At 28.4% G+C, this 125,912-nt stretch overlaps 3 protein-coding genes, 1 long non-coding RNA gene and 3 pseudogenes across 8 annotated transcripts; 2 read left to right on the top strand and 5 right to left on the bottom strand.

Moving 5' to 3' along the window:
* Positions 1–18,245: 18,245 nt before the first annotated feature.
* Positions 18,246–19,352, bottom strand: LOC142327541 (cytochrome b-like; annotated as a pseudogene).
* A 4,167-nt stretch (positions 19,353–23,519) lies between these two features.
* On the bottom strand, positions 23,520–24,586 carry LOC142328328 (cytochrome c oxidase subunit 3-like; annotated as a pseudogene).
* A 665-nt stretch (positions 24,587–25,251) lies between these two features.
* On the bottom strand, positions 25,252–27,362 carry LOC142328327 (cytochrome c oxidase subunit 2-like; annotated as a pseudogene).
* A 9,737-nt stretch (positions 27,363–37,099) lies between these two features.
* On the top strand, positions 37,100–44,902 carry LOC142327796 (uncharacterized). Its single transcript, XM_075371134.1, has 3 exons — positions 37,100–38,577; positions 40,521–40,657; positions 44,334–44,902. Exons 1-3 carry the CDS (start codon positions 37,152–37,154, stop codon positions 44,448–44,450), a joined length of 1,680 nt encoding a protein of 559 aa, XP_075227249.1. The 5' UTR covers positions 37,100–37,151; the 3' UTR covers positions 44,451–44,902.
* A 1,083-nt stretch (positions 44,903–45,985) lies between these two features.
* Positions 45,986–94,611, bottom strand: LOC142327507 (organic cation transporter protein). 3 transcript variants are annotated; one of them, XM_075370631.1, is made up of 12 exons: positions 85,270–85,515; positions 80,871–81,045; positions 76,839–77,100; positions 71,978–72,084; positions 69,546–69,697; positions 62,793–62,961; positions 61,088–61,265; positions 59,390–59,508; positions 54,148–54,365; positions 51,041–51,222; positions 48,261–48,397; positions 45,986–47,127 (listed from the first exon to the last, which is right to left on the bottom strand). In XM_075370631.1, exons 2-11 carry the CDS (start codon positions 81,011–81,013, stop codon positions 48,263–48,265), a joined length of 1,665 nt encoding a protein of 554 aa, XP_075226746.1. In that variant the 5' UTR covers positions 81,014–81,045; positions 85,270–85,515; the 3' UTR covers positions 45,986–47,127; positions 48,261–48,262. The 3 variants fall into 3 exon arrangements, with proteins under 3 accessions (XP_075226746.1, XP_075226745.1, XP_075226744.1); XM_075370630.1 differs by lacking the exon at positions 85,270–85,515 and adding an exon at positions 94,490–94,611 and having other exon boundaries at positions 45,986–48,397; XM_075370629.1 differs by having other exon boundaries at positions 45,986–48,397.
* Positions 68,199–107,808, top strand: LOC142327509 (uncharacterized). Its single transcript, XR_012757002.1, has 3 exons — positions 68,199–68,525; positions 104,328–104,516; positions 107,673–107,808. It is a non-coding gene; the product is annotated as an uncharacterized LOC142327509 (long non-coding RNA).
* Positions 105,987–119,303, bottom strand: LOC142327508 (uncharacterized). 3 transcript variants are annotated; one of them, XM_075370633.1, is made up of 2 exons: positions 119,204–119,303; positions 105,987–107,793 (listed from the first exon to the last, which is right to left on the bottom strand). In XM_075370633.1, exons 1-2 carry the CDS (start codon positions 119,218–119,220, stop codon positions 106,602–106,604), a joined length of 1,209 nt encoding a protein of 402 aa, XP_075226748.1. In that variant the 5' UTR covers positions 119,221–119,303; the 3' UTR covers positions 105,987–106,601. The 3 variants fall into 3 exon arrangements, with proteins under 3 accessions (XP_075226748.1, XP_075226750.1, XP_075226749.1); XM_075370635.1 differs by lacking the exon at positions 119,204–119,303 and adding an exon at positions 111,588–111,789; XM_075370634.1 differs by lacking the exon at positions 119,204–119,303 and adding an exon at positions 110,672–110,861.
* Positions 119,304–125,912: the final 6,609 nt, after the last annotated feature.

The following is a 125,912-nucleotide window of genomic DNA, read 5'->3' as shown; positions in this document are numbered from 1 at the left end:
GATACAAATTTTACTTTTCAAATCTTAAAATTATTAAATTATGACAGTGAAATACACACATATATATATATATCTCTTATAAAACAATATATATCTTGTGCGATATATATATATCTTGCTTTTAAACAAAAATTGTTTTAAAATGAAAGAAAAAAATATTTTTTACTAATAAGGTTATGTTTATTTTTGATATTATTGTAGTAAAGCTTAGAGACAAATTGAATAAAAATTTAAACAGAATACGTGTGCTTACTTTAGTAGCAGAAATATAAGCACAAAAACTGCATAATTAGAATAAGAAAAAATATGTTAACCAATTAATATACATTTAGAGTTTAATTTTTCTCTATCTATATGTAAAAAAAAAGAAAAACTTCAGTTAAATTTTGTCAATCAAAAAAAAAAATATAAGAAATCCTGCTTTAATACTGATCAAGTAAAATATTTTATATAAAATAAAGTTTCACTACCGATTAAGTAAAATATTTTTGCTCTGGTTGTATTATAACGTTTGAATTACATGGCTGGAATCTGTATCATGAGGATCGTTATGAAACAGATTTTCATTATGATAGAAGCGCTCAACTAAACTAAAGCCTACTCTTTTCAACCATTGACCAATCAGAAGCAAGTATTGTTTAATGTATCATTTGTTTTATTACTTTCATTTTAATCTGATTTAGTAGTTAGCAAGCAGAGTTTAATTTGAAAGTACAGCAATATGTAACTAAGTTTCTATATTAAATCACTGTTCATCCGTTTGTTAATTCTGATTGATCCATTTGTTTGTTCGGATTCTGAGGTGTCTTTAACACCGATCAATATTAAAGAAAGAATTGATCTTATGACTAATAACTTATTGCCACAGAAATTAATTAAAAACATATTCCGTAAACAATATATTCTAACATTGATTTAAATCAATAATCTCAATACTTTCTCAGCTGTAGAATTATACTCTCTTTAATTATAGGGTCATTGTAAAATGTACCATTTACAAACTTATTTTTTATAAAATAAGTATTATTTTTTGAAAAGGAAATTAAACTGAAAAAAGTGGTTACCTTTAATTTTGTGTTGTAGAATGAACCACTTTCAACTTTTTTGTAGATGAAATATCCTTTACATTATTTAAATAATTTTGCGATACAATAAACACATATCTATTATAAAAATATTAACCTAACAATGGTTGACATGATTTTTGTAACATTAATGAAAACACTGTTTTTGTGTTTCATTTTATTAGTTATTAAAATTTCCATTTGCAGAAATTTCCTACCTTGTCCCATTTCCAAGTATCTGTTAACCAGTTTTTAATTACCTCAAATTGTTTACACCAGGTTTTTCTGAGTATTCCCACTGAATTCTGTTTTGTGTACAGTCAAGTGTCTTTTAGTGATTTTGTTATATTTTATATGAAATGGCAAGTTCTAGTTGTTGATGTTGCAAAAATACAGTGGATAAGTTTTGTTACATATGTGGAAGATTTACATTAGTCACAGACTAGATCTATAGCTCAAGAAGTCAAAAAAGCCTGCTCTTTATATTTTAAGTACCAAATTGAAGATCAAGATAAACATGGGGCTCCTTATGTTTGCTGTGAACTGTCTTGTAAATCTAGTTCATTGGATAAGGGCAAGAACCCTTCTATGCTGTTTGTTGTTCCTATGGAGTGGCGAGAAACTTCTGATTGTGTTAGTGATTGCCACTTCTGTATTACTAAAACAGAGAGGTATTCAAAAAAGCAAAAGGGAAAAATTGAATAACCAAATTTGCCTTCAGCATAAGGCCCATATATCACAGCCAGGAATTACCAGCACTGATTGCACCTTTAAACTTGGACAATGTTATGTTTCCCGATGATTCTTATTTTTTATGAGGATTTTATTCAGAACTTCCTAATAGGGTCACTACTAGTGAGATTACTAGTAGTGACCCTATCCTTTTACCAACCACCAGTGAGCCTTATTTAATAACTTACTGGTACGTGACCCGAGTTTGCCGAAGCAAAAAGCTGAACTTCTTGGTTCCAGACCTCAACAGTAGAACCTGTTAGATAAAAGCACAAATATTTCATTTTACCAAAAACAGAGTGTAACATTTCAAGTTATTATAAAATGAAAGGATTGCTGTGTAGCTGTTATGATGTTGATGGTTTAATGAATCAACTTAATTTGGAACAAATACCTTCAGAGTCGCCTATTTTCTTAGATTCATCTTAATGCAGCCTAAATGTAGTCTTGATTCATATGGGAAACAAAAAACCATCTGTTTCTTTAGCTCATTCAGTGACAATGAAAGAAAACTTGGCTACCATACTAAATGATTTAAATATGAACATTATCAGTGGGATACTTATGATTATTTAAAAGTAATAGGTATATTGCTAGGGCTTCAAGGGGCTTTTACAAACTGTTGTTGTTCTTTTATGCCTATGGAACAGCTGGGCAACACAGGAACATTTCATAGAACTTCTTTTGGCCAGGTACTTCAAATATAAAGTATGGTCTCCTTGTTGATCCAAAAAAAGTACTTCTCCTTCCTCTCCAAATTAAGCTTTGACTAATGAAAAACTCTGTAAAAGCTACAGACAAAGAAGTTAATGGTTTAAAGTACTTAAAAGAATTATTTTCCTAGTTAAGTGATCCAAAATTAAAAGAATGCATTGTTATTGGACCTCAGATAAGGAAACTCTTAAGTGATCTCCTTTTTAAAGAAAAAATAAATGACAAAGAATTGGCAATTTGGAATTGTTTTGTAAGAGTAGTAAAGGATTTGTGGGTAATAAGAAAGATGAGAGCTATAACTCTCATAGATAAGCTCTTAAAAGGCATGAATTACTAGGATATTGCATGTTCTTAAAAATTTTTGCACTCTCATTTGAATTTTTTCCAGAAAATTTGGGTGCAGTAAGTGATGAACAAGGAGAGAAATTTTACCAAGACATCAGGACAATGGAAACACAGTACCAGGGACACTGGGTTCCATCTATGATGGGTGACTACTGTTGGTTTGTAAAAATAAATTTTACTGAATACAAGAGAAAGAGTGAAATATTTTGTTACTGTATGGTACCTTTATGTAATTTTATATTTTTTATTGCATGTATGGTCCTTAATAAAATGTCTTTAATTATATTTAACATGTTTTATATGTAAATATATTTTTTATTCAATATACATTACATTGCAAAAATATGTTGTCTTCTGTTTGTAGGCAAGTTGGCTGTTATCACATCTATATTCTTTTCTTTACGAAAACTGCAATTATCCATTATTCAGAGGATAATTTTTTTGACATGTGATTCAAACAAATATACCTTTCCACTTTGCTATTAAATACTACATATGAATTGCCTTTCATACAAATCCATTCTATGGATCATGTTAGTAATGGCTAATATCACTCCTTGTAGTGGAGCAAACACTTCTGCATATAATTACATTTATTTTGTACAAATTGTTCAAATAGTTATAAATAGAATGAACAGTATTTTACACTGATACCAAAATTTTTGAGTACCACAGGCATTTTCATTAAAATTGTTGCATTAAAAAATACAGAAAACAAATCTGTAGATATAAATTTGAAATGAAAACAGTGTGATTTGTAAAACGTGCATTTTTGTCATTTAAAAAGCAGTAAACAATTTTACAAATGAGTTTCTGGCCAAATGATGCACAAGTTGTTTTAAGTGCCTCTGAAAATCAGTAACGATCTTTTGTTATTACTGATTTTAGAAAAATAATGTTTTACATGTTAAATGAATAACCTAAACAGAAACAAGGACATCATATACTCATATTTCAATCTACTGTTTATAACAAGTGCTATAAAGTAAAAGAGTTAAACTGCACATGCTTATTACTTAAAAAATACAATATGGTTAGGATGGTATAAATTTAATATTTTAATTTTTGCAAAAGCTTACCATATCATACTGTGTACTAAAATATTTTTAAAATCATTACTTCAAAATATTCATTCGCCTTTGTAACTATGATCCTCAGTAACCAGTGCTACTGCTTTTTCTTTCAAGCATCAAGTGACTGCTTTTTTTTGGGTAGAAATGTATTAAAGATTTTGCCAAAACCTTTGTTGAATTTGAATATTTTCTCTTCATTTAATATATCATTTTTATATGATCTATTTCATAATATTCAAGTGTGTTGAAATGCAATCAATTTTTGTGTACATACAAAATATCAAGGGCATTAATGTTGGTGGATTGGTGATCTGTGTCTATAAGATGAACAAATATTAATTCAATATTGCTGTAGAGTGCTAAAATAGCAGTCATGAGTGGAAAACAGGCCCAAAATTGTTAGACTGCATAATTTTTTATATCCACATTAACAATTTCATCTATATCTTAGCTGTTTTATCAACTATTTGAACGAAGTAGGTGTCATTTTGTTCACAATAATAGGCTTAACATCTTATCTAATAAAAAGTATAATTCAGTAAAACTAATATTTACGAAGCCTTATAGGCTTCTCATACGAAAGAATCATCTTTGTAGTAAAAAAATACTTAACTGGTGTTGGTGCTTTACCCTGAGATATTGGGTTTGATGTTGACAAGTTTATGAATTCTTTTCATTTTTCAGCATTAATCATTCAATGATCAAACAATTTAAATCATGCCATTTTAGAATTTTCAAAAATAAAATTTTCAAAATTATTTGTTTTCATTAGATTTGCTGGGTATTTCAGCCTGTTCTTAAGATAAAAATTTAGACTGAAAAAGCACAAAATTGTTAATAGGGGGAAAATTAATTGAGATAGGAGATATGTCCACATGAACATTTTATTTGGTGTTCTGATTCTATCCCTTAACATTAGCCATCTTTCAGGACACTCAGTATATTTTATTCAGTAATTTAATTGTCAAAATAAATGAAATTAATTTTGTATCTAATATTTTCTTTCACGCTTCGTGAGCTATACCATTCAATAACAGTAAACTAGTTTATAAAAAAGACAGTTATGAACAAATCTACATGATTTATTTATTAACTACTCTATTACAGTATTACTGTTCAAACTCTTTAATATAGGACAATTACTATTCAAGCACCCCTGACTATATTTAAATAGTTTTGTTGAAAGATAAAATATTCTTATCGATGTAAGATCTGGTGAGAACTTAATCATTGGACAACTTTAAAGCCTGCTATTTCTACAACATGAAAAAATATATTTAAACAAATTAAAACTGTCTGAAAGTTGATTGGTCTCCATTGTTTTATTTACTGCATAATGATGTTTAGTCCTTCATTTACATACCTTCTTTTCTTTTTTTAGTTTGATTGATTGTTTTTATTTTAGTTCAAGTTATTTATTTTTCTTTTTAATTTATTGGCAGTTGTGTTTTTTAATTTTTATAATTGTTTTTATTACTAAATACATTTTAGTGATCATTAAGAAGAATTCACAATTTGAAAACTTATGGATGTAACGTTATTGTACTGAACCAAATTAGGAAACTGTAAACATTACAATTTATTTATTTAATTGGCATATACCAATCTAAATTTACAGATTTCTCAAGCGATTGAGTTCCTCAAGAAACTTTTTATAGTGCGGATCATATAGCAATTTCCTGGGATCCAAACAACTAAATTCTTCAACTGTTTCACAAGACTCAGTGCTACGTAAGCCTGGCCCTTGGCAAAGATGTGAGTGCTCAAATCTATGACAGCTCTATCTGGGGTAGTCCCTTGTAGTTTATGCACTGTCATAGCCCAGCACAATATTAGTGGCAGCATACACCGTTCCACTTTGCCCTGTCTCCCTAAAGCATCAAATTCGACAATAGTGGGCTTGATCCTCAATCTGATGTTGACAGCATTATCTCTAATTGTACTGTCATCAAACTCTACAAAGACAGTTTGTAGAAGCTTGTTGGGGCTCTGGCTAATCTCGGCATAGTGCAGACCGTTCAATTTTTTTGAGTATATCAGTTAATTTTTGTTCTGGATTGGTTCCATTGTGATTTTGTATTATACAAGCAAATACCTCATTTGAATTTTGAAAATCGGGAGATTAGTTACGAAGATATAACAACATTTCTGAATAACCATGATCTGTTTGATCACGAGTGTACCTGATCCATGCATAAGTTAGCCTTCGCCTAGTTAAATACCCTGTTTGAATTTTGAAAATCAAATGATGGTTTGCTGAGATATTATAAAAGCACCCAATTGCACCTCCCGAAACAGTGCTCCAAAGGCACTCTGCTTGTTACCAGTTGATGGTGATGATCGGTCTATCTTTGCAATGAGGTACTTGCATCACCTTACCACTCTAGCCTCACATGCAGTGACCATGGGAAGCCCATTATTATGAAATAGGAATTTTTTAGGCCGAGACGTTAAATATATTTAATATTATTTTATTTAATGTAAATTTAATTGTATTATTTTTGTAATATTATTCATTCGATTGATTTGAATCATTCATTTCAAACCCAGCTAACATAGTGATAGAGGCTCACAGTTCACAGTTTGTTAATTCAGTTCATTACAGTTTGTGTTTCAATCGGCAAATTTTCTCTACCACATATATATTTATATATGTATATACATATTTTTTTATTATATATAATATAGCCTATGACACTACTCGTAACATAGGGATTCCAACATGGGATCATACATCTAAATTGGTTCGGTCTTGAGCTGTTACAGTGGAGCAAACATACTCACATATATACACCCTAAATATATTACTCTCCTTTTTGGGCAGTCATGTAAAAAAGACAGGTATGGACAAATCAACAAGGTTTATTTTTTCTGGTTTGTAATCAGACTGAACTAAAATAGAAATATAAAATATATTGATAAAAATTCATAATCTTTTATTTACATTTTATCATTAGATGTCGAATTCATTTGAAAAAGATTCAGGCCATAGGTAGGTGATACCACAAAAGTGATCACCTCTATGGCGAATTGGTGCAACATCTTTACCTTTCACTTGGTAGATTCTGAGTATATAAACTCTTTCAAGGTGAGATTTTTCATATACTAAAAAAAATTAATTTTTCATCATCACAAAAAAACTCATGGTGACTGGGAAATTAGCCCAGTCGATAAAATTAGTTGATAAAGTTACTTCTCATAGTAAGGAATTAACTTCATAATTAATCAATTGCTTTATAGAAATTGGTTCATAGCAATTACTTCATTAGGGCAGACTAATACTTCATATGGGGTAGAAAGCCTATAAATTCTGTTCATTTACTACCAGGTAAAATAAACAATGTTAAATTTTATCTTAACAAATCATTGTATGTCTGTTTATATTTATATAAAATGCAAAAGTGTAGTGTTGCATAAAAAATGTATAATTTATAAATTTACATTAATTAAATAGTGACAAGATGACCAAAAAGATATGTTAATCTAAGTTTCTTTGTAATATTACTATGAAAGTGATGTAACCTCTGTGCAATGTACGCACAGAACCATGAAGCATGAAGCAGATTAATTATCCCTTCTTGTTACACTAGACGTACATGATATATTGTGCAGTTAACTTAATATACTGAGTAGTTGTTATGAGATACAACAAGTTTCATTGTGTTTATAATAATGATACTAATGCAGTATGCCAATGCAATTAGCTCATGACCTGTTTAATTTCATCTTAACAATACAAAGAACAAAAAATATTATCATTTCCTATCTAGATGTTTATGTTTGTAGATTATGTACTTTGATAACCGTACAATGTTGTAATATACTATTATTATTTAAATACGATTTTTAATTGAGATTGACATTGTTTTGTTGTATACATGTTGGTCATTAGTGGAAGCTAAATATATTGTTTTTTCTACATCCCCCTAGAACTCCAATATCAGGTTATCCACCCGGTTTTGACACCAATCATGAATTAGGATCTGTTGAACTCCTGTTCAATTAGCTCCAATTACCAGGTCCCAAATGTAGATCATTAGTTCAAAAGTATTGAGTAACCAATAAGATTTTACTTGTGTTGAAGAGATAGTGGTCGCTCAGCACCTAGTCTGTGACTATGGAGGTCGGTAAAAAAAATTTCCACTTAAAATACTCTAATAAAATCAGTATGTGACTTGCAGAGAGGATTGCATATTTTCACACAGGAAAACAAATACTTTTTTATGAGAATTGTACTGTTGTTCTGAGTTGCCTTCAAAGGTCCTGAAATTTGGACTTTTATTCTAATTTCAGTCAATTAGTCACTATTGATTGTTGTCATTTCAACATATCAGAACACTCCTCTCTGATTTTGTAATACTGATACTTACCAGAACTAAAATTAAATTTCTTACAGTACTCACATTCATAATTTTATTACCAAAAACATGAGAGAATGGTAGATGGATCTTGGCAGAGCCGTGTTCCTATCCTTGCAAAAACTAACTGCTCCATGTAATTCACATTTGGACCTCATAATGAGAGGACAATGACATGTTCCATATTAATTCAGTAATGCTTTATTAGCACTGAATACATTGCGTCGTAGATTGGTTTAAAATTAGATTATAGGTGGTTACTATTGTGAATGAGGGGTGTTGCTATAAAACTGGTTTATTTTCAGAAACCAATAATAATTCATATTTGGAAAAACACTTATATTTTTTTTTTTGTGAAACATATCTTGATTGCCCTTATAGGACTTACCATAAATATGACATCATATATCTTACATTTAGCTTATATACTCTTAGGCTATTTTATTTATTAAATATGTTCTATGAGAATTAGTTTGTTTTCTTTTGTTTATAATTAAATATGATTGTTTATTATTAAATAAGTATTTTGTTTAATTTTAATTTAAAAAATGAGGATCTACATTTGAATGACATAATTTGTTTAGTTAACATTCCAGTCATTTATTAATAATGTTTGTTTTTGATGGGGAAAGGAATTAACTATTACATCATAAATCTCAGTCAAAAATACCTCCCTATTGCTGTTAAGGCATTAAAAAAAAAACCATAAAATCACTGTTTAAAAATAATACTACATATTGAAAATTAATTTTTGATATACTCTTTTAGTTTACTTGGTAAGTGGTTAGTGTCATCGTCAATTGATTGTTTAATACTCCTTGTTTTGTGACAGATTTATGATTAAAATCCTACTAAAAAATCATACAGCAATATACTACTTGATTCTTCAAATCTAATTTCTTTAGAATATGGTGTATTGTGTTATTGAAGCTTGAGCAATAGAAATAAAAGAATGATAAACAATGTGGTTGATTGAATCATGATGATTTTACACTGTGTTGGTGCTTTGATGCTTTAAAATAAAGGCTTTGACACAAAATACGAGTAGAGAAAAAAGAATAGAGTCTTGCGATAAAGTCTTAGTGTGAAATATGAGGAACTAATTGGTGGAGTATAATTGATGTACCCATTGTTAGTGTAGTATTGACTTTTAAAATGCTAAAGTTAATAGTGTATAATTGAAGGTTTTTATTTCTAAAATATGTGGAAATTAATTAAGTGCAGAATAGGGTAAAATATTCAAATGAGTAGTCACAAAAGAAATTCTAATTTACTTATTAGTTTTTCTCATTAAAATATTTTATAATAATTAAATTTTGCTAAAAAAAAATACTTTTATTTCTAAAAAGCACAAAACAAACAAAATTATTTTTGCTTGCAACAAACATTTTGGGTAGAAGAAAGTGCTATACTTACATGGCCATTCTTATTAATTATCTTAACATGTAAAAGATGTTCTCGTCAATTTAAAAAAGATACAACATACATTTATATATTTAAACACTTCCTGTTATAAAAGTAATAATTCTCCGTTGATTATTTAAACTTTTTTTTTTAACCTATGGGACCACTGTTAGGTACTGCTTCAGAGGATAAGATAAATGACGAGTAGCGTGTGAAAATGCCATGCCTAACCGGGATTCAAACCTGGGACCTCTGGATGAAAGGCTGAGACGCTACCATTCCACAAAGGCCAGCTGATTATTTAAACTTAGTATTTGTTAAATAAACACGAGGGATTCTCTTCTCCATCCTATTTAATGTATACTTAAATGTGAGGACAAATTTTTTTAGTGTCTTCAAAATTTTTGTTTCATTCTGTTTTATTTTATTATATTTTCATATTTGCATCATTATTACTTTATAGGTATTAATAAAATAAATTAATAATAAATAGATATTAATTAGTAAATAAATTAATAAAACATTTCTCTTTTTTTCTCTTAATTTTATAATTTTTGAAGCTAAGGTTCAGTCAAAATTTTATTGGCTTTCTTAGAGCATATTGGTAAATGCAGAAGCATACTTGAAGTGTTTATTATATGTATATACTAATGAAAATAGATATTTATCTATTTGTATATAAATGAATTATTTTTTATGATAATTAATTTTGAAATTAATAATTTTCAACAGACATTAATAAAATGAATAATTTCTTCATTGACCCATATGATTTTAAAAAATTCAATTTTTTTTTTTTAATTTTTTCTTAAGCCTTATCCTTCACCAAAATGTACCAATTTTGATTATTCTCTTCTTAATTTGTTGAGAAAGCTCCTCCAGTATAACATTTTTTAGATAATATAATTCAGAAACTTTTTTGAAACAGATGATATAGTTAGTTACAAACAGTAGATTTTTAGAGCCTGCTGATTTGTAGTCTATTGCTATTCTGATACTCAAAATACTTTTACACTAAAATACTTGTTAACATTTAAGAATATAACAGGAAAAGTTAGGTATACATAAATTAATTTTTAAGTAAAAAATTATTCATATTTTTGCATGGTACCTGTAATCTTGCCAGAGTAAATATGTAATACAATCTATGCTTGGTAGGAATTATGAAGAACTTTTAGATGTTTGTGTTTCTCATCCACCATTTTCACAAAACATCAATCCAAACATGGCCTAAAACAGAAGATCTTATAAGTCAATCATCATAAAAATACATTTAAAATAATGGGTAAAATGTATATGATTTATGTGGTATTTATAAAAAAAGTGCAATGAAGTGACAACTTCTGATTTGGAAAATCAAAAAGATTGTTTAATTAGAAATAAACTCAATAACAGAGAAATTAAATATGTGAAATAATATTAAACTTTTAAACAGAGATTTATTAAACAATTGTTCGATCACTATACTTGTTTGAAAAAACGATAATATGTACGAGAGTGGTTGAAATTTAGGTGGCTCATAACTTGCCAATGAAAAAAATATTTAATAAAAATGCATTTATTTTTTTCTAAACTTACATCTATTTTGCCGTGTAGTCACCATTTTACAGCTACATGCTTCAACCAATGGTGAAACAGTGTTCTCTTTCCGTCAATGAAGAATGTTGGCGCTCTTTCCTTGATCCACGATCTCGCTGTATCATTCTGTTCATTAATCGCAATGGTGAAACGAATATCAATACTGGATGATTGAAAAAAAACTTCACAACTTGAAAAATATATAAAAATTCATTCAGATAACTTACAGATTTGGTCGAGGTTTCATTTTATAGCAGAAAGCAAGTTTAGACTCGCGTTGTTCATAATACCGAATTTGGCCACCAGCACTGTCACTAATGTTGTTAAAAATGGATGCGTTTAGAGCTAGCGCGCACGGGTGATTTTGTCACCGTGATTGTTTCGTCACTCTTGTCCAATCTGTGGATATGTAAGGGATGGACACATGTTACAACGTGACAGCCGGATGACACTTTTGTCCGCCACTCGCGAACAAGCCCGTGACAAAACTGTCACTACGCCGCTAGGTTTTGATAGCCGCGCGCGCACGGATGACAAAATTGTTACTCTTTGTGCATTTTCCGGTTCCCGCTTCCCATTTGATATCCGACTATTGACGACACGCAAACATGGCAACAACGTTTTCATACAACGTGACTGTGCATGAAGACGATATCGATAATGATGTTGGTTATAGAAGAAGTGGAAAAAAGATCAGCATTTTTCGACAAAAAATTGAAGGATTATTCGGACATAAATTTTAAAATTGAAGGATGGGAAGAAATCAGTCGAATAATATTTTCAAGTACTTGGGATAACTACTTATCACAACAAAAAACGGAAGCCGGTAAGTTTTTCATTTTAATTTTAAAATTACAGTTATTTATTATAATAATTTATTATTAGCTTGACGTACACTCTAATAGGTAACTAATATATTAGATAATTAAATATAATCTAATAAGTAATATTATTACATTTTTAATTTTATCATATTAGAGCTACGTGAACAAAAATCTACCAAGTCGGGTCAGGCCGCTAAGAAGAGAAGAAAGTACAAATATTTTGAATAACTTTTATTACTTTTCCCAAGACTCGATTGCACTTTATTTTATAAATGCCACTTAAATCATATACATTTTACCCATTATTTTAAATGTATTTTTATGATGATTGACTTATAAGATCTTCTGTTTTAGGCCATTTTTGGATTGATGTTTTGTGAAAGTGGTGGATGAGAAGCACAAACATCTAAGCATGGACTCTCGGAGAGTTTCGACTGGAGAGTCGAGAGCTTCGAGGCTGCGTTTTAGAAGAAACGCAGCCTCTTTGCAGGAAGCTGATTGCGAAGAAGATAATGGAGATACCGATGAAGATGTAGCACAGCGAAGGCAATATACGCGAAAGAAAAATACAATAAAAAACCCTATTGAAGAAATGTTTCTGGACATTTTAAAAACAAAAAGAGCTGACGAAAATAAATTGATTGAAGTTTTGAGGAAAAATAAAAATGAATGTGGTGACAATGAGAAGAAAAAACATTTTGCATTGTTAAACGCAGTCTCGTAGGAGAGTAATTTGGAAGTGCAAATCAAAATTTTACAAATTTATTAGGACGTTCAAAAACAAAATTCTGACAGAATGATACAATCCTCATATCTTCTCATATTATTTTGTATATTTCTCTCAACAATCGGGTCCGTCTGGGTAAGGTCAGTTTGGTCGCAGGTTAAGCATACAGCAAAATTATTCTCCTGTGTATATACATCTACAAGTTCTCAAGATTCCCAGATCAAACCCAAATATTCTGTCTTCCTACCACCGCTGAGTCCCCAAAACCAGGCTAGATAGCTACAAACACTCATCCGAATTCTTCTCCACTGTCATTACCTCCCGCAAGTCCTAAAAATTCCCAGATCACACCGAAATATTCTGTCTCCCTACAATCGCCGATTCCCCAAAACCCGGTATATTTTTCCTGACTAATGAAGATTCCGAAATACGACATTTGCCAGGAGTACAATAAGTGAGCAGTAATTTAATGGGTGGTAGTACACATCACCACCACTGTCACGACTTATACACTGTGCTAATTTGTTAATTTGCAGCTAATTAGTTATTAAAAAAATAAATAAACAGTTAAACTCGCTTATTTTTTGTTTATTTACCTTAAAGTTACAGCGAGTCATTCTTCAGCTGGGACAAACAATCGATCTCTGTTCGTATTTGTGAACGTTAATTCAGGTAAAGGCACAGTAATTCATCAAAACTTTCAACACTCATTCGAAAATATCGAAAAACTTTCTTTGGATGTTGTCGAAGTTTATGAAACAGTTTAAATTTTCCACTTATTAGCCTGTACAATATGTATAACCTTGTATAACCTGCACTCCAAAGGGAGTGTACCCAGTATTCTTTTTTACGATATTTCTTTTACGTCTCCTGAGTTCCCAGATAGTCTCTTCAAAATCCATACGGACAAATGACGCTTGGATTACAAAAACGTTTAGGGATTGTCATCCTTCGTGAGCGCACTCCACTTTGATTATGTGACGTGGCAGTGACAGAGACGTTTTTGTCACCGTGATAAAAATCACCGTTGCCCGCGCTAGCTCTTACTGATGTGGAACGTGCTTGCTGTGTGTTTTGGCTTCACGATTTGCAGTGAGCTACTGCAGTTCAACGTAATTTTCGTAGAATACGGTGAGGAGCCTCCTAGTAGCCATACAATTTACTCTTGGCACCAAACCTCGTTGAGAGAGGTTGTTCTGTTTAATGTACAAGTTCACCGGTGCGTCCACACATCCCTGAAGCTGCTGTGGAACAACTCAGAGAAAGCTTTGCACGTACTCTGAAGAAATCAACTCGACGTGCGTAACGTAAGACTGGCAATCCATAATGACAGTCTTTTTGTTTGGTGTGTATTTTGTAAATGATTGCACATAAAGCCATACAAACTAACCGTAGTTCAACATTATACAGATGACATCAAAGTTGCTCGGCTGCAGTTTTGTGAGGAAATGATGGATAGAATTGCACACAACGATGTATTTTTAGTGACCTGTCAACATTTCACATCAGTGGCAAGATGAATACCCATAACTGCCGAATATGGGATAGCGAAAACCCTCATGAAACTTTGCGGTACATACGGGATAGCCCTAAGATCAATGCTTTTTGTGCGCTATTCAAACAAAAATGTAAAATAGTTTTTGTAAAGATAATCATCTAAAATAAATTATTTAATTAAATGCATCAATAAGATATTTAATAAAAATTATTTTTAATTTTAATTAAATACTTAATTTATAAGAATTTAATTAAAATCAACTTTTAATTAAATTAAATAGGATTTTATTAAAAATAATTTTATTCATTTAAATAAATTTTAAAGTTTAAAAAACCTAAGGAATATAATTATATTATAATAAGTGTATTTAAAAATACATAATTATTAAAAAAAAAAAAAACCTCATGGTTTAATTCTTATCTTAAGGTTTAGTTTGGTAAAATAACTACATATGTTTTATTTAAGTATTTATTTTAGTTCTTTAAAAACAAATTTATTATTATACCATTGTTATTTATGATGTTAAGATTATTGTTGTTTAAGTTTACTTTCATATATTTAGAACCATTGTTTTTTTTTTTATAGAAAATTATGATAATGTAGGGGTAGCTTTATCTTATATTTGTGTGGCTTTTAGATATCAACTTTTAAGTTTACTTTTATATATTTTAACTACTGTTTTTTTATTTAAATTAGATAATGTTAGGGGTAACTTTATTTAATATTTCTTTTTCTTAAATTATTAGCTTTTGATTTTATTTACTGGTTTAAGCTATAATTAATTTAACTTCAGTTAGGGGTAGCTTAATATTTGCACAAGGGAGGAGATCCTTTTTTGAATGTAATTTGTTTAATTTGTTGTTTATAATTTTGTAGTTAAGGTTCCCTTTAAATATAGTTTTAAAAAAAAATTGATTTTTGCTTTAAAATTTAGCTTTAAATTTATAACGCATGTAAATTTTTGTTAGGTTAAATATCCTTAATGGTTAATTCTTATTTTCAGTGTTAAGGTTTTTTAATTTAATTTAAGTTATATTTTTTAGAACCAAAAAATGTTGTGCCAGCATTTGCGGTTATTCCTCAGGTTCAAGTATATTTTTTTAGAATTTAGTCTTATTTGGTTTTAATATTTTGTATTTAGGTGAAATTTATATAATAATTTTTTTTTTCTATGTAAATTTGAATTTAAACCAGGATTAGATACCCTGTTATTCTTAATTAGTAATTTTTTTCTAAGGTAGTATATTTTTTATAATTGAAATTTAATAGATCTGGCGGTTTTTAAATCTTTTTAGAGGAACCTGTAATTTAAATGATATTCCACGATTTTTTGTACCTTTTTTTCTTGTATATCTCTGTCGTTGAGTGTAATGAAAATTTATTTTCTTTTTCTTTTTAAAGATTTATGTTAGGTCAAGATGCAGTTATAAGAAGGTTATTATGGGTTACATTAATTTTTGTTTTTTGATTTTTTAATTTGATTAAATCTGAATTTGGATTTAATAGTAATTTTTTTTAATAAATTTTTTGAATTTTGCTCTAATTATGTACATATCGCCCGTCACTCTCATAAATTGAGATAAGTCGTAACAAAGTAGATGTACTGGAAAGTGTATCTAGAATCGGACTTCGGTTTATTCTTATTTACTATAAGATTTGTTACTGTTCAATTCAGTTGAGTCTGATAGGTTTTTTTTTGAAATTTTTTTTGTGTCTCTTTTTTTTATTTGATTTTCTTTAATTTAGTTAATTGTACAGTATTGGATAAATAAATTTTATTTTAGAATAATAATTTTTTTTAGTACCTTTTGTATCAGGGCTAATTAATTTTTTAAATTTATTTTTTTTCCCGAATAGTGAAGATCTATCTTAATCTGTATTTTATTGTGGAATAATTAATTATAAGTTTGGGATTGTTTTGATATGAAATTCATTTCTTTTTATATCTGGTTATCTGGTAAATTGATTTAATCGAGAATTTCTTTTTGTTAATTTTTTTTTTTTCATTTTTAAATTTTATATTAAGGTGGATAAGCTCTTTTTTTATATATAATTTATTTATTTTTTTCTTTTTCTTGTTGGATTAGAATCTTTCATCATTTAAAGTTCGTTGTAGATTAAATTAGGTTTTTTTTATATTTATTTTTTTACTGGATTTTAATTAATTTTTTTATTTTTAATTATGATTAAATTAGTAGATTTAAAAATTTTATTTATGAATTAGGCAAGAAATAATTTCGCCTGTTTATCAAAAACATGTCCTTTTGTAATTTATTTAAGGTTTGACCTGCTCAATGATTTAAATAGCCGCAGTATTTTGACTGTGCTAAGGTAGCATAATAATTAGTCTTTTAATTGAGGTCTGGAATGAATGGTTTGACGAAAATTATACTTTATTTTTGAAATTTAATTTGAATTTTATTTTTAAGTTAAAAAGCTTAAATTTAGGAGAGGGACGATAAGACCCTATAGATCTTTATTTTATTTAAAATTTTTTTTTTTAGTTTATTTTTAAAATTTTTATTAATTAAATTTTGTTGGGGTGACAAATAAAATTTTAATCTTTATTTTTTTTTACATTTTTTTTATGTGTATTTGATCCTTTATTTTGATTAAAAGATTAAGATACCTTAGGGATAACAGCGTTATAAATTTGGAGAGTTCTTATTGATAGGTTTGTTTGCGACCTCGATGTTGGATTAAAAGTTTCTGTGGGGTAGGTTTTACAGTTTTGGGTCTGTTCGACCTTTAAAATTTTACATGATCTGAGTTCAAGCCGGCGTGAGCCAGGTTGGTTTCTATCTTCTTTAAATTTATTCTAATTGGTACGAAAGGATTTTTGGTAATATAATAATTTATTTACTAATTTGGCAGATTTAAGTGCTTTAAATTTAGAATTTAATAATGTATTTTTACAGTTAGTAAATGTTTATTCTTAGTTCTTTTTTTTTATTTATTTTTATTCTTTTGGGTGTTGCTTTTTTTACTTTATTTGAACGTAGGATTTTGGGTTACATTCAATTCCGTAAGGGTCCTAATAGGGTTGGTTTATTTGGTTTGTTACAGCCTTTTAGAGATGCTTTAAAGTTATTTAGAAGGGAATTTTATTTTCTTGTTTTTGGAAATTATTTGATTTATTTTTTTGTACCTATTCTGGGTCTTTCTGTTTCTTTAATTTTTTGGTTAATATTTCCTTTTAGTTTTAATTTTGTTGGATTTTCTTATTGTCTTTTTTTTTTTTGTTGTTCTGGTTTGGGAGTTTATTTTATTATAATTGCTGGTTGGTCATCTAATTCTGTTTATTCTTTATTGGGTTGTATACGTAGAATTTCCCAAAGAATTTCTTATGAAGTTGTTTTTTTTTAGTTATTTTTTGTTTTATTTTATATTGTGAGTCTTTTAATTTAAATTATTTTTGTTATTTTCATGATTTATTTTTTTTTCTTTTCCTTTATTTATGATTTTTCTTTCTTGTATTTTAGCTGAAACTAATCGTTCTCCATTTGATTTTTCTGAGGGTGAGTCAGAGTTGGTTTCTGGATTTAATGTTGAATATAGATCATTTAGATTCTCTTTATTTTTTTTATCAGATATAGAAATATAATATTTATGAGATTTTTTACTTGTTTAGTTTTTTTAGGGGGTGATTGTATAAATTTTTTTTTTTATTAGGGTTATTTGTCTTATTTATTTTTTTGTATGGGTTCGTGGTTCTTTTCCTCGTTATCGCTATGATAAATTAATATATATATGTTGAAAGAGCTATTTGCCTGTTACTTTAAATTATATTTTGGTTTTTATTTTTTTTTAGGATTTTTTTTGTTTTTCATTATTTTAAGGTGAAAAAAAAGTTAATAGTATTTTATACTTTCCTATAATTTCAAGTTATATTGCTTTGAGCTTATTAACTTGTAACTTATAACTTATCTCATATCTTTGTAGACATGGGATGGATGATAAAAAATGAAAAGTAAATTGTGGTTAGGATTTGTCCTGTAATAATATATGGTTCTTCTACTGGTCGTGCTCCAATTCATGTGAGTAAAATAAATGTATTTACTATAGTTCAAAATATTATTTTATTTATTGGGTAGAATGATCTTGTTTGGAATTTCATTTTTATTGAAAATGGTATTGATATAATAATTATAATTGATATTATTAGTGCTACTACTCCTCCTAATTTTCTAGGGATAGATCGTAGAATTGCATATGCGAATAAAAAGTATCATTCTGGTTGAATGTGTGGAGATGTTCTTAGTGGGTTTGCTGGTGTAAAATTTTCTGGGTCTATAGTGAGGAATGGATTTAAATTAATTATTATTGTAAAAATTATTATTGTTATTGCTATTCCTAAGATATCCTTTGTTGTAAAGTAGGGGTGGAATGGAATTTTGTCAATATTGTTTTTCATACCTAGTGGGTTGGATGATCCGGATTCGTGTAGGAATATTAGGTGTAACATTACTATTATTGATAAGATGAATGGTAAAATAAAGTGGAATGTGAAGAATCGATTTAGTGTAGGATTGTCTACAGCAAATCCTCCTCATACTCATTGTACTACTATTTCTCCTATGTAAGGAATTGCTGAAATTAAGTTTGTAATTACTGTTGCCCCTCAGAAGGATATTTGACCTCATGGTAGTACATATCCTATGAATGCGGTTGCCATTAATGTTAAAAGAATTAATGATCCTGATATTCATGTTTTTTTTAATTTAAATGATCCATAATATATTCCTCGTCCTGTGTGTATAAAAATTAGAATGAAGAATAATGATGCACCATTTGCATGAATATTTCGAATTATTTATCCGTAATTTACCTCTCGGGTAATATGTACAATTCTTTTAAAAGCTTTATCAATTCTTGGTGAATAATGTATTGCTAGGAATAATCCTGAAATAATTTGAATTATTAAGCATATTCCTAGAAGTGATCCAAAGTTTCATCATAATGAAATATTTGATGGTCTTGGTAAATCAATTAAGAATGAATTAATTGGTCTTAATTTACGTATTGATTTAAACATAAGTTTTTTTAAGTGGTCCTTCAAATGTTCTTACGATGTTATTTACTGAGATTATTGTAATAATTAAGATAAATATTATTGTAATTGTAATATTTATTTTATATATTCTAAAATATTTTCTTGTTGATTTTTCTTCAGTTAGTTCGGTTGTCATTTCCTTTATTTCATTAAGTTTAGTAATTATTTCTGTTGTTGGGTCTAAATTTCTTATTATAACAGAAATTAATGTAACTAATATTCAGATTAAAAAAATTTTTGTTCTTGGTTTGAATTTTTCATTTGATGCAATTCTTGATATATATATGAATATAATTATTAGTCCTCCTACTGTTGTTAAGAATATAATATAAAGATATCATGATGATTTAATTATTATTGAATTATTTCTGCACATTAGGGCTGTTTGGAAAATTAGTATTGATCCTAGTGATATAGGGTGTTTAAGTATTGGAGATATAATAATGTTTGATAAAATTAAATATTTTGTGAAAATTCAGTAAGTATTTTAATATAAAATATTAGTTTTGGATACTAAAGATGATTTTTTCTTTACTGATTTTGTTTAGATAAATTTTTTTTAAATTATGATTTACAAGATCATTGTTTTTTTTAAACTATCCTAAACTTTACTTATGATAATTATTTATTTTTTTGGTTATTTTTTTAGATTAATTATTTTTTTATTTGTTCGTAGGCATTTTCTTTTATGTCTTTTGGGGCTTGAATATTTATTACTTTATTCTTTTTTTTTTATTTTTGGATTTATAGGTTATTTTGATTTTGATTATTTTTTAGTTATTTATTTGGTGTTTGGGGTTTGTGATGGTGTTTTAGGACTTTCTTTATTGGTTTTTTTAATTCGTAATTCTAGAAGAGATTATTTAGATAGATTGACCTTATGTTAAAATTTATTTTTTTTCTTTTTTTCTTTAATCCTTTTTTGTGTATTAAATAATTGATTTGTGTATTTAGTGGGTTTGTTTTTTTTTTTTTTTTTTTTTTTGTTTCTATTTCTTATTTTTTTATAATTGATAGGGTTTCATATATTTTTTGTTGTTTAAGTGTTTGAATTTTTATTGTTGTTTTGTTATCTGTTTATTTACATTATTATTTTGATTTGTTGTCTAAGATTTATATTTTTTGTTTTCATTTTTTATTATTTTTTTTATTTTTGGATTTTATTGTTATTGATTTTTTTTATTTTTATTTTTTCTTTGAGTGTAGAATTTTTTATTCCTTTATTTTTGTTGATTTTTGGGTGAGGTTATCAGCCTGAGCGTTTAAGTGCAGGATTTTTTTAAATTTTTTATACTCTTTTTGGTTCTTTCCCCTTTTTATTTAGAATTTTTTATTTAAATAGTTTTTATGGTTATTTTAATTATTTATTTTTTGATTTTTTACTGAATAATTATTTGATGTTTATTATTTTATTTTATTTTTTGATTAAGTTTCCTTTATTTGGGTTTCATTTATGGTTGCCTAGGGCTCATGTTGAGGCGCCTACTTCAGGTTCTATAATTTTAGCGGTGTAATATTAAAGTTGGGGGGTTATGGATTTATTCGTTGTTTAGGTTATATTTATTATTTTTTATTTAATTATGGTTATTTTTTTGTTAGTATTTGTTTATTTGGCTGTTTTTTTGTAAGAATATTTTGTATAATTCAAAGAGATTTAAAGGTGCTTGTTGCCTACTCTTCTGTTTGTCACATAAGTTTGGTTATTTGTGGATTATTTACTATATCCGGTCTTGGATTTATTGGTTCATTATCTTTTATAGTTGCTCATGCCTTTGTTTCATCTGGTCTTTTTTTTTTAATTGGTATTATTTATGATCGGTTAGGAAGCCGAAGATTCTTTATTGTTAGGGGGTTACTTAACTATTTACCTTCACTTAGTTTCTTTTGATTTTTGTTTTGTGTTATAAATATATCTTGTCCTCCCAGATTGAATTTATTTTCTGAAATTTGTTTAATTATTTCTATTTTAAGATGAAGATTTTTTTCAGTTATTTTTTTGATATTTATTTTATTTTTTTCTGCTTGTTATAGAGTGATAATTTTTTCTTTAACTCAGCATGGTTTATATTCTGGTGATTTAATTTTAATTAATTCTTGTTGTGTTCGTGAATTTTATGTTCTTCTTCTTCATCGTTTTCCTATTTTTTATATAATGTTTGACTTATTTTTTTTTTTTATTTTGCTTATTTATTTTAATTTAAAATTTTGATTTGTGATGTCAAAGATCTCTTTTTGAGGATAGGCTATGTTTTTCTGCTACAATCTTTTTTTTTTGGTATTTATTTGTTTGAGTATGATCTTGTTTTTTTTTTTGAGTGATTATTTTTTTTTTTTAATTCTTTTTCTATAAGTTTGATTTTTTTTTTTGATTGAATTTCTTGTTTTTTTATGTCTTTTGTATTTTTAATTAGAGGTTGTGTTTTATTTTATAGTTTAGGTTATATAAGGGGTGACTTAAATTTAGTTCGTTTTTATTATTTGGTTTTTATATTTATTTTAAGTATGTTTTTTTTTATTTTAATACCTGATTTTATTTGTTTATTGTTGGGTTGAGATGGTTTGGGGCTGGTATCTTATTGTTTATTTATTTATTATCAAAATAGAGTTTCTTTGTATTCTGGTCTTTTTTTAGGTAGTCAAGATATTCGATTTATAGGTGGGTTGGTAAGGCAATGTCCCTATGTGAGTTCAGCATTTTTTGTTTCTTTAATTTGTTTATGTGGGTTTCCCTTTTTTTCTGGATTTTACTCTAAGGATTTTATTTTAGAGTTTTTTTTTTATTTGATTATAGAATTTTTTTTTTTTTTTTTTTTTTTTTTGTTGGTGTTACTTTTATTTACAGTTTACGTTTAATTTATTATTTATTTTCTTCCAATTCTTTTTTTTTCCTTATATTAATTTTTGTTACAGTTTTTTTGTAAATATTTCTCTTCTTTTTTTATATTTTTCTTGTTTATTTGTTGGCTCTTTTATGTTTTGGTTATTTGAGGATGATTTTTTTTTTGTTTTGTCTTTTGATTTTAAGTTGATTCCTTTGTTTTTGTTTTTGTTTTTTTTTTTTTTTTTTTGTTTTTTGATGTTTTGAGTTTTTTATATTTTTATTTTGGTTTAATTTATTTTTATTTTTTCAGTTCTATGTGATTTTTAAGATTTTATTCTTCAGGTTTTTTTTTTAAATCGGTTTTTTAGTTTTTGTTATTTTAGTTATAGACTAGTTGATTCGGGTTGATTAGAATATTTTGTTTCAGGTGGTTTAGTTGGATTTTTGCAATGGTTAGGTTTTTTTTTTGATAGGTTTACTTTAAATATTCTTAAGTTTTATTTATTTATTTTTATTTTTTATTTTTTGTTCAGATAGCTTAATTAAAAGCCTAACATTGAAATTGTTATTATGAATTTTTTCTCTGGACATTTATAAAATTTATTTATTTATACATTGAAAGTGTATTGTTTTTTTTAAACTATATAAATAAGAATAAAGTGATTTCACTTGAATGGTAGTTAGCGGCTCCTTTTCTTTTTATTCTTTTAACTGGATATAATCATTTTTTTCATTAACAGTGAATAGCTTCTATTTAGCTTCAGTTAAATTGAGTATGAGGATTATCCTTAAAATTAAGTCGAAATTAATTGTAATTTTACTTCTTTACTCTATTTAAGAGAAATTGATTATTCAATAATTTTTATTTGCAAAGTAAATGTTATATTTAACTATTCTCCTTAATTTCTTCATTCTAGTATTCCTATTTTTCATTCATGTATAAGTCCTATAATTAGAATTAAGATTGTAACTGTTGATGAAATTAGTCATTCTTCTATAATTATTATTTTTGTTGAGAATATTGGTATGATTATTGAAATTTCAATGTCAAAGATTAAGAAGATTGTTGCAATTAGAAAGAAGTGAGTAGAAAACGATTTTCGTGTAGATGATATTTTTGAAAATCCACATTCGAATGGTGAGTTTTTTTCTCGTCTTATTTTATTTTTTTTAGAGATTAATATTGTGAATATTATTATTGTAATAATGATTGATCTTAGTGAAATTATTGTTATTGTAATTTTAATTATCTTTTTAATTTTATTTAATCTATTAGTTGGAGGCTAATTATACTTTTTGTACTTAAAAGATTATTATTATTTTCCTCATCAGTAAATTGAAAGATATAGGAATAATCAAATTACGTCTACAAAATGTCAGTATCAGATTGCTGCTTCTAAGCCTAGATGATGTCTGGCTGAAAAATGTATCTTTATGCATCGTACCATTGAGATTATAATGAAGGTTGTTCCCACAATTACATGAATACCGTGGAATCCTGTAGTTAGAAAGAATGATGATCCATAAATTGAGTCTGCTATTGTGAAGGTGGATTGTTGATATTCTCATTTTTGTAAAAATGTAAAGTATAATCCTAAAATGATAGTTAGTATTAATGATTTGTTTGATATTGATAATTTATTTAATAGGATTCTATGATGTGCTCATGTTACTGTAATTCCTGATGAGATTAAAATAATTGTGTTTAATAGGGGAACTTCTAATGGGTTAAATGGTTTAATAGATTTTGGTGGTCAATTTATTCCGATTTCAATTGATGGTGCTAGTCTTGAGTGAAAGAATATTCAGAAAAATGATACAAAGAATATTATTTCTGAGACAATGAATATAATTATTCCTATTTTTATTAGTGATTTTACTTTGTTTGTATGATTTCCTTGAAATGTTGCTTCTCGTGTGATGTCTCGTCATCATAATATTATTGTTATTGTTGATAAGGTTAATCCTAATATTATTAAGTTATATTCTTTTGTTTGAGTTCATTTTACAGTTCCTGTTAATATTGTTATTACGTTTATAGATAACATAATTGGCCATGGTCTTTTTGTTACTATGTGAAATGGATGATTTTTTTTATAAGGTACTTCTCTAGAATAAAGAGTTACAAGTGTGGCAAATACATATGCTTGAATTATTGAAATTGCTGTTTCAAATGCTGTTAAGGGTATTTGAATTGGTATAATGAATACTAAGATTTTAATGGATGATGTGTTTCCTAATAGGGTTATTAGTAGGTGACCTGCAATTATATTAGCAGTTAGTCGAACTGCTAGTGAGATTGGTCGAATAAGATTTCCTGTGGTTTCGATTAGAATTATTATTGGTGAAATAGCTGAGGGTGTTCCTTTTGGTAGTATGTGCTTGAATATATCATTTGTGAAGTTTTTTCATCTGTATGTTGTAATTATAATTCATCTTGGTAATGCAATTGACATTGATACTACTAAATGACTTGTGGATGTGATTATGTAAGGGATTAATCCTACTATATTTCTGATTATGATAAATATAAAGATTGATATTACTATGATTAAAATTTCTTTTTGGTGAGTTATTAATTTAAATTTATTTATTAGTTTTTTTCTATTATTTTTATAATTATATTTATTCGAGGTTTTTTGGTTCAGTATCATTTTGGTAGAATTATTGTTGTTATTATTATAATTATTCAATTTCTTTGTAAAAGTTTAGTTATTGGATCAAATGTTGAGAATAGTCTAGTTATCATTTTCAGTTAATATTAAATTTTCTTTTTTTTTTCTTTTTTTTTTTTTTTATTTGTATTTAGGTTAGTTATAAAGAATAATTTTGTTATGTTTATTATGATTGTGGCTGTTGTTATTATTAATATGATGTTTCATATAATAGGAGATATTTGTGGAATCAAGATGCACATAAAATGTATTTTTTATTTGACAGTTAAATGTTTTTTTTAAACTAGCTTCTTTCATTAAGAGTATTTGATGTTTACTATATTTTGGTTTAAGAGACCATTACTTTCTTTCGGTCACTTAATGTTTATTAATTTTATGTTTTTATTCATTTAATGAATGATTTTATATTAATTCTTTCTATAGTGATTGGTATAAATCTGTGATTTATTCCACAGATTTCTGAGCATTGTCCAAAAAATACTCCTGGGTTTTTAGTTATTAGGCTGATTTGGTTAAGTCGTCCTGGGATTGCGTCGATTTTTACTCCTATTGATGGAATTGTTCAAGAGTGGATTACGTCGGATGATGATACAATTATTCGAATTTGTGTTGAGAATGGGATAATTATTCGGTTGTCTACTTCAATTAGTCGAAATGAAGATAAGTCATTTTGTGGTTTTATATATGATTCAAATTCTATTTTTTTAGAGTCTGAATATTCATAAGATCAGTATCATTGATGTCCAATTGTTTTAATAGTAATTGATGGTTTAATTACTTCTTCTATTAGGTATAAGGTTTTAATTGATGGAATAGCAATAAAAATTAAAATAATTGCTGGTATTATTGTTCAGATTGTTTCTATTATTTGATTTTCTGTTAATATATTATTTGATAATTTATTTTTTGTTATTGTTGCTATTATAATTGTTACTGTTACTGTAATAGATAATAGAATTATTATAGTGTGATCATGGAAATTTAATAGTTGTTCTATAATTGGTCTGGCTCTATTTATTATGTTAAATTTTATTCATGATGATATTTCTAAGGAAATTTTTTAAATTTATTAATGAATTTTAAGTTCATGGCAATTTTCTGCCACTCTTAGAATGGCTTAGATACTAGTGGTAGTTCATTAAAAGAGTGTTCAGGGGGTGGTGTAATTGAAAATCATTCAATTGAGGATGATTTATTGTTTTTAAAAATTGTGATTCGTTTGAATGCTATGGCTTCTCATATGATGAATATGAATTTTATAATTCTGATTATTGAAATTAATGATCCCATTGATGAAATTGTGTTTCATGTCATGTAATTGTCTGGGTAATCTGAATATCGTCGTGGTATTCCCGCTAGGCCTAAAAAGTGTTGTGGGAAGAATGTTAGGTTTACTCCTAAAAATATGGTTGAAAATTGAATTTTTAATCATTTTTTATTTATTCTTATACCTGTTATTAGTGGAAATCAGTGAATGATTCTTGCTATAATGGCGAATACTGCTCCTATTGATAATACGTAATGAAATGTACGGGCCGTTCTTCTTCCAGGAGAAAACTATAAATGATATCATTTATCTGTACATGCTTGGAAAATTTTCTAATTCCTCAGACGTTCATGACCAAGGTGGACGCAACCACCTCACTACCGCCTAGAAGTCTCGATTCCCAATCGGTAGATTGTTCGTGAAGGTCGAACTGCATGGCCACCTCACTCCCCAGATTTTACCCCACTAGGTTTTTGCTTGTAGGGTTTTACTGAAGATCGGGTTTATGTATCGCTTTTGGCAACTGAACTTGTTGAGCTAAAACTTAAAATTATCGCCGCAGCTGCAGAGGTAACGCCCGACTAACTGGCTACAGTCTGGAATGAAATCGACTTCAGATGGGATGTATGTCGCATTACAAATGGAAGCCATATCGAACTAAGGTTAACTTGATGTGTTTTTCTGTGAAATGATATCTCAACCGAATCTGTAAGTTATCTCAATAAATTTCTATACGCTTTTAAAGTTGTGAAGTTCTTTTTGAATCACCCGGTATTCCTCTTTAATCTAGTGTATAAGGAAGGTGTGGAATAGGTTAAAATTTTAAATTTACAAAAGTCTTGGTGGTTGCACACGATGTGTGTGACCAAATATTATCGTATTGCAGAATTATCTGTTCCGTGGATTGTCAATCACGATATATATGTCTCCTAAGATGTTTTAACGATTCTACATATCGCAAAGAAATTAAAATCGATCCAACTTCTACTCGGTAATGTGTACACGTGTACTGTCAAGAGATTTGCGAAGGTTTGTGTTTTGCATTTTTTTTTATTGTGATGAATATGTCAGTATTCCATGCTCTGCCGTTTTTAATCTGAATCGTAATGATGCACCCATCTTTTAGATTATGATGAATTTCTTATTACCACTAATTTTTTCCGCTGTTAAAAGTCAATCACTGCTCGTTATTTTAGACACGTTAACACAGCAGGTATTCTCTACTCCATAAAAACATTGACTTTTGCACTTTAGTAGTAAGTAAATAAAAGTACACGATGGCAACACTTGTTCTTTGTGCGCATTTGTTTTCCCGTTACGTTCCAATGTGCAATACATTTCAGCTGCTGCTCGAGTAAGCTAGCAATATAATTTACTAATAATGTGAACTGATAATCTGTTTTTGGTATGTGTCTGAGTATCGCTGTATTTAGTTATAATAATTATTTTTTGAAGTTTGCACTGAGATTTCATATATGTATATTTTAAATAGTATAATGTATGTTTTATTAAAAAAAATATGTTTTTTTAAATTAAAAATGAAGCAGTAGTTTTTCAATACCTGCGCATAAGTATGTAACACATTTGCATCCAACACAAGCAGCAATAGACTCTCTTCTCCACTATGTTCTTTGTTAATTTTCTCACACGCACGCACACACACACACACACACACACATATATATATATATATATATATATATAAACCGGGTAATATTTAAATATGGAAACAACTTTCTACTGTATATTCACAGGTATTTGGAGGCAGAAAAAAATGCGAGTTCTACATAGTTAAAAAAAAAGCTAAATTTTGGTGGGTTTTTAATTTTTGTCCGCCATCTTGAATTTCCAAACAGAGAACCAACAAATAAATGGACTGTAATCAAGATAGTACATCGATTAGAAGAAACCGGTACTGTAAAGAATCGTCCTCGCACCGGAAGATACTGTCACAACTGATGAAAGTCATTAGACATATTGCAAATCTTTGTTGAAGATACTCATGCATCGATTCGGAAAGCTGTTGTCCAACATGACATAAGTTATTTTTCTGTTCAAAAAATTCGTAAAACAAATAAATTTCACCCTTATAAGCTACACCTGGTGCTAGAACTTTCAGAAGATGATTTTGACCGCCGAATTGAGTATTGTGATATAATGTAAAAATCAGACAGACGCAAATCTTTCTAATCCAATAACATTTACTCATGAAGAGACTTTTACGTTAAATGGCCATATTAATAAGCAAAACTGTTGATATTAGAGTGATAATAATCCCAGATGGATGTTGGAAGCTTATACACAGAGCCTTCAGAAAGTGAAAGTTTGGGCGGGAATCGTTGATTATTGTTTGATTTATTTTAGATGAAAATGTTACGGGAGATGTTTATTGCAACTCGTTAGCCGATCCAATTTTAACAAATATTCGGGAAAATGTTGGAAAAGAATTAAATAATGTATGGTTTCAGCAAGATTGGGTCCCACCTCATTATTACCTAAGCGCACGGCAAATTTTAAATGAACAATTTCCAAATCGCTGGATAGGTCGTAAAGGAGCCACAGAAAGGCTTGCCAGGTCCCCACACCTGTTTCCTCTACATTACGTTTTTTGAGGGCATCTAAAACGTATAGTTTACGAAACGAAACCTACAGACATTGACGAATTGAAAAGAAGAATAATTAACAAATCTGCTCGTGTATCAACAGACATGATACAAGTTATAAACGGATATTACTTGAGGTTAGCACACTGTCAAGTTGTAGAGGGGAAGCATTTTGAACATTTATTGTAAAATGGTTTATTTATTTCATTAGTAATTTACGATCGAAAATATTTATTTAAATTTTTAAATAAATATCGTAATAAAAAGTAAATAATATCAGTTGGTATAGCACTTTAATTTGTTGTTAATTATAATATCAGTATATAGCTCTGTTTAAAATTTGTTATTGTATGCATTATGAATGTAAAATGCAATAAAATTGTATATTCAGCGTCTTTACCTCGTTTTATTGTTAACACGGGTTTTCCGTCGTTGCAACTTAAAATACTTATAACTCGATAACGAAGTCATTAAAAGAAAAACGGGTTTTACCATCGTTTTTCTTGTAACATTTTAAATTGAAATCATGTGTCATAAGTATGTCTACCTTCCTATTTAAAAAAAAATTAAGTTTGATTCAATATTGTGGATCCAAGATGGCGGACAAAAATTAAAAACCCACCATAATTCAGATCTTTTTTAATTATGTCGAACTCCATTCTTTTCTGCTTCCAAATACTTCTCAGATATGCGCAGTATAAAGTTGTTTCCATACTTAATATCACCCGGTATATATACATATATATGTTTCATACACATCCACACACAATATATGTGTTCACACATATATATATATATATATATATACACACACACACATATCATCACATATCGTGTGTGTGTGTGTGTGTGACCCGACAATGCTTCGCTATTGCTATATATATATATATATATATATATATATATATATATATATATATATATATGTATATATATATATGTGTGAACACATATATTGTGTGTGGATGTGTATGAAACATATATATGTATGTATACCGGGTATATGAAGGAGAGAGAGAGAGAGTTTAAATGAACACAATTGAAAATTATAAAAAAATTTAAAAACCGAACTTCACAAATTTTACCTTTCACTTATTCTCCTTCCCCTTTTCCCTTTTCAAATTCTCCCTTTCACCCCTCTTCCAGTTTCCCGTTTTCCCCTTTTTTCTTTCCACCTTTTCCCCGTTTTTCATTTTCCCCTTTTTTCCTTTTGCCCGCCCGTCCATTAGTTTTCATTAGTTTTTTCGGTCCATTAGTTTTTTGGTCTTTAGCGGACACACATACGAACATGCCTTTTATATATATATAAAAGGTCCATTAGTTTTTTGGTCTTTAGCGGACACACATACGAACATGCCTTTTATATATATATATATATATATATATATATATAATAAAAATATAATAAATATATATAATAAAAAGTCTGTATATTTGTTTGTTTGTTTCGTAAATATCTCGACACAGGCCCCACCTAGTATAGTTTTTGCAAAAATATTTATTTTTTCATAACTAATATTCATATTCTAAATATGAACCAAATCGGTCCATAAATATAATTTTTCTAAATATCTCGACGCCAGCGCCACCTAGCGGGTCCAAACTAATTCAGAAACCTTCCCTGGCATGCGTCCAACCATTCCCCAAAGTTTCATCTCTATCGGATGAACGGTTTAGGAAGGCATAAGCGACATACGGACAGACAAACATTCATTTTTATATATATATATACATATATATATATATATATATATATATATATATGTATATATGCGTGTGTCTGTTGTGCGCGTGTGTGTTTTCTTACATGGGTTTAATTTAGAGAAAGGGAGAGTGAATCATTTTATTTTTATATGGTTGCCTACTATGAAAAAAAAAAATATAAATTTGATACATTAAACTGTAAAAATAATTTGAAACATAATTTGTTAGTAGACTGCCTGCTGTTATGTTTGTTGGTATAATAATAATTGTAGATAAATGAGAATTTATTGAGAAAGAAAACAACATGAAAGATTCCATTTCATGCATTAGTGCAATCTGAACATATCTATATATCTGTTTTCCTTTTCTAATATATATATATATATTTATTTATTTTTTTCCTTTCTCTTTACTAGACTATAATTGGCAATTATTGTAGTTATAACTTCTTACTTACCAGAAAGAGATGTCCTTCACCTGAATTTCACCTCATCCTTTACATCTTCTAATGTTATCAAAAAAATAAAGAAAGAAACCAAGCAAACGTAAACAAACAATACTATTATTATTATTATCATTGTTAATGACATCTCATCATAGAAATTTCATTGTAATCCCTAATTAAATCCTTATCTTGCTTTTCCTCCGTAATCGTCTTGTATGTGGTAGATATTTCATCAAGTAGACTCTATAGTCAGTTGCTTTTTGTCACTAGGCATATATACATGTCATAGTACAATACTTGTGGTAAAACTTATAAGTTTTGTGTTGTGATCATTTTTTTTACTACCATAATACATTAAATATATTAAAATATACTATTCACTAATGGTTTTTAGTATAATAAATTTTGTTACAAATGGTGAAACATGGTGCATTTATGGTCATCTACATATAAAACTGGTAAATATTATTTATCAATTTATTTATTGTATTCTTAATTCAATATAAATGTGTATAAGCTTTTAATATTGTATGATTTATTCTATTAAATATTTTAATTATTATTTTTTAAAGATATTTTGTCGTATAATATTTTTGTATTTGAACTTACTAAATATTTTTATATATAGATATTTGTCTTCCTCGCCAAAAATGTAATGTATGTTAATCAATATATACTATTAATGTCAGAAAATGGTGAAAATATATTAATTATGAAACATATTTTTATTTGGATACTAGATGCCCGGCGAACTTCGTACCGCCTAAGAATCAATGAATGTCACGTTAACTTTAGCTAAATTTAATTTATTATTTATTAACATAAGTAGCTGACCCGTCAGACATTGTCCTGTCATACCTATAATTATTCAATTCGAACACGAATAAAAACTAAAAAAAAAATTTATTTCCAAAGCATAATGTTTATTGTAATATTCAATTTATTTTAGACCATTATGTATTTTTAGTAGTTTTATCGAGAAAAGTCTGACAATTCAAGTTTTGAATTGAATGCTATTTATTGAAGTGCTTTTGGATACAGAATGTTTTTTGTTTTTCCTTCTGGTGCGTACACAAATAAATTAGAAGGCTTTCTGACGCGTGAGCAGGCCACATACAGCTGTCCATGTTAGGCTCCATACTCCTAACTTACACCATTTTTAGTTTATTCGGAAAAGTTCGGGAAATTTCGGAAACCCCCGTATTTTACTAATTCAGAAACCTTCTTTGGCGTGCGTCCAACCATTCTCCCAAGTTTCATCGCTATCGGATGATCTCTATTGGTCCCCGAGATATGAAGGCTCCATACTCCTAACTTACACCATTTTTAGTTTATTTTAGGATTTATTCGGAAAAGCTCGGGAAATTTCGGAAAACCCCGTATTTTACTTACTCAGAAACCTTCCCTGGCATGCGTCCAACTATTCTCCAAAGTTTCATCGCTATCGGATGATCTCTATTGGTCCCCAAGATATGAAGACTCCATACTCTTAACTACACCATTTTTAGTTTATTTGGAAAAGTTCGGGAAATTTCGGAAAACCCCGTATTTACTAACTCAGAAACCTTCCCTGGCATGCGTCCAACCATTCCCCAAAGTTTCATCGCTATCGGATGAACGGTTTAGGAAGGCATAAGAGACATACATACAGACAAACATTCATTTTTATATATATAGATTATGTCGATAAAATATAATCAGTAATGTTTTTTTGTTAGGTAGCTAAAAATTAACCACTCTAATAATCTTGTATGAGAACACTTCTCTAGTTTTGAATTTAGTTTCTATAGTAATTATTTACATTAATTTAGGAGAGGTTAAAGTAATAATGAGGGTCGTTGTTATTAATGTAAAATATCAGTAAATGTATTCTGATACAGTTGTAATCTGATGTGGAATTATATCTTACAAAATTATACTTACCCATTTATTCATTCAACTAAATGGAAAACCATCATTATAATATTTATTTTTAGTGGCAAACAAAGCTTAGGAGACACTACATTGTAATATTCTAATCTTGCAAAATTCAAATAGTAGTGACTGTTTGTTTTTTTAGAAGCATATACCCATAAATTTTCGTAGCTGTTTCCAACCATAGATTGTATTAAATATTTACTCTGAAAAAGATTATAGATACTGACCAATTTCTTTGAATAATAGAAGCGTAACGCTATAACATTATACTTCTGCATTTGGTTAAATATCGGTATATATCACATTACCACTTTATATGCTAACTCTTTACCACGGCCACCTTTTTACTATTATTTCACTATCCTAATTTAACTATTATATATCTCTATATAACTATTATACTATATCTCTATAGCAGCTCATGTATTGATTTTTTGACCTGGTGGATACAATGTCTGGCTGTTACACATTGATCTTGAATTTGAGTTCAAATATCAGCCTCAGCTTCTTTTATTTCATCAATAATAACTTCCAATATTTTAGATATGTTATACGTTGAAGAACTAATTTTTCAATACGTATTTAATTAATGTTGTAAGAAAAAAAGAAATAGATTCTTTCTGTTTACGAATTTATAAATTTGGTGATTTAAAAAATTACAAAGTTGACTTTTCAATCTCCAAATATGATATTTATACTCAAAGTTGCTACTCAAAAACTTTGTTAAAGTAGCTGTTAAGTAGTAGGTTTGTTCAGGAATAAAAATTGAAATCTTTCATATATATGGTAGTTTTTATTCAGCTTTTGTTTACTTTTTTAAATAGAGATTTTCTCTTTTTTATCATTGAGAAATAGTCGCTGAAATTTTATATATTTTTAAAAATTCTATGGTGATACGTAAACTTGTATGAATAATAACATAAAAAATGTAAAATCGTAAAACTGACTTGATCTAATAAATTTTGAATGAAAATTATTTAGTGAACTATATGAAAACAGCATATAAATAAGCTACTTATTTATAAGAATAATAAATTAAAAAATTTAATACATAATAAAAAATAAGTATTTACAGAACAAGACCACAAAAATATATATTATATTAGTTTAACACCAGACTTTATAAGCGTAAATTATGGTTAGATAAGCTTTAAAGCATAATCACAATTATGTGGGCAAGCCAATTACTGGTTAGTTATTTAAATTTGTTTAAAAAATGAACAACTATTAAAAACTTTATTATCATTTAAAATAACATTTCTGTTTTATACTAGGTAATTTTTATGTAATTATGCAATTTACAAGTAATAATTACACATTAAAATTCCTTTCTTCAACAATTTTATTCATGTTTAAATGGGAATACCATTCATAAATTCTCTCGATCCTGTCGTGAGCCTCTACTGCTGTGAGACACTTCTCTTTAAGTTCTTTTTTACATAGTTCCTGAATCTTCTTTGCAGTCTATCCCTCACTAACCTCAATTTCTATCATTTACCTTCTGACATAACATCCTTCCTATTCATCATATGCGTGTTCCATTGTTGTCTTTAAATATTCCTAACATATCTACCCTGCAAACTCTTTCAGCAACATAACAGACAACTGACATAATCTTTTCTTATTTGCAAAAAAAAATGACCTGAAATTGTTTAAAATAAGAATCTGATCGTGCAGTAAATAAAAAAAGAAAATACGAGATAAGTAGAATATATATAATATATAATGTAATATATATATATATGTTACGGTAAAACCCCAAATACCGGTAAATCTTAAGTTTTACCGGTAAATTCTAACATTTACCAAGTCACTTGTTAAAAGTCCGAAAAAATCTTGAAACACATTTATTTCGGAATTTTACCAAATCGTTTTGGTCATTGTTGACAATTACCATATTCTGTTGATAAAAGTTGACAATTCTGTAATAACTTCTAAATAGGAAAGAGCATGAATTTAAAAATGCTCTTCTCAATTTCGGGATTTCAGTTCAAAAATCGCATTAAAATTAATCATTTTCAAACGTGAGAATAATCAATTAACAGTTAAATCTTAAATGCACAGTCTGGGTCTAACACCCGGATTGTTTTTTAACCCAATTTATTTTCAATTTTTGCTGCCGGAAAAAAGTTTTGAATCCCAACTGAACGTTTTTCATAAAATACAGTCATTTTGTTCATTCAAACCATTCTAAAACTTAAGGAAAGATATAAAAAACTTAAAAATAAAGGTAGAAAGATAAGAAACCTAAAACCTAAAGATAGGAAAGATAGAAAAAAACCTGTTTCATTTTTCACCCGCAGTGCACTGAAATCCGAAATTGGGAAGAGCATTTTTAAATTCATACTTTTGAATGATTTCATTCAAAGAATTGTCAACTTTTACCAACACTCTATGGAAAATGTCAATAATGACCAAAACTATTTGGTAAAAGTCCGAAATAAATGTTTTCAAGATTTTTTCGAACTTTTACCAAGTGACTTGGTAAATGTTAGAATTTACCGGTAAAACTTAGAATTTACCGGTATTCGGGGTTTTACCGTAACATATATATATATATATATATATATATTATGGGGTTTCATACAAAAAATTATGCATAAAATGTAATCATAAAAGTTTAAGAATATCACTTATAAAATAACATTTACTAGAAGTAAACATAACAGTACAGATGAAATCATTTTTTTCAGGATACTAAGACTTGTAAATCACTAATCAATTAAAACCAGTTAAATTCTTAAAAGTTCTAAAGGTTCACCTCTGAATGTTGGTATAATTTTTCTTTTATATTGAACTAAATAACCATCCAAAATTGTAAAAAAAATCCAAAATTGAAAGGAAAATATCTAGAAATTAAAAGAATATGTTAAAAATTATTATGAAGCAAGTTATTAACATGCTTACAACATGTTTTGCTTGTATGTAACTCATTGGTACAGATATAACATACCTAGTACAGAGTTCTTTATTCATTTTTCATGTCTAAAGTAGTTCTCTTAATTGCTTAATTTATAAATACAAGTTTTACAAATAATGCAATTATTACAAGTTTAATAAATAATGTATTATTTGTTATTTTGTTCATGAATTCATTTACAACATGGAAACTGCAGTCAATAGAGTCATTCACAATGGTCAACAATAATTTCAGGAAATTGTAAGCTAAAATTGGTAGACTATGTAGAAAATAAGTCAGTAGAGAAAAGTGGCTAGTCTGTTGGTATAGTCTATTGGTCTAGTTTGCATATTGGCTTCTAAATTTACTGGTCTCTTGTTTGGTTTCTTGCAAGAGTTTGGTAATTATACTCCTATCGTTTCATCTATATCATCTTTTAATTCAAATTATGTGTAAAGGAATGTACCAGGTTTGTAGTAATAGAATAAAAAAACATAAAATAAAGATTGGTAATATTTCATCCAAGTCCTGTTTATTCCTTGTCAGTCAGTACTTTATTTTCTGAATAATAATTAAATAATTTTCTTCATAATTGTTAATAAAAGTACCCTAGCATTGATAATATAAATTTGTTAGTTTGATTTAATTATGAAAAGAGTTATCAAATATAAAAGAAAGTTTTCATTCTGAAACTTGTTTGATTTTCACCAGCTACAATATTGTTTGTTAGTTGCTAAAGAAGATCTATAAAGATCTTCAACAGATTATAACAATAGTAGATTTATGGAGTAAGTAATCAAATCTTTCCTTCGTAAAAGCATTCAATACCATATCAACCAAATAAAAGAAGTATACAATAAAATTAATCTATTTCTATCATAAACTGATTGACGATTATAAATTATTATCAGCATTCTACAAAAAAGACTTTATTATTAATATAGAATGTTTATAAACTTATAACTGCAATTAAATTATGTTAATTATATATTACTCTTTTTTTACAGGTATCTTAATAATCATTATCAAATTAACGACAGTAACAAAAACATCAAATTTGTATGATAATACAAATACAATAAAAAATATAACAACAGATAATATATTTAAAAATTATATTAAAGACATATTATTAACAAACCATAATGATAAAAATATAACCTATATGTTAGTGAAAAAACATTTTATTGAAAGACTACCATTAACAAACAGTAATAATATATTAGAATTCAAAAATCTTTTAAATTTGCCATATTCTTATGATATTTTAAAAACAAATATTACAAATAAAATAATAAATTATTCAAATTCATTTCATTCTAATAATGAATCATATCCTTTAAATTTTGAAAGTAATTTTAGCGATTACAATTTGAATAATAATAATAGTAATGAAAATATATCTAATGGTAATGATAAGAATCTACCTTCTTTTTTTAGAGCTTTACGTATGGTGAAGAATGAAAAATCAAATAATAGTAGAAGACAAAGAAAAAATGATAATAATAGACATAGACATAGTAAACGAGTAAATATTTTAAAACCTGTAAATTATTTATTACCTCCAAAAAATGATTACTCTGAACTAACATCCAGTGAAATACAACCATTAAAAACAGCTTATAAACAATATAGAAAATTATTAGAGCAACATCAACAAGAGTTATCGTTAACAAAGAATTTACAATCTGATACAAAAAATCTATATAAAAATGTGGCAAAGTTGAATTATAATAATGATTATAAACAAAATATTTCTTCTTCTAGAATGGAACAAAATTATAGAAACATGAATAATAGATATAACATTTCTCCATCATTTATTTTAAAACCACCAGTAATTACTTTTACAACATCAGATCATATATTTTATGTTACACCAAAATTTATGCAAAAATTACAAACAGTTTCATCAACAGTAACCACAACTGCTACAACACCAATAATGTTTCTATTTAAATCACCGACAAATAATCATAAACTACATACAACAACAAGCTATGATAATTCTAACAATAACAACAATAATAATAATATTCTACCAGTGCAAGAAAATTTAGAAAATTATTACACTACCACTGCTACTACAAACAAAAATAACTTAATTTATAGAACTAATACAATACCAACAGTGCCTTCTGATATAACAGTAACTACATCCGACTGGTTAATATCATCCCATCCCCAAAAATATTTAATAACTTCAGATCAGAATATTCTTAATAGAACAATAAATACTACTGTAACTGGAAAAATATTTAATAATAATAAATTTGGATTAAAAAATTTGTCATTATATTATTTTAATAATGATAATTATAATAGTGAAGATGTTAAAGATAATTATTACTTACCATTGAATTATAGTACTACAGTATTGCCGACTTCCACAAATGAATATATTTTATCAAAATTAAAACAATCGCAAATACCAATACTTGAAATTAATTCAATGTTAAAAAAAGAATTAAATTATGATATAAATAAAAATAACAATAACAATTCGGATCATTATAGTGTTAATAAATTTACACAAGTACCATTACTATCACCTGATGTTGAGAAAGCAGGAATGAAAATTTATAAATTAAATGATAAAGAATCGGAAATTTATTTACCTTCTACAAACAGCAAAAATAATAGTAATTTATACAATGAATCTAACAAGAATTTTGGAGTAAGAATGAGGTGGACACAAATTAAAAGTGTTGAAAATAATAAAGAAAGTAATAATAATAATAATAACAATAATCATAATAATGATGAAAATTATGGTGAAGATAAAGATTTAAAGTTATCAGTTGCTGAAACAACACATTATAAAAGACCAACTACATTATTAAAAAAACCTTCACAGTATATTCCTCAGCAAACATGTAAGTACAACTAAACTTTTTGTTTTTATAAATAACATTTAGCCAGGTGAAAAATATTTAATTTGACTTTAAGCAATAATAACTATTTGTTGAGCTTCATTATTGTTTTATTGTATATTTTTTACATACATCAATTTAGATACCACGTTTTAGATGTTTGATCTTTAACAACTTTCTATTTTTAGTTACCATTTAGCCATAAGAGATGTGTCATCAGTTTTTGTTTGTTTTAATCTCAAGTTAAAACAGAAAAATTCATGCATACCTTACTAATTAACCTGTATATCAAAAAAAAAAAATTTTAAAAACTGGTCTTTGATTTTTGGATTTACCATAATCATACACATTTTCAAAATAATAAGTGGTATAAAAATATTTCCCCTCTAATAAAGACCTGCCTAAACAATTAATAGCACAGCTGAATTAAGTTAGTTCTCATAGAATTCTGAGGATGAGTGGATTTTCCTTAGTGAATATTAAGGAAATATGTATATATATATATATATATTTATTTATTTATTTAGATTAAATTTTTTATGATCCATTTTTTTCATTTTCCTCTTTTTCAATAACTATATATAATATTTTTTCAGCCTCCGCAAAGTACAGAATTAGAGAACACACTCTCACCTTTACTTTTTTACGTTTATCAAAACATTTTCGGGCCTAAGCTCATCTTCAGTAATATTTTTTGCAATCATTGCAATACTTAATTCCCCCTCCATATTATTATTAATTCCCCTGATAAAAATTGCAATGATTCCAATGCTTTTCCATTCTCTTGACTGAACGAATATTTGTTCTGAATTTTTTAAATGTTTTTTTGATTTTACTAACAAACAATTTTTACAAAATAAAATGTAAAGAGCTAAAATTAATATATAAATGTAAACAAATTTTTCTTTTCACACAACCAATTCTTTTTCTTCCTTGATCCTGATCCCTTCGTCCCCAGTTTTGACCTGGTTACATCCTTACTAGATCTGTGCTAAGAATGTAGAGACATTTAGAAATCTAAGAAGCTAGGGATGTAAAACTTCTACATCCTTATGATTCTACATCCTTAGTATTTGTGTGATTTAATATTTGCTTTGGTCAGAATCATTGCTTATACTCAAACAGTATGTCCTGGCTGGTTACTGTACAATTCCAACTTGGAGTTGAGCATTTTTTTTAAACCCAATTCTCTGATCCTAATTACTCCTAAAATCATAAATTCATATTAATATTTGCAACTTTCAATAAAATCTTCAAGAACTTAAATGAAATCATTAGTACAAATTTACAATGTCAGAAAATTAGTTTCATGAAAAAAAAACATAATTTATAGAAATGTTCAGTAAGAAAGTAAAATAATCACCCTTATTTTAAGGGTGACTATTTAAGGTTATTGTGAAATTTAGCAATAGAATTTATCAGTTTCAAACTATTACCACATTATTATTAAAATTTAGGTAAAATGTAGAAGCTTATTTTGTTCATACAAAGATATGGCAAAGGTTAAGTAAACAATGACATTTTTATTTATTGTAATTATTTCAATTATTAGATTAACATGATACATGAAAACTTCTAATGGTAAAGGGCAAAATATTTTGTATTAATCAACCATGAAGGTGCATAATATATTAGTATCTATTTGAGTAAGGTATGATCTGGTATTTTCATATAGCAGATTGTGTCATAAATGCTTGCAGCCTAAATGGTACAAAATTTATACTAAAAGAAAATAAAAGCTTATTGAAACACAATGTGTATTTTGAAATTTCTATAATTAATCCAAGTTAGTAAGAAAACAGAACATAAGCAAAAGAACTAAAAGTTACACGTGTGTGTATGTGAGCAAAAGTGTGCTATGTACTTGGAATAACAGTAACATTAATAAAAGTAGTAGATGAGATAATTAATTTTTTTTTAAATATTTTTAATTATTATTTTTCAAGTTGTTTTACATCGCCATGTAATACCTGGAGCTGCAGGAGAGGACTATCCAACATTAAGTAGGCCACCGATCAATTCTCGTTTTTCTTGTAAAAATGATGGCCGCAGATATATTGCTGATGTATCATCTGGCTGCCAGGTATGCAATCAAAGTTATTTTATTAAATATATATTACATCTAACTAAATTCTTAATTATAAACTGGAAAATAGGCATTCTTATAGCCTTGATGGTGTTTGGTCATGTCCCTAATGATAGTAACATCTAGGTACCATCACTGGATGGTACCAATGATATGACCATGTGGCCATATTGGTCTAATGTATAGATGACCAGTGGTTTTAAAAAAGAACTATCTAGTATTCACGTGGATGGTTCAAGGAAAGGTATGGTAAAAGCACAAAATGTACATTAATTATAAAATGAAAAATAGAAGTGTTTCAAGACCCTATTAAGATTTAAAAATATCTTATATTAAAATATAAAAATTATATTAAATATGTGGGGGTGCCAAATATTAAAAATAAATCAGAAGGCATTATCGAAAATTATTTGAGCACTTATATACATGTTTAACAAAAAATTTATCTTAACTTTTTTTTTTTAATTAGTATTATTTAGACTCACCAAGAGATTAATATGAGAAATATTATCTATTATTTCTAATAAGAAATCTAATATAAATTACCAACCAGGCATTCGTTCATTTGAAAGAATGTTATGATAATCTGAAGTTACTTTTAATTAAACTTTGTTATAAGGATCAAGGTTGGACAATTTCTGGTTATTTAAAAGTACTTTCTTTGTTACTTGGACATTCTGACCCTGTAGGGGAAGACACCCTTCACCAACCCCTCCGTTCTGAGCTCTTATGGGCTTTACTGGAGGTCATCTTTGAAACCTCAGCTTTTGACATATTCCAGTCTACCTCGGCCAGGATGCCACCAATGCAAATGCCACAAGTGATATTCCATCAGTGAACTACTATTTAATGAACTCAAAACAAAACACATCTCACCAAGTCTTAAGCAAGACTGAAAATACCTAACTAAACAAAGGAATTGAACTACCTACCCATAGAAGGAAAAAGCGAGTTCAACATACAACATGAAACATAAAAATATTACATTAAACAATAACAACACAGAAACATTGAAACAAAACAAAACAAAGGATAAGAACAACAAAAACATAATTTATAAAACAAACCATTAACAAAATACAATAAAAGACAAATCCAAGCAGAGCTCTGATCCCCTCGCAATCCTTTCCTTTGCTAAGTGCACTATAAAATTCTTCACTACTGCACATTCTGCAAGACTCCTCCAGTCTACCCAAACTCAAACTCATGAAATTCACAGTTGGGGCTAACATAGGCTCCAATCAGCAGTGCATCTGGTAATTCCACTGTTATCAATCCTTCTTCTCTATGGAATGGCTGCCAGCCCCACCGTCTGCTAATATTCAGAATAGCGACATCACCATTCTCTTCTGCTACAGCATCTGTGCACCATTCTCTTCTGGCTACTGTATGTCGGTTAGGTTCGATTGTTATAAGGATATCCACGCCGAGACCCCTCACCAGTTCTCCCGCTAAGTTGTGGGAAAGAGTACTTCTATTGACATTAGATAGGGCAACTTAATCATTTCTGGTTGAGCCGTTCGTCACGCCTCTGGTGTGGTGATCAACGCTATTGCAATCCAAACATCTTTTTCCTTCTTGACATTCCGTAATCTGGTGGCCTTTGCCACCACAGTTTTAGTACAGCTCAGTTCTGTTGGGACCCCGGCACTCAGCGCTCCTGTGCCCGGAGCCCCAACATCTGTAACAGCGAGTGGATTCTTCTCTGATATAAGCTTGGCAGTGAACCAATCCGACTGCTATCCTCTTCTCTATGAGTTTATTTGCAGCCCTGTCTGTCGTGATGACTGTCACGAATGTGTATCGTCATACTCTTTCCTTATTGGCGATATTCTGAAGTCCTCGTGACTCCCGAAAACGCCGGCAATTGCCTCGTTTATCTCCTCTTCTGATGTGTCCAGTTCCATGTCTTGGACATGGAAAACTGCTCTCCTGTCGCCTCTGGTGCGCATGTCTACCTACAGCTCCGCCGCAATATCTCGTAGAGCTACAGTAAACTTTTCCGCATTCTGCGAGTCCTTGATCCTGATTTGGAGCTCTTCATTGCATCCCTTCCTTAAGGAAAGGACCTCCCAAGCCTCTTCCTTGGTTACGGATGTTTTCATCTTCTTTAGTTAAGTCCGCGTAGGACTTACCCTGAGCTCTTACTACGAATACTCTGCTGTCTTCAGCCGGAGGGGTCGACATTAGAGCCGTGACGGACCTTGACCTTGAACGGTCGGATGTCTCAGCTGATTTACAAATCACCACTGCCGCTGGTTCGTTGTTGTTCTTAGATAAGTATACTAACATATTTCTAATAGCCGTGCCAACTGGTCCTCCAGGCAGAAAAAACACCGGTCTCCAATACACGTCTTAATGACCCCATAATGGTAGCCGATGTCTCGCGGTCATTGCCTTCGATGTTGTAGTAAATACTGAACTTGGTGTTTAAATCTTCGCGCCCTCGAGTTGTTAACGTCCACCCTCTGCTGTTTTGCCAAGTCAATAAAATGACAAGAATCAAAACCTGTCTTCATCATCAAGAGATTTATTCTGTCTTATTGTGTTTAGTATTTCAGACGGCCACCTACGTGGGAGTAGGGTACTTTGGTCGGTCCCTTCCTCCATGGGAATTGACTTGCGCCGCATCTTATATTTTTATCGCATTCTGTGTCAAATTTCTCGTATTTTGTCATCCCACAAGCCTAGGTTTGGGAGGAACAAAAAAGAGTGATCGGGAGGTGTTTGGAGGAGGTAGGTAAAATTTATCTGCTTGAAAATAGGTTCAAAAATTTTTGGGGGGGGTCGAAAATGTATCCCCAAAAAAAGGTTCAACAAATTTTTTGGGGAGAAGGGGATCCGGAAATACCCGGGATGCAAAGATCCCGGGGGGGTGGAAGGGTAGGGGTTGAGAAATAAAGGACAAGGTTGTTCCCCTTATAAACTGTGCGAGGACTTAGAATTTCTCGCTTACCTCAGTGAAAATTGTTGAAAAATCTTCAAAGTTCTTTTTTACTGCTGTTAACAGTGACGTCAGTGACTTATATTTCCCTGTCTATTCGATTTAGAATATTTCTTCTCTAACCTCAATTACTTATACATTGGTTATATGTGAAAAACTAATGCACACAGAAAAATCAAAATTATGGTACAATCCATAATCCAAAAATCATGAAACTTTAAACACTTCTGATATTTAAAGTAAATTTGTTTTTCGTATCACTTGTAAATAAATTCTAAACTTAATTAAAAATTATTTTTATAGTTTTAACAAAAATTTGAAGCTTCTTGTGAAAAATCCTTACTTGATGGGAAAAAATTGAGGTCATATCTTGGTTCAGCACCAAAATGCATAAGAATCAGCTATCAAATTGAAAACAATTTTTTTTTTGTTAAAAAGCATTGAGTTATGTTACCTTACTAATCAGGTTTTGATTTATGTAATATTATGAATTGACTTCCAGGACTGAAAAGTTAATATTATAATTCTATGTACATGAATTAACAAATTTCAGGAAGGTAATTATAATCAGTTCCTGGGAGTTTCTATCAGGATACACATTGTCAAAAGCTGACTATTATAAACTAGTTCTGCTACTGTTTGTTGTTTGATCTACCAAACAGTATAATAAAGCAAATTACTTTTAAAAATCTATTGAAATCTTTATTATAAATAATTGAATCATTTCAGGTATTTTTCATGTGCGTTGGTGATGGACCAGGTGAAGCAATGTTATGTCCAAATGGAACTCTTTTCAGCCAGGATTTTCTTGTGTGTGATTGGTGGTATAATGTAGACTGTCATTAATACGATTATAAATTATTTATAATATTTATCATAAATTATTAATTTTTTTTACAATACTTTAATTATTAATTAATATCAATATATTTATTTCAACAAAATTTAAAAGAAAAATTGTTGGAATATGCTTATAATATTTATAATGCTGATTTGAGGGTTAATGTCAATATATTTGATTGATTCTTATTAACTGACTATAAAAAAGAAGAATCTCAATTTGAAATGAATGTTTTCTTTTTTTGTTCAACCCACATCCTTTACCAAAAGGGCAGATTTTATACAAGACATTTGTTTAGTGGTCCTATTATAAGCTTTTCCACATAACTAGTTGAAATTTAAAAAAAAAAATTTTGTTGAACTAATTGAGATTTTGTTGATTTAATTTTTTTTGTTTTTGTGTAGTCATCATTGTTTACAAATTTTATAAAAATCCATACAAAACAACGCTCTATAATAACCAGCTTGCTTTTCTCTCAGTAAATGATTTTTAGATTTTATTTTTATTTTTTATGAAAATCAGTTTTTTTACTTTCCTGGGGAATATAGCTGCAATAGTTTATTAAACAAGTTATATTAAGTGTTATATTAAAATATTTATATTAAAAAGTTATATCCTGTATATTGATATTTTTTAAAAATGTTTCTTATAATTTATTCACAACTACTAAAAAATATATATTCTCTTTTTTTGACTCGTAATTTTAATTTTTATTAACATTTATTTTTGTATTTTTCTTTATACTTAAAGGGCTATTAAAATTAAAATAGTTTTGGATCAATATTATATTCTGTACCCAAAATGAGAAGCAATTTTTTACATTACTTCCATATGTTATACTTGATTTTTTCAGTATTTTTAAACAATTCTCTTTTAAACTGATTTTCTTTCATTTGAGACCACTTCTTTATAAATACAGTTTTCCTAGATTTTTCCCACATAGTAAGGAAGCCTCTAAAATAAAAAAAAATGTTTATTCAAAATTTACAAATTTGATGCGTAAATCTTTTTTTGGTAATCATTACTTGACTGGAGTAGCTGGGAAAATCACGCAGTATTTTGCCACCTTATTTTTATTTTTATTCCATTTTAATATATTGAACTGTTTAGTTTACTGTTGTTTTATTAGTTTATTATACTATTTTCAGTGTACTATATCCTGTATTAATATGTGTAATTATAAAATTTGTAGGATATGTAATTTCATTGTTTAACATAAAAATAACACTATCTAACAATTAAATATATAATTTTCTTTTGGATTTTTGACGGAAGGAATATTTACATAATTTATAAAAATCTCAATTTTAATTTTTATGTGATGGCAGGTGTCAAAAATCAAATCAAGTGTTTATTTTCAATAAAGGTTATTTAAAAAAAAGTGGATACATTTTAAAACTTTTTCTTACTGATTAATTGGTTTTTGATTTTTGCTGAAAAATCAAACATACGTAAAACTAAAACTAATTAGTTTTGCAAAGGTCATGACTAAATTTTTAAATTACTAAGGATAATGAGGAGAAAAATACAGCATTTAATATTTAAATTAAAAAATTTATTTTAATGAAGTTAAAAAAAGTTACAATAAATTAAATCTTATTTACAATAATAACTTAAAAAATAATAGCTTTAAAAAAAAATAATAATAATAGCAATCATTTTAACTGTACACAGCATCTCAAAATACATTTGTGAATGTGTAACTAGACTAAAAATATTATATTATTTTTAACACAATACTGAATAATTTAACTGTATAAATATAAGTTTAAAAAACCATAACTATACATTTAATTATAAACAAAAATTCATGTTTAACTACAGTTTTGTTTGCTATAGTAAAATGTGTGATCTCTTCCTAATTTATTTTTTTGAAATATCATCTTCCAAATTTTTACACTAAAAATAACTAAAGACTGGGCATTAGAATTTGGTACGAGTACATTAAAGAGTTAAGTTGAATTAATGCTGGTTCATTAGACTATTACTATTTGTACAAATGCTAGTACCCAAATATTGTGAGATCTCCCACTTCATTTGTTGGATAAGTATAAAAGTTTCTGTAATGAGACTCTGAAGTCAGTTTTGCATATTATTTCCTAATAAACTTAATAATAAGATAGTTTTCATTATAATTTTTCTTTACAATCATTTGTATTTGGAAAAGTTTCTCACACATTGCTTTCATGAAAACTAGATTGTAAAATAGATTTAGTAACACTAAAGATTGCAGAAGAGATTATTTAATATTTTTTTTGCTTTTAATAACAGGATGTAATTTTCCACAATCAAAAACTGATCTGAAAGCTAAAAAAAACATAATTTTCATCAAATCAGTTGCTATTTATTATGCAGTTTCCTTCTACATATTTTTAAGTACATAGTATGAAATGTACTCATATAAGTGTATTTATTAAAATAATTTAACAATAAAATTGAAAGAATGAAAGTTAGTTTATACAAGAAGTTTATACTAAAGATATTGTGTTAGGATAAGCTAGTCAGTTCTTTCATACAATTCTTATTTAAAGACAACAAAACAAAGAGGTCATGTGCCAACAGTGAAAAATGTTAAATCTGTTTATCCAGATTTGAAGATGGAATTGGGGTGCTTGATCCAAACTTCTTTACCTTCTCTCCTACACATTTGAGTTAAGCATTCATTCCCCATAAAGTTCAAACCTGAAAATATTATGTCCTTGAATTAAAGATACACCGATTAATAGGAGATATCAAACCAGGTATGGAAAATCTATGTAAAATTATTTTGAGAAATTAAATTTGTTTAATTTACCACAAGACCTTGATAATATAAATATGATTTACAGCTTGTATTGCCTGTTTGCACCTTGACTGTTTTAATTTTGTAGTGATTGATTAAATACAATGTTATTAGGAAATATATCATTATAAATCCTTAATTTTGCCTGATTTAAAACAAATTCCAACCCTTTGAATTAAAAAGCAAAGAAAGTGTTCTTAAAGTAAGTCTTTATTTTACTGAATAAAATGTAATTGCAATATTCAGTTTTAATAACTACAATTAGACAACTACATGAATAATGGAATTTTATTGCAGTATTAATACAATTTCTTAAAAAAGAGTGTTTTCTGATTAGAGATAAGACTACTGAGATAATAATTGTTTATTTCAACTTTCAAACTATTTTTGAAATTGATATAATTAATTTACATAAGCTTCAATACCAAACTGATCACAACTATAGCTAAATCAATTACTTAATTACTATAAATTTCAACAAAAATATTTATTTAAAATTTTAATCAGACATTGTACATTTGGTACAATTTATATGAATTCCTTATTGGAATCTACAATTATAAAAGTTTAAAATTATTTTAATGAAGTCACAAAATAAATAAATTCTATATTTTTAGACACTCTTTCACAAATAAAGTTCTAAAGTTAGCTAAATTGAAAAGAAACATAAAATCAAGGACCAAGTCATTATTATTTTAAAAATAAAATGAAAACAAAATATGATTTTTTAAAACATATTTTGTTTTGATTTTCTTTTCGCTATGGATTTTCACCAAGTAAAAGCTTCATTCATCGATCATTATTATTTGTTTATTTCATTAATACCACAATCACACACTTTTAATTTAAGTATAACATTTAATATATTGTAATACTGTTCATTCAATTTTTTACACAGTAGATTAACAGACTGGTTATAATTACAGTTCATGTTTCATCAATAAGCCGTAGATATTAATTTTCATAATACTTATTTATGTTCAGGTACATTTTTTTGTAGAAAGTAAACATAACACAAGTAATAAGTGTCAACCTTTACGTGCCAATTTTTTCAGCTTCAGCAACAGTGTCAGGCAATTTTGTATTGAGTGTTTCTGGAAACTGAGTTGAAATTGCTCCAGCAAGTAATGAAAACAAACCCCATAATAAAAGTGGTTCAACATATGATGACTGAAAACAAAATAATTGCTATTAATTAAGAATATTTAAATTTATCACATTTAAAAAAGTGACACATAATTTATATAGTGTATATCTCTTTATATATAATTCTTTAATCATGACAGAAAGAGAATTAAATGGTCCAATCTTCATCTTAAATGCAGGGGAAGAATCTGGAATATTCTAACATGAAGTAATTGGAATATTTACAAATTATTTATAAACATTCAAGATTTTGCAGGTGAAAATCAAATTAAAACAACTTAATAATAAATATCTTATCTTAAAGTAATATATATATAAACTACATTTTAAACATCAAAGTAGTCAGTTAAATTACTTGGTGTTTAAATTAATTATTCACTTTGGTTCAGTTCTTATATATAAACACTGTGGACAAAGTATTTGATTTCTACCAAGAACATATACAGCTTTTGTCTAATGTTGAAAAAGTAAATAGAAAATTTGTTATATTTACATTTTTTACAAAAAAGAAAAAACAAACATATTTTCTGTTTTTAAAGATTCTCTTTCTGCTATTTAAATATTCACATTTCAATGATTTAAAAATAAGCAGACTCACCAGGTTGATCAAGTGTTTAAAATTATCATCGCAAATTAGCTAATTTACTAAGTCGAAGGTTCTAAGATTCAAATTCTAGTAAAGGTAAGTTACTTTACCTTTATGTATATAATACTTTATGTATTCGAATACTAGACAGTGGATCCCGGTGTACTTTGGTAGTTGAGATTCAATTTACCACCACCTCAGAAATGATCAGCCTGAGTCTGTAAAACACTACACCTAATTTTCATGTCAACCTCATCTCATAGGGCCATAGAGTTGCTTATTGTTCATATTGTTCTTAAAGTTGAAAAGATTTCAATATACACAATAGAAATAAAAAATAAGCAACACTGGTGAGGAGTACTGTTTGTTTAAAAAATACATTTTTTACATTGAAAAACAAAAGAACTGCTGCTATTCTATTAAGAACTTTTTTTAATTTTATTAAATAGAAAGATTAAAAATTAAATAAAAATAATTTTTCTGATAAATTATTTAGTTTAAGAAATATTACAAAAAATTTATATTAAAAAAATGTATAGATTTAACTAGTTGAAAAATTAAAGTTCTGTTTAAAAGGTTTGGCATTTTTAAGTATATAAGAAAATGCCCATTTCATAATCCCATGCACAATCTTCCAGCTACTATGGTCATTTAAAAAAAATTGTTACAGTAAACAATAAACAGTTGAAACTTGGTTAAGCGCAGCAGCTTAACCAACACAGCCACTGTAACTGTATGTGTGATGCAATTGGCTACTCCTGCCTCCAGTTACTTGACTAAAAATTATAAAATAAAAGTAATTAAAAAATTTAAAAAAAAAGATGAGAAATGAAGAATGGTCACCATCTATTAGTGTTTGTTGGGTAATGCTAAATAAAATATATTTTTACCCATACTTCATACGGGTAACCAGTTGTAACTAATAATTTTTAGATGGAGGCTGACTCTTTTAAAACCACATTCTTAGATCAGTCAAATTTTCGGGTCCTGTACTGACTAAACTCTTGTTCTGAATAAATTACAATACACTGATAGTTTTTATAAATTGAACAGGCTTTAATTTTTATTCATCATTATTATTTCACATTCATGAGTTTAATGAGCACAAAAGGGTCCAGAAGGCAGATCTTTCTGGCTAGAATGAAAGGGCAAGACTGGCTAAACATCCCCTAACCATGATGGGAAACCTAAGTAACTGTATACAGGCAAAGCCGCGATGACTCTGTTAGTCTACATATATAAAAGAACATGCATGATTTATAATCAACATCCAGAAAAAAACTATTGAAGATAAATTGATGAAAATTTGTATACACATTCTTCTTATGAGGTAAGTTCACACTAAGAAGGAATTTTTGAAATTCTGAATTTAAAAGGTTAAAATGGAATAACAATGAAATTTACTACTTTTTGAATTTCTCTTACTGTTTTATTTTTAATTTCTAATTTTAATTAATAAATGAAAAAATTAACTTGATTTTTGGTGTGTGTAGTCTTTATATGAAAATCTATAAACCATTTTCTAAATTTTTCAATATTTGACCTTGAGAGGGTTGAAGAAAGGTAAAAAGGTTTTGAACAATGATTGTAATTTTTCCTATTTCCTACTATAATAAATGAGAAATTCACTAGATTTGGGCTTCCAATTACTCTTCAGATAAATATCTAAAAACCATTTTTGGGTTTTTTGAATTTCAATTTTTTTAAGGGGTGTGAAATTATATGGCATGGCAACTTAACCAACACAGCCACTGCCATTGTTACTGTTTATGCAATGCAATTGGCTGCACCTGCCTCCGATTACTGAACTAAAAGGCATAAAATAAAAAAAAATGACCACGCACGAGCGAAACCATGACAGGGATGGTAATAGAAAATAATAGAATATTGTATCATTATCGTCACAAAAGTTATTTTTTATGAACAGTAAAGAAAAGAATGGAAGAACTTTTCACCATGTATTTTGAATTACAAACTAATCTTAAATCTACTAACTGCAATAAACTTTTTAAAAACAATAAGTGAATTGACGTATGTTCACAATAATGTTTTATTAAAAATATTAATAATTTTATAATTACCAATAAAGTAGTCTGTGGTGCTAACATTGAACCGATATGACCACTCATAGAACAGATACCCAATATTGAATTTCTTACTTCAGTTGGAAACATTTCTGCAGTATGTATATATACAACAGCAAATGCAAATGTTATTGAAAATTTACCCAATAAGAATAAAGCAAATTTGGCCCACGGGACACCTGTAAATCAAAAAAATTTATACATTTAAATTTATTCATTTAGAAAAAAAAATATTAATTTTATATTAATGCTCTATTAGTTTGTAATTAAAAATAAAGTTTGAAGCTGTAATAAAGATTGGAAAATATATTTCTCTCAACTGGTGATTTATATTTATGAATTCATAAAAGTAATTACTTTTACTTTTTTGGCAAATATGGCTAAAGTAGCTAAATTAAAGAGGAAAATATGGCAATCATGTCAAAAATGGAGTATAGGGTTTTCAGGAAATCTTGATGTTTTAGGGTTCAACTAATTCATCTAGAGCAAAAACATGTATATGTATATGCTTATGTACATACATATGTGTGTTCCAATACTTTTGACCTTATTTTCTATATTATTATTATTGTATATTGTACTATTATATATTAAAAGCAACTAATTTTTACAAGAATTTGTACCTCAGAACAACTGACTTAAAAAACCAGCTGTAAAACAACTAATTTGTGAAAATGATTTAACCATTAGACAAACCAAGTGGGCTAGTCACAAATCGGTTGTTTAACAGCAGATTTTTGAATTTGAAGGTTTTGAGGTTCAAATCTTAGTAAAAAGTAGTTGTTTTTATAAAGATTTGAAAACTAGACAGTGGATGTCAGTATACTTTGTGGTTTGGGTACAATTAACCACACATTGAAGAATGGTTGGCTTGAGTACAACACTGCACTTCATTTACATGTTGTAGGGGGAGTTGCTTATTGTCCACTAGCAAAACAGATTGCAACTTACACAAGAAAAAAAAGTTTAATTTACCCTTGTGATCAAGAAAATTATTAGCTACATTAATAACTAAATTTTATTGCATTATTTAATTTTTAAGTACTATTCCTACAAGAGAAAAAAATACTTAGAATGAAGTCAGAGCTACATTTTTTAACTTGTTCTTTATATGTAAATCTACCCTCAGCCAGAAATCAACTGGATAATCTCCATTTTTCTTCCTTATTCAGTTTATTATGTAGTTAACACTTCTTCATCATTTGATATCTGTTATCTTTCAAAATCTTCTTCTTCCTTTCTTTTCTTCCACTTTTTCCTTCAACACATTTCGTTTCCAATAATTTTCCTTCTGTAGATAATTCCTTTGCAGTAATAATCTAATTTGAATATTTCTTTTCATCAGGTTCCTCTTTCCCCTCATTTTCCTCAATGAGCAATTTATTTCTCATTCTGCCTTACTTTCCATTTTATTTTCTGTATTCTTCATAACTCTTATTTCATATCGTTCTAACTTGGAAAGATTCTTCAATCTTCTTTCCATTACTGTCAAAGTTTAAAATTTATTTCATTGTACTTTATGAAGAATACTTGGCAAACTTTTTCTAAATTTAGTTTGAATAATTTTGACAGTTTCTATAAGTAAGACAGTTTCTATGTTCTATAAGTAAAAAGGATTTCTTTTTTTCTAAAATATTCTTAATTTTTCTTTTTTTGGATGGTTACTTTTTCTATATAGTTTCTATTGAGTACCACTAAATTTTTCAAATATTTATTACTGATTTCAACAATTTAAACGATTTTCAAAGTCCCAGACAAAATATTTATTGAAAAGATGTCTGCAGCCCCTAGTTAAAGTCACACAAAGTTCTTGTTGATTATTTACATTTTGTTTACAGAATTTTTGTTATAACAAGCCTTAAGTAAGAAACTATAAAAAATTATCAGAAAGTAACATTTGCAATCACAATTTAAAAAAAAAGAAGTATAAATTCTACTGATTTTAATGTCTAGTATGGTAAATATTTTACTATAATGCTTCCTCATTTTCATCATCAACTGATTTATCATAAATATAAATTAATTATATATGCAAGTCAACAAGGTGAAGTTCATATTCGTGGAGGATAGAAGCACTGTAGTGTGATTTGGTTATAGACAGAGATGGAGATATAACATAACATGTCTGGGCTTAGTCCTACTGAAAAAAGTGACATGGTTATCAATCTGTTTAAAGTAGGTTAGATACGTTAATGTATTTTTTGGAACCTTTAATTTCTTTCTGATTACGGTAATAACATAATTAAAAATATTAATTTACATTATTCTATTCATAAATGAAATAAATTTAACCTGCAATTAATTTCAATAATTTAATTGCAATTTCCAGTGCAAAGAAAAGAGAATATTTGTTTTTATTAATAATAACACATTTACAAATTATGCGTGCACATGTGTGTATGTGTTAAGTGCCAGTACTACAATTATTGTTGACAACCTGTCATGAGTCACATGTCATTTTTGAAAATGACTTATTTTCAAGAATAACTAGTTCTACGCCAGGCTCACTAAGAAAAGTATGGAGTGAAGTGGTTTCCCATTGCCTTCTTCACAGAGCCAAATGTAGTTGCATATCAGCAGCTAAGTCCAACTTGCAGGCCTGTAAGAAACACTTTCATTCTGTTCACTATATGAACTGGCTGTATAATGAACATCATTACTCTTAAAGAAAGAAACTCTGACTGTGTATCTTTTTGGACTTCAGATGCATTACATATGTTTCCGCCATATGAAAGACTGGCACACATAGCATAAAGTAACAGTTAGCACATTACATGTAATAAAATTTGTTTTATTTTATTTATACCTCGGAATTATTTTTTTATTTTTTATTATTTCTTTCTTAACATGACATTTGTTGGCTTGTATTTTTCTGAAACAGTTTCATAATAATCCTGACTCACATTATTTCTTAAGATATGGTTCTTAGTATGATTAATCTAGAAGTAATTATTTATGATCACTAATATAAACTTCCTTCTTTGTAATTAAAAAAAACAATTGTAACAAAGTGTTTCTGAAAGGAACTTTCTGAATCTACTTTTTAGTAATTAATTCTTTAAAAATAATTTATAAAATATAAATAAAAATAAAAATATACAAACCTGATATAAAATTGAATGTGATGCATGTTAAACCAGTTAATAAGAATGATAAAGATAAAGATGGTCTACGACCAACTTTAATAACGTCCATTAGCAACCATGTTGACATATAACCTGGTAATTCAACCGCTATAGTTAATATGAAATTAAAATATTTATTACCAGCAACTGACACTGAACTTAATGATAAACCAAAGAAAACCATTGTTATCACCATCCTGTAAAATAATTTAAAAAATAGTAATATATTATTATAATACAAGTAATCTGAACAACAAAAGATATCAGATAAATTTTCTGATGTAGAATCACATCTATGTATGACTTCCTCTGTTAATGCTCTCTCCATTAATTTTTTATGATAATTCCTTGAAGTATCATAATAAGTTTTTTCTCTCAAAACATGCTACCCTACCAGATCAAATCAATTTGTAATAGCATTTTCAATGAAACGTAAAATTTCTATTTTGTTCAGGTGATGAACCTCTGCTCAAGAGTCCAAAACCTTTTTTAAAATATTCGACCAGTAATTTTAAGTTGTAGACCTGAATCAGAGTTAATATAATTGATCCTGTAAATCTCATTAACTTTAATACATTCAAAGTTTCAGGTTCAACCATTTAGTCTAGATTTGAATTTTTGAACTAGAAATTTATATTATCATGTATATACGAGTATGTATTACCATGCCCAACACATCTTAAGAATAAATTATAACAAAATAGTTTCATTTTTGCATGAAACATAGACATAAAAACATAAACATAAAAATAATTTACTTTGAGGATTTGCAGACATAATATCTGTTTTATACTTTAATACTCTGTACCTACCATGTCTGATGGATAAATTTAATTACATTACCTAATGTTTGTAACATTTTTTTTTTAATATTTAAATAACAGAAATGTTTAGATGGTAGGCTTTCTTTTTTATAATTATATTTTATTAATCTATTGCCAAGAAGATAAAAATAAAACTTCCAGCATCAATGGCCTGTGACTTAAAACCACTTCCAGGATGTAGAATGAAAGAAAACTATATTTAGTTTTTTTAAGTTTGGCAGGATCAACTTAATGCTTGAAGCTAAAATAAAAGTTATCAAAAAAAAAAAATTAATTATTCTTACTGGATAACTCAGGAAAGAGTTACCTTTAAATTAACAAATTACAAGAAACAAATTTAAACAAAATAATTAAGTGCAGTGCTGAAGTGCTCAAAAAAATTCTTATGATATTAATAAAATTCTGTATTAAGTCATCATGACGATCTTCTAGGGTGGCAGTAGTGAGGCAAAGCAAGACTGGATAAATAATTACAAAGAAAAGGAGTATGATATCATTAATAAATGAAATAAAATAATTTTGACTGATTAAAAGGAAAAATTAATGATAAAATACTAAAAGTTAAATGAAATAAGAAGTAAATCATTACAGTACACAGAATCATAATTAAATTAATTTGAGCTACAACTGAAAATTATACTAGTACAAAAAAAAGGTAAGAATTTAATCAATTATAATTTTCAAAATCTCCACATAATAAAAAGTCTTCATTTGGAAAATTATTTTATTTTATAAAACCAATTTTATGGTCATTTAGGCACTGATACATAGTGCTCTTCAATACACTCAATAAAACATTAGCCTGCAAACTGCTGTATTATATGGATTTTACAACATAAAAAAAAAAATGATTCGGACACCATGTGACTTTCTTGTATGCCTGTTAAATTACATATACACATTTTTTAAAATGAAAAGCCCATAAACTTTGATTTTATTACCTGAAATATTAGGATAGAGTAAAAGTCTCTTTATTACTCCTCAAATAAATGTAACTCTTATATTTATCTAATACTATGTTTTTAGATTATAATAATGTAACCATCAACGAAATGAAAACAAAAATGAATAATCGGCTGTTTCACCAAATCTGATGTGGACACCACATGACTTAATTGTATGCCAATTAAATTACATATACATATTTCTTTTTAAATGAAAAGTACATAAAATTTTATTTCATTAATAACTTCTGATATTTTTTCATTCTTTTTTTGTTGTTATTATTGAATTATTATTTATTGTAATTTTTTTTTACTATCAGAAGTTATTAATTATTAATAAATCAATTTATTTAAGTTTAAAAAAAAAGTTAAAGAAAAAGAGAGATGAAGTCTGATTTGAATCGGTGTGCCTTCCCCTTATAAGATCCAAATATTTCATTAATTAAAATTTCATTTGGCTATAACTTTGGAACCAATGAAAATAAGTACCACACTTATTGTATCATTAAAAAGCTCTCAATGAGAGCTTATTACTGCAGTTAAGAAAAATTAAAAAATTCAAATACCTTTGGATTTTGGGCTTTTTTAGACACTTTTGGTTCAGTTGATTGCAATCAAAATGCAAAGTGCATAACTAAATGTTACAACAGTTCTAAATCCAAAATTTCAACATTCTATGGCTAATCATTTTTGAGTTATGCGAGATACATACGTACATACATACATATGTACAGACGTCACACCGAAACTAGTCAAAATGGATTCAGGGATGGTCAAGATGGATATTTCCATTGAAATCTGAAAACTGGCATTTTTTGTGATCACAATACTTCCTTTACTTTGTACAAGGAAGTAAAAAATGGGCATCAGGTTCTGCAACTTCCACCTTACCATCCTGATTTTAATCCAATCAAGATCATACCATCTTGATTGGATTAATCAAGATTAAAACCACAGTCGGCTGTGGTTTGTGTTATTATTGTGTGATTATGTCATTTGCATTCTCTCTAACACTAAAATTTTAATATACAGTACTGCTATCTTAGCAGACTACAAGATATATATCACAAAACAGGATAAAATACTTTTCAACTACAGACATCCGAATTGCAAATAACATCCTAGATCATTGCATTGCATAGCCTGAATCTGAAAATAAAATTTTCTTGTCTGCCTTGAGTGATAATGGCCACAGTTGCCAACACAAATCTGGGCCTACTGAATCAATTGTGACTGATGTAATGAATACTTTGCTATTATCACTTGCTAACTTTTGGTATCTGAAACTCTCAATAGCCAGTTATGCAACTAAGCCTTGTATTTCCTTGACTTCAGTTTTTATTTAAACTATTTTATCATTAAACTATTATGAAAAAAACTTGCTAATATTTTTTGGTGGGATATTAATATGGTTGTTGTATTTTACATACTTTAACATCATGATAAATCGCAGAAAACAGAAGTTTTACTACATAATTTGAATTATTTAAGATTAACAACTTTTTATTTGTGAAGTATCATCTAACTTTCCATATCGTAATAATTTTTTTTTTACATGTGTATATGGACATAATAAGAACCAATCTAAAGTTTCTAATCTTTCAATTGCCTGCAATAAAAATCCTTTCAACACTATAGAGGTATAATACATCAAGAGTTAAAGAGTAGAGGGATAGTTTTATTTTTTATTTTAGAAGTATACTTTGCAACTGAAAATTAATCTGTAAACCAGATAAAAAGGCTTGTTTCAGAATAAGTTTGTTTTTATAAAAATCTTAAATTCAGTGTAGCCTGACTTCTGTAATATATAAAATTCCTACTAATCTAATCTACTAAGACTATAATAATACCATCATTTTTTTAATGACATTATTTAACCAGTATAAAATGTAATGTAAGTGTTGTTTTAACCTAATACAATGTAAAACAGTACAAAATATTTGGCATTTATTTTATTAAATATAAAATTGCTTGTTTGATTACATTAATTTTGTTTTTTTGCATCAACACCCCATGAGAGGGGTGTTAAGTTATTTTAGGGACTTTATTGTTTAACAAAATATGTTTTGAGCATTAAAAATCTGATATTGTGAAAAAGTTTTTTTTTCATTTTAGGGGCTCCCATACTCAAGGGAAAGCAAACAGGTAAAATTAATTTTTAAGATGGTGATAATAGATTTAAAAATAGAACTTATTAAAATTAAAAAAAAAAAAATACAACCATAATTTTAAATAAAAAAAGAGTAATTTTTAGGAAGAGGGTGAAAATTTTAGGTTAATTTTTTTTTCTAAAGAAATACTAGAGTAAGGACTATTTAAAAAATAAGATATTTACATTTTAAGTGCAATGGGTAACTTGTAAGATAAATTTAAATTTAAAAAAAATATTTAATTAAAAAAATATTTATTTGTTAACAAGACCATTGGAGTTGGAGGGGCAAAATATTTTTAGAGTGATTTGAAGGCCTATTAATGAAGAAAATAAAGATGCACAAAACTCCCATTCACTTCTTTCCTGAAGCAAGATGTAACTAAAAAAAATTAAAAAAAATATAGTCATTTTTTGGAGAACGGGTGAATATTAAACAAAATATTTTGATAATTTGTGATCTTGATAAAAAATACATCAACTTTTGTAAGACAAATCTTTTGCTAAGTTCTTCAATAAATATTTTTAATTTTATTTCAGCTAAAACACACCCACCTCTTTTCCCAATTTTTGCAAAAAATTAATACATTCTTCCCCTCTCGACAAGTTAGAAGAAAATTGGTCAGCAGAGTCCAGAGTTATAAGGTCAATTACAGGCCAACATACATAGATACAAATGTCCATCTGATAAAAATGGATATTTGTACTTGGGGGCATGGAATAAAAATTCTTTTCGCAGATTATTTACAATTTATTTAAGTTTTATTTAAACTTTTTTGTTAATTTTTTTTAATGTCTCCTTAAGTCACAAAACTTAAAAAAAAGACCAGTTTTTTCACTTTTATTTTTTGATCGATCTATATAACTTCTCATTATGACATAACTACTATATCAGCATATATCACTTCTGGGAAAGTAAAACATATAGTCAAACAGACATTAAATGAAAATTAGTTGGCATGTTTGCATCTATTTATAGCAAGTAAATAATTTGGGGAAAAAATAAATTTCTTATTTTATAGGAGATATTTCATATTTTTTTGTAGCAGTGAGCTAATATTTTGAAATTAGTGTAATTTGTTAAGTAATTACTAGGTGTAAAGTTGACTGAAGTACAAGGAAGAAAAAAATTAGAAAGAAAATAAAATTAAACAATTTATCATTATTAAAAGACAAAACAAAAATATGAAAAATATTCATTAGTATCAATCAAATCATAAAATATTACTGATCATCAGTTTGACCAATTATCTTTTGTTGGAAAGAAGTAAGAAAAATAATACTAATAGAACAATAGTAATTACCAACATAGAGCACACTCTCCCAATCGTAAAATTAATCTTTTTGATTTTATTATTTCAGTGATAGATGATGAGGATGTTGATGGTAATTTAAAAATCACATTACCTTTTTCATTTGGTACCTAAAGAAAAATTAATTAATTAAAAAAACATACAGAATGATAATTAAATGATAATAAATAATAATAAATAGTAATAATGAAGTAAAACACAATATTTAAAAAAATATATTTTTATATTCCTTCCTTGTCTCTGGGAAAACTTACTATAGAAGAGTTACTTTTACAGAAATTGTGACTTTCCATGGTGGAGTGTAGCATTATCAAATACTGCAAAATTTTCATTTCATATTCCCATCCATAACCTTAGAGGTTATGTAGTGAATTAATCCCTCCCCCCCCAAAAAAAAACAATAAAGAAAAGTTAAAAAATTAATCATTGAAACTGAACCAATTGATGTAAATTAAGATTTGAGAATAAATTTAAAAAAATGTACAGGTGATTAATTATTCGGTGCAGTTAGGTGTTAATAAAAAAATAAGAAAGTAATGTAGTTATATGTATGTGTTGTTGAACAGGTCATATCGAACAGGTTTGTTTAAAATTCTTATTAACTTCAAACAAGTTTCACATGAGCAGCTTTTGTGGTGCGTAAAATGTCTAAATGATATTCAATTTCATGCCACACATTACAAAGGATATGTGAAGTTATTCCATTAATTATACCTTTGATTCTTTAGTGCCTTGATGTTGACAACCTTCGTTGTGTACACCCGTCTTTTAGAAACCCCCAAAGAAAGAAATCAAGTGGTGTAACATTAAAGGATTGAGATGGCCAGGGAATTGACATGTAGGTTACTTAAATTGTTCATGTAGGTTACTTGTAACATGTAAACCCCAGTTTGGTGGTGCGCCATCTTGTTGGATATAAATGCTGGGTTGCCGATATTCAATCTGTGCTACTACATATTCCATACTACATAACTAATACTAGTAACTGTTGGCTCAGCGAAGAAGAATGGTCACTTCATAAGCTGTATGTATCAAACCTCAATTTTCAGGCTCTCATGTAGTGTTTGTTGAGTGGCATGAGGGTTCTCGCTACCAAAATTCAATAATTATGAGGATTAACATGACTAGAAACATAGATTCATCAGAAAATATTACTTTTTCTAAAAACACATCATCTTTATTCACTTTATCAAGAATGTCTACGGTAAAATTGTAACAACATGGTTTATCATCATCTTCAATAGCATGCACTAACTGAATTTTATATACATGAAGTTTTAGGTGCTTATATAGAACCTTCACAATTTGTTTTTTCCTGCATGGTAGCCACTGCGCAATTGACAATCCCCCCTGCTGTTACATTGCGCCAGCATGTTCATTAGTTATCAGTAACTCTAGTACCTACACTAATGTTTAAAAAAGTCAACCTGAGCTACATTGCATTGTTCATTTTTTATCAACTCCAAAAATGTCCTGAATAATTTATATTCACCTGAATAAGTAGGTTAAGCTGAGATTCTCCTCCTTTTATTGAAGTCAATTAAAAAATATCAGACAAAATAATGTAAAGGATATAATCATTGTGAATGATAAGGTTGATGTAAATAAACCAGTTGGTTTTTATACATTTAATGGAATAAACTGGAAGGAATAAATGGTAATAATAATAAAGTTTTGAAAAGAACATACCTCTTTAACTGTGGTTACTTTTGTATCTTTTTTAACATTGTTTGATTGCTGTAATGAATTATTATTAAAATTTAATGTTAATTCCTTTTTGTTAATTTTTGCCATCTTATTAAAAATTTTTAAAGTTTCCTCAGTTTTGCCTTTCATAATTAACCACCTAATTGATTCTGGTACAATCCTGTAAAGAAATAAATTCAATTTTAATCTTTAAACAATCGTTCCCTAGATTCGTTTCTTTTTCAGACTGTGGTAAAGATAAAAATAATGCAGAATGTGGAACAAATATTTAAATACTTCATCTGAGTAGGAAATTGTGGAATAAGAAAATTGAAGTTAATATAGTATTGCATCCCAACCACGATGAATACTACGGAATCTGCAAAAGTTGGAAACCTCATATTTCTATAAATTAAATTTTTCATTGATTACATTTAATTTTTTTTTTTTTTATTACAGTCCGTGGGAGTGATCATGTTTCCTTTGTTGTATTATTCCTTTAGATTAGTCAGATGTTTTAATAATGTTAAAATACCATTTCCTGTAATGTTACCGAATTTTATTAATGTTGAAATAATACTAGTGGTATGATAAGTTTTAGATATATATATAAGCACTTATACCATTTTCAAGGAGTTTCAAGTATGCATTTACATGTATTAAAAATGAACTCAATTAATAGTACAAGTCAACAATTGAAAGCTATAGTTACAAAATGTAATAAAATAGATTGAATGATCAGACAACTAAATTGCAAGGAAAACTACCTTGTGCATGCTTAAGGTTTATTTCCAGTAATGTTTTTTCTTGGTATACAAAGCTTATGTTTCATCATAATTTGCAAAGATCTTTTTAAACCCAATTCAAATACCATAACTGCGTCCAGTAGGACTACAACACTCAGCATTTCCAGCAGCAATCTCTAAATAAGCTTAACAAATGTGTTATGTTTATCATATTGTCAAAAGTTCAGCATCAATTGTATCAGATTTTGTCAAAATCTTGATGAATCATGCAAAGGCATCTAAAGTTGCAGACAATCTTTGGAGAGGATTGTACTAGTATTGCTAAATTTTAAAAATTACTTTTGGATGTATGGATGACTCGCATCAAACAAACATAAAATAAAATATTGCATTTGCACATTAACTGTTCTGCAAAATCATAATAACCTGATTCCTATGGTTAGGTGTGTTCTTGAAATTGAGGTCCAATCTTTACAGTTGAAGATATGAATTCTCCCAGACACAAAAAAAATGACAGCCATTTTTTTTTTCATAAACAACTGAGCAGGCAATCATAATAAAAAAAGAAAAATCCTTTACATTTAAGATTATAAAAACTTGAAGTGTAAAGGTTTTTTTATCACGCTACTCTATTAATAAAAAAATAATAATTAAAAATATCTGAATTTTCTACTTTTTTATACCTCTTGTAAACATTAATAACATTAGCTTTTAATTTAATTAATTTTTCTGGCATTTAGTGAGTTAACTACAATTAATTTATTATTTTTTTAAATATGCCGATCTACAAAATACTACTTTTAATATAATTTTATTTTTTTAAATTATCCATCTTTTTTAACTCAACAAGTCAGTTAAATAGTTTTACACTATTGTTCATGGAGCAGTATATTCATTACTTTATTAAAGAAAGTAAAGTTTATAATTATAATGAATATAATTTTTCTTTAAATAGTACGTACCATAAATAAATAAGTGAGAATAATCCAGGAATAAATAAAAATCTTGACAAGAGTCGCCAGTCTTTTAGTACCCACATTAAAAGACCAACTATAGCTTCACCAGTTGAATGAAAACAACAAATAATTGCATTACCAAGAACTCTTTTCTTTGGACCAACTATTTCTAAACCTGAAAGAAAAAATAAAAATGCCACAGTTAATACAATGCATATTACAACATATTAATGGATATACAGTTATCTTTATTCTATTATTTTACTCTAAGTAATTTATCCAATGAGCTGTAGTTTTTATAATTATACATACAATTTATCAACAGAATGAATGCAGATGATTATTCTCTCATGTTAATGATTTGAATGTTACCTAACCCACAGAAAACTGTAGAAAATTCAAAACTGTATAGAAAATATTTTACATGCATGCTAGGTGCTTTGTGTATGCAGTAATTTACCTTATCATCAAAGGATTTGGTTGTAGTTGGATTTTTCATCATCCAACACTTCTTTTGTCTTGTCATGTTTTACAGGTTCATAAAAATTCTAAGATTTGTTTTTCATTTTCTCTGCATTCTTTGTATGCAGCCACAGACTGTGTTAAATCAATATATTTCACAAACTTTATCATAAAATATTTCATATACCAATCATTTAAATATACTTACTGTGTAAATCCAATATCTCCAATATCTCTATATTTTTTTGGATCTTTCTTTGGAAAGTCTTAACAATTTAGTGAAACATTAAACTTTATTTATTCAGTTGTATTTTTCACTAGAAATGAATTTTTTCAGAAATGGTTTGTTTTAATTACATCATAAAATTCACGACAAGAAGTTTCTGAATTAGTTTTAACATTTAGCAGATGTTTAATAGTAGATACTGAAAGTCTACTCCTTTCTGCAGACCAAATGTTCCCTGTAATTGAAAAAATTCTCTCAACTGGAGCAGATGTCCCAGGCAAAGACATTGCAAACTCAATCATTTTATAAATATTGCAACATGAAATATCAGCCTTTTAAAACACCTTAAAAATTGCTTTCCACTTCTCTTCAATAGTATCTGGTACTTTTTCAGAACTTAAACCACAACATACCCTTTGTTTTTGAATTACCTGGTTCAACAATGTACATTCATCAAATAGGTCATCAATATTTATGGAATCTTTTATAATTTCATTAACTTGTGCACTCTGTTCTAAATCAGACCGGGCAATTTCAATTTATAAATTTATCCATTGAAGCATACTAACTTTATCAAAACTGGTTCTCTACAATTCTAAGTATTGGATACTAGAATTATAAAAATTGTCTACGCTTGAAAAGAATTTTTGTTCCTGAACATCATTATTTTCAGTGCACAGCAATTCTTTGGCAGAAGGTGGTATAAATTTGTGGGGTTTTCTTTCCTGAAGTTTACAAATCAATTCAGAATATATGTCTGAAATGTTTCTGTTGCTGTGATTAGCTTCCTATTTCAGAACTATATTATTAAATAACTGTAGAGACCAAATAAAAATTTCAAAAACAGTTCACTTTCTAGATTTTCAAAAAAATCAAACAATAATTTTGGGCAATTGTCACAGGATAAGAAGTATGATTTTAGGCCATCAAAAACGGAAAGAATTCTTTCTATTGCAGGTAACAAACTAAGGAACCATGTGCTGCTATGAGATAATACTGTTTCCACAAATTCACAGAACTCCTTTAAGTTTATATACACTTACGCTATATACGTGAAAATATTTATAACAATAACTTCTATGTCCAGGGTTAGAGAATTACATTCTGTTTGTACTGAATTGTGTACAATGTGGGCTGAACAACCATTCCTAAAATAGGTCTATCTAAATTACTTTGAACTTTTCTGAACACATTTTCATTCCCTTTCTCTTTACACTACCAAAGTTACTGTTAGTGTTATCAGCAGAATAACAAACCAACTTTTCTTCAAGTTTGCATTTTTCCACATACTGCAACGATACCGAGTCAAAATTTGAACAATTTCACCTGACACATCATCGAAATTTAAAAGTTTAACTTGAATTCCCTCCTCCAGACTGAAATATCTTACAACAATCGGAACAAGTCTTACTTCACTTCTATTTGAGCTATCCATCATTACTGTTATATAATTAATGTTTCCCAAAAAAATGCAACAGATTATCAAATATAAATGGCAAAATAACGTTAACAATAATTGCCTCTGTTTTGTTCTAGCAGATGAAAATTTGGGTCATATAACTTTTTAACCAGTTTAGATGTGCAGTCTGATGTTTTGAAACTGAGTTCATGTCCAGCATTGTGGTATTAAAATGTAGCTTCTTTAGTAGCACATTCCAGATTAGTGTTATTGTTATTCCCATCTTTGGCTTTAAAAAAATCTCTTATGTTTGCTGAATCAGTAGCATTAATAGCACTCCTATAGCTGTTTTCACGTGGTCTTCAACATCACCCTTTCCTTTAAGTGCAACAGAAAATTCTCCAGTACGTAGTGTGCAATAAACACGTACATTGTTACTGTCATTACACAGTTTCAAAAATTTGTATTCCTGTTGCAGGTTAACATTAAACACACATTTTCTTTTGCTCATTGCTAAACGATTAGACAAAAAACAAATAGAGATAAAATGATCAAAAATGTGTAGACGAGTTACTTCACGCACGAAAACAACATAAACACATTGCCCCTGTTGTGTTGCCAAATGAGTAAGTAAAAAGTTGTGGTGAGGCCGGTAGCCAAGTCTCTGTCAAAATTGACGTCAGCGGTTGCTCCAAGGTCGACTGAGAGATACATGGCCATAAAAGAATGTTTAAAAACACGACATTGAATGTATAGGTCTAAAATTAAAAAAAAAATCATTGCCAGTTATAAAATTCTTAAACCCCGGACAGCACTAAAAACCAGGACTGTCCAGGATAATCCCGGACATATGGTAGGAATCTACCTACCTGGATCCATATTATTCAACAATGAGAACAAAGAGAAAAATGAAAAATTCAGGTTTCATTAACCTGAATTCCCAAGCCAACTTCCAATTCTAAAATAAATAACGTAATAAAGAATACGTAGCGTTTACTTAAGTATGCTAAATTACATCAAAACAGCTATATTGAATAAACAAAATTTTAATATTTCATTAAAGTAATCATTACTTATTATTTTTTTTCTTTTTACAGCTCTATAAATGTTACATTTTTATATTAATGTTTATTTGTTTAATTGCTGTTCATAGATGTATGTTATGAAGGGAATTAATGTATTGAATAATAAAAAAAATATCACTGAAAGTATCTCAAGATTCATTCCTAGAACTAAATCTACTATAATTAATCAATTCAAGTCTCTTAGTTAAGGACCATTGCTGATAAAATTTGTCTTGATAAATTCATATTTTATATCATACACAATATTTTGGAGTTGTCCTTGATTACAGCAAGGGATATGAAGTAACAGCAATATGTATTCATCACAATATGTCAAATTTATGATGACAGGCACAATGCCTTGCCTAGCTAGCTAAACATCCTCAGTGATTTGTTATGAAACTGAAAATTCTTTATAAGAATAACTGACTGTATGGCAGATTTTATGATGAACTCTGTGTCTATCACTACGCTTTCAGAGTATAAAAAATTATCATAAAATCTGTCATATATCACAAAATCTTTCTATCGCAGTCACAAAATCTTTCTGATAAAAATGTGTCTATTTTTTGTATGAAAGGTTGTGGGTTTGATCGTGGCCAGGCAATGCATTCTTACAAGCTACAAAATTTATTTATCATCTCGAAGACAAAGTAACTCTGATTGGAACAATTCTCATTTCATATGTTACAAAGTTTTATTAATAAACAATTTAAAAATATTATTTGTGTTAACTTATCATATGAATTAATGGTATGATCATTAATTTATGATAAATTTTGAAGATATTGATTGCAATTAAATACTGAATGTCTTACATCATTTTACTCATTGACACTCAGGATTCTGACTATATTTATCATTATTTTTTAAATATTTTATTTGTATAATTAAAAACAGCGGGATTATTTATAGATCTAATATAATAATTTTAAACTATCTCACATATATGTATATATATATATATATATATATATACACACATCATTTTATCTAATATTTTGGGTGCAGATCTGAAAAAATTACAACTTTTTAATATATTAAACCTAAAATAATCAGGAGGTCTTATAACTCTGGAAGGTGCCTTATACCTCCAGAAGCACTTTCAAAGGTTAGCTTCATTGGTACAGTATCATAAAATTTTCTTTTTAGATATATGATCGCCTACCATTGATGTTAAGGTTTATGCCCTCTTTCCATCTCTTTCTTTCTCTCTTTGATGTTTAATGTGATTCCTTCAATTTCAATAGTCTAATTCTTCACTTTACAGTCTGATAGCATAATGATAATACCATTACTGGAAATCTTTTTATTCTTTTTAATTTATATAAGGGATTTTCAGCATAATTAGCTATCTTTTAATAAATGTTTTACTAGAATATTAATAATAATTTAATCAGTTCAAAATTATAGGCAATGAGAATTTTAATTGTATAATTATTATATCTATATATATAAAAATGAATGTTTGCCTGTCTGTATGTCTCTTATGCCTTCCTAAACCGTTCATCCGATTGCGATGAAACTGGTGAATTATTGTGTGCACACCCGCGAAGGTTTCTGAATTAGTTTGGACCCGCTAGGTAGCGCTGGGGTCGAGATATTTCGAAAAATTGTATTTATGGTCCGATTTGACTCATATTCAGAATATATATTAGTTACGTGAAAAGAATTACATCTGCAAAAAATGGATCCCCTAGATGGCGCTGGGGTTGAGAAATTTGAAAAAAATTAATTTATGGTCCGACTTGGCTCATATTCAGAATCTTTATCAGTTATAGAAAAGAAATAAATGCTTTAGCGAAAAATGAAAAAAAGGAAATAGAGAGAAAGTAAAAAAAGGAGAGAAAAGAAAAATGGGAAAAGGGACGGTGGGAAGAAGAGAAAAATGGAAAGGTTAAATTTTGCATTTAAATCTTTTTTATTTTAAAGGTTAAATTTTCCATTTAATTTTTGGATTGGAACCGCTAGGTGACGCCGCTGTCGAAATATTTACGAAAAAATATACAAACAGACCTTCTTCTATATATATAAAAGGCAATGTTCGTATGTGTATCCGCTTTAGACTAAAAAACTACCGGACAGATTTACAGGCGGGTTTTTGCAAAACGGTCCGCGTTGTCCGGAGAAGATTTAAAGCTATTGAAATCCTCGATCCGACCAGTAGTAATAAAGTTAGAGGTATTTTGAACCTACTACCGTGTTAAGAGAGTAGTTTGATTTAAATCTGATAGGTAGTGCTGTTTTGACAGCTGGATTTATTTATATTACATTCTGACTTTTTATAAAGGTATTTTATGAATTTCCGTAATGTTCTGTAACTTTCTTAATGTTCAGTATTAATTGTGATGATTTTGCAGCCATTTCTCTTTTCGTTAAAAAGTTATTTTCCACCGGCCACAGTAGTTAGAGTGGTTTGAATTAAGTCCGATAGGTAATACTGTTGTTGTTTTGCTAATACAGAGTAAAAGGGAAAGGTTAAATTTTGTGAAGTTCGTAATGTTCAGGTTTTTAATGTTTTATCAAACTTTCATTTGTGTTCATTTAATCTATATATATATTTTCTAGCAATGGTGAAGCATTGTCAGGTCAGCTAATAATTTATAAATATATTATATATTTATTCATATTATATATATTCATGGTTTTGTAAAAATTGTTTTTACACAATATCTTAACGTCTTAACTAAATCTAACTTATCACTAACTAATCAAAATCTAACTCACTTAACTAATTGAAGTATTAACTTATTTAACTTTAAACAATTTTGTTAAATAATATAATATTTCCAACATTTTGTTAATATTATTGCAAATTGTCCCATCAAAACAGTGTTACTAAGACATTAAAGGAAGTTACCAAAAGACCACACTGGCTACTATTCAAATGAAAGGAAATTTTTATTGCCAGGCACATTTTCTTGAGAATTTGCCGTATTAAAAAATAAATTAATCATGTGTAATGATAAAAATATATTTTTGGATATCCTAATGCTTGGAATTTAAATATTAATTCTATATAAAAAAGGTGAATGTAGAAATGTAATATTGTTGTTTTATATTTTTAATAATTAAAGATATTTAAAAAAAAAATTATAATTTTATGTATGTTATTACTGTACTGTAAGGTTCAATAAAGGTTTATTTTAGAATATTAAATTAAAATAAAAATAACTTGTCAAAGTGAATGAAAGTTTTGATTTCTTTAGTAACCAGAAATATAAAATAAATAAATAGTTTTTTTTTAATCGGAGATAGTTTCAAATTATTATATTAATTTTCATTTTTATACTTCTTGTCTGGTTTTTGGTCTTACATTAACTATAACAGTTTAAGGTTAAAATAATGTAAAGGCCTAAGTGAAACACAGCCATTATATTATGCGTGTTTTCTTACTTCTTTTTATTTTTTATTTATTTTTTAAATATAAATGGAAATTCTAACAGTGCAGTTATACACTTATAAATATTTATAAAAAAAAATAATATAATCTAAACCTTTTTATAATAATCTGATTGTAAATTACTCAAAATAGAAGTTTTTTGTTAATACAATTAATTAATTAATTTCTTATTATAATAAATACTATGTCATAATGATTTACATACCAAGAACAAACCCTGCATTATATGCTCCACACATAAAAGCGCCAAAGAATTGTAAAGCTAAATAAGTTTCATAGTTAGGACAAACAGAACGTAGTAAACCAATTGATGATTGAATAAAACATGATATAGCTAACACTGTTTTTCTACCATACCTAAAAATAAAGAAAAAATTCATTACTTTAAATTTAGTTATATCAATAACTGTAGGGAGGTGAATAGTTATTACTACCTAAGGTACACCTGTATTTTAATTTACACATATATACTTTTGAATATAAATTAAGAAAAAATGTTACTTTTTATACCTTAAAAAAAAATCATAACTGTAAAAATAATTTATTCCAAATCTCTAGAATGAATCTAAAAATTTACAGCCAACTACAAGAAGGCCACAAATATTTATCTATTCTTAATTACTTTATAACATAAATGAATGGTGTTTATTTATTGCAGAATGATGTTTATTTATCACTTGCAATTAAAAATATGTATACTTGATTTATAAAATTAATGAACAGAACTTGTTAAGTGTACTTCATGCTTTTGCAAAACTGGTATTTGTTCAAGATGTAACATTTTCAAGAATAACTTACCTAGAAGCAGTTTAGTTAATCTGCAAATGCATCATTACAAGTTCAGTGATATAGCTAGGGCATTATGTTTTAGTGTGTAAGTAAAGTTTTGTAACTGGTGTTTAAGTTAATCTGGTTATTTATAAAATTACATAAAATACTGCTACACAAGTGCTGGAACATTGAAATAAAGTTGCTCTGGAATGCTTTTCTGGTTTATTCTGTCAAAACTTAATCACTTTGTATATATATATATATATATATATGTGTGTGTGTGTGTGTGTGTGTGTGTGTGTGTGTGTGTGTGTGACGCACATGCACTCACACACACTCATACAATGTGTGGTATGTACTGTATGAGATAGAGTATAACTATAAAGATTATGTCAGTGAAGTGAGAAAATCTAAAACTCTTATATTAAATACATTTTTATTTTAACAGGTTTCTGTTAAGTAACACATTCAATTACATTTTTTTTTTTTTAACGCTTGATAGATGGGAAATCATTGCACTCTAGTCTTGTAATTTTAATCAAAATTTTTCCATAACTAACCATAACATGGCCAGTGTGATGTATGCATCTTATTGAAATTTTTATTTTACTTCAAGTAAATTTTGTGTTTGCTCAATGTAACAGCTTACTCTTAAGTAACCCATAAAGCAATTAATAGACACATAAGCAGTATGACTTAGAGCACCTATTACTGATACCATATGATTTGTAGAAATCAAACTAATTCTTACCTAAAGAATGTTGTTACCATGCTTGTTTAATGCGGTGCAGAAACAGTAGTCGTGTTTCCTCAATCATCTTGAAAAAAGAATGGTTCATTAATGCCAGATAAAAAAAAAACATGTCACACTATGACCTTCAGAATATACAACAGTATCTCATGTAAGTGGGCATTCAGCATTCCAATATAAAATAATTTGCTTATTTACATAGTTGTTCAGATAGAATCAGTTACATCTGATATAAACATATGGTAGATTAAGTTTTCATTAGCATAAAACACTGTAACATTTCTTGACAAAAATTCATGTGAGCAGCCGAATCAGCATCTTGTAATTTCTGAACAAATTGAATTTTATAGTGATGATTCACTGATATTCAATGCTAGCTAATGCGTGTTTTAATCACAGAATATTTTAGACTGCTTGTTATGGCAGTTCAAACCCACCAATGTTTTTTGTGTTCTAATGCTTTTTTCTGGTCTTTTACATTTTAAATTTAATGTGGACCCAGTTTCCTCAAACCTCTTAATCCATAAATTATTTGCATGAACAGACAGTACCCACCCATGATGCAAAATATTGAACTGATTTCAGGATATAGATATTTAACCTTTTTACAGTAAATAAAATCACTATTTTAGTATAATGATTTAACACAGAAAGCACGATGTGCACCTAACAACTCTTCCATGTTTACTAAATGGTATTAAATGATTAACAATCATCAGGATCATAATTTAGTGGTTCTTGTGACCATAGTGACAACCTCCAACCATAGTTTTGCAGTGTGGGTCCTTTCATGGTGGCCATGGGCAAGGTGAGGGTTACTGGGGAACTGATGCCCCATCATCCGGCGTGATGGGGCTGATGGCCCCAACATTATTCATTGGGCCGTCAGCAACATGTTGGGGGAGGGTTGGACTGATGTTATATCTTAATATAAACTAAGTTGTTTAAAGAAAACAATTTTTATTACAGAAAAATTTTTAATCCACTAGTTATAAAGTACTGTTTTAACTTTTATGTACTTCTTTTCAGAAACTGTAACTAAAATTTTATCAATTTAACTGTTCAGTATATACAAAACTCGTTTTATTGCAAGTAAATTGATAATTTTTAAATACCTGTCAGCAAATATTCCAGATACTGGATTTCCAATAAAAAAACCTAAGTAATTCATACTGCCAACTAAAGCCACCTTCCAAGCATTCTCTGGACACATAATTTGGAACTGTAAGAAAGTTAATATAGCTTTATTTAATTCATCAAAATTATAAATTACAAAATTATTAAAAAAATAATTACTGTTATAAAAACTGTATAATTTATTCTTACAATTTTAAAGTAAGTGTGTAAGTAGCCTAAAGCTATAATAATAAATTTTATTATTATCCCTGGGCGGCAGGGAGTGTTGGGTTCTTGGACATTGGGAGGTGGATCGAGCCGAGTTTCGGCCGGGGTGTGGCCCGGCGATGCCGTGGTGTTTGGTCATTGGGGGAGGATGGGTGTTTTAGTGGGGTGAGTTCTTTCGTGATGCCCATATATAAATTTGGGTTATAATTATGTCCAGTTTCTAAAATGTATTTAAGATCCATAAGATCCCTTTTGAATTATGTTAATACTTCTACATATAAATTAAGTAAATTTTTATCTAATAAATTAAGAGTATATTAAAATTGAGAATAAATAAAGTTTAAAGAATAGTTACAAAGTAATCATATTATAAACTTAAGTAATACAACCGAATTTATAACACTGGATACAAAAGACATGTATACAAAAACAGACACTAATAAAACCATAAATATAATTAATAATACTCTAACCAAATTAAAAATAGATAAAAATATAATTTATGAAATAATTAAAATATTAGAATTTTGTATTAAATATAACTATTTTAAATTTAGATATTATAAACAAGAAAAGGGTCTTAGTATGGGATCTCCACTTTCTGCTATTTTAGCCGATATCTTTATGAATGAACTAGAAAACACCCTGATATTCAATATTATTAATAAGCATCAAATTATTTTATATAAAAGGTATGTGGATAATATTTTGTTAATATAAAACCAACAATTTAACAATGAAGAAATGCAATAATTAAAGAAATGAATGCTTTAAATAATTATATTAAATTCACTTTAAAAGATAAAATAATAGCAGCATTGATTACTGGGAGATAAAATTTTTCTTAAAAATCTGATCACTAATAAAATCAATATAGACGTTTATAAAAAGCCACCCAAACAGAATACTGTAATACATTTCAAATCTTTTCATCCTTGGAGTCAAAAATGACTCCTTTAATTCATTAATTTACAGAGCGTTAAAACACTTAAAATATAACAATATAAAATTAAATAATGAAATAAATAGTATTATTATATCATAATAATATTATAATATATAAATAATAATATAGCTTTGAATAATGGATATGATTTAAATTAATAAATAAATTATACACAAGAAAAAAAATATATATACATTAAGGATAAAATAAAGCTAATGAATAATAATATAATAAATGAGTCCACTAAAATTAAATAAAATATAAATTTTAATAAATTTAATAAAATATTTAAAACTTTTGAATTAAAAACAGCGTATACAACAAATAATAAAATACATAAATAATGAAGATCCTGTTATATAATTATGATAATAATTATAATTTAGAAAAACAAGGAGTGTATAGTTTTAATTGCGAAAACTGTGACTTAAAATATATTGAAATGACAAATCGTTAATTTGCCATAAGAATTAAAGAACAAATTAATTGTATAATTAAGAATAATTAAGAAAAATCTAATTTCACCAAACATATTTTAGAAACTGGACATAATTATAATCCTAATGAATATATTAAAATATTAGAATACACTAATAATTATTATAAAATCGGCATATTAGAAAAATTTCATATGTATTTGAATAATAGTAAATTATTGAAAGAACAAGTCAGAGATTCAATAATGACATCCTATATAAACAAATTATATAATAATTATTAATAGGTTGGTACTATTTCATTTATATTTCATAATAGTCGTAAACATCTTATGGACATGATGTTACATTCTTATTGACGTATAATTTTTTTTTTTTTTTGACAATCGACTATTATGAACATAACAATTTTAATTTAAAATAATTATTCATAGAGAAGTTATACATATGAATTTTGAATTAGCATCTTCTATGAAATCCCTGATGATGGAGTAGTGACTCCAAAAGTATTAGGACATCTGTATTGAAAATTATTATAATTGGAAACTTTAATTTATACAAAAAGAATTTAGCTCCACCAAGGAATCAGCCTTCGACTACTTTCAAGGTGAGACAGTGAACGGAAAATGGACAAGAAGCCTGTAGCTTAGGTAGAAAATAGAAATAAAATTATTGGAAAAAGAAGATCTGCGAAAAACAAAAATGGAGCCCCTGAAAGCACGGAGGCCTGTAGAGGAGAAAGATTCTTGACTTTGATGCACTCTTGACTGCACCATTAGAGTCAGTATCATCTGATTCTGGTATCAAGGGATCCTCCATGGTTTACTACAGAGGATCAGATGATTCCATCTGCGAGGATTTAGATACCTTAGAATTTGACACAGAGGTCTTTAGGAAGATGGAAAAGAGAAGCAAAAAGGATGGCCAAAGGTGAAGCCTAGGCGATATAACAAAATTATGATTTTTTAATATTCATATGATATTGTTACAGCATTTGATGATTCTGCAACATTTCATTAAAAATGGTTTATGTGTTTTAACTTTTTTTATTTGATGTGGAAAGGGAGTAATGACGTGAAAATAATAATAATATACAAAAATAATAATGTATAAAAAATATACAAGAGAATTATATATATAAATATATTTAATGTTTCATGAAATATAAGCCACAAAAACATAGAAATTACATAAGTTAAATCTAGCATATTAATTTCTAGTAATCAATTTTTGCGGTATCCTACAACTTCAGCTGGTACTGAATTCTCTAACTACATTAAAATATGTTCTTTTAATAATTTGACATTAAATTCTAAATTGAACAGAACAGAACACTGAACAGAAAACAATTTAGAATAATATGTATATATTAAAAGAATGTATTTTTTGTAGTTAAAAAATTCAATACAAATTGAAGATACCAGATACCAAGAAAACTGATTATTGGAAATTAGTATGATAAGTTTAACTTATTTAATTACTTTGTTTTGGTTGTTTATAGTTCATATAATATTAAATCTTATTAACACGTGATCAATATGTTAATGAACTGTTTGAATTCTGGAAAAAAAAAAAAAAATATATATATTTATATATATATATGTATAGACATATTATAATTTTACTATAATGAATATCTTCAATTCAAAACCACACATTTTTTTTTAGTCTGGTGACAAAGTAATTTGCTAACCTTCCTCAGACAACACTTGTTTACTTCAACTTAGCAATATTATCAGGAAGCAAATTGTAAAACTTTGAACCAAGTGATACTGAAGTATTTTTAAAAAAACTAGTAATATAGTATTTAGGAAGTATAATAATACTTTAATTGCACACAAAGTAATTTAAGGGTTAAACTTCAAAGTGGGTATGAACTGGTAATATATTGGCTTAAGTCTAATTATACTGGTTAATAATTTTTTGAATAAAGTGTTATAACCTGTTCACATAGATTTTCATAATAAATATACTACAATTAATATTTCTTTCAAATAATGTAATTAGAATATTAAACCATACCAGTAACTAGTTTATAATTAATATCTCTAGAGAAATAATTTTGAGAATATTAAATAGCAATCCACAATTTAAAACATCTACGTATTTTTATAATTAAGAATTATACTTTCAAACGTAGTTACTTTATCAGTAAGATATTTACATTCGAAAAGTATAATAAAATATTGTAATTATGTTGTAAATTAAAATCAAGATTAATTCAGAACAATAAAGTATGAGCATGTTCTTTCCTTTGTTATAATGAACATTTTCAGTTTTGTAATTTAAAAAAAATGCATACATACTTGTGTGTGTGTGTTTGAGCATGCACATATGTGCGTGCATGGGTTTTTTTATAACTAAATAAATAACTGTAGTATTGCTTAAATTTTAACAAACTGATGTGAACAACAATTGTACACTTGACTACTTAAGAAAATAATTTAGCTAAATTTGAGCAAAAGTCATCAGTGTTCTCGCAAAAAAATTCAGATCTATGAATAATAAATTAATTATAAAGTAATGTTTTACAGAAACACTGCATAATAACATTTCAATTTTTTGTGTAAGACATTAAGAAATCCTAATTAATTTTTTTTTTTTTTTCATTATTACAGTTAATTGTAGAAATAAGAAATCTGTCTTTACCTAATGGGCATTTTGACTAATTTTGCTTTTTTGCCATCTATGGGCAAGGAAAAAAGTTTCCATGTAACTCTTAAGTAGGAATCAGTTGTTCCTTTGTCTACCAGAGGTGGAAATAGACTGTAGTTGGTGCAATTCTGATAATACTATTCCAGAGAATATACCAACAGGAGTGAGTGAAAGAGATTACAGAAGAGGAATGATCAACCTTAAAGATTCTCTAGGAAATCAGGATGGATCCATAATATTGCTTATTTTATTTATTTAGTATGTAAAATTAAACTACCTCAATAAAAGATGAGAAAGATATGATATTTTCATAGAAAAAATTGGTAAATAAATTTAATAATGAACTGGAGGAAATGTCATATACTGGTTTGACATTTAAAAGAAATGTACTTATAATAAGGTATATCAATATTTATTTAAAAATGGTCTGTACTTGATAGAAAATTAATTTATTATGAAAGAGGGTTTGGTTTAATCAATCAGTTTTGTGGTGGCATTTGTAAGAGTTACCTAAATTTATAAACATATTTTACTGACTCTGATGTGTATAATTAAATATAAATAATTTTAGTGTTTAAAACATCTGTTTCCTACCTCAGTAACAATTGTATTTTCATCTCCTTTGAAAACCCATGAATCGCATTGAATATTTTGTTCTTTATTAAAAGAATATGGAAAACAGACATTTAAATGAGTTTGTTGCGTGAAATTTGATGAATAATAAGAAGATATAATTGGTTTATATCGTAAGCACTGTTCTAGAGTACCATCACTGTTGAATGGTAGAGCCTCTGACAACCATGGCTTATCAAATTCAATATTTTTTGTTTCATCTTCACATTCTGGAACTTTACACCTGGAAATTTATAAATAACAGAAATTAACAAATAAAAAAAAATTAATTATTTGTACTTTAGTACTATAACAAATTCTTAAATAGCTTTCATGAGAATAATTCAGACAAAAAAAAAGCATCAAGATTCTCCCTATTTAATGCAACATCTTTTCTAATATCTGAATCCTTTCTGTAGGGTGAATCTTTCCTGGTTTACTTGTCCTCACATGTATTTGCAGATTTGTTATTGTCTTGCACTCTCTAAAACTACTACAATGGTAATTATCGTTACTACTATTATTATTATTAATTCTGACTAAAATATTATAAACTTATAAAAGCAGTCTTAGAAAAAAATGGAAGAGAATGTTTTTAATGAGATGTTTTAATGAGTGATGATTATTACTGTTATGCATTAAACACCTTAACTAAAAGTAATCTGTAGAGAATTTGAAACATCAAAATGACAGAAATCGAAAAGTTAAAAGTATTTAGAATCAAAATTTTTTAATAAAATCTTTTAATTGGATAAGTGAAGGTTTTCATAGTTATAATTATTTGCTCAACTTTCAACTTTTTAATTGGTTGATGATTGTTCTTCACTTTTGAACAACTTGAACATAATTTTCCTACTGATGAAAATTCATGAATTTTTGGAATTTGTATAAGAAACTGAAAAGGAAAAAAGCAGATGATCATAAGTACATCAGATGATTAGTATTTGTTTCATTAGTATTAGTTAGATCATTAGCTTTTTGAAAGTATTATCTACAAACTAAATGAATTATGATCTCAAGCAGATAAATTCTTTATTTAAATTGATGTCTTGTCTATTTTTATAAATAGGCTCACATATAAATATAAATGATGCATATAAAAGGGTTAAATTGTTTTATACTCATGAGCCCAGACTCATAAAAAGTAGTTATGAAATTAAGTACAGATTAAATAAGTGCAAAATTAATACATTTCTTAATCAGTACTACTTTTTAAAGTTAATAAAATTTGTTTACTTTTTTATTCAAATACATTTACATTAATCTATCAGCATGATGAAACATGGTAACACATGATTTAAAATACTAAAAATTATCAATATCTGAAAACAGCTTTTATAAAGAACATTAAAAAACATTAATCAATTTAAGAATGATTTGACATACTTACATCCTTTGATATAATCAACCACATTATTGTAACTTCAAAAAACCATGAACATACTATAAGAATCATTAAAAGCATTACACAAGCAGAATATGTTCTCATACATTACATAAGTCATAACAAAAACAATACTACTTCACACCCAAACATAAATACTAAATTCAACAAAGCTTGCCAATAAGTTCACTTTTTTCTGCCTTCTGGCTGAAATATTTTTATGCTTTAAAAATATTCACATATTACAAAATGGGATACATGCAATATTTAGGTATTATCTAAAAACTCATACCCTTAAAATTAACACTTTTACAGTAAATCTTACAAATATTTTACTTTCATCAAACAAAAAAACATCCCTTGACAAAGACATAAAACACAATTTATATTACAAGCAAAACAAAATACTTCCAGAAGTAGTTAGTGAAACAAAAAAAAAAAAAACAAAAAAAAAACTAGGATTAGAGCACCAAGTTAATTATGACATGTCTTAAACAACACAGTAACAATTTGCAACAGCTCAAATGACTGAAATTTCATAGCTGATACACAAAAACAGTCATCACCCTAAAAGGAGAGCAGACATACAAAACATTACATAGATATTCTTTTTCTTTGTTGTTTTATAGATGTTTCTCTCTCCAAGTATACCATTACTAACTCTCATTTCTTGGTTGCGTTAAAGACAAATGATTTCACCATTTGATTCCATGAATCCAACAACTGTTGGATATTTTTAATTAATTCTTTAAATTAGTATTTCAACCTTGGCCGAACTACACTTTATTTTTACAAAGATGAGATGGCTGAAATGATATGAGAATAATTGAAGACACTTAGGGAATTGCATCATTGACTATGATTAAAAACCAGCATATCTGGTTTCTAGATACACCGTCATTTCATCCATCACATAATCTATAAAAATTATTGTATTTTACTTATATAGTATTCTTTTTCCTTTTATTTGTAATTCATTCCTTCCAGGTAACTACGTTTAACAAGGTTATAGATAATAATTTTTTGTAGACTTCTTTTGGTTTCAAAACCTATCTCAGTTTTCCACTGCCCTTCTGACATTTATACATTTTTCTTTGTGTCACTTTTTATAGCTTTTACTAAACTTGAAGTAATAGTTTTTCCTTTTTTCCCTAAATCAGTGATTCCCAAAATGTGCACTGTGGTGCCCTGGGAAGCCGCAGCCTCTTCACAGGTTTGCCGCAAAATATTGTAAAAGCTTCATAATTAATTGAACCAAGACATTTATAATTGTTAATTTAATTTTAATAAATTTAAAAAAATAATGAAGATACATGAGTTTTATTTATTTTTATCTCGTACTTACAAGTAATCATTCTTTACTTAGGGTAGGACGCCATGGAAAAATTTTAATTGAAAAAGGGTGCTGCAACTTGGAAAACTTTGGAACCATTGCCCTAAACTATTGATTTCTTGACTGTATCATAACTATTTTCTGTATTTATGCACATAAAGATCAGTATCTTATAAATCTATATTTGTTATATATTCAAATGATTATTTTTTTTTAAATTACTTCAATTTTTTGTTGTTTAAGTCATTAGTTTGTTATCTAGTTTGATGTAATTTTCCATTCCTTTTTATTTTACACCAATCTTTTAACTTCTACATTTTTACTGTGGCCTGTAACTCTCAATTATCTGTTAGGTATATGTGCAAGTGAGTAAGATATAATGTAGAATACAAACATTTCTTTGTAGGTTCTGTTTTTTTATTTTGTAATATGCCTTTCTTGGCCTTTTAATTTTATTTTTTAGATGGTCAATCATGGGACACTTCAATAGCTACTTTTTTACTTATTTATATTTTTATGTTTGATGTAATATGGTCATTAGTGACCATATCATTCAAAAAAACAGTAAAACCATTTGATCCAAATGGTTTTACTGTTAAAACAGTAAAACCATAAAAATATTCATATATTAAAATGTATTAATACATATATATGTATTAATATTCATATATAAAACATGAATATCAAGATATTCATGTTTTTTTATACATTAGCTCATATTTCCCTATAGCTCATATAAGCCTTAGTTTTCTTTAAACACTTTCTAAATCTTTCTTGTGTCATAATAATTAATAATCAATTGGATATTTTTCTCTTTTCATTCATGATACCTATATATCTTCTTCTTTTATGATTTTCCTGTGTTTCATATTGACAGTTAAACCTTATAACTTTTATTAACTCTCAATTATCTGTTAGGTATATGTGCAAGTGAGTAAGATATAATGTAGAATACAAACATTTCTTTGTAGGTTCTGTTTTTTTATTTTGTAATATGCCTTTCTTGGCCTTTTAATTTTATTTTTTAGATGGTCAATCATGGGACACTTTAATAGCTACTTTTTTACTTATTTATATTTTTATGTTTGATGTAATATGGTCATTAGTCAAAAAGTACTAGCACCACACAATTATCAAATCAAACAGAAACTGAATTTGACATTATTTAACTTTCTCTCTGAGATATTTCAGGTGTTGTATCACCACATATCCATGTTCATATATACATATCAATGCCCATCTATGAATAATCATTTTATGTATTTATGTAATAAATAACTATGTGTTTTATACATACCTGTACACTGGATTTCCAGTTGTAAAAATGTACGCAACGGTTTGGTAAGATGAAAATAGTATAGGAACTGATAATAACAGGTATTGTTGTATTTGGTATCGACCAAATTGTCCAGTTTGATCAAATATATCATCTACATCCATTGTATGTAAACTTGTGTGTTTTACATTCACTTCTGAAATAAAAATTAAAACTAATTGTACTTTAATTTTATGCAGTTCTCTGTAATAAAAATAACTAACAGTATTTAAAATCTTATGTACAAAATTAATTAAATGTGGTTCTCTGCGAGATTTAATGAGCCTCCTCTCTTTAGAAGTCTGTAGATCTCTGACCCCTTACAATTAATAAAAAACTGAAATACTGTATTCTTTTAAGAATTTTTTATGTTTAATAACAGAAAAAACAAGTGATAATATCTGGTTTTTTTAAGTGAATAAACATTTGTTCTTTTCCGCTCACATCAGATTCTTTTGCTTTAGCGCCCCTTCATCTAATAAGAATTGAAATAAAGTGATATTAATATTTGAACCATCCATTTTCAAAATGTATTCTACTTTCAGAGATAACTAAAAACTCAGTAATTTCAAAGAGCTTGAACCCCTTATCATCAGAATTCAACAACTTCCTTCAATTAACATAAGTTTTAACATCAAGATATTCAAACTGCCCTTTTTAAAAAATTATTGTTTTTGGTGATCAGTATAAAATTCAGTGATTATGATGTTCAAATATCCTTATAAATTTGGCTTCTTTAAACATCATTCATTAATAATAAAATAAAAATATTTCTGCACTTCCTTTTTTCCAAAATCATTATGCTTCTGGGATAAATAAAAAATATAACTATGTCATTGAATTTTGAGCCTCTAGGTTTCCTAATCCCATTCAGTTATGGCATAATTTCAATCAGCCCCCTTTAAAGGTGCTTTCAGTAATTTAAAATATTGAGATTTAAACTTTCCCTTTACAAAAATTGTTCTGCTTTCAGGGGGTGTGAATGACAGAGAAGGGAGTTGCAGAGGTTCCACATCCCTTCAATTAATAAAATGTGATAGGTTTCAACTATTATAAAATTTTATAAATTGTTGCAAAATATTGAGTAGATTAATGCTAAAAAAAATATTTGCAGATAAAACTAAACTTTTGTGAACATTTTTTCATAATATAGAAATATTTAACCAAACAAACCCTTTATTTTGGAATTTTAAATAAAACCTGTTGAACATTTTTAATTTTGACTGAGGAACCTCTTCTATGCAAAATAGAAGTAAATGAAAGTGTTATTTTTTTATGTACCTATTGTATGAAATATTGTTTTTAGAAATAATATTTAATATTACAGGTACTGTTGATTTAAAGATCATACTGGTACTGATATTGGGCACAACCACTAGCAATGTTTCAAACTATAAACATAAATTTAACAATGTATTTAATTAAAAACAGGATTTAATTAACTTGTAATTCAGATTTCAATAAATTGTTCATGTTCCACAAAATACTGTTTGGAAACAATAATTAGATAAATTCTAATTACAAAAGTCTCTTAGGTCATACAAATAGAATGTAGTGTGGACTTGGAAAGGGATGAGTTTTGAGAAATTTGGAGTTTTGTGCCAATGTGCTTACAGTATATGTTGTAAGTATTGACTGGTTGCTTATTGAATGATAAAGTTAAAGTAAAAATAGTTTTCAAAACTTTAATGCAACCTTATAAAACAAGCTGTAATTAAGTACAATATTACAATAATTAAGTAACAATACAGTTACTATACAGTAACAATACAGTAATTAAGTAGTAACAGTACAATATTATGATGTAATTAAGAAAAATAAAATAGAACTTTTTGTTAACAAAGTACGTTAGGTTAAGTTCTATCTTTGCCAATTTTTATATTACAATATAAATGATAAAGAAAATTTAATAATTACTGAACACAAAATTCTTGATTAAAATAAAAATAATGTATCACAAAATGTAGTTAAATAAAATTAAAAAAAGGAAAAACGCTTGAAAAATAAATGTACGTTTGTCTACAAAATTACAAATTAATTTTATTGGATCAACAACATCCCAACCCTGTAGGGGAAGACACCTACCTGCCTTATGATGTTTTAGGTCGTCACCCCCCACCCCATTCCTAGCCCTGATGGGCTTTAACGGGAGTTGCCTTTCTTTCGCGTTCTAACTTTTTATATCTCATAGTAATAAGCCAGGCCTTGTTGGGATGCCACTGATGTAAATGCCTCAGTAGAAACATTTACATCCAGAGGCCTACAGCCTTTGCTGTAGGCCTCATGGATGAACTACAAATAAAATTCTTACTACAGTAAGCTGTAAGCATTGGTTTGAAAGTCTGACTTTTATTGATATATATTTTTCGGTATGCTGTAAGAGCTATGCAAACTAAAAACCAGCAGTGCAAACATTTCTACTAATAGCGTATTTTGTGAAATTTTAGCATTTCTGCGCTTTCTCCCTTTTTATATATGGCTCACCAATATGGACAATATATTCAAAATTAAGTTTTTAACAATTTTTTTAAATATAAAGGGAAGTTTAATATTAAGTATTAAACATTTTTTTGAACTTATCTTTTTTTAATTATTGGATTTCATTTAACATATATAATTCCTTCTTAAATTATTAACTCTTAAAAGTTAGTGAAAAAATTCTATTTTCTGGTAAAAACACAAGTCAATTTTTCTGTACTCAATAAAACAAAGAAAAAGTTTATAAAAAGTTAATACATTATTTTCTATCTCAAATTATGCTTAAGTTAGTGGGTATCATCTGAAACTGATTTTTACAAAATAAACAATCTATCAACTTGACAATAGACTCAATTTAGTTGTCAATAATGGCCATTTTGATTTTTCTTGATTCTGGAGGCTTATTAAAAAAAGTTTTTATTAAACTCATTTTTGAAATCAATGTAAAAGATTATACTATTATAAATATATGAAATTTTTCCAAACTAATCACAATCAATTTAATTGCAAATTATTGTTTTATTTTTCATAAGGAGATTTTTATAACTTAATATATAATCTGATAATAATTAATTATAATAAGGAAGTAATTGCAACTCAGAATATGTAGTAGTTACAATTTAGTTATATCATAATTAATTCATACTTGATTGTGTTATCTGTATTTGTTGTTATTTTTCTTTAATTTAGCTGGGCTGAACTATTATTAATTCTAAACTAAATTTACACATCATTGTAAGCCTAACAATGTAGTAGTAATAATAATGTTATAAACAGCAAGAATAATAAATGGAGATTCTCCATTTATAAAAATGGATATATATAAATGAATAATAAATATAAAATATAGTATATATTTTTAGTTAAAAAATTGTATGACTAAACATAAATTTCTTTCTCTCTGAATATATATATGTAGAATTAATAAAATATTATTAACTAACAAAAAACAAATTATATTAATGACTGCTAGTTAAGATATAATCTGAGTTTCTCCCAACCCTCTATGTAATGTTATGTAATTTTTTTTCAGTCAAATGTTATCAACATTCCACAAATATGGTCAAACTATAAATTATATAATAATTGTTTTTAGGTATTATCATAAGAATTCTTGCTCGTTTATTTTTAAATACAAAAAAGCAATTAAATTTGGAATTAGCTAAACAAATAAAAAGTTAATAAAATCAGTCAAGAAACTGAATAATGTTCAACAAATGGCAGAAAAATGTTCATTATTAATTTTACATACTAATTATTGTTTTTATTTTTTATTTATAAAATATCTTTATTTATTTATTCTTTTTGCTACTACCAACATTTGTTTGGATGTAAAACAAAATGTAAATTCCATTTAAAAACTTTAGAGATGTTAGGAAACACTATTGCACTATGGAGATGATAAGATTTCAGGATTAAATTACTCGATTCTTCTCTTTTATATCTTTTCTATCATGTGTTGTTCTCATAACTTTAGTTTGTTTAGTTTGCTTTTTTTTCGCAACAGTTGTTCTTAATATCCACCAAGTATATAAGGATTTTAACATATTTAGTAAAGTTTTTATGTTTCTAGCAAATTTAGCATTTATATGATACACTGCATCTATCTACAATAAACATACTAACATATAAATTATTTTCATATATACAAAAAATTATTTAGATACACTGAGTGATTAATAGTGGTGTCAATAAAAATTACTGATAAGTTACCTAAAAATCCCAAAAGTTCAATACTGAAATAAAGTTGAAAATTAAAAGTAATGCAGAGAAATTAAATTCAGAAATCTTTTAATAAACTTGTTAGATTTTTAACAAAATATGTGAACATTTATATTTTTACAAATAAATAACAGACTGATTAAAAATAAAATTTATTTACAAAAAGAAATGATTAATTTACCTTTTTTGTTTGTTAATATGATGTAAATTATTATTACTATTTATCAAATAGAAGAAAGTGTTAGTTGATGTATAACTGCCAAGCATAGTAATATCACTAAAAATTAACTGAGTAGGCATTTTGTTGAATAAAACACACACACACACACACACATCAAACATGTGTTTAACATACACACGGGCATCAAATAACTTGTAACGATATCAAATTGTTTTTTATATTGGTTTCTTTTTATATACAAAAATTTGTTTATGGCAGTGTTTTGTTCCATTACGATATTTAATTATTTATAGATGCAGTTGATTGTTTAATGTGAGTTAAAAAAAAAATTAGAAAAGAATGCAATGATAAAACATTACAGATCATTTAACAAATTATTTCTTCATTATGTAATCTTTGTAAAATTTGTAAGTGTTTAAAAAAACTTTTATATATTTTTAAAACAGTTATTTTAGAAAATTATATGATTTTACATTTATTATGGTTGTGGGACATTCTTCTTTTTTGTTAAGACACTTGCAACCAGATAATACATAAAAAATATTTAAAAAAGAATAGAAACATTTTAAGTAAAAAACAAACAATTTTTCACACCAGTTTTGATGTGCTCCATTGTAACATAAAAACTGAATTACTCTCAATAAATTTCATTTAGTTTCTCCTAATAACAAAAAAAAAGAAAAAACTATGTTGACAACAATGTAATTATTGCAGTTGTCTTTTAGTTATATCATTTAACATCATTTGACCTGTTAGGTCATTTTATAGCTGCAGTTTATTTTAACTTCTATAGTACCATCAAGATGTTCTGGCATTTGATATTTTAATTTTGTAATTTATTCATTCATAATGTTTTACCATAGGGCAGGTCCAGTTACAGCTGCTGTCTACCTTGTTCTATCCTTTGCTAACCTCTTTGTTTCTGCATATTTTCCCTTTTCCATAATCTCAACCATCATTTAAAAGCTCTTCCTTTCTTTCCTTTCCTTCCATTTACCAAGCTTTCTACTGCATTCACTAACAAACACCTTCTTCTCATACAATGTCCTAGCCATTTCCTTTTCCTATATTCAATTACATTTAGCATTTTCCTGTTCTCTCTGATTCTTCTTAATATTTCTTCATTTGTTACATGGTTCTGCCATCTGACATTTATCATTCTGCACCGCACTCACATTTCAAAAGCCTCAATACATTTTCTGTCTGTGATTCTCATTGTCCATATTTCAGCTTCATAGAGCAACACACTCCAAAAAAACATTTCATTTATCTCTTCCTTAATGCTAAGTTTAACTTTTCCACACAGCAATCTTCCTATTATCCTTCTTATTAAATGCCTGCTTACTTCTTGATATTTTTGTTTTAATTTCTACTGTGCAAGTCCCTAAGTACTGAAATTCCTTCACCTGCTCTAAAACTACATTTCCTATCTTAATCTCAATCCTCTCCTCATTTCCACCTAATACCATACATTTTGTCTTTTTTTTGTTTATCCTCATACCCTGACTTTCGCAAGCTTCATTTAAGTCATCAAGCATTTCATTCAATTTACTTGGGCTCTCCGCCAATACTGCCATAATCAGCAAAATGTATACATCTATTCTTCTTCCTCTAATCTTTATTCCTTTTTTCCTATTCAGACAGAATTTAATTATTTCTTCCAAAGATATACTAAACAGTGTTGATGACATGTAGGATCCCTGCCTCACTTTCTTTCTAATCCCTATTCTTCCTTTCATTTTGTCTACAACCCTCACTTTTATTCTCTGATTATAGTACAGCTTTTTTAATAGGTGGCTCTCTTTCCAGTCAACTGCCTTCTTTTCCAAAATTATTAGTAATCTATTCCATCTAACTCTGTCAAATGCCTTTCTTAGGTCAACAAATGCACATACACTCTCCATTTCCTTTCCATGTTTCTCTCACTTATTACCCTTAGCATCTCTGTTCTAACACCTCTTCTAAATTCATATTGTTCTTCCTCAATACTGTCATCCAATTTATTGTATATCCTCTTATTTAGAACCCTTAATAATACCTTAGCTGCTTATGATATTAGGCTAATCTGTTCTATGTTCTAGGCATTTCTTTGTATTTTCTTTCTTTTCTATTGATACCAATACCATATCCCAGAAGTTCTCCAGCCACTTTCCTTCTTCAAGTATACCATTGCACAGATCAAGTAATAACAATTCTCCTGTGTTTCCTAGTGCTGTGATCAGTTCGAATGGTATTTCACAACATCCCTCAGCTTTTCCTTTTATCATCATTTTAATTGCCTCATTTATTTCACTTTTTAATATACTGTATCCTTTTTGATCTTCATCAAAAACTTGATCTTCAAGACTGTACTCTTCTTTCACTCCCATATCTGTTTCTCTTGGCTTTTCTCCTAATGCATGTAAACCTGCAAAATATTCTTTCAATCTCCTTTTTATTTCCTCCTTCTCATTAAGTGTTGCTGTTGCCTCTGTGACCTCTATATGGTCTGACTCTATTTGATACCATTTTATTCCCTTGTTTCTCTTCTAAAAACTATTCCTGATGTTTTTTTATACATTAGCTCATATTTCCCTATAGCTCATATAAGCCTTAGCTTTCTTTAAACACTTTCTAAATCTTTCTTGTGTCATAATAATTAATAATCAATTGGATATTTTTCTCTTTTCATTCATGATACCTATATATCTTCTTCTTTTATGATTTTCAAATAGGTTGTTTCCCAGCACTAATTTGTTCTCCATGCAGAATCTAATCAGTCTTTCTCTTCTATTTCTAATTCCTTGACAATATTTTTGCCTTGTTTGTTTTCCCTTCCCTCTCTCACCACAGCATTTACCTAGTATCACTACATATACCCCCTTTTTTTCTTTCCCAGTTAACTCTTCTATCTTTTCATAACATTGAATTACTTCCTCATCTGTGTGCTGAGTGGTTGAAATGTATACTTGAATTATTACAATATCTTTATCTTCTCCCTTTATCATCATCATCATCACCCTTTCATCAACATACTTAACCGTTCATACTTTTTTCCTACCAGTTTCGTATTTATCAGTATGCCTTCTTTCTTTTTTGTTTAACCTCCAGAACCACCATCAGGCATTACTTCAGAGGGTGATATGTATGAATGTAAATGAAGTGTAGTCTTGTACAGTCTCAGGTCGACCATTCCTGAGATGTGTGGTTATTACTACCACACCTATCTGCCCCTGAAAAGTAAAACTGGAAATTCCCATTTGATATCTCTCCACTTCCTTTCCATCTCACTTCATTCATACTGAGTATGTCTAAGTTATTTTTGACTATCTCATTCTTTGCATTCTCAAGTTATCCACTTTTAGTAATGTTAATACATTTCATGTTCCAGTTCTTAATGGTTTTTTATCTTTCTTTTTGATGTTTTTTGTCTTTCCTCTATAAATTTTCTTTGTCTGTCCTTCCCTAGAACTTCCCCATATGCATAAAACCCTCCTCCCAAAGATCCAGTTGAGGGTGCTTTACTTCCACTCTGGTTACTTTTGCAGTAAGTTCCATAACATACCATGAGCTACTAAGGATTTCTCATGGAACTTTAATGCAGTGGTTTTCTTCTACATCCTAATGTCATTGACCATATGGTTCTTCTGTTATCAAGAGCAATTTGTTATTCCCAGAACAGTAGAGAGCCCTGTCAAAATCTGTTAATAGCCAGGTTTTTTAGAATAACATTAATTGTCTTGCTGCCCACAGACAAGAATTAGAGATGTTTATCTTCACAGAATCGTTGGATATTGTTCTGCTCTGTGAAATTCACTTAACCGATTGAAACTACCTTTGTCTTAGGGGTTACTCTATATATACAATCCTCAATACAGTAACCATCTGGACAGTAAGGCACATGGAGGCACTGCGCTGTTTATAAGCAATATGATAAACATCTATCCTGATCCCGTAGGGGAAGACTCCCACCTTGTGATGATTCCGAGCACCACACCACCCCCTAACCCTGATGGGCTTTACCAGAGGTCATCTTCAAAACCTCAACACCTGAATACATATTTCAGTTAGAGAGAGTGGCCTCTATCAGGATGCCACCGATGCAGAAGCCTCAAGATACATTCCCATCAAAGTATTTACCAACCTAAATCATCTGACGAAAAATAACATTCAACCAATTTATTTATTATCAAAGCTCTGATAACGAATAGCAAAAAAGCTTGTAAATGAAAACATAATCTTATACACTCAAAAATTATTTGAACATCACAATTTTAACCTGCTTTCCTAAAATTTTGCCTATCACGAACCGCAAACAAACGTAATCGCCAAGATTCGCCTACTTTGATGGTAAACCACCCAAACGAGTCCCTAGCCACTCGGATTACTAATCTAAACTATACCCCCTTCGAGATTATCTCGAGGTCCAAAAGTCTCAAAAATTACTTGACACAGATCCAAACCCAAACCAATGTCATCAAGCTCTCGAACCAACTCTGTACACTTTAACTTGTATTTCAAGCAGACATACAGCATGTGATATGCATCATCATTAACAAAACATTGAGGACATTGACACGAGTTAGTTAAGCAAAATCGAGCCAGCCTGTTTCGAAACGCACCATGCTTCGAAAGGAACTGAGTTACATATTGATTCGGGGACCACGAAGCGAATTTCAGCGCCCTCACGTCTAGAAAGAATCAATGAGTATAACGCCTATGTGCCGTCTCATCCCAACTATCTGCCATAAATTAAAACCTTCCTTCTCAATTTCTCTAATACGCTGCGCAGTCAGTTCTTCCGACCTTTTCGCAGCATAACGATCCGACGCCAGAACATCAATTGGCTTTACACCCGCGATTACAAAAACTGCCTCACCTGAGATAGTTCTATAGCCCCCAGTTACAATTAGTAACAGGAGGCGGAGGCGCTGAGCCCTCAACAGAATATTACGGCAAGTTTTTACCCCATTCTGTTCGCCCAAACTGGTGCTGCATATAGCATAATAGCCTCGCATACACCTTTATATAAGATTATCATTGGTTTTAAATTTAATCCGCAATCGGAATGGACTACCCTATGAATGTCGGAAAAGGCATCACACGTCTTCTTTGCGACACTATGAAAGTGCTTCTTAAATTGAAATTCTCATCAAGTAGCACTCCTAAATACTTTTGCAACGAAACATACTGAATAGGATGGCCCATCCGTCATAAAAACACGAACACGCCGAGTCACAGCCAAACGGCCTTTCATCAGCATCATGGTGGTCTTCTTAGTGCTAAATACCATTTTGTGCTGATCACTTCAAACCTTTATTGTCCTACATGCTTGCGTACCCAGAATTCAACCTTATTCCGCGAATCTCCTTTCACCAGGAGAAGCCTATCATCTGCATAAGCAATGACATGACTCCGCTGGGCAACCTCATAAGAGAATCAAACTCCTAAACCCAAAGCAGAGAGTCCAGCACGCTACCTTGGGGACATCACTTAGATAACGTTCTTTTCATTTCTATGCCATCATCACGGAGTACTACTGTACTGTTAAAAAGTAACTTTGTAGCACCCCAATTTCTTAACAAGTACACGCCTGACGATGCAATTGATACAAGGCCGAGGGCAACCACAAGTTGTTAAATGCATCAGATATATACAAGAATATACAGTAAATATACAAAGTTAGGGCTGGTCACTATATCCATAATTTTCAAAATTGGCTCTTCCGTTCCCTTCCCTGGATGGAAGTTGCATTGATTCTTCATCAGAAGTTTGTGCGAGATCAACCTTTCATTAACCCGTAAATATATCATCTTTTCAAATACCTTACCAAGCACTGGCAGAAGCACAGAGGCCTGTATGATGAAGTCACGGCCAACCCCTTAAGAGTAACTCGCAAAGAATAACCTGTTCAGAACTCTCATGAAAACAGTATTGGTAGCACCTAACCAGCGAACAAGAGTTTCATAGTGTACCATCGTACCCTGAGGCCTTATGTCTTGCAAAGTTGAAAATAATCTTGATCTGCCAGGGATGCCACCACACATATTAAAATTGAAAATAGGTGTGCCAATTATCTTGTTGCGGAATATTAATCAGCCAAAACTCTGCAACGGCACGCGACTTGCAGTTAAAAAATTGATGAATAACGTAGTGGAAGCGACGATTTTAACGGGGCCTTTCAAAGGTGAAGATGTCCTCATTCCTCGAATACCCATGATCCCGACCGATACACCATTTCAATTTAAAAAATTGCAATTCCCAATTCGATTGGCATTTGCAATCACAATCAATAAAGCTCAAGGTCAATCTTTAGAATTGTGTGGTTTAGATTTAGATGCGAATTGCTTCTCACATGGACAACTGTATGTTGCGTGTTCCCGAGTCGGCAAACCAGATAGCCTTTATATCTACGCAGACAGTGGAAAAACAAAAAAATATTGTATATCCACAAGTATTGCAAAATTAAACTTGTATGAAACGTATGCTTTGTTTTGTTTTTCATTTCTCATCCATGCAGCCACAGCGAAGCGTGGCACATTGTGGTTGCTTTTTTACAGGGTACAGCTAGCTGTACCCTGTAAAATATATTTAAACAAATTAAAACTATCTGAAAGTTGTCACCTAATATTTTATTTAATTAAATACTTCATAACGATGTTTAGTCCTTTATTTCATACCTTGTTTTCTTTTTTTAGTTTGATTTATTGCAGTTTTTTTAGTTAAATTTATTTATTTTTTGGCAGTCGTGTTTTTCAATTTTTATAATACATTTTTATTTTTAAATTGGAAAATATTTTAAATTCGTTGATAACAAAAAGATTCGATTTTCAATATCTTGTGATCTCAGTAAAGCATTTAATTTACTCCATCTTTACTAATGAAAAAACTTAGTATCTATGTTATCAGAAGAGCTGCTTACAATTGGTTAGTAAACAGGTACTTACTATCCGTAAACAGGTAATTGAAATTTAATCTTTTGTTAAGAATGCACATGTAAAATTAATTTTTTTTCAACCAGTTGTAAAACACAGAGTTACTCATCAAGTGTTTTTGGTCCATTACTTTTTTTATTATTTATTAATGACCTGCCTAAAAATCTTGAGCCATTCATTGTAACCCTTTTTGCAGATGACGCAAGTGAGTTTTCTGTAGATTAATTACTTAAAAGGAATTGAAAATTGTATGATAGTGGCTGAAAAAATTATTCTTCCCTGAATGAATTGTAACCATCTAACTTTAAATATGTATTAAACCTTTGCATTGTTTGTCTGAGGTAGTGTCATTTTTTAACATTTATTATGCCTACATGAGTATATTTTCTTATATTGTATGTCATCTCTGGAGCTATCTAAAAAGTCAGAACAAGTTTTTAAAATACAAAAATGTCTATCAGATCATTTAATAAGTAGCTTAACAGTGAAAAATCTTCCCACTAATTAATTTATAATACAATTAAAAATTTTTTTACAGAAACAGTATCAATTATTGGTTGATGAATTTTTAAATAAATATTAATTAAAAAAAACATAAAACTATTTATCTCCCACCCATTCAATGTGCATGTAATTATGTGTTCAAAATAATTTTCAGTCATGGCTTATGAGTTGTGAAATATTTTGTAGTAATCTTTTGCAATAATTTATCTGTTTACCGTAATATTATTTTGTGTGCTTGTATTTAAATAATTAATATGGATTTTAAACAAATCTATTTTTAGCTTAGGTAATTTGCTATTACATTTATAATTTATCTTACATTAACATAACTTATGTAGTATATTTGTTCTGATGAAGATAAAGATTTATTTATAATTTTTATTTTTTTGTAAATTTTCAGGAAAATTATTATTTGAAAAAAAATGTTATTTAAACATTTTATGAATCTATAATTAAAATTAATAATGATGTTAAAAAATTGTTAATTTATTTATAGTTATAAATGTTGTACAATTTCTCAGTTGTTATGATCATAGGATGTTTATAATAAATTTGATGAAAACCTAAAATATAATTTTATGTCAAAATGACTTACTTATGAACTGATTGTGTGGATATGTCCACAAAGGCACTACCACGGTTCTTACAATATAAATGAATCTGGTTATTTAAAAAAAATTTAAATTGATAGTGTTACAATTTAACAACCTTATCCTTCAACACATGTAATGCCTGAACTATTTGGTGTGAGTCATATTGTAGAATACCACTTGTATGTGTACAATCCTCTTATATTTCAAATTGCAGTTATTGTGTGCGGAACCTATAAATTTCCCATTAGTATGTCAATGGTGATGCACACACTTATAATTTAAATATAGTTTATTCAACTTATCTTTCACCATTTTGTTCAGAATTAAATTTTCTACAAGTTTTGTTTAAAAGTTTTATGTGTTTATTACCCATTTAACAAAATTATTGTAAATTAAATATAAAAAACAGAGTTTTTTACACCAATTTATTGGTTTTATCTCAGATTTCTCAAAAACTACTCAGATACAGTTCTGGGACATATTTTATTCAATTTTTCAGATCAAAAACCATATGAGATTCTGCTCCTTAATTAAATTCCTAAAATTTTCAGTACAACTTCATCACCAGGCTAGTTGAAACCTGAGTGAAATCTTTCACTACCTGTAACTTGCAAACAAAACTTTTTGGGACACGTTTATATAAACTTTTTCCACTTTTTTCACGAGTAGAATAGGTTATGAAAGTCCCAGAACTTCAAGATACATTCTGTATAGACTTTTGAAGTACTAAAATTCATCTAAGATAAACATTAACTAATACAAGAGGAACAAAGAAAAAGATTATTGTAAAAGGAAATTACTTCTTTTAACAATCCTCTGTAGACTGATTCCTTGCGCACTGCAGTATTTGATATTGGAATGTTGTGACTTCAACACAGTAATAGACAAAATAGTAAAGAATAAAGAAAAAATTTTCTTCACTTAAAAAAGAAAAAATATTCTGTATGTTATATGAGCCTCATGAATTTTATAATCTCATATGCCAAATAAGTTAGAATGGTTGGAAAAATTACTTACCATTTGGTTTGTAATTCTGCTTGATTGAAGGCAATTCATATTCTCAAATGCTGCAAGTAATTCTTACTACTTATATCATAAAACTGTTGTTTTTAGACATTATTAATTTTCTTTCATTGTCCCAATTTTATTAATGCATTTAAAAATATATTTATACTGCACATGCATATCTAAAACAAATTTTTAACTTACCACAAAGACAGATGTTAATGAAAAAATGCACCTTTTAATTTACAGATCATTTATTTGTTAGTTATTGTATGATGTACGAGATTATATAAAATATTGACTTTTGTTATAAATTCACTAAATTAAGAGAAAAAATAATAATGATGATAAACTTGTATTTAATAACTACTAATATGTAGTATTAAAAAACACTAGAATCTAAACAATAACATTGATAAAAGTTATATAAACACGGAAAATGTTTCTAGAAAAATTGTTATGTACATTAAAAAGGTTTTATTATTTATTACATAATGACAATTTGCCAGTATGTAATAATGAATTTGAATGATTTTTTATAGATTACATAGATTAAATATTATGATTAGTAAGAAAGATATAAACAAATATTCTTATCTTGATGAATAATATTTATATGTCAATATTAATGTTATTACTTCCAAACAATCTATTTTTCAGAATTTTAATATCGTAATTCTTATTTTAGGCATAATTATACCCTTCTTTTAATTCATTATTACGTTTGCTGTTTGTATTCATCTAACTCTCTGAAATATATTCATTATTTCTCTTTTTATTGTCTATTCAGTTAATTCTACACTCCTCTACTCATTTAATAGAAAGTTATGATTCATCTTATTTAACTAATTTAACTGATATGCATCAATATCTCAATATTCATTCCTAAATTTATTTTTGAATGAAAATTTTATTATTTCAGTTTTGATATTATTATCATTATTATTATTATTATTATTATTATTATTATTATTATTATTATTATTATTATTATTATTATTAATTAAACAGTAATAATGTTTATAATATATTGTATAATAATATATTAATTGTTAATAATAATAATTTGCTAATAATATATTTTCCATAAACAAAATCTTTCACCAGACATTGAAGGGTTTGATACATTAACCCTATTCTTTATTCATTATATTTTTTAACCTCAATATCTTATATCAAAAAATAAAATATCTAGTTTATTTCCTAAATCGTATTCTTTGCTGCATTTTTTATTCTCCACATTTCTTTCTCTTAATTTTGGTTGCCTTGGTACATGACTCACAAAATAATTTTTTTCAAAAAAATTCTGCCACTAACTATCTATTTTTCAATTATGTATTAATACTTTTTCATTTGTTCTCTATCATCCCACCAAATTTTCAACATTCTTTTTTTTTATTTCAGAAGCCTGTATTTTCTATTTTTCTGCTGTTTGTGTTAAAAATGAAAAATAAAATGCTACACTACAAAAAATTTAAATTTTTTGTTTCTTTATAGTTTCTTTAAATTTATGTTTATAGTTAGCAAAATTATGTATTGATAAACATTCTCTTGGCCCATACTACACTTTATTTCATCCTCCTTTTTTATTTTATTATCCAAGTAATAATATCTACAACAAATGGTAAGTTAGGTTCAAACTCCTACCTTAATACTTCATTTAATGTCATTTTGTCATATTATATTATGTTACTTTCTAATTGATTTTCCCCAGTGGTAATGATTTGTAATAGTAATTTTAATGAAACAATAATTCACAATATTAAGCATTTCTTACATATAGAAATTATTAATTTTCTGGAATAAGCTACTGCTAGCCAATGGACAAATTTTTAAAGGCTTCTTTTATTAATTTTCTTAATTGTAATTAGGATATTTATTTATCATTTCTATTAATTATAAAGAAAACTTTTGTCTGTACTGTGGTTTTTAGGGAAAATTATACAAATGTTTTATTTCAATTGATTTATTATCTTTAAATGATAGAAATTTTATTCCAGACTTGTTTGTTTTTTAGTTCTTGATAAAATGATAAATCTAAACATATATAGTGTCAAGAATAATCTTACGAATTATTGAACATAACATTTAACATACGATAAACCCCTTCTCTGTTTTAAAGTTTATTCCTTCATAGGCTATATAGAACATAAATTACCTTCTGAAACCCACAAATTCACTTTCTTTAGTGTCCCTTCATGGTTCCAAAGGTGGTATGATTAATAATATTTTGATAAAAATAAATCCAGATCATGATAGAATAATTTGTCACTTATCCACCAAACTTTAGAATCTCATTCTATTGGACCAGAATTGTAGCCACTAGGGTTGAAAAAATTTGTAATTCCCATGATTACATACAAATTCCCCCTCCCTGCTTGATAAATTCTGTAAAATTGAAAAATGTGATATTCCAGCTTTTCTTTTTTAAAATGTAGTTATATCTAAATGAAATAAAAATACCATGCAAAGAAAAAGAATTTTAAACAGCCTTGCCCCTTATGAGCCTTCCCAGCTTCCTAAACTAACAACTTGAAGCATTAAAACATTTGAACTTTCGCTGTTCTACCTTCAAAAAAATTGAAAATCACATAGATAAAGAATAATCTCATATCCTCTTGCTCTCACATTGCTCATGTCCTTTTGCCCTTCTCAGTTAAAAAAAATTGAATACTGCGGTATTGAAGGTTCTTTTTAAAAATATATTCTATCTTCAGGTAATTTAAGAAAAAAAAACAAATATTTAAAAAACTTAGATTTTTGTTTAAATATACGAGGTGTGGCTATTAAAAAACGAACTAATACTGCTGCAGAAGAACTGCGCATATCCAAATTCGTACGATCGGCAGCTGTGTAGCGTGTAGCCTTTTCTATCCATTGTTGCCACTTCAGTTTCTGTAGACATATTAGTCTGGCCATGGGCTTCGTTTGGATGACATCTGTTTTTTGGCCGAAAAAATGATTGTTTTATTAGAGCAAATAGAATTGTCGTGAAATTTCATATGAAACTAGGAAAAACCGCTACTGAAACATCTTTTATTAAAAAATGTAAATGACAATATATGTTTATCACGCGCACGGGTTTTTGAGTGGTTTAAGCGTTTCCAAGATGGCCGAGAAGACGTTGTAGATGAAGTTTGCCCGGGTCGCCCTTCCACGTCAAAAACGGTTAAAAATATTGAAAAAAGTTGTAATCTGATACAATCTGACTGTCGGTTAACTATTCTTGTATTTATTCAAGGTCCATGCTCAACTCCGTAAAAAAGTAAGAAAAAATACCCGAACTGTGAAAGAACAAGTAATGGGTTCTTCATTAGGACAGCGCACTGGCTCACACTGCATTGTCTGTCAAGATGTTTCTAGCCAAGTATAACATCCCAGTGTTAGACCATCTGCCTTATTCGCCTGACTTGGCACCATGTGACTTTTATCTGTTCCCCAAGGTCAAATCTGCATTAAAGGAACAAGATTTCAGACTCTGAAAGATGTGAAGGAAAAAGCAGCACGCGTTATAAAATAGCTCACAGAAGACTTCCAGCACTGTTTCGAACAATGGACCTCTAGATCATTTTAATTCAAAATTTAAAGGTTGTGGTATTCAAACCCTTCTTTTTCAAGATGTCATGTTTCTTTGTCTCAACAAAAAGTTTATGATAAGGTACTGAATGTTTGAGCTGCATTGCCTATCCAGACCTACGTATTCCTGCTTGTTAGATAATTTCACAAAGAATATAATGTATAATTATTTTGTGACGTACCTTCTAATACTAACAAAGGATTTTTAAAATTAAAAAGAGTGCTATCAGGTTAATGCTACAAATGCAAAATAAAACAGATTATTTTTTATTATTAAATTAACTGCCTGATTAATTCATCTTCAACTTTATCTTAAAAACCCCCATTGATGTTGAAATTTTGTAAGCCATCTGATGCTTAATAAATTTATTCCGTCATAATGGATTAATAATATACCTAAGTTTTTTTTAATGAAACGAGCAGATTCTCATAAACCTTTAATTTTAACACTGTTTACTGGACTAAAATATATGAACTATAGTCACAACTTTAAGAAAGGAGATTCCAACTCGCTGGACAGTTAGCATCCAATAGATTAGTAGTATAATTGGAATAGTATTAATTATTCTTGCATACCTAAGGTTTTTTTTAAAAAAATAGTATTTAATAAATTTATTGGCTACTTGGGTATTGACTACTTCTTAACATTCAAAAGGGGAATGCTGATGACATGTTTGATATGGTTATAACCTATCAATGACAGCAGGTCACATTTTTTTACTGTAGATATTTATTTGTGGTCTGTTGAATGCAACGTGATAGATGACTTAAAACGATCTTGAACAAATGGTTTGATGGTATTAAGTTAATGGATTATATTTAAATAATAGTAAGACGTAGGCGATTAATTTTTCACAGTTATTACCAGAGCAATGAAAAATGTTTCTTATCTTGGATTAAACATGAACCACTCTGTAAACTCTGTATGAGACGATATTTCATCTGTAATGAATAATTTATATAAGGACATATTATATTCCTCAGTTGAAATAAATTGATCCTTTTAAAAACGTTTTTACTTACTAAAAACTGAAAGTGTAATATGGTTATGTTTATCAGACTTCAAATTATGGTTTTATTCTCTGTGTCAAGAGTGTTGATTTGTATGTATTTTGTTCAAGAATGTTCAAGCTACACTAAATCTTCCCTACTATTCCTATGTTGCCCAGTTTTGAAGAAGAGTATAATACTTTCTGTTCCACGAATTTACTTATTTCTTTTCTTACATTTTGTAAGAGGAACCATTTTAAGTTCAAAGATTATCATTGTAAAAGAAAAAATATGCATATAATTACCTAAAACATAGGCTCTTATAAAAATTTGATATATTGTACTAATTTTCGTTTCTACTACTGTTTACCTAGCAATTTAAGTTTAATTACAGATTTTGCAAAGATTTATTCAATAATTGATGTAAATATAAAACTACTGTTTTGTAGAGAAATTTTTAGTCTGTGACCGATACTTTCTATTTTGTATGAATCTGTTAATAAATATATGCACATTATATTTCTATTATTTTGTAGTATAATTAGCTATAAGAAAAAAGAAAAAACTGTAAAAATAACACATATGAAAAATATAAAATGAAGGGTGTAAAATTTATACAGTTAAGAGGATAAATTATTATTTTTTCCTCTTTGATTTGATGCCAGTAAAATGAGTATTTCCTATTTTTGTACAACATAGCTAACATCCAAATTTTAATTTCAACATAAAATACTTAATTATGTATATTAAGTTAATAAAAAATAATATATACATTACCTAATGTAACTAGTGTAATGTAATCTAACTAGTACCTATGTTGATTAGAAACATTAACTAATTTTAGATTTTACTATAATGTAACACTATGACTGCTTATGTGCTTGTTTATAATGTTATGAAAAGTTAAGTAATAAAACTCAGTTTTATATACTAAATAGTTTTAATACGTTAAATAATTAATGACTTTCCATTAACAAACACATTAGAAAGGACATTATCAAGAATGTAATGCTTGTTATTATGGAAAGATTTTTTTTGCTTTTTAATTATTAATAATTATTGATCATAAATAATTATTCTCATTTCAGTTAAAATGAAATCTACTGATTTATTTTTATAAGACAACTTATAAATGAACTCATGAGGATAAGTTCAAACTATTCTGTGTCTCCTGTTATAGGAAAAGAGTTTTAATATATTTAAAGTTTATTTATAAAATTCATTTTTATGCTGATCTAACGATAATAAAATCAAATGATAATAAAGTAGGATGTGCAATAAAAATATTATAAATCTTATGAATTTGAGTTAACACAATAAATTCTGTTTGAAAAATACATAAAAGTATTGTTAATACTTTTGTATTAAAGGTAATATTTTTTAATTATCAGAATTGGAAAAAAAATGAAATTTATTTTCCAATAAAATTATAATTATTTCTAGAAAATAATTCATTGAACACATGATGAAACATAATTATTTAAAATTATTAAAGATGATTAAATACTTGTATAAAAAAATGATGAGAACAGTTTCTGAATTTCATATATTCTTTTATCTGAAATATAAAAATACTCTTGTATATTCAACATATAATATTAGTTTATTTTTAAGTACATCAGTATACTCTATAAATATTTTTTATTAAATTAATAGAAGACATCACATCTGAAAAATCTGAATAAATTTATAAAAAGGTTTTTTATTTTTAAAAATTGTTCTGATGAGGAAGATTTAAAAATGAATAAATAGATGATTAATAGAATAATAGATAAAAGAATGATTCTGTCATGGTGTATTATACTTGTTTAGTAATGTAACAATGCATAGGAGACTTTTACATTTAGTATTACATTCTAGTTACAATTATAATGTGACTAGCTATATAATTAAACAGAATTGCTTTCAAAATGCAGATAGTGTGAATGTAATTCAATTATATACCAAAGAAGATTCCTAGCCTTCTTAAGAAAGATGCCACAAACAATAGTGTCATTAACCTTCTTCAATGGTAACTCAACCAAAGAAAGTGCTGCTAATTAGCTCTGAAGAGTCCTTTACAAGAATTATTATCATGATTTGAAATTGGGTCATTTAAAATTTTTAGATTATAACCCATAAGCTGACTGATTTATTCTATAATGAAATTTGGCAACATTTAAACTTATTTTCAAACAAAATAGTTTTTATCAAATTTTATTAGATCATGTAATAAAATATTTTCATAAAACCATGTAAGTTCTGATTATAATATTCACCTTTTCTTTATATTTCTGCCTTGATGTTATAATAAGATGAAAATAATTAATTGCAAGGATATTGGATAATTAACTGTAAGAAAAATATGATTTTGATAAGTAAAATTGGAAGATTGATTCTTCGGATGATTTATAATAATTTAAATATTGTTTCTACTTAGATTACTCATGCTTAAAAAATCTGATGTAGACACTACATGACTTCCTTGTACACCTGTTAAATTACATATACACATTATTTGCTGTACTTCATTTAAACTTATTTCATCTGAAAGTGGGATACGATCCTCTAATTTTTTAATAAAGTGAACAGTTAGACAATTGCTGAAATATTAGTTTTTATTAACATCAAATATTTATACAATTATTAATTCAACAATCTTACATGAAATATTAGGATAGAGTAAAAGTCCCTTTATTTACTCATATTACTAGTTCAGTATTATTCATATCTTCATCAGTTGTTGATTAACAAATGTTTCAGATTTCTGATGTGTTGTATAAATAAAAGTTAATAATAATTAAACTATTTCGTTTAGTGAACTCCTGTATAATAGTTACAAATGTTGATTTTGACCTTACAGTAAAAATATGCAGTTTTTATTATTGGATTATTTGGTGAATAATCAAAAATAAAAATGAAACAATCACAGGAAAAAGAAAGACAACAAGAAGAAATATATCTATAAAAGAAATATAACTATAAAAAGATGAACAGGAAGAGGAAGAAAATGTTAGGAACAAGGGAAGAATAAAAAAATTAGGAGATGATAAATATAAAGAGGAAGAAGATTTTAAAACCAAAGAAAGAATAAAAAGATTAAGAGATGATGATGAATATAAAGCGAGAGAAAATTTGAAAACTAGAGAATGTGTACACAAATTAAGATCAGAAGAATTATATCAAACCAAAGAACGATTAAATGATTGCCAACAAAAAACAAATAAATGAAATGACGATTAGCTCTGACTTAGGGAGAATATTGTCTGACAATATTATAGGAGTAATGAATGAACTAAAAGATAAGAATTTTTGCAATTTAATAAAGATTGGGCATGCATGCCTCAGTATATATGTTGTTCTTGTGAGGTTCTAGTTTTCAGTCACTCTGTAGTTAACATTAATGTAGATAAAATTAAACAGAAATTCCAGAATAGTTAAATAAAATTAAACTAGAAAATCTAAAAAATAATATGATTCTAAATTATAATTTTCAGTTAATATTAAATAATCGGATGTTTCATAAAATCAATTACATATATACATTTGTAATAATAATACACATATGTAGTCTATTAAATTACAGATAAAAATTTTTAAAGGTACATAAAATTTTATTTCACCAATAACTAACGATTTTTTCCATATATATATTTTATTATTATTATTGAATAATTATTTATTGCAAAAAGTTTTTACAATCTCGTGTTTATAATTATTAATAAATCAATGTATTTAAATTAAAAAAAAGTTAAAAGAAATAAATTAAAAAATATATATATATTTGTACCTTCCCTTGCAAGATCCAAATATTTCATTGATTAAAATTTTATTTGACTGTAACTCTGGAACTAATGAAAATAAGTACCACTTATAATATATCGTTGAAAAGCTCTCAATGAAGGCTTATCACTACAGTAAAGAAAAAATCCAAAATCCAAATTTTTTAGCATTTTTGGCTTTTTGAGACACTTTTGGTTCATTCGAATGCAATCAAAAGGGGACGTGCAGAACTAGATTTTACAACAGCCCTAAATCCAAAATTTCAAAATACTATGGCTAATCGTTTTTAAGTGGCGAGATACGTATATATTCATTCTAAGGGGAGATATGATATAAACAAACTGCTAGTGTGATAGTACGTGTATATAAAGCACACTAATGTACGCGGCTAGCTGTTGTAACTACCTGATGTTTATAAAGGGAAACGTCATTGTTTATCACCAGTTTCAAAATTGTAGTATAAATTCTCTTATTCCATACTGGATATTTTTAATTTTCTTTTAATTGTAGTTCTGTGTTCCAGTACGTTTTTGGTACGCGTGAGTGTGTGTGTATATTCGGTTATTGTCCGATTATTACTGATTATTGTAAGATTTGATAGTGTGGTTAGCCTGTATGTGCGTGTATTCGAATACTTTATCGATATGGTTGATAATTCTGGAACATCTTTTAATAAGAACAGAAAAGGCAAAGATTTGCGAAGCGGTGAAAAAAATTAACGTATTCAATCAACTGTTAGTGAAAAATGGTATTTTAGGAAGTGGTTTGAAAAAGTATTGTCATTATTTCCCGAAAATAGTATTGTTGTAATATACAACGCCCCGTATCGTAGTGTAAAACTGGAAAATATTCCAGACAGTTCATAGAGGAAACAAGAAATTCCTTTATTGCTGCGATCAAAAAAATCCATTTTGGAGAAAACAGATTAAAAGCAGAACTCCTTGAACATGTAAAACAATCGTGACAAATTTAATAAATTTTTAATCAATGATTTGGCTGAAACGAAAGCTCATACGGTGTTAAGATTCCCGTTATCACTGTTACCTTAATCCAATTGAGTTAGTGTGGAGCCAAGTAAAAGGTTATGTTGCTCGAAATAATACATATAAAATGAAAGACGTTAAAATCCTGCTTGAAAAAGGCGTGAACGAGCTATCAACTGATTAGTGGAAACAGTGCGTGAAGCATGTTACGGAAGAAGAAAAGAAAATCATGGGACTTAGATAATTTTCTCGAAGATGTGGTCGACGAACTTATAATTAATGTTAGTGATGATTAATGTTGTCGTCAACGACAACTTCTGAGTGATGAAGAATCGGATATAATAGAGAGAAACCAGTGTTTGTCGGACACTGCAAGACTACGGTAAGCAATTTTCTTAATGTTTCGAAGTGGTAAGGTTTTGTTCAAGTTATATATTTTACCTATTAAATTATTTTTAATAATATGGTAGTTATTGTTTGGAGTATTGTTTCGTAGGTTTTATTATATTAACAATTTTGTGAGGAATTAAAAACTTTTAAGTTTAGTATAAAATTAAGTAAAAGTAAATTTAAATTAAATAAATAGTTATAGTTAAATACATAATTAAATAGTTATAATAGTAATTACAGTTATAATAATTATAATTAAATAGATAAATTAAGTGTAAAGTGAGTATAAAATGTTGTGAGAAATTACAAAAAATTGTAAGTTTAGTATGCATTTTTTTTAGGCACACTATTCCACAGCACTTTGTCATCTGCAGTGTGTTTATGTGATATCTTCTTAGAATGAACAGTGTACATACATACTAACGTACGTACAGACGTCATGGATTCAGGGATGGTCAAAATGGATATTTACGTTGAAACTTGAAAACCGAAAATTTACGCGATCACAATACTTCCTTTACTTTGTACAAGTAAGTAAAAAACATTGAAATACTTCATATTACAATATTTTTATACGTATTGTCTAATCAAGGGCTTACTCTATTTTACGAGGAAAATGCAACTTATCTAGTTGGTACTAGTATATGTATTCATTTTGTGTGAAGTGTCAGTTTAGATGTAGCTGTTTTATTTCCATGTTCCAGGTATACAACTAAAGAAGACCCTAAAGTAAAGAAAAATCATTGGTTTCAGTTTTAAGTTTAACTGATATTCAGGTAAAAGAGTTAGAATCTCCATGTGTAAAATGATCGACCTTGCACACCAGATTGTTCTGAGGCCAATAAACGGTTTGAAGGATCTGGTAGTTTATTCCTGTTCCTATGAATCTAGTGTAATGTGAAATCGTTTTACAGCCCTCAATGATCAACAACAGAATTCCTCTGATGTGGATCTCAGAAGGGTTTTTGGAATGAAATTACAAATTACCTTACAAGAAAAGGTATAAAACCCACCTTGATTGACCCAAAATCTTTATATGGAGTATCCTTCAACCATTGTCAGGGCTAGTGAATTTATGGGATAAGATGAAATCTTCAGTCTGGGTCAGCCTTTCTGGTCTAAGACAGTTGATGATTGTTCCTCTAAGAAGAGTGCCGTGTTGTTGTACACAGTCATAAAAGAGAATACTATTGTCTTTTAAGAAATGCCATGAGCTCTCTTCTTTACTTTAAGTTGGGCAAATATTTATGCAATGTCAGGTGCTACAAGGAAAGGCCAGGATAGCAGAACATTTTTTATCATAGTTCCTAAAACTTCTTATTGGTTAGAATGAGACAGTCCAATGTGTCATACTTCTAATGAAGCAATAGAAATTTTCATGAGATCTTCAATGGTCTACGATTACCTCATTTACTGGACTTTTCCTTCTAGATGTTTTTTAGATGGTATCTAAAGGATTTCCCTGTAAATGTACTGAGATGATAGTGTATAAAAATGTGCCATTTAGTAGACTTGTTTCCCAAAATGGAATGTAATAATGTAGATTAATCTATTGCAAAATTTAAAAAAAAAACTATATTTACTTTAAAACTGAGTGGGATGACAGTTGAATATCTAATTAAAAATCTTCTTTATTGAAGTTAATGATTTTTGTATACAAGTATTTTCCCAAAATATTAATTAGTTGTAGAAAATAAATTCTATTTATATTAGTTCAAAATTTAGCTTTAAATACTGGTGGGAACATTACAGAATCAAATGAATTTTTCAATCAGCTTTAACAATTTTGGTGTTAAGCAAAATTATCTACCCAATTCATTAATTATATTTCACTAGTATTTGATTCATGTGGGGAAAGGAGCTGATAATTACCTATTATTTATGATAATTAACTTGAGTTATTGTTTCTTATCACTACGGTTTTTTTTTTAAACTGCTGGTGGCGTCATTGGTGAAATTCAAATCAACTTCAAGGTTAATAAAAAAACAGTTTTGCCAAGATAATTAATTTTTATGTGTTCATTAATTTTTAATATAAGTATATTATATTCATTTGTAAAAAGTTTTTAATCGCTTTCATATAAAAATAATTTAATATAATGTAAAATATAATAGGAAGAATTTTTAAACGATTTTAAGATACATAGCTGGAAACTGATATGATATTTAACTAGTCACTGGAAGTGTACACCACCAAATGTCATTTACGGAACTACAGATATGTGAAATTAAAGAAAAATACTGTGTTCTGACTTGATAATTCCACAGAGTATCAACCTTTTTCAACATTAAATGATCTGAAGTAATTAATTGAATATTAAATAATCAAACTTCATTATAATGCTGTATCATTTCTGAAAATATCTGATTTATTCTTTGCATGAGTTTTTAAATAGTTTCTTATGTAATAGATTTCCAGCGGTTAGATCATTAAAAATATAACATTTAACAGAATTAATTACAAATAGAAAAAATTTAAATATTAACAAACTACAGTGTTCTTTTGATTATATCTGTGTGAGATTTTCACAAAAAAGCTTTAAAGTTAAGTTGGTATTCTCACTAAGTTTCCATGCTTCTGTCATTATGAATTGATTTAAGTTCTTAAATTCAGATTAAAGTAATCCAATTTCATCATAATACCGTAAGATTTCTGGAAGTAATTGTTTATAAGTATCATCTTTATATGCATTTAATAATGGATTATGTGTATCATCTACAAAATCTGATTTTGATGTATTACCAAAATTTAATGCTTTTGAAGAATTTAATAATACCATAGGTAAAATGCAAACTGATAGTAACAAGCCATAACATTCTGTACGTTGTAATTCTTTTGTTACAACTTCTGCTGTGATATATTGTGGGTGAATGTATTTATTTAAACGAGCTGTATATGATTCAATAACTGATGGTAGATACCTTTTCTCACGAACACTTGTCATAAAAAATATTTGTAAATCTATAGCCACAGTTGACCATCTACAAAACTGAAAGTCTACAAGTTTTACATCTTTAATTTTATTATCATTTTCATATTTAAATAAAATATTATTTGTCCAGAAATCACCATGATTAAGTACCATAATATGTTCTTCATTTGGTAGAAGTACTTTACAAGTGTCATTCCAAATATTCTCACTGCATTCTCGCAATTTTGTTGAATATTTTTCAAATCCAGGCCATGTTTTTATTTCATTAGATACCATGTTAAAACAGTTAATTACAAAATCTTTCTGAAATAAATTATTTTCATGATACTGCACTTCTTTTTTAACATGATGAATAATACATGGATATTTTTTGTTCATAATATAAGAAGCTCCATGAAAATCAGCCAAAACTTCTATTGCATGTATGCAGTGTTCTAAATCTAGTTTTTCAATACGATTAGAAACTTTGAAACCATCCATTGTTAAATCTTCTAATATTAATACCTCTTTTTCTTGCGATTCTAAATGTTTTGGTGCTATATATTTTCCTAAAATCTCAGTAAATATAGGAAATATAGTTGTATACATCTTTATTTCCTTCATTAACATGCCATTGTCAAATACAAACTGTTTCAAAAAACCACATGGATATGTTTTAAATATTACATTTGTTTTATTATAAGTTATTTTTTCATTATTTTTGTGATTTACTTTATTTTTATACTTTATTTCTGCTCTTAATATTGTACTTAGGTAGTGCTCTCCTGATTTAACTGCTGTTTCTAATGATATGTCAATAATTTTAACGTTACCTCCTAATGCTTTGGAGACCATTGTTTCATTTAACCATTCTGGCCAGCTGTTTACATCCATCCTAAAATGTAGAGAAATACAAGTGAATAAACACTATTTATGGTTAAAATAAAAATATTAATTAATATTTATTTATAGTTTGTATAATATTTTGTATTAAATATATTATTTTATTTTAATGTTAATGTGTTTTAATTAACAAAAATAAAAGTGACTTTTTGATTGTATTTATTTAATTATAACAAAATAAAAAATAATCAGGAGAATAAGATAATAAACTCCATTCCATACAACTAGATGGCTTATCAACACCATAAACAGTTTGGTGAGCATCTCAAAATAGGATTTGAAGTAATGGTAAAATTTGGTTTTGAACAAACCAATTATGCTGATTTCATTATGGGTGGATCCCCTTTATCTAATTATAATTTCCTTTTCTTCTGGTTATCCATTACAACAGTTGTGTCATCTACTGTTCTGGTTCCATGTGGTACAATACTGGAACCTCACCACCCCAATAGTTGGTGAGGTATCACTATTGGGATGGCTGAACCTTTGGGAATGTCTAGAAGCTCCCTATCTAGAAGAGGAATTCCACAAAAAGCCAGAATAATGATTGAGATTTTCGTCAAATAAGCTGGACCCTAAAATTCAAAATTGAAGAATAAAATTACAATAATCAAAATCACCAGTTAATTATTTAGTTCCCCTCAGAGGAATAAGCTCTTAATGCAGTTCTTACCGCTAAGAGACTATTTGTGGTATTAGCATTATAGTGACTATAGACCACTATAATCAATTTCATTTAAAACAAGAAATATTCCAAAATGCATTAAGGTAATAAAATTCTCACTTAGTCACTTTTTTTTGAAAAAACTTATTTGTAGAAGAGTATGATATAAAAATTTATAAATTATATATATTAAAAATGATAAAACCCTCATTATAATTTTATATAATGTAAGTAGATTAGATAATTAAATAATACGTCTCTAAACAGTATATCTCAAAGAATAAACTTGGTTGAAATTACATCCCCAATTTCATGTTGTATGCAATAGTGAGTATACCTGCACACGCGTATGTGTGGCGTATGTGTGTGTTTTTATAAAATAACCACTTAATGCGTAATTGATTTAAGCAGCCTCCCTCCACCTCCATTAAAATGGCTGTTTAGCAAGGTACAATTAGTTTAAGTTTTGAGATCATAGTTGGTCAGTGTGTAGTAATTCAATTTGCTTGTTTCTGGGAGTATGTCGTTATTGAACGGGTGTAGTGGAAATGTTTAGGATGAGAAGGGAATGAATTGTTATGCAGTGTAAGATAATTAGTCAACTGTATTTGTGTTTCTCCCCACTCTGGTATTGCAACAGTATGGTTTTTTCTCTCACCTGTGTCTAAAATACCCTTTCAAAAAAAATGAAAACTACACTTACAAAACTTAGAATTACTGTATTCATTCTGAAGATTTGGAGAGTGTGTTATATCATTAACGAAACTAGTGAAGCCATGCAACGCATATTGGTTACATCATGTTAAAAATTGATGTATAACATTTAGAGCTGGCCCTTAAGTACCGTAAAGTTCTTCAGGGAAAAGGTTGATTTTTATAGTTTTTTTACAGAATCATCATAAATTAAAATTATTTATTTTATACCCTTACTTTTTTTTGAAAATGATATGTGCAGCTTTTTCTCTATTCATAAGTATACTAGTTATTAAACATATATATCATCTTATGGAAAAACCTTTATAGAATCAATCTATTATTCACAATTATATATTTTTTTCTTTCTTTTCTTCTTTTTTTTTATAAAATTTTGATTGTCTTAATTTTGCAAGTGATATGGAAATCTGTATGAAACCTCTACCAATGGCAATCGTATTCGTAGATTGCAATTGAAGTGTATCAAGATATAGATATAGTTTTTCTCATCCTTTTTTACTGAAGAGAGTAAAAAATAGCATCTCAATTAAATTTATATGCGTCAAATATTTTTTGTGGGATTGATATTTTATTCATAACTATTGACCAGTCTCTGTATAAAAATGATCTTGAATTTATTTGTTCCAATTCTTTGAGTTATAAGCATAATTGTAAAATAACAAAGAGGCAGTATCTGTTTACTTTATGGCTTTGGTAGAGAGCAACAGTGGTGAAGAAGAGTTTTAGCCCTTTAAAAAAGAGTTTTAATACTAAATTGTCAACCAGATTTTGTACCTACCAAACATTAAAAAAAGAGACAACTTAATAAAAAAAAAAGGTAAACAGAAAGGTACACGATTCATAAAATTTTGGGATACATCAAATCCTTGTAAGTAATAAAAATCATTACTTAAACAGCATTCAAAGACCTAAAATGTCAAATTCATGGTATGACAAGCAGGGCCAAAGACCCAGAAGTATGAAGTGCCTGGGTCAAAGACAGCTGAGGCACCCTCCCTGCCAAATTCACCAAGCAGTGTAAGTAGTGAAATCTAGGTGCTAAAGGGAATATAATTTATGATAAACTGAAAGTGAGAATCAAGAAACACACTTTGTATAGTCAATGGTGAATATAAATATTGTATGATTTATCTGTTTGAGCATTAACCTTTGAAAGAACGTTTTATATTAAAATATTTATATATTATTCACATTTAAAATGGAGAACAAACACATTTTTGTGAGTCTATATGCAGTTGGTAAGGTAATGTGTTTTTTGGTTTTAAAATTTAAGTGTTACCTATCAGTTTTGACACCTCAAAATGTAAGCTACTTTCAAACTGAATGTATCTTTTAATTATTTAAATAGATATCTTTGGCAATATCTGAAGTTCTAAAATTTGTAATCTTTAAATTAGTTGAAAGTATTTTTATTTATTCACGTAATAGTAAAAACATTATGTTAAAATAAAATTCTGAAACATAAAAATTTCAATTTTAAAGTTAAACTTACATATAAATGATATATTTAATGGCCAGTGGTTAGGATGATTATTTCTTCAATAATTAGTTTCAGTTTCAATTCCTGCCAAGGGCCTTACATTTTTTCATCTGCCATCACACCCATCTTATCTACCTTTTGAAATATATATAGAGAAGTATGTTGAGGTTTTTAATAATTAAAATAAAAATTATATGATACTTAAATTTTATTTAATAAAAAACTTTTGTTAAATTAAGCAGTATTGTAATTTTTTAATCCACTTTAAGTTTCACATTTTATTAATTTTTTCTTGTAAGGTCTAAAGCATTTTTTATCATCTTTAATATAATTTAGATAAAAAAAAAATTTTTTTAATTTTATTTTTGTATTTTAAAATATGATACAAAAAAAATCATACTATTTAGGGATTTCTGTTAGCAACCTAAATGTTCAATTTTTTTGTTTCACTAATTATTACAGATAAAAGATTAATTGACACAAACAACATTTCCATTGTAAGCTGGTATGTTTGTTAGTCATGTGATGTTGTCCTTTAGAAATTAAAACTATGTTTTAATGCTGAGTGAGTATTAAGAAAAAAATAATAATAATAGTTGGATCTCTAATCAATCCCAAAGTGAACTAGGATAGTTGCCTCCTGTCTGAACAAACAACTCATGTATCCATGGCCCAATGTATCTTAAAAGTATCTCAGAATCAAACTAGGTAAAAGGTTGTCATTCAGATAGTACTCAGGTTAAAGTGACAAAAATGTGATCTGGTGACTAACTATTTTTTAAACGTTTGTATGAAATTTAAAAAAAATTGTAATATATTTGTTAAAAACTGGATTAAAAGGAATATGTTTATGTTATGGAAAGAAGTGTGTTTAATATAGAAGTTACACAGACATACTAATATACTGTTTACTTATTTAATAGTTTACCTTTTAGAAATGATGCATGAAGTAATTTCTTTAACAGCTGCCTTTTTTAAAGGAATAACTTACTTGTTAAATTATGATTCTCAGTAGAATATAATACTTGATTCATCATATTATTTTGTCTTTTATAAAATGTGATATATATAAAGTGTCAATAAAATAAACATGAAAAATTAAATCTTTTTTTATTTTATAAATCACCTTATAAAATATAAACCACAAAAATATAAATTGAAATAATAGACTCTACTCAAGCTCTTTTACAATGAAGATAACATGTACCACTTAAATAGATTAAAAAAGTTAATTGTTTTTCTGATATAGTTAGAAAATGATAAATTTAGTACAGTGCATTTATTTTATTAGGGTCTTAAAATGTTCTCTTAATTTATATTAAGAGTACAGCAGCCTTATTTTGTTATTATACAATATTATAAAAAGTATTAAAAATATACAACCTTGTCTTAAAAAAAAAAAAATAAAAGATATGTAATTATTTTTAATCTGAAATTTGTCTTTTTATTATTATTGCATTATCAACAAAAAAAATCACTTTTCAAGAAATACACATACAGACAAAAAAAGTTAAAAATGACATTAAAATCTATAATGTAAACATTCTTTGACATGAACATTCTTTTTTTCCGGTAAATGCTGATAATGAAGGGACTGAAACTTCCATAGTCTTTTTACAGCTACTTCAAAAACTGACTATTGATCGGCACAGGAAGACAATCATCTGATGTAATTGTGACATCATATTTGTATATCTCCTTCTATGAATCATGAGAATTTGCCGATGGTGAGCGGGTCTTTGTGCTCAGTGATACAGAGAAGCTGGACGAAGGTGCAACCATATTGGAGTGGTATCTGTTGAGAGCCAGACTAAGGAATGATTCCTGAAAGAGGGCAGCAGCTTTCAGTAGCTGTTAAGAACATAGGACAGGAAGACTTAAACGGTCATATCAACATCACTCAATCTTCTAAGTACTTGCAATGGAAAATTACAGCTGTTTTTTTTTCAAGATAATGTAGCTCTCTGCATTTTCATGTAACAAAGAAGGAGGCATCTTCCTTAGCATAATATTCCAGAGGTAAACTAGTCCCCCATTCGGATTTCTGAGTGGGGACTGCTAAGGAAGTCAGAAAATAAAAAAAATAGCAATCCACAGGTTGGAACATGGAATGTTAGAAGCCTAAAATATGTTGGTAGGTTAGAAAATTTAAAGAGGGAAATGGGTAGTAGATTGAATGTAGGTGGAGTAGGAATTAGCGAGGTTCGGTGGGAAGAGGAAAACAACTTTTTGCCAGGTGATTTTAAAATAATTAACTCAGTGTCAAATAAAGGGCAGGCAGAAGTAAGTTTTGTAATGAACAAGAAGATAGGGAAGAGAGTAAAGTATTCCAAAAGCATAGTGATAGAATCATTGCAATTAGGATAAAATCAAACTTAAGCCGACAACAATTGTCTATTTGCCAACAAATGCCTATGATGATGATGTGGTAGAGATGTATACGAAGAAATTGACAAAGCAATTGAACACATAAAAGGTGATAAAAATTTAATAATAGTTGGAGATTGGAATGCAAGCATCAGAGAAGGCAAGGAAGGAAATATTTTGGGTTAACATGGGCCGGACAAAAGAAATGAAAGAGGGGACCCACTTATGGAGTTTTGCACGAAGTACAATTTAGCAATTGCCAACACCTAGTTTAAAAATCATAATAGAAGAATATACCCATGGAAAAAGCTGGGCGATACTGCAAGGTATCAGATAGATTATATCATGGTTAAGCAAAGATTTAGAAATCAATTCATCGACTGCAAAGCATAACCAAGAGCAGACATTGACAGCAACCATAATTTAGTGATAATGAAATGTGGGTTTAAAAAGGTGCCAGATGAATCATTAAATTTTAAAGAAGCTTGAGGAGAGGTGGTAAAGAAGATTTTTGAGGAGGACATCACAAGAGGTCTGAGTAAAAAAGATAAGGGAGAAAATATAGAGGAAGAATGAGAGAATGTTAAAAAGGAAATTTTTAAATCAGCAGAAGCAAACATAGGCAGAAAAAGAGGACTGGTAAAACCTTAGATATAACAGAAGATATATTGCAGCTGATGGATGAATGTAGAAAGTATAAGAATGCTAGTGATGAAGATGGTGAAAGGAATTATCAACAATTAAGAAATATTATAAACAATAAGTGCAAATTAGTGAAAGAAAAGTGTTCAGAAGTGGAAAGAGAGATGATCATTGGTAAAATAGATGGAGCATACAGGAAAGTTAAGGAGAATTTTGTGGTACATAAGTTAAAATCTAATAATGTGTTAATTAAAGATGGTAAACCGAAATTGTAATATGATAGAAAAGGTTGACAGGTGGGTGGAATATGTTGAAGAGTTATACAGAGGAAATGAATTGGAAACTGGTGTTATAGAGGAAGTTGAAGAGGATGAAAAGGTAGATACTATAACAAGATTTAAATTTAATAGAGCATTAAAGAATTTGAATGAAAGAAACGCTCCTTGGATCGATGAGTTACCTGCAGAATTACTGTGCAGTGTAGGTGAGGAAGCAATAGATAAATGATACAATCTGTTCTGTAATATTTACGAAAAAGGGGAAGTTCCATCAGACTTCAAAAAGAGTGTTACTGTTATGATACTAAAGAAAGCAGTAAGAGAAAAATGTGTAGAATACAGAACAATTAGCTTAACTACTCATGCATGAAAAATTTTTACTAGAATTCTGTACAGAAGAATTGAGAGGAGAGTAGAAGAAATGTTAGAAGATCAATTTAGTTTCAGAAAAAGTATAGTGACAAAGGAAGCAATTTTAGTGTTCAGATTAATAATAAAAGGAAGATTAAAGAAAAACATATGTAGCATTTGTAGGCTTAGAAATGGCATTTGATAATGTAGACTGGAATAAAATGTTCAGCATTTTAAAAAATGTATGGTTAAAGTATAAAGATAGAAGAACAACTGCTAACATTTACAGGAACCAAACTAGTACAGGATATACAAGCTTTCAGTCAGAAATATGATTTTCTTACATCAAAAATTAATTTAAACGTCAGGAAAACATTTTTGAAAGTAAATGTGTGGAGCATAGCTTTATGTGGAAATGAAACTTAGACAATCGGAGTACCTGAGAAGAAAAGATTAGAAACTTTTGAAATGTGGTGCTATAGAAGAATGTTAAAAATCAGATGGGTGGATAAAGTGACAAATGAAGAGGTATTGCGGTAAATTGATGAAGAAAGAAGCATTTGGAAAAATATATTTAAAAGAAGAGACAGACTTATAGGCCATATATTAAGGCATCCTGGAGTAGTCGCTTTGATATTGGAGGGCCAGATAGATGGGAAAAATTCTGCAGGAAGGGAACATTTGGAATGTGTAAAACAAATTGTTAGGGATGTAGGATGTAGGGGTATACCAAAATGAAATGACTGGCACTAGGTATAGAATCTTGGAGAGCTGCATCAAACCAGTCAAGTTTTTTGTTGAAGACAAAAAACTTTGTATATATTATTTGAAAGAAAATCCTTTTATAATACTTTTTTTTCTTTTTTTTTGGAAAGGTAAACTTTACTTTTTTGCTCCAAAATCCAACATATGTCTCCTACTCAGATGACAAACATCTGATATTTTACTGAAAACAAGATTGTTAGGAGATAATATTATCTGTAACTGCAAAGATGGTCAACAATTTTTGAAATATTTTATTTCAAATAACTTTGATATAACTAGATTGCCAAAAAAATCATGGGAATTAATTTTGGTCAAATTTTGAAACAACATAATATTATAAGTAAAATATTAAAATAATATTAAAACATTTCTCACTAAATGAGGAATGGAACATCAGCCCATTCTATAAAAATTTGTTTGCAAAATATTTTAAATAATGTATTTATTTTAAAAAAAAACAATTGTGACTAAGAATGACTCTCCCAGGTGAATTTTAAACATGCTGTATTAAATTTTTTAATTCTTTTTAATGGCTAAATTTTCATTCAAATTAAACCAATATTTTTTCATATAAGATAGACAGATCAAAATTTTTCTTTGTGTCAGCATTTGTTCTTATTTTAGGCAGTACAATCTCATTCTTAAAAGTGCTATAAATTAAGTCCTGGTGATTGTAATTATGATATATAAGCATGTTCTTATTTAAAATAACTTGCTAAATATATGAATAATATATTTATTAAAATATAAATATAAAAAAATATGCTATAACTATCTTTTTTTGGGCTTCCAAATTTGTGGTGACTAAAACATCCTCTTTATTTTTGTTTATTTTTTGTATCCAAGTGTACAAACTAGAAGTTCACAGATAGCAGAAGGAGTTACATTCTATAAACTTTGAGACTGCTAGGTTTCAACAAACATGTATTTTAATGAAAATAATTTACAACACCATTCTTCTTCTAAGATATATGTTAAAGTAATAATTATATATCTTCTTATGGAATATCTGTGTAGAATCTGATTCAAACTGAAGAAACTATCCCACCCTCTGCATTAGGGTCCATTTAAGTTAACAAATATATGAGTACATTGATTACTCTATTGAGAGCTGGCAAAAAGTCAAGTAAAAAAAGATCTTTAGCACAATAATAATTGACTCAGAGTAGTGCAGTTTACAGTCTGTACTGTTTCTTTAAACTGATATGGTTTGATTTCTAAAAAGTGTATTTCATACATGTACATATGTATTCATGTATGAACACACATGCGCACGCTTGTGTACATGCAATGTGTGCATGTATATATATATATATATATAATACATGCTACTAAAATACTACTTAACTGTGTCAAAAATAAGGGAAAGAATGCTCCAATTGCATGAACTAAATTCAATATCTGAAGACCTTATTACCCAGCTTTTGTTAAATTTTATATCAACCTAAGTATCCACAGACTCAGTGAATGATTCAGATAATAATAAACCTTATCTCAAAAAACATACAAAAAATAAAACATAATAATATATATGTATAATATGAAAACTAAAAATTCAGTTATACAAAATGTTGTACAATCAAGTTTAACTACAAATCAGGTAAACAAAAATAAGCAAAAAAGAAAAAACATTCATTTTCATAAATAAATTGTAAACCGAAACACTTTTAATACATACACAGCAAATAAATAAAATAATATTCAGCTAATGTTACTTTAATATGTTATATTGCCAGAAAATGAATATACTTTGTTTTTGGGATTCGATACCAATTTGATGCCATAACAAACTAAACAAATGCAGTGTTTTCAGTCGCACTTGGTGTTTCAGATGATTCCTGCTAAATCAGGAATCAGAGGAATTCTTCTTCTGATTAAAATAATGTAAAAATTTCACATTAGCACAGGTTAAAAAGTTTACAAGTTTTGGTTAGCCAGACTGTCTCCTCTTTTTCTGGTCACAAATATAAAATATTGTTTAGTGCCCTCCTTACAAGAATGTAATTAATAAGATTAAGCTTCTGATTTTGCATGTAATTTTACACAAAAAATAATAAAATAATTTTCCCAATGTTGTGCATCAGGTACTTTTTGAGAGATTATTGTGAAATGTTATAAAACATGAATTTTTCATGTTAAAAAAATAAAAATTCTGAAGATAAAAAACTTCTTGTTAAAAATCTTGGTAACTATTTAATTCTGAACAAATTTGTACAGTAAAATAGATAGTAAACTTACCAAAAGCATTATCAATAAAACTGGATGGATGTTTTCAATAAAACATAAAGGAAAAATGCTGAATACAGTATTTCTACCAAAATTAACTACAAATATTTGTATGAATATACTTGGAAAATAAAAATTAAAACTATTTAATATTTAAAAGCTATTTAAATAAAATAAAATACAAACACAACTTAACGGAAAAAAAATTATTTTGTAAATTAATTACTTTAAAACATATAATTTTTACACAAACTGCTCAAATTGTTAATTAACAGTTGAATTCAAATTTCAGCCCAACAACAGTATTTAGATATGATTGTATTGTTCAAAACATTTTGGTTCTTGATTTTTGTCACTGGTAAATATGGTTTTTTGAAAAAGTTCATTTGCATTCTCTAACATTCGAACTTAACACCACTGCTTCATACGTTTCATAAAAGAAATCAAGAGGATGCATATCAAGTAATATGTGTGGTCATCCTTATAGTCCAATTCACTTTCTTTTTTTGTTTAGCCCCTGGAACCACATAAGGTATTACTTTAGCTGATGAATGACGATGATATGTATGTGTGTAAATGAAGTTTAGTCTTGTACAGTTTCAAGTTGACCGTTCCTGAGATGTGTGGTTAATTGAAACCCAACCACCAAAGAACACCAGCATCCATGATCCAGTATTCAAATCCGTATAAAAGTAACTACCTTCGAACTCTTTTAACATCAAAATCAATTTGCGATGATGAGTTCACCACTAGATTAGTGGGTATGAAACCCACTGATCTAGTGGTGAACTAGATCACCACGTGGCACGTCAGCCACAAGTGGGAAACATTATTTGTTTTATAAAATTATTTTAATATAAATATCAGTTACTGATTTTTGAACAAATATTAAACTACTATAATTTTTCTGAATTATTGCTTTATTGAAATACAGTTACTCTCATGGCATATGTACTCTTGACTCTTTTTACAGAAATTTTTTTTAGATTTAACATTTCTCAAAATTTGTAGCAAAACTTTTACATTTTTCTGTAATCTGTATTTATATAATGAAAAGTTACATTTACTAATTGTATTTTATATTTCATAGAGATTTTTCAGAAAGTATTCAGTGCATGGCATTGTAACCAACTATTTTAAATTCTTTATCGCTGTATCATATCTATATTCAAAAAGTTAGCATTTTTGTGTTTGTGTTAGTGCAATATCACATTATTCAACCTTTGAGATCAAAAAATGAGGCAAACTTTTGATTTTCTATATAACTTGTAAACAAAAATTTCTGCATCCATGTTTATTTAAACTTTTTTTTCATTATTTTAATCAGAGGGATGTGACTTTAATGCAGAAATATCGTGGTACATCTGCATATATATATATTGTTCATGGCTCGATCATCAGGATATTTAATAATAATAATAAACGACAATAATAAATATCAATAATAATAATCATAAACAATGATTATTATTATTGCTATTACACCTACAAAACAGAATTTAAAGTAATCGTCAGCATTTATTTACAGGTAATTAAATATTAAAAACCAGAATTCTGTCCCTTTGACAAAAGACATTATCATGACCGCTAACATTTACACCTTTTAACAAATTGATATTGTATTACTACGAAAAGAAGATTTTTTTTGTTTAACCACCGTTAGGTATTGCTTCAGAGGATATGAATGATTTGTAGTATGTGTGAAAATGCCATGCCTGATCGGGATTCGACCCGAGACTTCCGGATGAAAGACCGAGACATTACCATTCGCGCCACGGAGGCCGGCACGAAGAGAAGATTAGTCTAAAGTTCTTTTACCGCAAATACCTTAACTTTTTAACAAATAAAACTACACTATAATTTCTGAATGAGTTTAATACTTTACTCCTTTCACTAATTGTCTATAGCAACTCACCAAACAACCTCCTGCATTCTCCCACTGTCCACATTGGAATGCTTATGATGTTACGTCGAACACTATGTTTATACGTACTAAAATACTCTCTTCTTCAATGACTCGTTTAATAACTCCTCGCTTAATACTGATTTCAACTCGTCTTTCCTGGAGTATTAATCCAGATAACAAATTAAAATATATACTGCATGTGGGTTAACTTCATATCCAAAATTCATTTGCATAACATAATATATCATTGGATTAAAAAAAAGAGTATAAAATTATGCATAGGCTAGTTTAAGAAGTACTTTTTAAGGTCTGTTAAAATAAAAAACTTCATTCAGCTAAATAAAATAATTAATATATTCGTCATTTGTTCATATAGTTATCATTAGAATTGAACACATTTTTCATCTTATTTTCATAGCTTCTTTATCCTATCTTTAGCGATTTGAATTATCTATTAAAGTTGTTTCTCAATTCATTATTTTTAAATATCTATGATATTAGTCGTTAAAAATTTGAAAAATTTGTAAACTCGTATCATAAAATAATATTTTATAATTACTGCCTGTAAACAAATGAAAATAATCTGAAGGTAAATAAAAATAATTAAGATACAAAATGAATTACTTGAATAATAACAGGCAGGGGCGTACGCAAGGAGGGGTTACGGGTTTGAACACCCCCGCCCCCTGGAAGATTTAAGTACTTTTTAATAATAGGCCTATATAAAACAAACATACTATAAATTTACCCATATATATTTGAAATCTTTTTAAAAATCCATCGTATTCTATCCTCTTATTTCTCACTAGATTTTCTTACTCAAAATCTATCGACATAAGGTCCAGTCTGCTGCCCTTCCTTCTGCAATAATTAAATCCCCGCACTCGCAGAGTCGGATTTAGCCTCTAAACATCTAAATATCTCGTGCAAAAGTAAAAATTGCGCTCCTATGCAACAACAATGTAGCATTCTAAAAAAGGTATATGGTATTTTTTACATTTTTCAGCGAATGTCCAAAAAATAACAGTGTAACTCAGTAATTGACACAAATATTTATAACTTCTGATTTAAAATACTTCATTAAAAAAAAAAACAGTAACAGGAGACTAATTCAAACGAATGTTTTTTACAAACTTTTAATTCAGAGAATTCTCTAATTAATTCAGAAACATCTAAACTGTTACCGAGTTCATAATCGGTTCCTAATATAACGAGGTCTGACAATCTTGTTTGAGATGTTGTTCGCAAATAGTTCTTGATTATTTTTAGTTTGAAAAGATTGCGTTCCCCGGATGGAACACTTATTGAAAGAGTTAGTAAAATTCTTAAAACAATGCTCAAATTTGGAGCAAAATTCATTTTGTTATCAATTTCAAAACTTCCAAAGGTGACAAATCTTTTTCCAGTAGAGGACAAACCACAGATATTTCATCACAAAGTTCCAGGCTGTTTATATCCGATGATTTTCCATCTGTTAAAAAGGTTTCCAAATCCTTACAATTGGCCAAAATTACAAAACTAACATCTTTTAATTCATACATATGATATAAAAAACATTAGTAACTGTTGGGATGTTACAGCTGAGAAAATCTTTGTTCTAAAGTATTGATTGCAGTAAGAACCAGATAGTAAAAGAATTCAATTTTGTATTTTTCTTGTGCATTGATTATGGGCTCATCCTGATTATCATAATCAAATTGTCTTTTTCGCCGACGAACTCGATGTCTAGGTATTGATTCAAAAGTTTTATTTGCATCTATTTCGGATGCCATTTCGCCAGCATCGACTAGGATGGATTAAAGTAATTGGCCGATCTCAAATTCCTAAAAAAGATTGGAACTTTCCAAAAATGTTATTGCCAATGCAATATTGTAATTTTACCCCTGCATGAGTTTACTAATGGGATCGACATGATTTAGTATCTCAAACCATATCACGACAGAACGAATAAATTTGTACTGTTGTATTTGCGTAAGAAGCCCAGGTGCTTCAACTCTTATCGAACTATCTATATCTTTTTTCTCGTAAATGCTAAGCAATGTATTTGACCGATTATACCTCAGCGGCTCTATAGCATCAATCCGACTTTCCCACCTGGTGTCGCTGAGAGGTTTTAATATTAGTTCTTCAACGTACTTAAAAAAATGGCCCATCTGAAAGTCGATGAAGAAAAAAATAAGTACAATTTTCGGACAATATTAAAGAAGCTGGCTCCTAACGATGATTTGGCCATATCGTTACCACCAGGTTAAGGAAGTGGCTACCATATGGTATAAAGAAAGCACGATGGTAGATGTTTCTAATCTTTGCTTGCACCCCTACATGTTCTCCTTTCATATTCGACCCATTATCGTATCCTTGGCCTCTCACGTTTGCCCCAGGTTAAAGAACATCCCAGGTTTTTAGCATTTGAAGTAAGATATCGATAAGTTGTTGGCTTGTGATCTTTCAATCGGAAGAAAGCCCAAAAAATGTTAATGAATGTTGAAGACATCAGCAATCTACACATTTTATAACGAAGATCATTTGTTCTGTTTTACTCAAGTCAGGTGTGCAATCTAGTATAATTGAGTAACATTTTGATTTTTTTCACTTCATCTAATATGTGAGTTTGGACATTATGTGCTATTAGGTGAATGACCTAGTTTTGAATGGTTTTACTCAAGCATGTGGTTATTTTATGTGTTTGTTCAAAGCTCTCCTTACATGCTCCTCCATGACAGGATCAAATTTAGCTAATGGTTGGACTAGCTTTAAAAATATTACGTTATCATGTTCATACAAATGTTCGTTGCTACCTCTAAATGCCAAGCAGCTTTCTCCTAAAGTTTCGATCGTAATGACGATCGAAACTACAAGTTGAAAATCGGTGTTCCAATGCTGGGTTTCTGCATTCCAAAATCTTTGAGAAGTAGCATCTATTGTTTGCGAAGATTTTAAAAGAATATTCAACTCAAGCCAGGACTTCAAAATGTTTTTTGTAGTTTCATGATTTTTAAAGGTTTGTACTACATGCCACTAATCTATACAGCCATCTTTTGCTAAAGAATAAGGTGTAGCGTTGCAAAAATGTTGCAGTAGAAGCAGAAAACTGAGTCTTTGGTTACAGAATACACCAACCAATTTCTGTAAATTTTCTCTCCGTTGCTGAGATATATTGTATAGTTGTGTGAACCTACATCCGCTGGTATCAGTAGGGAAATCAAAGTTGTACATTGGGGACGCTTGACCTGCTTTTCAGAGACAAATCCTTTCTGCATCAGAAATACATCAGGCCATAGTCCTGGGTCAGAACTCAAAACCAAAAGACAGCATGTTCTCCATCTGCAAGTGCGATGAATTTTCTACCTCTTTCGCTTCTTTCTCTTTGTCTTCTAGTTGCTCAACACGATCAGGTAACTGTTTGCTAGAAGACCACGTAGAGATTGATGAAGAATGCTCTGTTGGAAACACAATATCCTGAACGACCTCAACGCTATCCAAATCATCTTGATTTTTTTCACTTGTACTTGGTCTAGAATTATCTTTGAAAAACTTTTCCAAAGCCACAGCTTGTTTTTTTAAAGGATGCTTCAGTCTTTAGTCTTCGTTTCCTGAACTTGCTACCAGAAAATTTCTTGTTACCGTCCGCCAAGTAAAGAAATAATGGAAATAAACAATTACCGAGATTCAACTTTAAAGGGAAAATCTATTTTTAATTAACAATCTTTCATGTTTACTTTTCTATCCCCCTCTCCTGTATATAATGCAAACATTTTTGGAAAAAGACACTAAAACAGTTTGTTAGGTAAAAATCTGTACGAAACAAAATTTCAATATCTAAAAAGACCGACCAGATTCATCAATCCGTTTTCGAGCTAACAAACACAGAATATCAAAATAAAAGTAAAAAATAAATAAAATTTACTAATGCAAAAAAAAAAATAAATATTGAACAATATTAACAGCACAATTAGAAAATAAATAACTGCAATCTTTACGAATAATCTTTCATAGAACTCCAATGCAAATAAACGGGGTTAATTTGCATTATTACAGGTGCTGTGTAAAGATAAACTTAACAAAAATGACAATTATTTATCTATATATTATGTATTTTTTTTGTTGCTTAGGTTAAGGCTTAGCAAAATAAAGTGCTTTGCTCACTGTTGCCAAAGGTTCAAACAAATTAAGAAAGCGCTGCAATTCGAATCGAAATCACACACCCGCTCCGAGTGAAATCACCCGCTAAAAAATTTCGAAATACGTCAAACCTCCCGCAAATAAAAACTTTTTCTGTCCCCCAAAAACGCCAAATAGAATTCAATAATTCTCTCCTCCCCCTCGCAATGCACACATGCCTTCTTTCGCACTCATCCTCTAACCATGTGACGCGCACCAGCCGATTGTAAAGAACAGAGAAAGGGGGAAAGATGTTTTCCTAGGAGTATTCGGAACATGCTTAATGCTGGTAATTTTTAAAACTTATGGCTTCGAAAAATTTTTTTTTAAACCAACCTCTCGTCGGATTTTAATAATTTTTCTTTCATTTGGAAGCCAGCTCTTGAGGCTATTTTCTGAAAAAAAAAATTCGTTTTTGTATGACAAGTAGTAAAGTTTTTACCACGATTTACAAAAATAATTTAGGGAAAATAGTGTTTCGTCCTAAAAGTGACCTTATTTTATTAATTACAGACACGCGTCTAATTACCGTTCAGATTTAAAATTGGTTCCGTTGTGGAGGGTATTAAATAACGTTTCAGGTACTATAAAACAATTTTACTATACCTATTCAACTTCCGAACAATTTTAATACGGAACTTCGCTGAAAAAGGCCAGAAAATCGGTAAAATATTGAATAACAAAAAATCTACTTATAAAATCGGAAAAATCGCTTCGAGGTGTTTCGGCTCCTGTCCTGGGCCCCTTAGTCCCAAACTTCGTATCTGTAGTTGCAGCCGTCCATGCGCTGTACCGCGCGCGCGCACACACACACAGACATTGCCTTTTATAAATATAAATTACTGGAGTAGTGCCTTGAAAGTTTTGTGGTCATTTGTAAATAAAATTAGATTATTTTATTGTTTTTTAGAATTCTTTTCAGGAAATTTTCTAAATAATTCAGAAACTCCGTTGCAATTTTTTTCTCATTTGGTTTTGGCAATTTTACGCCCCTCAATTTTTTTACTTCGTGCTGGGGCATGGACTAACGGAGTGTTCATCCGGCCCTGGTACTCAGAGCTGCAGCATGTACAGTACATTCATCATATCATCCTCATTCATCCTCTGAAGTAATAGCTTACAGTACAGTAGCTGTAGCTTACAGTTGAAAAATTCAAAAATGGTTGCACAAGTGTTACACGTGATGAAGGAGCCGGACGACCGTTTACCACCACAAATGAGGAAAACATTGAGCATACACGTGACATGGTTTTCTTAGACAAACGAGTAACTATTGATGAAGTGGCACATCGTCTGCAAATTAGTCACGGGTCTGCCTACAATATCATCCACAACAGACTTGGGTTTCATAAAGTCTGTGCAAGATGGGTACCAAAACAACTCACACAGTCGCATAAACAAACGTGCTTGAACATCTGACAAAAACATTTGGATCGCTACGGTAACGAACGAGACATCTTCTTAGACAGAATCATCACTGGTGATGAAACACGGATCCATCATTACGAACCGGAGAGTAAACAACAGAGTATGGTATGGAAACATCCAAATTTGCCCTGCAAAAAAAGTTCAAGACCCAACCGTTCGCAGGAAAACTGATGCTTACAGATTTTTGGGACTCACAAGACCCAGTACTGGAACATTATGAGAAAAGGGGAATGACAATAAACAGTACGCGTTACAGTGAGATGCTTACTGCTAAGCTGAAGCCTGCAATTCGAAACAAACACCGAGGACTTCTGTCGAAAGGTGTTGTGTTGTTGTACGACAATGCCCGTCCACATACTGCTGCCCGCACTGCTGAACGCTGCAGAAACTCAACTTTGAAGTACTGGCTCATCTTCCGTATAGTCCTGATCTTCCCCCTTCCGACTACCACTTGTTTGGTCCACTCAAAGAGGCATTAAGGGGCTGTCTATTTACATCGGACAAAACAGTAAAAGAAGCGGTGCATTCCTGGCTTGCAGCTCAACTGAAAACCTTCTTTTATGAGGGCATCAGGAAGTTTGTGGAACAATGTACCAAGTGCGTTTAAAGGCAACGGGACTATGTTGGAAAATGATGTACATGTAAGTTTCCTATTTGTATCGCAATAAAATGTATAACTACATTGCGGATAATAATTGACTTACCCTTGTATAAAGTCTGGAAGATACATTTAATTTTTCTCCAAGCAACTTGCCAAAGGAACCAAAGAAGCCACCTACTACTGCACTCAAAGAAAAACATTTCTCTCATAAGTACCTTATTAGCAAATATAACATTCTGAAACAACCACTGGTCACTCAGGGAACTAAAACCCCAGAAACTACCACAGGCTTTATAATATAATCAGAAAACACTTAACCTAAACAATAAAAATTAAAAAAAAGATAAACAGCGTCAAATTAAGCTTAAATTAGAAGTGTAGTCTCTTTATAGTTACATATTGTTGCGGAGTATTAAAGCACTGGTCTGAGTGCTCAATCGATAAAGGATTAATCGAGCATCTTGAAATAAGTGGCATAACCATAAAAGCAGTGGAAGATTTCTTTTTGCTTTGTAAGTTATTAAAAAA

This window comes from Lycorma delicatula, chromosome 7 (genome assembly GCF_047948215.1).
Source record: "Lycorma delicatula isolate Av1 chromosome 7, ASM4794821v1, whole genome shotgun sequence".
NCBI lineage: Eukaryota > Metazoa > Arthropoda > Insecta > Hemiptera > Fulgoridae > Lycorma > Lycorma delicatula.
The sequence above is the reverse complement of the archived record's forward strand: the minus strand, read 5'-3'. Positions and strand labels throughout refer to the sequence as shown.

Coding starts and splice junctions, on each gene's coding strand:
- LOC142327796 (XM_075371134.1), top strand. CDS start 37,152: ATGGTGAAGAATGAAAAATCAAATAATAGTAGAAGACAAAGAAAAAAT. Junction 38,578..40,520: donor GTATATTCCTCAGCAAACAT/GTAAGTACAACT, acceptor TTATTTTTCAAG/TTGTTTTACATCGCCATGTA. Junction 40,658..44,333: donor ATGTATCATCTGGCTGCCAG/GTATGCAATCAA, acceptor GAATCATTTCAG/GTATTTTTCATGTGCGTTGG.
- LOC142327507 (XM_075370630.1), bottom strand. CDS start 81,013: ATGGATGTAGATGATATATTTGATCAAACTGGACAATTTGGTCGATAC. Junction 69,698..71,977: donor TCTGGAATATTTGCTGACAG/GTATTTAAAAAT, acceptor CTTTATTTTTAG/GTATGGTAGAAAAACAGTGT. Junction 59,509..61,087: donor AAGTAACCACAGTTAAAGAG/GTATGTTCTTTT, acceptor ATTTTTCTTTAG/GTACCAAATGAAAAAGGTAA.